This window comes from Erpetoichthys calabaricus, chromosome 3 (assembly GCF_900747795.2).
Source record: "Erpetoichthys calabaricus chromosome 3, fErpCal1.3, whole genome shotgun sequence".
NCBI lineage: Eukaryota > Metazoa > Chordata > Cladistia > Polypteriformes > Polypteridae > Erpetoichthys > Erpetoichthys calabaricus.
Window position 1 is genome coordinate 314,306,950 of NC_041396.2, and position 144,179 is coordinate 314,451,128.

At 40.5% G+C, this 144,179-nt stretch overlaps 1 protein-coding gene across 3 annotated transcripts; it reads right to left on the reverse strand.

Moving 5' to 3' along the window:
- Nucleotides 1-7,337: 7,337 nt before the first annotated feature.
- LOC127527249 (trace amine-associated receptor 1-like) lies at nt 7,338-120,058 on the reverse strand. Of its 3 annotated transcripts, XM_051925355.1 has the most exons (3): nt 119,345-120,058; nt 41,285-41,490; nt 7,338-8,155 (listed from the first exon to the last, which is right to left on the reverse strand). In XM_051925355.1, the coding sequence occupies exons 1-3, from the start codon at nt 119,577-119,579 to the stop codon at nt 7,604-7,606; spliced, it is 993 nt and encodes a 330-aa protein (XP_051781315.1). In that variant the 5' UTR covers nt 119,580-120,058; the 3' UTR covers nt 7,338-7,603. The 3 variants fall into 3 exon arrangements, with proteins under 3 accessions (XP_051781315.1, XP_051781314.1, XP_051781313.1); XM_051925354.1 differs by lacking the exon at nt 41,285-41,490 and having other exon boundaries at nt 7,338-8,361; nt 119,345-120,056; XM_051925353.1 differs by lacking the exon at nt 41,285-41,490 and having other exon boundaries at nt 7,338-8,077; nt 119,061-120,049.
- Between the last annotated feature and the right edge of the window lie 24,121 nt (nt 120,059-144,179).

The following is a 144,179-nucleotide window of genomic DNA, read 5'->3' on the forward strand; positions in this document are numbered from 1 at the left end:
AAACTGCCTTGCTGATATCTCCTCTTGGATGACTTCCCACCACCTCAAGTTGAATCCCAGCAAGACTGAACTCTTGTATATCAGAGGCAACTCATCTCCGAATCTTGACCTTGCAATCTATCTTGACAACTCGGTTATCGTCCCCTCAAAAACGGCAAGAAGTCTTGGTGTCACGCTAGACGAAGAATTGTCTTTCTCTCCACAAATCAGCAACCTCTCCAGGTCCTGCAGATATCTCCTTTACAACATTAGGAGAATCCGCCCCTTTCTCACTACAGCGGCTACTCAGCTTCTCGTCAGACCTTGGTCATCTCTAAGCTGGACTACTGCAACTCTCTGCTGTCTGGACTTTCACTAAAGGCAACACGACCACTTCAACTGATCCAGAATGCAGCTGCAAGACTCGTTTTTTGATATTCCCAAATTCTCGCACACTACACCTCTGCTGCGGAACCTGCACTGGCTCCCTGTGGCTGCCCGCATCAGGTTCAAAACCCTAACACTTGCCTTTAAGGCCAAAACTGGAGCTGCACCACCTTACATATCAGCACTGGTCAAGCAGCGTGTCACTTCTCGCTGTCTCAGAACATCAAGCACTGCACGTCTCGAACCACCCTTACTTAAAAGAAGAGGACGACATGCATCAAGACTCTTTGCAGTGTTGGCTCCTCAGTGGTGGAACGAACTTCCTCTTGCTGTACGAACAGCGGAGACCCTCACTGTCTTCAAACGTCGCCTGAAGACACACTTCTTTCAACAGCACTTGGACTAAAGTCCCCATACTCTTTTTTCTACCCTTTTTTTTCAAAAAAAAAAAAAAAATTTTTGTACTAACTTACTATTTTCTTCTAGCAGGGTTTTGTATACAACTTGGTCAGCGGTAACTTGTTTAATGACAGTAGATTTAATCCTAGCCTTAAAGACTGAAGAACAGTCGTAGACTACTAAGCACTGTTGTAAGTCGCTCTGGATAAGAGCGTCTGCTAAATGATGTAAATGTAAATGTAAATGTGCAGGTGTAAGGGCCTGTTTCCATTTTTTCACCCCAAACCACTATATTAGGAGCTCTCTTGCTTGTCAGGTCTGTCAAGGACATAGCCTTCTAGGAAATATGAGGCACACACCTGCAGTAGTACCTCACAAATGCCAGGAATGTTTGTACTTGCCGTTTGGTTTGTGGACAGGGCCAGTTGAGTACAGCATTAACTATGGTACACTGTGGTTGAATTCTACTACCTCCCACCCTATAGTGCAGTTATTTTGCCTCAATTGATCCAAAATAATCTTAATGCCACTATTACATAGTGTGAGGAGCACCCCTCGACCTTGCCGCATGTGTTCCATGTCATTCTCGTAGGCAGCACTATAAGAGTTGTGGGCCATAGCTCTCTGTTCACCAGACATTGGAAGGTGGCGGGTGTCCTCTGTAACCCAAATGGGAGGACTTGATACTGCCAGTGACCACTAAGAGTGCTAAATATGCTTTTTTTCCTTGACGAATTCCTTTAAGGGAATTTGCCAATACCCTTTTGTCATGTCAAGGGTGGTCAAATATCATGCTTTTTTTGAGTTGCTTGAGGAGTTTGTGCACTCGCAACATCAGATATATATCAAAACAGGAAACATGCTGACGTAAGTCATTGCAAAAGTGCTGACTGTCATCGGCCTTTGGGACCAATACAATAGGACTGGACCAGGGACTAACACTTTCCTCAATTATTCCTAGATCCAGCATTTGCTTGACGTTAAGTTTTGCTTCTGCTCATTTTGCTTCTGGGAGTGTTTACGGGCGTTCTCAGACAACTACTCCTGGGTCAGTTATGATGTCATGTTTAAGTAGAGAGGTCAGAGCAGGACTTTCATTAATCGCTTGTTGGACGGACAGGATATCTGCTTTGAACTCTTGGCATTGTTTGGGTTATTTAACCAAATAGTCAACCAGCCCCTTCCTTTCCTTAATTTCATAGCACCCCTGCCAATAATCCAATAATTTGGAATAGGAAGTGGAAGAAGCTTGACCTGATCTCCGAGAGCAAACACTAGGAGCATCTTACCATGGGTATAGATTTGGGCTGATTGCGCAAGTTCCATATACGCTCTTAGTATTGGTGTGATTTTACCAAATATATTGCATAATTGTGTGACATATTTGAAGATATTTGTGGAAGGGGGCGCCTCACTTTTCCATCCATCTTTTAATATATCCAGTAATCGCTGGGGTTGTTACCCATATAAAAATGCATAAAGTGAATAAACTATAGAGGTTTGTGGGACTTTCTAGTATACAGATAGCAAGAGGGGTAGTAACTGATCCTAGTTAGGAGCCCCCTTCTTTGTCAGGTCAGTCAAGGGCACAGCCCTCTCAGAAAAATGAGGTACAAACCCACCTTGAGAAGCATTTGCTTGTACATCTTATTAAGCTGTTCAACTAGACCATCAGGCTGAGAATGGTACACTGAAGTCTTAAGGTGCTTGATTCCTGAATGTCTCTGAGGTAAACGACCTGCCTTGGTCCGTTAGGACCTCCTTTGGGATATGCGCGATGATCCCTACCAGTGCCCATGCGATGCTTCTGGACTTAAGGGGATATCCTCTGGATACCATGTAGCACAATCCAATTTATGTCCTCGGGCTGAGAGTCAGAGAGGATCTTCTATGTCCACCCTGATACGTTCAGAAGTTCATATATCTATCAGAGGAATGGAACAAAAGGAGCATGGCCTTTTCTAAGAATCTGTCTCAGTTGACATGCCAGACACGAAACACAAAAGTGACGGATCTCCTCATTAATTCCATGACAGTAAAATCAAACATTTATCCCTTTGAGTGTTTTCTCAGTTCCAAGATTGCCACCCAAGAGGTTTGTGTGTGCTAACTCACAAACCTGCTGCCAGTAAGATTTTGGTACCAGCAACAACGACCTCAACTCACCCTCATGTTCTGACAAATGACATAATAAATCATTTTAAAATACAAAGTAGGGTTCTGGTGCCATGGGGTGGGTGGTACACTGTCAGTTAACTTCAGTAAATCGTCATTCCACTGTTCTCTTTTAAAAGATGCTGATGTTTGCAGAAATTGACATTGACTTTCTGAGAGCAAATCAGGCCTGACTTCCCTGGGTGGAGTTTTGCCAACATCGGTTCGCTCGTGGCCTCGATAGCAAGTACATGATATAAAACATAATAAAATCACATTACAATGTGTCATGTTTGTCTTTTTTATTTTGTGCTCTCCTAGTGTGTTGCATCAATACATCCAAAAAAAATTACTCGTCCACATTAGTGCATCTGGACAATAAATAGAATTCTGGGAAGGGAGACTCTTTCAACAACTTCATTAGTGTAATGGATTGTGTAACCTGCAACTCGTCAGCCTGTGGTTAGGGGAAAGGAAGAGACGTCAAGGGAATAAATAAAATAAAACTCAGTGCAAAAAGGAGAAACCTGAGACGAGAACTGACACCAGAGAGCAAAGTCAAGGAATTTAACACAAAATGACTTCAGCTGTGTGTGTTTATATAATGGCATTTCACCTGAACAGACATCACAATCAGGAAATACGATGAACTGAATCAAATTTAGGATCTGAGTAGACAGTCACAGCATTGTCTGGGATTAGTGACACGACTTGACACAAAGAACTTTCACATGTTTGAAATCAACATGCTGAGGTTTATCTAAACACACGGATATCAAGTGTCAGGTCTTTGTTAATGATCACTTAACCCTATAACGCCGAGCGCAATGTTTTCATAACATTTAATTAAAACGTATCTGGTGGTGAAATTATAAAGCTTTTGGAGCCAACGACGATGTCAGCTCAAATCATTGCACTTCAGTAGTACAAATGCATACTGCTAGTCACGCATTTTAGCAGCAAAATGCTTGAATAGTGGCACATGTTTTGACCGATTGTGCGTTTGAGGTTAAGTGGTCGTTGGCGTTCAGTGCATTTTAATCTAGTTAATAATAATTTTCAATCTAGTGAAGTTTTAGTGTTGATATTTTTTGCATATGTTCATAAAACTGTAGTTTTTATGTCAAAGGTGTAATACTCATAAAAAAAACATATTTATTATATATTTACGCTTTTTCAAAATGTAACGAATTCGTTACGTTCATCTTTTGAATCGACAGTGACAAAAATTATCACAGCATGGATTGTGGTTTGTTTTATGGAAAACGGCTAATTTAGGACCTAGATGGAAGCGGTACAGACTCAGACAAGGAACCAGATGCTAATATGGTTGAAATTGGTAAATAAAATGTGTATTATGTTTAAAAATTTAGATTTTACAATATAAAATTTTATTTATATTGGTATTCAAACTATTTTGATAACAATATTTATTTTTTTCCATGATAGGAAGTGAATATACGCCCGATTGTTTTGATTTGGATGAATTAGAAGGCCTCGTAGTTAGTAATGATAATACTAGTGAAGATGAGTTAGAAACTTCAGTTGTTGAAGTTGAAGAATCAGTTCCAATAACTACAAGTTCAAAGCCATCTACATCAAGAAATCGAAGAATTCCTCTTTGGCGGCACATTTCTGGAGACGGTACAGCTAGACCTATGCCTGAATGGTTAGGACAAATAGATTCTTCTGGGGTAATAAAATGTCCTGTTAAATATTTTAGACATTTTTTCTCGAAGGATATCATTACTCATATTGTCGACCAATCAAATCTTTATGCAATCCAGCAAAATCCCAATAAACCTCTTGCACTGAGTAGCCAGGAACTTGAGCAATTTTTGGGTACACTGCTTGCTATGTCGATGGTGAAGCTCTCAAATTCACGTTTATATTGGAAGAGCAAACTAAACTGTCCTATTGTATCGGAAGTGATAAGTAGAGATAAATGGGAGATATAAAGTCCAAGATTCACTTCAATTATAATTCACAAATTTCCTTACCTAATGAGAAAACATAAATTATTCAAGATCTGGCCTTTGATAGACCATTTACAAAAAAAGTTTCGGGAAATACCAATGCCCCAAATGCTATGCGTGGATGAACAGATAATTCCATTCAAAGGTAGATCAAGCATAAAACAATATATACCCAGCAAACCACACAAGTGGGGATACAAATTGTTTGTTCTTTGTGATGACAAAGGCATCATGTATGATTTTATCATATATTCAGAGAAAATTGAACCGGTATTAGGAGAACCCGACTTGGGAGCTAGTTCAAATGTAGTACTGAAATTGGCCCAATCAATTCCTGTTGGATCGAACCGTTTATTATATTTTGATAACTGGTTTACGTCACTTCCTTTGATGACTACTTTAGCAAAGAAAAAAATATTTAGCTTGGGAACTGTTAGAATCAATTGTTTTCCTGGCATCCAACTAATCAAGGACAAAGATTTGATGAAAAGAGGCAAAGGGTCCCATCAAGAAGTGACTGCTCTAGTTGAAGATACTGAAGTACATGTAGTGAAATGGGCAGATAATAGAGTTGTAAACCTTATGTCAACTTTTGCCTCGGCAGAACCAAAGGCCAACTGTAAGCGATATGACAAAAAGACAAAACAAACCATCACAATCGATTGCCCCGCTATTGTGAAAACCTACAATCAGTTTATGGGAGGTGTTGATTTGATGGACTCGCTAATTGTACTGTACAGAATTCACATCAGATCAAAAAAATATCACAAATTATTTTTTCATTTTCATAGATGTGACTGTTGTGAACTCTTGGCTACTTTATCGTAGAGACTGTGAGAGCCTTCAGTTACCAAAAAAAGAAGATCCAAAGTCTGCAAGAGTTCAAAATGAGCATCGCCGAAGCTCTTCTTCTTGAAGGAAAAAGTAACAGACCAACAAAAAGAGGCAGACCTTCTACTAGCTCTACTGATGTTGAGTTTGCTAACAAAAAGAGAGAAGGTCCTGCCACCAAAAGTATCCCTGGAAGAGATACCCGTTTGGATGGTCTTCACCATTACCCTGAGGTCACAAACAGAGGAAGATGCAAAAATGTAAATTGCAAGAGTGCACCAGAATTTGTCTGCAGCAAATGCAAAGTTCATCTTTGTATCACAAAAGAAAAAAATTGTTTTGTTCAATTTCACACTAACTAAAATTATAAACAAATACATTTTGTATTATATTTTATAAATAAAATAAGTTTTCAGTTTGTTTTTTATGTAATAATAAAATAAGATGAATAATAATATAGAAATGAAGGTGCATTTTTTAATCTTGTATTATAAATCCATGGATGAATGTGACAATTTGGTTACATTTAAAAAACATTGCAAATTTTATATTTTTTTAATATATTTTGGTTGTTATATATATTGATAACTATGAAAGTAAAGAATAAAAACAAAAACATTTTTTTTCCTGAAATTAAAAATTCAGGCATTATAGGGTTAAAGACACTTGTGTTCAAATCCTCACTAAAGCATTCATTACAAAGAAATAAAATATAAAAACACACGAATGAGCGCACACCTCTGTATTGTGTCGTTAGATTTGTAAAAGTCTTACCAAGATAACTGAACACTTTCTGAGCCATTGTGCTCTACAACAACCAGCAGCCATTTGACAAATGAAAGAGAGAGAAAGTCTGAACAATTTGTGATGTGATGTCAAAAGGAATAAATGTGGTGACAGGCAGACAATTACTGACATACAAATGTGATTCCTTTATTAAAGGTTTAAGTTTCTCTGTTTTATAGAATTGAGCACAATGCTGTTCTCTGAAGTATTAATTGTGTTTTGTATGAGGTGAGCTGCTGCGGCTAATGAGACTTCACAAATATTAACAAATGTCAGTCTAAAGGAGCAAATCCTACGTTTAATTGTGGACATCAAACCTCATTTGACCTTCTCAGTCGTCCATTTCAGTCACCTCAGTGTCATTTAGTGAGCCAGCAGTGTGAGGAGTGAAGGCCGACTGCTCCGTCTGCACTCGTCTGTCATCTGCTGCCTTAGTGAGGAGGAGTGCGGATTAAAGTGCAGGAATAGGAAACATGAAATTAAAATTAAACGTTTAACGTGAGACAAAACCAAAATCATAAAGGAACATTTCATAGAGTTTGACTCTTAATCAAATCCCCACCCGCCTGACCAAAGCTGAACAGAATGTCGGCTGTCGTCTGAGCTCAGCTGTGGAGTTTTTAGTTGTGAAATCTGAAAGTCTGTGCAAATTATATATTAAAAGATTTTTATATTTCCAGATATTAGGTAAAATTCAGCACAGAATTTAATTTATGTTGAAATAAAATAATTCTTACCCATAATAATGGAAACAGCAATAATCACTTTACATTTTACTGAAGTGTTTCTGTGAATTGCCAGGAGTCTCCTACATTTACAGTGCTGTTTATTACACATTGAAATAAGGAGAAGACTTATGAAAATAACTATGGTGAAATAAGTAATAATCATAAACAGTGTACACTCTACACGAATAAAGTACAATTTAACAAAAACAGCCTTCAAAAAAACAGCAAATAAGAAATGATTGTATTGTTAAGAAATATGTCAGAGTTTTGTACTGTTAATATGAAAAATGAGCAAAGGAATAATGTACAAATAATTAAAAACATCTAATCTCAGATAATTAATTTTTTTATTTTCTTTAACATTTACAGTAAATTGAGCACTGAAGAAGCTGGACTAAATATTTTACAATTCAGGATGATTTTCAGAGCTTTTCTGAACCAGGAATAAAGAAAAGCATAAAGAATTGGATTAACTCCAAAGTTCACTTCACTGACCAACACCAAGACATTCCTGATGTTTTGTGCAATTATGTTACTACCATCATCAAAAAAATTGTACATATAAACAGGCAGCCAGCAGATAATAAAAGCCCCCACGACTACTCCTAATGTTTTTGCGGCTTTTCTTTCAGACGGTTTTGATATTTTTCTGTCACTCAACTCCACAGTTTGTCTCTTTTCTATCATACAGTTGATGGCTCTTGAATGGCTTCTTGCAACTACAAATATTCTGATATAGAAACCAATCATCAGTGAATAAGGAATAAAAAAAGTTACAAGTAAAATAAAAATGCCCATTTCATAAGAAGTGAATGCTAAACAAGTTCCTTCACATATCTCTGTTATAAAATTACTAAACCCTAAAAGTACGAGTGTAATGAAAAGTGCAAACAGCCACACTACAGCAATGCTGACCTTTGCCACAGTTAAAGTTATTTTTGAGCTGTAAAAGAAAGGATGGCAGACAGCAATGTAGCGATCAATGGATATTAAAACCACATTATATACAACTACTGTGTTAAGAATATTTACAAGTCCCTGATACAAATAACAATAAAGAACTCCAAAGTACCAGCAAGTTTCTATCATGCCAATCAAAGAAAAGGGCATCACAAAGAAACCTGATAAGAAATCGGCCGCTGCGAGTGAAAGGATCAGAAGATTAGTCGGCGTGTGCAGCTGAACAAAATGAGAAATAGAAATGATGACAAGAAGATTTCCAAAGACTGTCGAGAAAAGCAAAAGACACGAGAAAGTGTAATAAAGTGGATAAACTTCAGTTCCATAAATCAGTTTATAACAAGATGTATTTCTGTGAGAATAACAACGGCCAAGTTTCATTCCATTCCACTCCATGTGTGTCCCTGACTGAGCCGTCCTGCCTGCACACTGAGATGTTTATACACTGAGGCCCTGCGACTGCCATATTCTCTCTGCTGACGTAATTCACATGAGGCAACTCTCTGCTGTGTTTGCTTCACAAATTCTCTCAGGATGTTTGTTTGTTCATTTCAGTTCTTACTCACTAATGAGTTCATCAAATCTCAGATGTCTTCATTATATTTGTTTATCAGGAGCCGCTCAGGGCTGCGGTGGTCTCTCCTCACAGCTCCACAGTGGTCCAGCTGCTGGCTCTCTGCAGTTTCCTTCTTCTCCTCTGTCTGCTGTTTTTGTTTTTTTGTTCTCAGTCACTTTGACTTTCTTTCCTCATCACAGCGAGCAGCACATTAAATCAGCAGGTTCAGATGAGCTGAGGTTGTGCCCAGTGGTGGTCTGACACTCCATGCTGTGCTGTGCTGCTCAGAGCCCCTCTGACTCCTCCATGGAGTGTGCTGGACCACCCTGTGCTCATGAGAGGCCCTCACACACACACACATACAGTGTACAGTAACAGCTGTGTGTTTTTGTCTTTTCCGGACCCTCACATTAAATTCCAAACAGTATTCCCCCCATTGCTCTCTGTCAGTCTGACGTTGTCCTGATTGTCTTTGTCTGATTTTCTGGACGTCTTTCTTTTCTTAAATCCTCAGACATACAACATGCATTTCTCTGTGGCAGTGGCAGGTAAACTCTCAGAATTCCAATGCAGCAGCGCTCACTGATGTGCTTTTTATTTTGATGACATTTGCTGTGTCACTGAGTTGTGTCATGTTGTTGTCATTCCCTCTTCATCATCACAGACAGTGAAGTGGTCCTCACCACATAAGACTTCATACGTGACACACCGGTGGTCTGTTAATACAAACTTCATGTGAGGTCCTCTCGTCTCTCCTTGCGTCACTGAAGCACCTTGTACTGTCACATGTCACATATTTATGTCATTAGTCCGCATACTGCAATGCATTTTGGGAGATAGCAGGTCATCAGGCTTCATGTTGCAAAGCAGCTCTGCACCCATCATCACTGTGAATACACAATGGCAGGTCTGAAACTTAAAAGTACTGCGTATGAGAGGACTTAAGTGTTATAATGGACTCATTCAGAAACCATTAAGACGGTTAAGAGAATGTCAGGTTATATAGCGCCCTGATGTGTACAGCAGATTTACCAACTGTCAGTCCACAGATCAGCATCAGTCAGTCAGTCAGTCATTGTCCAACACGCTACATCCTAACACAGGGTCACGGGGGTCTGCTGCAGTCAATCCCAGCCAACACAGGGGGCAAGGCAGGAACAAATCCTGGGCAGGATGCCAGCCCACCGCAGGGCACACACACACCAGGCACACACCAGGGACAATTTAGGATTGCCAATGCACCTAACCTGCATGTCTTTGGACTGTGGGAGGAAACCCACAGAGACACAGAGAGAACATGCAAACTCCACGTAGGGAGGACCTTTGGAAGTGAACCCAGGTCTCCTTACTGTGAGGCAGCAGCACTACCACTGCTCCACCATGCTGCCCCAGATCAGCATCAGTCCATACGTAATTTTTCCTGTCCACAAAACAGCAGGTCAGCTCATTATATCCACCCAACCTTTTTTAGGGCGGATGTCGACTTTTGTCGACAGGAGGGGTTGATGGTGACAAAACTCACTGTCACGTCACAGGCATTCCCTCTGTGCTTGGAGGAATGCTAGACTCATTGACTCTGCGTGAGTTGTAAAATGTAAACAAAGGCAAGATGGCATCGACATGTCACAAGGGAGATAAGCGAGTGCAGAACAGAAAATACTCGACAGACGATGTTTTGTGAATTATCGCTGTGTCTGACTCTGATTTTTCAGAATCTCATTTTGTTGACAGTGATCAGACAATCGAACAAGAGAGTGAGAAGCCGGCATCAGTTGATCGGACACCAGCTGAAGCCACCCCAGCTGATTGGCTGCCAGCTGAGCACATTCACACAGCTGATGCACCCACAACAAGGTTCACGTGGGAGGAATACCCAGACATTGATCTGTGGGAGCCAAACTGGCTACCGGACTTCACAAGATGGCATGGCTTGCTGTTGGACACGACAGATCACCAGCCGCTGGACTACTTCATGCTGCTCTCTCCTGATACTGCTTTTCAGCTACTGTCAGACGACACAAACAGGTAGGCAGAGAAATGTATTTGAATTGCGGGCTGCGCTTGCACTGCATTATCGTTCTTCAAAGTGGAAACCCACAACAAAAGACGAGATGAAGGGCGTTGTGGCATTACAAATAGAGATGGGACAGGACTGGTGATATAACTTCAGGGAGCATTGGTCCAAACGTGCTTTGTCCCCTGGTGGCTTTGGACAGGTTAGGTCGCGTGATGTTAGGTACGTGATGCTGCAGAGTTTTATTCACGTCTGTGATAACCAGAAGTAAAGCCCAAGGGGTGAGCCAGGCTATAACCCCATGTGTAAAGTTCAGCCCCTGCTTGACATTGTGGAACCAACATACAAACAATTTGATCAGCCTGGCCATGATTTGTCTGTGGATGAATCTATGATACAATACAAGGGACGCCAGTATATGCCAGACAAGCCCACAAAGTATGGCATAAAGGATTTTGTACTGGCAGAAGCAAACACTGGTTTCTGTCTGAAAGTAATTACATATACAGAAAGTATTCCTTTTAAAGAGAGAACTGTCCCTTGACAAGTCAGGTTGTGCTGGAGCTGCTTCAGGGCTATGAACATTTGGGTCATGTTGTATACATTTGGACAATTTTTATACATCAGTAGAATTGTTCATGGAGCTACAGAGAAGAGGAATTGGAGCTTGTGGCACAGTGAGGGTGAGGAGGAGACACAGGCCTTCACAGGCTGAAGATGAAAAGAGGTGACAATACGGTGTTCATGAGGGTGGATAACTTGGTGGCAGTGGCATGGCATGACGTCAAACGGGTGACTTGTCTCTCTACTGTCACACTGACAACATATGTAAGAAAGTGCAGCAACAGTCAATTGAAAAGGAGCCACCAAAGCAACACGTACTGTCAGCAGTGCAATGGGGCAATGACTGAAATTGGCTGCTTTGAGCGAAATCAGACTTGGCAGGACTTTGCTGTGTAACATGTATGTGATATGTGTGTGAAATCATAGAGTATGCAGGCTCATACAACATACAAGACAGTAACATTTCTCAAAAGTAAATATTTTTTGTTGCTTTGATATGTTAAACAATTGCTTTGTGTTCTTTTTTAAAAAATATTCAGCCCTGGGAGAAAAGAAACAAAAAAAAAATTAGCCCTAAAAGAGTTAATTAAAGTTTCTGTGTGTCTTTTTATCCAGTTGCTTTTTCTCTGCCTTTCCAACAGATGGCACTTCGTAACCCTTGTTAGTGGTAAAATGCATTGCATTTGTCATTGTAATAGATGGCGTATAACAAACATTAAAAACACTGCTTGTACAAATCCTGTACTAAATGGCGTATCACAGAGACATAGCAATGGGGCAGGCACACAGCACTGCAAACATTAACACTGAATAGATCAGGCAGAGAGTAACTGCCAGACGGACAGAAATCAGCTTATCCACCTTAATAAAAGGACAAAGTCTGTGTGTCTGTGTGTCCAACATACGGTGCTTCACAAGCATTTGTAGTAATTCAATTCATCACATTTGTCATTCCAACAGATGGTTGTACCAAATGGCATATAACAGAGACATATGGAGTGTCTGTCTGTGTTTCTGTGTATCTCTGTGTCTGTCAGGTTGCTCTATTTCTGTTATAAGACATTTGGTATGGGATTCATAAACATAGTGCTAATGATTGTGATGTGCCATCTGTTGAAATGACAAATGCAGTGAACCTTCTTGCTACCTGAATTACAAAACCACATTCCAATAGATGGTGTACTGCCAATGTTAACACCTAATATGTCAAACAGAGAGTTACTGCTAGATGGAGAGAAACTGACAGCTGTATCTCCAAAGCAATAAGCTTCCATTAGGGAAAAGAATCAAATGCATAAACGTATGATGAGACAATGTGAAAAACCCAAGGCTAAGGAAGTCAGGGGCAAAAGAAATACAGATGTGATGCACCAGACCAGGAATGATGAATTGTCTGAGGATATGAATGTGCAAATTATTAAGGACGTCTGTGCACACACAATACTCAGGCAGTAGAAACACCAGAGGAACATGGAGAGTGAAATCATAAGAATACCACGGCCATTGTAGCAGTGTGGGCCCAGGAGACACCAAAAACAACCAGAGCCAAACCACAGTGTGATGTTCAGCATTAGAGGGTGTGAAGTCAAAGGGACAGGGGAGCCCCAAATCTTATTACAACTCACGAGATGGATCAGTCATAGAGGATGGCAAGAGCGAGAGGCCTTGTCAACGATGATTAGTTATGGAGCAGGTCCTCAGAAGAGTCTGAACTCTTTGGGATGAGCCGCAGCTGCTTTGACTCTTTGCCTTCATTTCTGTCTTTGATGCACCAATTAACTCAGAACAACTGTTTGTGAAATACAGGAGAAGGTTGTGTGAGATGGTTGCTCGACTCTAACAAGGACACACAGATGGCTGTGCTTTGTGTGTAAACTGAGTGTTGCTTGACACAGAGAGAACTCTAATGCACCATGGAAAACAATGCAGGGATTTCAACCAACCTGTAACACGGGCGGTCAGGGGATATAGAAATCCTGAGGACTATTATGATGCAGTTCATGAACTCGAGTGAGCGATGGTATTGGTGATGACTGTGAATACTCGTCAGTGGGATGAACATCACCTTTCATTTTCTCTCTGATGTCAAGTTCTGCTCTTGGGTTTCTGCAGCTGTAATTGAACTTCCTCACTTTTCAGCCCTGTAGTTTCTCTCGGTCTTTTATTCTTATTATTTATGCTCAGATAAATACTACATAGGTACACATTTATTCCTTTTGATAGTCACATCACAGGTTATTCAGGCTTTCTTTCTTTCATATCTCAAATGGCTGCTGGGTTGTTGTAGAGCACAATGACTCCTGCTGCTTCATACACAGAAAGAGTTCAGTTATCTTGTAAGCCATTTATAAATCTAACGACACAATGCAGAGGTGTGTGCTCATTCGTGTGTTTTGATATTTCATTTCTCTGTCATGAATACTTTAGTCAGGATTTGAACACAAGTGTCTTTAAGTGATCATTAACAAAGACCTGACACTTGATATCCGTGTGTTTAGATAAACCTCAGCATGTTGATTTCAAACATGTGAAAGTTCTTTGTGTCAAGTCGTGTCACTAATCCCAGATGATGCTGTGACTGTCCACTCAGATCCTAAATTTGATTCAGCTCATCGTATTTCCTGATTGTGATGTCTGTTCAGGTGAAATGCCATTATATAAACACACACAGCTGAAGTCATTTTGTGTTAAATTCCTTGACTTTGCTCTCTGGTGTCAGGTCTCGTCTCAGGTTTCTCCACTTTACACTGAGTTTTATTTTATTTGTTCCCTTGACGTCTCTTCTTTCTCCTAACCACAGGCTGACAAGCTGCAGTTTACACCGTCTGTTCCACTGATGAAGTTGTTGAAGTGTCTCCCTTCCCAGAATTCTCCTTATTGGCCTGGTGCACTAATGTGGTGAGGAATTTGTCTTTGTAGTGTTGTTGCAAAAATCAAACATTAAAAGATCTAATATGACACAGTGTAAAGTGATCTTATTATGTTTTATATCACATTATTTCATTTGTTCAGAGTATTATACACAAATTTATTTTTTAATGTTCTTATTACTGTATAATTTAACTGTAAGTGTGCTTTCCAAGGAGCAGCTCGTGTACACATAGAAGGAGGATGTGTTGCTACAGACAGAGGGCCGTTTCACACTGAGGGGATTTTCTCTGCAGTCTGAAGAGCAGACAGACACCATTTGCAGACCATTCAGAATTAGAAGGTCAGATCTTTAAAACATTTTTTGGACTTCCCACATGTGTAAAAGTGAAGCTCCTGAACCATTGGTTATCTTTGTGCATACTCACCTCATAGACGTGTACTGATACGGTCTGTGAAAATGACGTTAGACAGAGAGGGGCTAGAAGTGTTCAACTTGGCCCTCACAATCTTTAAAAAGTCATCATCTGCTGAACTGAAGTGACGATATAGAAAAGAAGAGAAGCAGAACAATCATAGCCACACAGTCACTAAGAGACTGAAATGCCTCACACATTTAGGTGTGTTGGTGTTGTATCATCTGTGACAGCTCCACAGATAGCCAGTTTGTATCTCTGATTTGCACATCCTATTACCTTTGTATTTGTTTTCACTTTTTTGGGCACATTTAAGAATGTTAAACTCTATAATGACTGAATAAAGGTTTATTGCCTACTCCACTTGCTTGCATTACTATTTGCTCAGTTTTGCCATCTGGGGTTACAGAGAACAGAGGAGACGTCTTCTAATAGGTGAAGTGTAGCACAGTAGCAGTCAGTTCAGAGTGAAGTCAGAATCCGTAGTCCACGATCAAGTGAGTGTCTGCTGGCTGTGTCTCCTTCCAGACCAGGTGAGTGAATTAATAAGAGAATTAGAGGTGGGGAACATGTGTGAGGGTCTACGTAACAAAGAATCTGGTATGGGAATAAAAATATCTCATGCTGTTGGAAAGGGTCACCCCAAAACCCTTCCATGATAAAACACGCAGCATACAAGGGAAAAACACAACATAACCAGTTAGACAAGGCATGAGATGTTTTAGCATGGAGTACATCACATCCTAAACATGCCGATACCAATAAATTGGATTCTTTGTGAAGCCTGTGTTTAATTTTTCAGAGGAAACACAAAAGCCACACATGATCTTTAGGAAACACAAACTGAACACACAGTATTTTGCATGTCTACATACACGCAGTGTATTTACAAATATGTTTGTTACTCTTGTGGAAGACCAGCCCGACTACAGACAGACACCAGGACACACAGAAGTCCAAAGTCTTCACTACACAGTCCTTTGCACCTCACACATAGTGCACAACCCACCAGCACTATTGCTCACAGTCTTTCTTCATCTCTGCCTCCCGACTCCTCCTTCGACGCAGCTCCTTTTATAATCACCCAGATGTACTCCAGGTGCTCCCTGATGACCTTCCTGCAGCACTTCCTGGTTTGCCGAAAATGCTGCAGTCCAGGGCTTAGCCAATGTCCATGTGCCCCATGTGGCCCCAACACCCACCAGGGTGGCTGCCTTCTCGTGTCCCAGGGGAGGTGCTGCTCCTCTCCTGGTCCTTCCATCCTCCAAGTGTCCCGACTGGGTGTGAGCTCCAGCCATCCACCACATTCTGTATTAAGGAAAATGTATGTTTAATCAAATATCAGACATAATCTTAAAAACATTCTCTATAGATGAATCCCATATATTTTAGATTAGATTAAATTTATTAGTCCGAATGGGAAATTAAAATACATACAGATGCAGAAATATAAAAAAGAAATCATACAAACTCACAGAACAGCCAATCAATCATATGATAAATAAATAAATAAATAAATAAATAAATAAATAAATAAATAAATGTGTGGTGTTGTAAAGTTTTGGTCCTCCCTCTCCATGTAGTAAGAGTCATCCATGACATGGTTCTTGTTTGAATGTAAAGTCTAAGCTGCTGTTGGCTCGTTGCAGGCAGGCAAACTCTGTCTGAGTGGCAGTCTCTGCTATCCTGGCACCTGACGCAGCATTGTGCTCCCCCCGTACTGCTTTGCTGAGGTCCGAAGTGGTTGTCAAGTTTAGGGAGATCGACGATGCAAGTGACTGGGTGGTAATGAAAGTCAGCCAGCTGTTCCATCACAGAAAGAGGTGCTCTGCAGGTGGCCAAGACCTGAGTGAAATCCAGACTTTCTGAAGGAATTTGTTCTGCAGACTGAGGCAAGTGCTTTCAGATTGGGGTCGGTGCTTTCTCAATGTTTCAATGGGGAGGAAGGTCCCGTCATGTTTCTCAGCAGGAAGCTGCTTCCCAGGGAACGTATTTACTCAACCATTGAGAAGGAATGTCTGCTGATTAAATGGGCAGTCGAGGCCCTCTGGTAGTACTTGTGTGGTTTACCCATGTGACAGACTACGCCCCACTTCAGTGGCTCTACAGACAGAAGGATGTGAATGCCTGGCTCACTCTCTGGTTTATTAGCATACAGTCATTTGCTTTTGATGTTCGCCACCGTCAACAGGCTCCTCATGTCAGCACTGACGTTCTCTTGCGCCTGGCTGAGCATGGCTTCGATGGTCGCTTTGTCCACACCAGTGTGGCCAAAGTTAAGAGGTGGGGGTATTTTGCACTCCTCAGCTCTTTTGAGACCCTTCCCAAAAGGGCTGCACACCAGAAGACCATTGACTGTTCTGGCAAGAGCTGCTTGTCCATCGCTGAGGTAATTGCAAGGTCACAGCCTCCCCGTGAAACACGCCCGTCACCCGATGGGTGATGCAGGGAACATTCTAACTGTATCTGTGTGTGGGGAAGTGGTAGCTCTGGGTTGAATAAATAATCTTGCTGTTCTTCTTTGTATTGGAATAAAGCTGGTTTTTCCTGAAGCCCTGAGATTCAGACTCAGACTCATCTTTAGGGTGCAAGACAGTGAATCACACATCACATGGTACCAGGAGTGGGGTCCTTGCACCAAAGGATCCCCAAGAAGCATATCATATCCTGCTACCACCGGGGCAAGATGAGGCTATGGCGGCCGCTCCTGCCCTTGCCCGTCTCAGGGATGTACTGATGAAGATGGCTCCTTGGACAACCCGAGTGCTTAGTATTCTGCTTCAAATGCACTGCAACACTGATGAAAACACTGATGAGGTCCAGTCCTCAACATTTTGCTTTGATCCATTCTTTGCAGCCCCACTTCTGCTACCATTTGTCAAAGTTTGTATCTACAGTTGCACAGAAAGTCCTTTCAAACTTCCTTTATTCTTGAACCTGACAGAATAATATTAGAGTCTTTTAAAAACACTACAAATGTGGTCAACTTCACTCATTTGAGTGTTGTCATCTCTTCTTGGAAATGAAAAGAACGCACAGGCCTCACCATTTGCACAGTTGAGTTCCGTACACAATCCACAGGACAGAATCAGGTTGTCTCACTGGTTGTCCGGTGCGGTGGTTGTGATATCCCCTGTAGTCGGAGAGTGGCCCCCAACCTACAGTCTGGAGGTCTATTAGATCACGAGCTGAGCAGGATCAGAGGAGAGAAGAGACACGGACCAAACATGACGTGTGAAAGGTGCAAGTTTATTACACAAGTGGTATACAACAAAAACAAGCAGTCAGATGGGCCTTCAGCGCTGACCCTCCATCAAAAAGCAAATAAAAAAGAACAAAAACAGAAATAAATGAGGTTGTATTTACAGTTGGCACAGTGAACTCCAATAATCCTCAATACAAAAACTACACACACAATAAATAAAGTCAATCTTCCTTCATTGAAAATAGTAAAAACGTTTTAACATATATATAAACTACTTTTAAACAGCGATGACAGGCAGAGAGTTCTTCAAATCTAAACGTAATTCCTTTATTAAAGGTTTAAGTTTCACTGTTTTTATAGAACTGAACACAAAGCTGTTCTCTGAAGGATTAATTGTGTTGTATTCTGTATGAGGTGTGCAGCTGCGGCTAATGAGATTTCACAAATATTCACAAATGTCGGTCTGAAGGAGCAAATCTGCTGTTTGTGAAAGTCAATGACCGTTTCCACTGTCTTGGTGGTGTTGAGCACCAGGTTGTCAGAAGCCCACCAAGACATAAGAAGAGACTCCTCCTTTCTGTAAGCTCTTTCATTACCATTTACTGATGGTAGGATTCAGTTCATTCTGTAGAAGTTTACTTAACAACAGTTCATGAACAATGGTGTTAAAAGCTGAACTGACGTCTACAAACGGTATTCTGATGTAAGTTCCTTTACAGTCCAGCTGCTCCAAGTACAAAGTGAAGTCCCGTGTTGAGAACATCGTCCACAGATCTATTTGATCGATATGTAAACTGAAGGGAGTCGAGGTCAGTAGCAGTAACAGACTTAAGATGGGTTAGAACAAGCATTTCAAACATTGTCATTGGAACTGCTGTAAGAACAATAGGCCTGTAATCACTGAGGCAGCTAATTTGATCAGTTTTGGGAACAGGAACAAAAGATTTAAAGCAATCTGGAACAGTACACCACACAAGAGACTAGTTAAAGATGTACAAAGAGTACAATTTCCAGTGCACTGGGTACGCAAGTCAAATACAAGACCATCTTGAAATAAGGCAGGGGCTTTGAGTTTGTGGCTTCATGTAATTTTTAGCAAAAGTGGACAGTTAGTACGTAGAAGAAAGATGACCGTTGATGTCATTTCAAAAAGGAAAATGAAAAGAGAGGCAAGTCCTTAAATAGGAGTGGAAAAGGAAAGAAAGCAAAGATGAAGAGCCTTTGGGGTCAGTGTGTGGACGGTCCCAGTGTGTATCCATGTTACTCGTAGATATTGATGTTTATTATTTGATGTACACGTTCTTTATTATCTTATATGTCTCTGTGCTAATCCCATGTAAAGAAATAATGTAACATTTAAAACAACATCAGTAATGCTGTAGTCAAAGTGCTTTACAATATAATCTCTAAATATATTGTCACACGTGCACGATTAGGGGACAGTCAGCAGGTCGATCGAGCGTGAAACTACAAGAGATGGGGGTCTGAGACATGGCATTAATACTCTTCTCTCCTTTTCATCTACTGAAAGACGCCTGAATAAAAAGCCTGTAACTTGACAAACGCACCGATCCACACAATGAAGAAACGCTCCTTTCTGGCTCCATGGAGTCACCTCATTTCTGGTCACGTCCTGATGACTTCAGTTCTGTCCCTCCTTTTCTGACGTCATCTCCAGCTCCCTCAATCTTCATCACATCCATTTTTTTAATTTGACCCTCTATAAAAGCTTCGTAACTCCATGATTGTTTGTCAAGTGTTTCTGATTTTTGTTCTGACCTTTGACTTTGTTGCCAGCAACTGGAACCTACGGCCAGCATACGGGGAGGCTCCCCAACTCAATCTGTCTCATCTGATTATTATATCACAGTATATAAAATCAAATGTCTGCCTGCATCTCTGTCTGCTTTTCATGAGAGAACTACTTAATGGATTTAGATCTGTTTTCTTTCTATAATTTGCTTGAACATTCCGGTTGATTTTATGATTTCTCTCATCAAAGAATAAAATCAAAGTTTCCTTGCAGGGGCGATATATTCACGCTAATCCGAGACACAGGCTGCGGGCCGAGGGGATGGGGAATCGTGACGTCAGGAGTGGGGAGCCGGACAGGACCCTCCTCACTGTCCTGTTTCACTACTCTGTGGGCAGAGCTGCGGGGGACGGCTAGTATACAATAATCATAAGTAAAATAAATAGAACAAAATACAAGCCAGCAGTAAATTGAAACAAACAAATGACTATGAGGAAGGAACCGTCAGTATCACAGAAAGCCATGGAAAGCTAGAATAGAAATCTCAATCTCGTTTTGAACGGTTTAACTGAGGGTGACTCCTTAATGTCATTAGGTAATGAATTCCACAGACGAGGTGCAGCGGCCCTGTCCCTCTTAGTTTTACATTTAGTACGAGAGACAACAAGAAAGAACGTACCGGTAGATCTAAGCTCTCTGGATGGCTGCTGTAGAACACACAATTCAGATAATTAGGCAGGAGCGTATCTATGTATTGATTTAAAAACCAACAGTAAAATTTTAACATCAGTTCTGAAACTAACAGCATCCAGTGTAAAGAGGCTAAAATTAGAGAAACAGAATCAAATTTTCTTGACCCAACCAAAAAACATGCAGCAGCATTCTGGAACAATTAACACCTGCAGATGAGGGATTTGCTGATCCAAGAATACAACGAATTGCAGTAATCAAGCTGAGAAACGATAAAAGCAGGAGTAACTTCTTCAAGATCGCGAGGAGATAAGAAAGGCTTAATATTGGCAAAACCGACAAAGCTGGACAAAGCAACTCTTGAGCACAGAATTGATCTCACTAACAGAAGCATTTATAATAGCCAGCAATACTGGACCCAAGATATCAAGAGGATCAAAAGTAGGTCTAAGTGTGTCAACGGTGCTTCATAGCTGTGAAAGTGAATCAACATCACAGGAGTCCACAACAATGCCATGATTAACAACAGAAGTACATAACCCGTTAAAAGAATGCTGAGCGGAGTTTATTGATTTTTGCTGACAAAGAATGAAAGAAGCTGCTCTCTGAATGAATAGACTATTTAATGCCGTCTCTGAATGGGGTAAATACCTTCATTAATTACATTAAATAAGACCCGCGGTTTCTTAGAATGTGAGGATATCAAATCTGAGAAGTAATCAGATAAGAGGACAATATCCTTTCTCTTCTCAATTGTAAAATATTCTCATGCCATCCTGAAATGAAACTAAAGCAGAAGTACAAATTCATTTGTGCTCCGCCATTTCATCTGCGTTGCCCGGTGTGTTTCTTTTTCCTGAACTGTTTTGCTTTTCTGGACGACTTATGGATTGTGTGTTTAGTGACAAACAGCAGCCATAGCTCGGAGTGTATTTTCTAAAGCTGCTGTACTCTGTGCGTGTGACAATTCTGGTGCCACTCCTGAAGCTGTCATCTTCTAGCATAGCAGACATGTTTATGTGTAACACTGAGGAAGGAAAGTATTTTATAAATAGCATTAAAAAGAAAGGGGTCTGCAGCCCCCACACTACAATGAGGCTGATTCAATTTCATAACACATACAACGGCACATTTAAATGCAGTCCACCACAATAATACAGCAGCAAAAGAATTGTGAAAACGTTCACTTTGGATTACAGCTATTACGTCAAAAAATATGGAACTGTCTAATTTCATTACAATGCCAACAAACCAGGGCACTGCTAAAATGGTAGACACTCTTGGCATCAGGGCTAAGAAACTGGTGGTCAACTTGTTAAAATTGGTGGTCAATGGAGACCTGGTAACTGTTAAGGTCGGGCCCTACTTGTAGCAAAGCACAGCCTGAGACTCTTGAGATGTGGACTTACCATCTTAGTTGTACCACAGTAACTCCATGACTACTTTATGAGAGGAGCAATTGAGCCAAGGCACCACATACATAGCACCCATCACAACAGTCGTCCTTCATCATCGTGTGTGACCACCTCTTGAGGTCACCACGGCTTTACACCTGTGTCAGGAATAGCCAATGAGCCTCAGAGTCTGAAGTTGTGGGGTAGCAAAGGGTCAATGGCTGCTCACGGTTAACAGCTTCTTGGCCGCATATGAAATTTATATAAGCTTCATCCTCCCTCATGTGTGACTTTCACTAAGATATGAGAGCTGGCTGAGTATTGGCATTGAAACGCTGCCCCATGTTTAAGTTCGGCTGGGCACAGACAGTAAAATGACTTCAGTTCACAGACAGGCAATGCACGGCTTATCATCACACCTGCTGTGTCCCGTCTCTTATATTAAAGACAAGCTGTTGGCCGTACAGAAGAAATGAGTAAAGTTGAGGCAGCCTGCTGATGTCAATATGTACTGAATATAAACTGAATATAAAAATCACAGCAGGCCTTTCAGTGAGTATCACAGGTCAGCCTGTAAAAACTAACAGCAGTGCTGAAGATCACAAATAACAGCAGCTTGGGCCGCACTGCGACTGTCTGTGTGTGTCGCTGGTAACCGGTTACTTGTTTAAAAACACACAGTGATAATTAAAGAGTCCCCTGGGGTTCATTAAGAGTGACAAAGAACATCTGACGATAATGAGATGGCAGAGAGGCTGCTGTGATCCCTCTAAAGACTGTTTAAATATCACCTGCAGACGCCTGTGGTCAGGTACAACAGTCTTAGCATGTCTGTGGGTAAACATAGAATTACTGAGGTAAACACAATGAAATTTAAGAAAAGGAAGATTGATTACTGCTTTCCTCATAGTAATGCATCTTGTCTGAAATTAATTTACAAAACAGAAATCTGTGTATTTTTAATATTTTCTTTGTTCTTTTGATTTCAGTCACTATCTTTGGAAATCTTTTTGTCGTCATTTCTGTCTTTCATTTTTGCTGCTCCACATGCAGACTAATGTTTTGATCCTTTCACTCTCAGTGATTGATCTCTTGGTGGGTTTGTTTGTGTTGCCCTTTTCTTTGATTATTCAGATTGAAATCTGCTGGTATTTGAGGTCATTTACTGTTACGTCTATCAGACACTTGCTAACATGTTTCTCAAGTTCTTCTATTGGGTTGCACAGAACTTCTTCACTTTTCAGCACTGCCGTTTCTCTCAGCCGTTACTTTTTGTTATTTATCAGATAAATATTGTGTACGTTCACATGTCTTCCTTTTGATAGGCTCCTGCTGCTTCATACACAGAAGGAGTAAAAGAGTTAAAAATCTAACGCCACAATACAGAGGAGTGTGCTCAGTCATGGGTTTTGATATTTTATTTCTTTGTCATAAATATTTTAGTGAGGATTTGAACACAAGTGTCTTTAAGTGATCATTAACAAATACCTGATGCTTTATATCTGTGTGTTTAGATAAACCTCAGCATGTTGATTTCAAACACATGAAAGTTCTTCATGTCAAGTTGTGCCACTAATCCCAGACAATGCTGTGACTGTCCACTCAGATCCTAAATTTGATTCAGCTCATCGTATTTCCTGATTGTGATGTCTGTTCAGGTGAAATGCCATTATATAAACACACACAGCTGAAGTCATTTTGTGTTAAATTCCTTGACTTTGCTCTCCGGTGTCAGTTCTCGTCTCAGGTTTCTCCTTTTGCACTGAGCTTTATTTTATTTATTCCCCTGACGTCTTTTCTTTTCCCCTAACCACAGACTGACGAGTTGCAGGTTACATAATCCACTCCACTGATGAAGCTGTTGAAAGTGTCTCCCTTCCCAGAATTCTCTTTTCTGCCCTGGTGCACTAATATTGATTATCAGTTTGTCTTTGTAGTGTTGATGCAACATACGAGGAGAACACAAAAAATAAAAAGATCAAATTAGAGACACTCTGACACAATTTTCTTTTGTTTTTATCATGTTCTTTAAATTGTTAAAAGGGTTATAGAATAATTTATTTTTTTACCTTATTAATGCTGTATGCTTTAACTGTAAGCGCACTTTCCATGGCGCAGCTCGTCTACACACAGAAGGAGGACGTGCGGCTGCTACAGGCAGAGGGCCGTTTCACACTGCTTGAATATTCATATACATTTACATATGTCGTATGCATGTTTATAGGATTAAATTTGAAATATGATTAAACAGACATTTCCCTTAATGCAGAGTAACAAACATATTTGTAAATACACTGTATATAAGACTACTGTGGGTTTGCTTTGTGTTTCTGAAATATCACGTGTGGCTTTTGTTAATGAAACACAGGCTTCCCAGTTTATTGGTGTCAGCACATGCAGGGTGTGATGTACTGCACACTAAAACATGTCATGCATCGTCTAACTTGTTACATTTTGTTTTGCCCTTTTACACTGCGTGTTTTATCATAGAAGGGTTTTTGGGGTGACCTTTCCCAACAACACGAGATATTTTTATTTGCACGCCCAGATTTTTTGTTACATAGACCCTCACACATGTCCCCCATTTAACTTCATAATTACTTCAGCTGTGTGTATTTGTATAATGGCATTTCACTTGGACAGACACTACGATCATGAAATGCAATGCACTGAATACAATACAATACAATACAGTTTATTTTTGTATAGCCCAAAATCACACATGAAGTGCCACAATGGGCTTTAACAGGCCTGCCTCTTGACAGCCACCCAGCCTCGACTCTCTAAGAAGACAAGAAAAAACTCCCAAAAAAAACCTGGTAGGGAAAAAGATGGAAGAAACCTCAGGAAAGGCACTTCAAAGAGAGACCCCTGTACAGGTAGGTTGGGCGTGCAGTGGGTGTCAAAAGAAGGGGGTCAATACAATACAATACAATACACAGAACAGAACAAAAAAATCAAATTTAGGATCTGATTGGAGAGTCACAGCATTGTTTGGGATTTGTGACACGACTTGAGAAAGAACTTGACGTGATTGACCTTTATCTAAACACACTGATATAACGTATTTGTGAATGATCATTTAAAAAGACACTTGTGTTTAAATCCTCACTAAAGCATTCCTTATAGATTTGGTCTCGTCCGTTACAGGAGATGGATGTCTGCAGTGGAACTCTGTTTGCAGTGGTGTTCATTTTTCTTTTAGCGTCCCGGGGGAGGTATTGAGCTGTCCATTGCTGCTTCCCCAGAACAGATGCAGCAGGGGCATCCCTGCCGGGCATGGGACCCAGCTGTCCGCCACACAGTATATGCAAGCATATATAAACATGAGCGGTAAGAAAGGGGCTCAGAAAGAAACGGAAAAGAAATCCAAAACTACACCCAAGCCTAGACAGGCATCAAGTCCAAGTCCTACCTCAAGGTGCGGCCTTACAGAGACTGACCTGGGAAAGACAGGCGAAAGCACAGATTTCCTAGGACCCCGGGCCACTTCATCGTCTCCAGTTGAGAGCAAAAGTGGGAGTGAATGGACAAGTGATGCAGGTCACGATAGCTCGTAAATTCCAGAAGATCCATTGAAACTGGAAATGGCCTTCCGCATTTTCATCTACTCCTTGCAAGTCAGGAGCATCGGCTGTAACAGGGATTGTCACTTCACCTGCGGAGCACGAACGCTGAAATTATCTGTCTGAACTGAAGGTAATGATCACTGCAATGGCCACAGCTACCACTCAAGAAAGATATAAAGAAAGAAATAAATGATATGCTCAAGACAAATGAGAAGACAAACAAGAAGCTGTGGCAGGATATTAAAGACCAGGAGAAGTGTGTAAATAATCACTTTGAGGCAATAGTACAGACTCTTCAAAGGACCTGTTCCAAAACTGATCATCATTGACAAGGCTCCTCACTCTTACAGCCTCCATGAATGATCCACAGACCACCGCTTTGTTTGTTCTAAGGTCCTCAAGCCCCTGTAATGTGCAGTACAAGCAGTCTTAGACAATAGCGGTATCTGTTTTATCTCCCTTCTCACTGCCCATCTCTGCCTCATATCTTCAAATGCTCAGGAAATTCCCAGTAAATATAATCCCTCACTCCTGGTGTGTCCTCATTCATCTTAAAACAAGCTGTCATGGTGGTATCTCTATCTCTACTCCTATCCAATGTCCATACTTTGTTTTCCTCCCTAAATACAATGTGATGCTCCCAAGTCAAGTCAACTGCTAACTGCATTATTGTATGCGAATGCTCACAGATATCAAATCCAAACCACCACCACACTGCCTTGGAGGTGCTAATATACCGAGGGTTCACGAATTGCCTAATTTCATCATCATCAATAGTCATGTGCCTTATATGTGTATTTGAAGACGTACTTCACACTCTTCACTGTAGCACAGATCTCTACATTACAGGTTGTAATTTATTAACCACTCATTCTTCGGTGTCCTTCCAGTAATCTTCACTCTTCATCACTGCCTATTTTTCAGATATCCATCAACACTGGCTGATGTCTCCTCCTATTATTCCTTTAGGAAATTCTTTGAGCATTGACCCTCTACCATAAATAGAGCTGACAGATTCAAATGACCACATGGACTGTGGATTACAATTTTAACTTTGATCACAAGAAGGAGAGGGTCTTGTGCAGGGAATGCCAGCTCAGCACTTACCAACCTGTTGATAACATCATCTCTCATGGCTTATCTCCACTGCTGTGAAACAGAAGGATGTGTGCCTGACACAGACCTCTCTTCTCAAACTCAATAACGTGGACTTTGTCACAGTCACTCTTAGTATCTGCTTCTGCATGATATCATCGATAATCTCCTTTAGCTGAAGATGAAACACTCCTACATCTCCTTGTCTTTGGCCTGGCCCTAGAGTTTTAGTAATCTCCTGCCACCGCAGATTACACATCATTGTAGGTCAAAGTTCAGGTGGCCCATATCTAAAATAAAATGAAATCAAGTCCTGATAGGAAGAATACAGATGTGCAATCTGTTGAGGGGTCCAGGGTCCTCCTGCTCTGTTCTGTTTATTGTTAACGTTCCTATCTGGTATCTAACTTATGAGAAATAAAGAGCGGCTCCCACAATTTTCACCAAAGGACGCGTTTGGTCTGCTCATTTGAAGGGTGGGATATGACGGGTAGGGTCTTAAATCCAAAGTAAATTTTGGTTGTTCAAAAATAATAATGATAATAATACAATTTATGTAATTCTTCAGACATTACAAGATGAAACAGAATATTACATATCCATAAATGATGACAGTCCTGTAGTTAAAAATTCTGTGAAAACATATATAAAGGGGCGACATTATCTTTACTAAAATTTTATGCACAAATTCTTTAACATAGAAACAAAGTACAATGGCCAATGAAGTCTTTTTAATATTATAAAGTTTAAGTTATTATATAATCTTTTTGATCTTCTAACAACATGTACTGAACTTTATAAAATGTCACTATGAAAGTTTTTATACTTTTCAGACACTTGGCAATGTACAGTGGTAAGAACTACGAGGCCTTGACCGGCAAGGTGAAGACAATTAATGGAGAACCGCTAAGTTGTACCCGTGTGAAAATGTCCGCTACGTCAGACTTGCTTTCTCATGTGAACGTGAAACTACGTGAAATGAGGCGGCAGAGCTAATCACAGCCCCAAGATGTACAGGTGATTCACAAATGAGTGTGTGTGCCAGAGGATGGACTGCTTCTCTGCCCAGGGTTGGGTCTGATCAGCCATTTGAAGTGGCTGGGAAAGACTTGTCCCCTCACTCCAATGCAATTGTTATAAGTGACTGTAAAATGTGACAAATGTCCTGGATTGTTCTGATTGGGACTTGTGCTTTATAACTGGTGCTGAATGCTGTATGGCTGAGGAGAGAAGAAGAGCATTCTGACAGCATTATGGAACCACCTCAGGATGGAGAGACATTCCATCACAGGGCACAAATGTGCAAATAACTTCCACTCTAATTGGGACCAGTACCATTAAATAATAAATACAAATCTTCAACGGACAGAGTACCATTTATTCAAAGGAAAATTGAGTGAAAAACTATGAATATTTATTCTTTGTAAGTAGAACATTGCAACATTTGAAACATTTTGATGAGAACAGGCCATTCACCCCAAAAACATTGACAGTTCTTTCAACATTATTCCTCCAGAATAACATTAGGTCGAGTCTTGGAGGTCCCTAAAGTCCTATCCTCTACCAGACTGCTTGGTAAATTATACGTAGTGTGACAATAATTTAGAGGTGGCAAGAGTTTAATATTCTGGTTTGCAGTGCATATTGAAAACTGTAAGCATTTGTTTAAGAAATGTCATGAAGAGAGCTACTGAAATGGTTAAGTAAATTAAAGATAAGAATGTGCTGGGAGAAGGTTGATGTAATACACAAAATGTACCAGGAGCTGATTAAGAGATCAGCAGATGTCCTGCAAACAACAAGGGTGGACTGTTGTCACATACACAGGGATTTCAAGGGTAATAGCAAGAGACAGGAGAAGAACAAAAGTGTAGAAGAATAAATGTTTATTTGGGTGTAAGTGAACGAACTGATCAGAGCAAATATATACGTTAATCAGCACTGTTCTGTAAAGTCAGTTCTTTATAAAAGAGACCTCTGCCCTGATTTTAGTGACCATTCTGTAACAGACTGCTGTGATTTTTGCTCCCTCTTCAGCATTTACTGTAAAGAAATAAAAGACACAATGAACAAGATTCCTCCTGCCTGGTGCCTGGTTCCGGTCTCAAAGAGGTTTAATCAAACTTGTCCTATCGTAGAGGATAAGTTTCTTTCTTTAATTAATGTTTATTTCTTCCACAGTTTTGGTATCCAAATGTGAGGTGGTTTGATTCTTGCTGAAGAAAGACACCCGGCAGACTGGTGATCTCAAGTGAAGCGAGGCTGACGAGATAGCTTCATTCAGTAGGTCTGCACCCAGCAAACGTTAGGAGGGGCCTGTTGGTATCTGCATGGGACTGAAGACTCTGGAGGACGCTGTAACGGTTGTCACATATTGTTTTGTTTGTGTGCTTTTAACTGTTTCTGCTGCTTGCCCTTTAAAGGTGATGTCCAATGCAAGTAATGTCTGTGGGATATCTCTTTAAGGGGAGTAGGGGTCCAAACAAGGCCTGGGGGTCCTTGCCAAAATGAACTGGGGTGTGACTTAAGGAAGAACCCTCTTTAAAAGGCGAGGAGGCACGTATTAAGGAGGAATAAAAAAAGGGAAGGAGGTCGAGAAAGTTTAAAGGAAGAGGAGTGGTGCGTTAAAGTCGATTTAAGGAAGGACCTGGGAAAGTGACTTGGTAAAGGAGTTAACGGTAAAAGTTCGTTAGGCTCCATTGTAATACCGATTGGACTCAACGAAAAGGAACGCTGGCTAATCGGTAATAATCTTGGAGTTCACGGCTTCACTTTACATTTGTGCTGCGGGCGGCGGCCATTAAAGGACGCTAACACCGAAACAACCGGGTGCTACGGATTCAGCTTGTGTCAAGGAATCGTTCGCCAGACCGGTGAGATTACTTCTAAATTACCTTTTAATACAGTGTACGAGTCAGCGAAGTTTAACTGACTGGATTGCTGGATTTGTCACTGACTTCCCAGGCCGGGTGGATTAAGACTTTATCGACAAGACTGTAATATAAAAGGGACTGGGGATCACGGGTGGATTGGGTGAGCGGGTATCTGACTCATATTTGTATAATATTTGTATATATGTGTATTTATGGGTATTTAGTCGGTTAGGTTCTGTGAATTAGTTGGGGATATTGATAAGTAGGTTATATCTGTTTCTCTTCCTGGGTTTTTCTTTTTCTGTGTGTTCTTGCTTTTTTTCTGGATTTCTTTTTGTATATTTATAGAAGGGTAAAAGGGGGACTTATTAATTAGGATTTATTTGATTTATAAATATTCTTTTGTTTTTTAAAATACTTGTTGGGGTGATTATTTTTTTTTTTTTGTATAAATTCTTAAACAACTCCTTCTGGGGACTTCAAATAGGTGCTCAGGTTCTGTCGAGTTCCTTCAATAATATAATTACTTTTCCTAAGAATAGGAGTTTTTTCTGTGTGGCGGGCTCCTTATCCATAGTAAGAGGGAGGCGCTACAACGCGACCGTAGAACCTACTCGGGTAGGAGAAGGCTTGTTCATTTGTTCATTTACACTCTTCCTGTGTTTTAGACAGATCAGCAGCCATCTACACCCCACATCGTGAACTCCCACTTCCTGTAGTTTGATACCCGATGTCTCATGTGGTACCTTATCAAATGCTTTATGAAGACTGAATAAGTAACATCATTTCAACAGGTCTGATTATATCTTTTTGTTTCTTCCTCAAAGAATTCCAGCATATTAGTAAGACATGACCACCGTCGACTGAACCAATACTGATTTTTCAGTAAAAGTCCTGCTCTTGCCATGTGCTGCTTAAGCTTCTCCTTAGTAATTCCTAGCATGAACTTTCCTATGATGCATGATAAGTTTACTGGCCCATAGTTACTTGGCCAGTTTTTTATACCCTGTCTACATAATAAGATAGTATTTGCAAAGCATCTGCACTGATAGACCGGAAAGAAAAAAGAGTTACCAGCTGCCTGGAGCAGAACTTCGAACAATAGAACGTGCCAGTCCCATGTCACCGCTGCTTGGCACAGCCAATCAGTGCGCCAAAAACAGGAACTCTGTGAGCGCATAGGAACTAGAGCTGTAGACTTGGTCGCTGTCTTGTTCTGTGATGGTACTTAGAAGCTCAACCAGCAGTGTGCCATTTCAGAGTACAGGAAGTTAATGTTTGCATCCCCACAGGATCTGTGATGACTTGGGGGTCCATCTCTGTTACTACAATGAATACATGCAGAACAAGCAAGTCTTTCCATAATATTCTCATTATGGTCACTTAATGTACCCCTTGTGGGGTGTAAATCCATGTGGAGTACCAATCAGGTAGTGACATGCGTGTTTACGCCTTAAATTATTCATCATGCGTGAAGCAGATCAGTCAGCTGTGTAAAGTGTGAGGTGGAGTCCACTTAGAGTACTGGCCATGCCATCAGGGGGTGACACCTCCATTGGTGAGTTACTGACTGAGGTGTTCTGAATGGCAGTGATACACTCCTGGCTCTCATGTTTCCACACAGGACTTGACCCAGGTGTCCCACTTTTGTTTGTCACAATGTAACTTTATATGATGACAGCTTGTGTGTTGAGAGCACATCACTGTAGCTCATCAGTATACTGTCGTGTATTAAGACTGGGTGTGTAAACTCAGCTGCGTCAAGTTCACGTTAAAGACTTTGTGAAAACACCACAGGCCTTTCACCGTATCCTTGAGGAAACACAGTCCAATGTGTGGGGTCTGAATAACTCACAGCTGTCATGGTGGGCTAAACCCAAAAAGAATGAACTGCAGGCATTCACAGCTGTATAAATGACTGTGCCCACTGGCAGAGATGCTATCCTGAGTGGTGGGCTTCTTGTTATATTGGCCATGTTGTTGCTCATCTAACTGTTCACTGGTCCACCCCGATGACTGTGGTCCTCCAAAACTGCATGACATGTTGTTTTTCCATCAAGGGGTTTGTTCTCAGTGTTGTACCTGATATCCCCTCACAATATTTACAGACATGGCCCCCTGTACACCAAACGTAGCACAAGGGGCTGCAGGCTTTCAAAAAGAACGAGCAGAATGGCCGACATCTTCATTTAGGACATGCTGTGAAGTATTTTTAAGGGCATTCTTGCCTGTTTTAGTCATTATTGTGTTGATTGGACCCTTTATACGTTTTATATTCGTATTTCAAAGCCACTGGAAGAACAGCACTTGTGCCTCAGGCTTCATCAGAGACAGAAGTTCTACAACTACATCATCGACTTCAATGAACCTCATTACTTAAACTGTACATTTTTAATCTAATTCTTACGAAGGGAGACATTGTGGAAGGTGATACTAATTCCTTACAATAATGTAATTCTTACTACTCCTCCTGACATTAATTGTGAACTTTCATTCAAGTCTGAAGTGTACTGATGAAGCTTGAAAGGTCTTTATTGTGTAATAAACTGGAAAGCAGGGTGTGTGTTTTACAAGAGGTGTGTAAGAAGTCCTGTAAGTGCAGGTGTGTTTACAAGGCCACATGTAACCAGGATAAGGCGAGGAACCTGCATTATTAAAAATCACGTGTAAGTAATCTGGAGTTCTCAAAGCTCTCCAATGTCAAACTGAGCTAAAAAGAGTTCAACACCATCATCAGCCACAGAAACAGAAGCCTGTGATCATCTCCTTGTGTTTCTTAAATATATTTAAACAAAGGGACACTTTATGAATGTGTTCTCCTTGGCTGTGTGACTGAGCCCTGCATATGTTAGTACAGACTCCCCTACAGATTCACCTCCTAGCACACTCACTGACTGCATCACTGATCTCAAGCTATGGATTGAAAATAACTTTCTCAAACTTAATGCCAATAAAACGGAAGTGTTACTGGTCGGCCCAAACTCCCAACTTTCTAAGGCATCCAACTTCTCTGTTTCTGTTGATGGTCCACTTGTCAAACCTGCTCCTGTTGTCAGATATCTTGGTGTTTTGTTTGATTCCTCACTTAACTTTGAGCTACACATTAGGTCTCTTTCCTAAATTTCATTCTATCATCTCTGTCACATTGCCCGCCTCCGTCCATTTCTGTCCTTTAATGAGGCTCAAACTCTGGTTCATTGTTTCATAAAGTCTCGTATTGATTACTGCAATTCCCTCTTCATCGGCCTCCATAAATCTACACAGAGGCTACAGTGCATGCAGAACTCGGCAGCCACACAAAGCGTTTTGCTCACATCCCCCCTGTTCTCTCCCAGCTTCACTGGTTATCAGTGCCATCAAGGATTAAATTCAAGATTCGTCTTCTCACCTTCAAGGCCCTACATAACCTTGCCCTCCTCTACCTCACTCAGCTCCTTACACTCCTTGTCACTCTCTCAGGTCCTCGAGCACCAATCTCCTTACTGTCCCACACACCAGACTCTCCACCCTGGGAGGGCAGGCAGCTCCTTCAGTGTTATGGCCCTTCAACTCTGGAACTCTCTTCCTCAGTCTCTCTGAGTTTGCTCCTCTTTCTTTACTTTTAAATCTCAACTGTAAACTTTCCTCTTCTTTTGTCTGTTGTGTAAATTTTTTTTTTACTGTATGTAAAGCGACTTTGGGTTTGTGAAAGGCTTTCTATAAATGCAAATTATTATTTTTATTAAAGGGGCGTCATACCGGCACGTGTGCTTCTTGCATTACACCCAGTGCTGCTGGGTAATCTGTTTTTTTCACCTGTATTATTATCATTCTTTATTTTAATATTATTTATTGTATCAGTATGCTGCTGCTGAAGAATGTGAATTTCCCATTGGGATTAATAAAGTATCTATCTATCTATCTATCTATCTATCTATCTATCTATCTAATAATAATAATAATAATAACTGGGAGGGATGCGTGTGTGCGAAGTACAGTAATCCCTCGCTATATCACGCTTCGCCTTTCGCGGCTTCACTCTATCGCGGATTTTATATGTAAGCATATTTAAATATATATCGCGGATTTTTTGCTGGTTCGTGGATTTCTGCGGACAATGGGTCTTTTAATTTCTGGTACATGGTTCCTCACTTGGTTTGCCCAGTTGATTTCATTCAAGGGACGCTATTGGCAGATGGGTGAGAAGCTACCCAACTTACTTTTCTCTCTCTCTCTCTTGCGCTGACATTCTCTGATCCTGACGTAGGGGGATTGAGCAGGGGGGCTGTTCGCACACCTAGACGATACGGACGCTCGTCTAAAAATGCTGAAAGATTATGTTCACGTTGCTCCCTTCTGTGCAGCTGCTTCGTAAAGCGACATGCTGCACGGTGCTTCGCATACTTAAAAGCTCGAAGGTCACATATTGATTTTCGATTGTTTGATTTTCTCTCTCTCTCTCTCTCTCTCTCTCTCTTTCTCTGCTCCTGATGGAGGGGGTGTGAGCTGCCGCCTTCAACAGCTTTGTGCCGCGGTGCTTCGCATACTTAAAAGCCAAACAGCCCTATTGATTTGTTTGCTTTTCTCTATCTCTCTGAAATGATCTGCTCCTGACGCGCACTCCTTTGAAGAGGAAGATATGTTTGCATTCTTTTAATTGTGAGACGGAACTGTCATCTCTGTCTTGTCATGGAGCACAGTTTAAACTTTTGAAAAAGAGACAAATGTTTGTTTGCAGTGTTTGAATTAAGTTCATGTCTCTCTACAACCTCCTGTGTTTCTGCGCAAATCTGTGACCCAAGCATGACAATATAAAAATAACCATATAAACATATAGTTTCTACTTCGCAGATTTTCATCTTTCGTGGGGGGGTTCTGGAACGCAACCCCCGCGATGGAGGAGGGATTACTGTAAAGACACTCGCAGGCTGACAGAGTGCAGTGGACTTGTGCAAACTAGAAAATCCTTAAGTGTTACCCGTTTAACGGTTTATAGGGTTACTTAACCAGGTAATTCACTGATAAATCTACCTCTGATAACCTGGCATTTACATGGCATTTTACAGACCAGGGATCTGTGAATAACCGCATTATTGAGGTGCATGGCAACACACTCACAGGCTATAGAAGAAACTTGTATACTGAACATGTGTGAACAGTTTGATAAAGGCCTCCATTTGTTAATTAATATCATGGCCTGTGGTTCATCCAGAATTAGAAAGGGTAACACTTGAGTTTAGCTGCAATATTTAGGTAAAAATGAATTTATTACTCATACTAGCTGTGTGTGGTCTTCAGGACAAAAAGCAACCCAATGGCTCCACAGCAGTTTTATTATATTAGAGAAGTTACAGAGACGTCAGCTAACTGGGCCGGGCAGGTCGTGTCTTATCTGAGATGGACGTGTAGTCGAGTGCAGCTGTGGCACAAATTGAGCCGGACAGGCTGGAACCGGTCTCAGGTAAACGTATGGTAGCTCGTTGTGTGAATGTACAACATGCATGTAGCACAAAGCTGAGTTTGTCTGCTTGGGTTGAGTGAGAAGTGAGGGGCATGCAAGTGCTGAAAAACGTTAAAAGTTCAGGCATGCGCCATCTTACAAAGGGCAAGTCACACTTGTATAAGCTTCTACATCTTCACACCAACTCCCATGGCTGTGGTTGATGCAAGCGGAGTGGACTTCTCCACACACACACACACACACACACACACACACACACACAGGCCTTTCATTTATATGTCTAATACTGTTATGTACCAAGACCTTCATGATGGCTTCTTTTGGTCTAAATAATAATTGTAAAGTGCCAGTAAATTGGCTGTGAGCAGCACTGGGTGCAGGACAGGATGGAGTGTCAGACCACCACTGGGCACATCCTCAGCTCATTTTAAACCACTGATTTAATGTGCTGCTCACTGTTATGTTCAAAGAATGTTAAACTGTCCATAAAAAACAAAGAAACAAACAGCAGTTACAGGGAGAAGAAGCAAACTGCAGAGAGCCAGCAGCTGGACCACTGTGGAGCTGTGAGGAGAGACCACTGAAGACCCTGAGCGGCTCTGGACAAACAAATATAATGAAGACATCTGTGATTTGATGAACTCATTAGAGAATTAGGAACTGAAAAGAACAAATAAATGTAATACTTCAAAGAACAGCATTGTGCACAATTCTATAGAAACAGCGGAACTTAAACCTTTAACAAAGGAATTACATTTGGATGAGAACTCTCTTCCTGTCATTACTGTTTAAAATATTTTTTATAATTGTTTTATAAGTTTTACTTATTGTTAAAAGCACCCTTGACTGATTTTGAATCATCTTTATAATCCTCGTGCTATTCCATCTAATAGGGTTGCTGCAGTGAAATATTTTGTACAGACTGCACACACAATACACATGCAGACATTTTTTCTGTATTTCATTAACACAGTACAAGTTGTCTCTTTAGCAGTTTTTAAAGAATTAAAGTGAATTCCTTGTAAAAATACTCCACACTTTCAGAGGATGTCCCCTCAAATGACAAGTGCCTGTGTTTACATATCATCAGCCAGGGCAGGAAGAAGTTGGTTCAGGTTGTTGGGAACTTGACGTGACATTATTCAGGATACAACGGTCAATGACTGCTTCTGCAGTGGGAGTAAGAGAAAAAGCATTAGGCAACAGCACCAACCCCTGGTTGGGAGTGTAATTACATTTATATGAGCCTTGAAGTTGTCTCCTAAGCATGTGTGTGACATGGCCCACCCAGCCCAGACCAGTTGGGTCAGGTAGCCCAAACCGTGAGGCCATATCTCAGAGAAAGCACATCAGCATTGACATGGAGAGAACAGTGACGATCTAGGACTTTGAATTTAAATGACCGAAGGTCCAAGAAACATCGAGTGACATGTTTGTTTGACTATTTGTGCAGCGCCATCCACTATAAAGTTGCATGGTCGATGACTAGAGTGAATTCATGGCCATGCAGGTAGTACCTCAGTTGAAGAATAGCTCACTTATTCACCAATACTTCCCTTTCCATAGCCGCATACCTGGTTTCAAGGTCCAATAGTTTCTGGCTCAGCAACACGATGGGGTGTTCTACACAAACGACACTCTTGGTCAACACGGCACTGACCTGTGTCCAAAATGTCATCCTGGGCAATAAAAGGCAGAGAAAAATCCAACAATACAGGTGCAGGTGTAAGGGCCTGTTTCCATTTTTTCACCCCAAACCACTATATTAGGAGCCCTCTTGTTTGTCAGGTCTGTCAAGGGCATGGCCCTCTAAGAAAAATGAGGTACACACCTGCAGTAGTACCCCACAAATGCCAGGAATGCTTGTACGTGCCGCCTGGTTTGTGGACAGGGTCAGTTGAGTACAGTATTAACTATGGTACACTGTGGTTGAATTCTACTACCTGCCACCCTATAGTGCAATTATTTGGCATAAATTAATCCAAAATAATCTTAATGCCACTGTTATATAGAGTGAGGAGCACCCCTCAACCCTGCTGCATGTGTTCCATGTCATTCTAGTAGGCAGCACTATAAGAGTTGTGAGCCATAGCTCTCTGTTCACCAGACATTAGAAGGTGGCTGGTGTCCTGTGTAACCCAAATGGGAGGACTCGATACTGCCAGTGACCACTAAGGGTGCTAAATATTTTTTTTTTTTCCTTGATGAATTCCTTTAAGGGAATTTGCCAATACCCTTTTGTCATATGAAGGGTGGTCAAATATCATGCTGTTTTGAGTTGCTTGAGGAGTTTGTGCACTCACAACATCAGATATGCATCAAAACAGGAAACATGCTGACGTAAGTCATTGCTAAAGTGCTGACTGCCATCGGCCTTTGGGACCAATACAATAGGACTGCACCAGGGAAAACTTTCCTCAATCACTCCTAGATCATGCATTTGTTTGACCTTAAGTTTCACTTCTGCACATTTTGCTTCTTGGAGTGTTTACGTGCGTTCTCAGACAACTACTTCTGGGTCAGTTATGATGTCATGTTCAAGCAGAGAGGTCCGAGCAGGACTTTCATTAACCGCTTCTCAGATGGACAGGATATCTGCTTTGAACGCTCGTCACTGTTTGGGTTGTTTAACCAAATAGCCAACCAGTCCCTTCCTTTCCTTAATTTCATAGCACCCTTGCCAATGAACCAATTATTTGGAATAGGAAGTGTGAGAAGCTTGACCTGATCTCTGGGAGCAAACACTAGGAGCATCTTACCATGGTTATAGATTTGGGCTGATTGCGCATGTTCCATATAAGCTCTTAGTATTGGTCTGATTTTACCAAATATATTGCATAATTTTGTAATATATTTGAAGATATTTTTGGAAGGGGGCACCTCACCTTTCCATCCATCTTTGAATATATCCAATAATCCCTGAGGTTCTTGCCCTTATGAAAGTGCATAAGGTTAAAAAAACTATAGAGGCTTGTGGGACTTCCTGGTATGCAGATAGCAAGAGGGGTAGTAACTGATCCTAGTTAGGAGCCCTCTTCTTTGTCAGGTCAGCCAAGGGCACAGCCCTCACAGAAAATTGAGGTACAAACCCACCTTGAGAAGCATGTGCTTGTGCATCTTATTAAGCTGTTTGACTAGACCATCAGGCTGAGAATGGTACACTGAAGTCTTAAGGTGCTTGATTTGGAGCAATTTGGCAACCTCCCTGAATATCTCTGAGGTAAATGGCCTCCCTTGGTCCGTTAGGACCTCCTTTGGGATATGCGTGATGACCCCTACCAGTGCCCATGCGATGCTTCTGGACTTGTCTTGTTTTAAGGGGATAGCCTCTGGATACCATATAGCATAATCCAATTTATGTCCTTGGGCGGAGAGAATCTACTATGTCCACCCTGATACGTTCAGAAGTTCATATATCTATCAGAAGAATGGAACAAGAGGAGCATGGTCTTTTCTAGGAATCTGTCTCAGTTGACATGCCAGACACGAAACACAAACACGTCGGATCTCCTCATTAATTCCCTGACAGTAAAATCAAACTTTTATCAATTCGAGTGTTTTCTCAGTTCCAACATGGCCACCCAAGAGGTTTGTGTGTGCTAACTCACAAACCTGCCACCGGTAAGATTTTGATACCAGCAACAACGACCTCAACTCACCCTCATGTTCTGACAAATGACATAATAAATCATTTTAAAATACAAAGTAGGGTTCTGGTGGCATGGAGTGGGTGGTACACTGTCAGTTAACTTAAGTAAATCGTCATTCCACTGTTCTCTTTTAAAAGATGCTGATGTTTGTGGATATTGACATTGAAGTTCTGAGAGCAAATCAGGCCTGACCTCCCTGGGTGGAGTTATTGCCAACATCGGTTCGCTTGTGGCCTTGATAGCAAGTACATGATATAAAACATAATAAAATCAAATTACAATGTGTCATGTTTGTCTTTTTTATTTTGTGATCTCCTTGTGTGTTGTATCAATACATCCAAAAAAAATTACTTGTCCACATTAGTGCATCTGGACAATAAACAGAATTCTGGGAAGGGAGACACTTCAACAACTTCATCAGTGTAATGGATTGTGTAACCTGCTACTCGTCAGCCTGTGGTTAGGGGAAAGAAGAGACGTCAAGGGAATAAATAAAATAAAACTCAGTGCAAAAAGGAGAAACCTGAGACGAGAACTGACACCAGAGAGCAAAGTCAAGGAATTTAACACAAAATGACTTCAGCTGTGTGTGTTTATATAATGGCATTTCACCTGAACAGACATCACAATCAGGAAATTCGATGAGCTGAATCAAATTTAGGATCTGAGTGGACAGTCACAGCATTGTCTGGGATTAGTGACACGACTTGACACAAAGAACTTTCACGTGTTTGAAATCAACAAGCTGAGGTTTATCTAAACACACGGATATCAAGTGTCAGGTCTTTGTTAATGATCACTTAAAGACACTTGTGTTCAAATCCTCACTAAAGCATTCATTACAAAGATATAAAATATCAAAACACACGAATGAGCGCACACCTCTGTATTGTGTCGTTAGATTTGTAAAAGTCTTACCAAGATAACTGAACACTTTCTGAGCCATTGTGCTCTACAACAACCCAGCAGCCATTTGACAAATGAAAGAGAAAGAAAGAAAACCTGAACAATCTGATGTGAAAAGGAATAAATATGGTGATAAGCAGGCAATTACTGACATACAAATGTGATTTCTTTATTAAAGGTTTAAGTTTCTCTGTTTTTATAGAATTGAGCACAATGCTCTTCTCTTAAGTATTAATTGTATTCTGTATGCACCTAATAAGACTTCACAAATATTAACAAATGTCAGTCTAAAGGAGCAAATCCTACGTTTAATTGTGGACATCAAACCTCATTTGACCTTCTCAGTCGTCCATTTCAGTTCCTCACAGTCACCTCAGTGTCATTTAGTGAGCCAGCAGTGTGAGGAGTGAAGGCCGACTGCTCCGTCTGCACTCGTCTGTTGTCTGCTGCCTTAGTGAGGAGGAGTGCGGATTAAAGTGCAGGAATAGGAAACATTAACTTCACAATAAAATGAGGAGTTTAGTTTGACACAAAAGTAAAACAATAAAGGAACATTTCGTAGAATTTGACTCTTAAGCAAATCCCCACCCGCCTGACCAAAGCTGAACAGAATGTCAGCCGTCGTCTGAGCTCAGCTGTGTTTCACAACTGAGTTTTTAGTTGTGAAATCTTAAAGTCTGTGTAAATTATAACTCCAGATGTTAAAAGATCTTTATATTTCCAGCTATTAGGTAAAATTCAGCACATTACTTAATTTATGATCAGAAAAATAATTCCCTCCCAAAATAATGGAAATAGCAATAATCATTTTACAATGTAAAAATAAAAAATTATTTATGGGAATTGCCAGGAGTCTCCTACATTTTCAGTTCTGTTTATTACATATTCAAATAAGAAGAATCAGATTTATGATAATAGTTGTGGTGAAATAAAGAATAATCATAAACAGCGTACACTTTACACACGCTTGCGCCAGCACCATCTACCCAAAGCACCATGATGTTCCAACAATGATGGATGGATTAAAAGCCAGAAGTCTGTATGACCATCAGCATCAAGTGACTCCGTGAAAAACCCAAACTACAAAGAGGACTATTTCATTTATGTTAGGTAGAATGCCCAAAGGGGACTGGGTGGTCTCATGGCCTGGAACCCCTACAGATTTTATTTTTTTCTCCAGCTTTCTGGAGTTTTTTTTTGTTTTTTCTGTCCCCCCTGGCTATCGGACCTTACTCCTCTCTATGTTAACTAATGTTGTCTTATTTTAATTTCTTATTTTGTCTTTTATTTTTCCTTTCTTCATTATGTAAAGCACTTTGAGCTACTTTTTTTATGAAAATGTGCTATAGAAATAAATGTTGTTGTTATACACCAATAGAGTACAATTGTAACAAAAACAATACAGCGAATATGAAATGATTGTATTGTTAAGAAATACGTCCAAGTATTGCACTGCTACTATGAAAAATGAGCAAAGGAATAATGTGCAAATAATATTAAACATCTAAGCTGAGAAAATTAAATTTTTTATTTTAACATTTACAGTAAATTGAGCACTGAAGAAGCTGAACTAAATATTTTACAAGTCAGGATGATTTTCAGTGCTTTTCTGAACCAGGAATACATAAAAGCATATAGAATTGGATTAACTGCATAATTCACTTCACTGACCAACACCAAGACATTCCTGATGAGATATGTGATCATGTTACTACCATGAGTAAAAAAATTGTACACATAAAGAGGCAGCCAGCAGATAATAAAAGCCCCCACGACTACTCCTAATGTTTTTGCGGCTTTTCTTTCAGACGGTTTTGATATTTTACTGTCACTCAACTCCTCAGTTTGCCTCTTTTCTATCATACAGTTGATGGCTCTTGAATGGCTTCTTGCAACTACAAATATTCTCATATAAAAAACAATCATCAGTGAATAAGGAATAAAAACAGTTATGAGTAAAATAAAAATGATCATTTCATCATAAGTGAATACTGCACAAACTCCTTCACATGTCTCTACATCAATATAACTCAAACTTAAACCTATGACTATAATTAAAACTGCAAACAGCCACACTACAGCAATGCTGACCTTTGCAACAGTTAAAGTTATTTTTGAGCTGTAAAAGAAAGGATGGCAGACAGCAATGTAGCGATCAATGGATATTAAAGCAACATTATATACAAGTACAGTATTGAGAATATTTACAAGTGCCTGATATAAATAACAATAAATTACTGCAAAGTACCAGCAAGTTTCAATCAGGAGAACCAAAGAAAAGGGCATCACAAAGAAACCTGATAAGAAATCGGCCGTTGCGAGTGAAAGGATCAGAAGATTAGTCGGCGTGTGCAGCTGAACAAAATGAGAAATAGAAATAATGACAAGAAGATTTCCAAAGACCGTCGAGAAAAGCAAAAGACACGAGAAAGTGTAATAAAGTCCATAAATTTCAGTTTCAAAAATCAGTTTATAACAAGATGCATTACTGTGAGGATAACAATGACCAAATCTCAGTTGTTTAAACTCCATATCTGTCCCTGACTGAGCCGTCCTGCCTGCACACTGAGATGTTTATACACTGAGGCCCTGCGACTGCCATATTCTCTCTGCTGACGTAATTCACATGAGGCGTCTCTCTGCTGTGTTTGCTTCACAAATTCTCTCAGGATGTTTGTTTGTTCATTTCAGTTCTTACTCACTAATGAGTTCATCAAATCTCAGATGTCTTCATTATATTTGTTTGTCAGGAGCCGCTCAGGGCTGCGGTGGTCTCTCCTCACAGCTCCACAGTGGTCCAGCTGCTGGCTCTCTGCAGTTTCCTTCTTCTCCTCTGTCTGCTGTTTTTGTTTTTTTGTTCTCAGTCACTTTGACTTTCTTTCCTCATCACAGCGAGCAGCACATTAAATCAGCAGGTTCAGATGAGCTGAGGTTGTGCCCAGTGGTGGTCTGACACTCCATGCTGTGCTGTGCTGCTCAGAGCCCCTCTGACTCCTCCATGGAGTGTGCTGGACCACCCTGTGCTCATGAGAGGCCCTCACACACACACACACACACGCACACACACACATACAGTGTACAGTAACAGCTGTGTGTTTTTGTCTTTTCCGGACCCTCACATTAAATTCCAAACAGTATTCCCCCCGTTGCTCTCTGTCAGTCTGATGTTGTGCTGATTGTCTTTGTCTGATTTTCTGGACGTCTTTCTTGTCTTAAATCATCAAACACCCAACATGCATTTCTCTGTGGCAGTGGCAGGTAAACTCTCAGAATTCCAATGCAGCAGCTCTAATTGATGTGCTTTTTAATTTTGAGGACATTTGCTGTTTATCTGATTTGTAACTTTGTTTCAAAGTTGTATCTTGTCGGTTTTGAAGCACCGAGGAGCACCGCACTGCATGAGTCTGTTAGCCGTCATCACTATAAGGACAATTAGAGTTCTTAATAACAATAGAAATGATGTCAAGATTTCCCCAGAACAATCTTCTATTGTATTTTAATGCTTAGGTTCACTATTTTATATTAATATTACAGTTGTATTAAATTCATACTGCATTAGAGTAACAGCAAGTGATGTTTTTTACAGAAACTCTGAACCATACAATAAAAATACGAGAGGACCGCCATCTCCATCATACGAGTTCACTTTTGATTTAACAATTAGCAGCAGCTGCTCACTGATGGCAGACGTACGACTTTACAGGAGTTTGTGTGTCGTGTTGTTGTCATCACCTTCTCATTGACACAGACAGTGAAGTGGTCCTCACCACACAAGAGTTCATACGTGACACACTGGTGGTCTGTTAATACAAACTTCATGTGAGGCCCCTCACCTGTTGGTTAACAGATTGGCACTGGTGCATACAACATTTTTCCTGTTGACCAAACAGCAGGCCAGGCCATTGTATCCACCTTAATAAAATGATACATTTCTGTGTGTTCTCTTCATCCAGTTGCTATGTCTCTGTCATTCCAACAGTTGGCACTTTGTAAACATGTTTAGTGGTGAAATGCATTGCATTCATCATTCCATTAAATGGCATATAACAGACATTAACGCTGCTTGTACAAATCCCATAAATGTTAATACTGAATATAGCCAACTGACAGTGACTGCCAGACAGGCAGCTTATCTACCTTAATAAAAGAACATGAGTCTGTGTGTCTTTGTGTCTGTGTGTCTACTTGGTTGCCATGTCTCTGTCATTTCAACATATGGTGCTTCACATGCATTTGTAGTAATAAACTGCATCACATTTGTCTTTACAACAGATGGTTGAACCAAACGGATATAACAGAAACATATCAAGTGTTTGTCTGTGTTTCTGTCAGGTTACTATATCTCTGTTATGACAACTTTGGTATGGGATTCGTAAAAGTAAGGTTAATGTTCGTGATGCACCATCTATTGAAATGACAAAGGCAGTGCACTTTCTTGCTACCTGAATTACAATGACACATTCCAATAGATGGTGCACTGCAAATGTTAACACGTGTTATTGAGGGTTCCCCACCTGTATCTGCAGTGCCTGGACCTCCGCCGTCAGGGCAACTGCCAACCTAGTCAGGTCCACTGGTTCTGATATCTTCCAGTAGAATCCTGCTGACTACGCTACTGTAATGAAAACACAGCAGGGTTAGAAAATGGTGGAGTACCTCGAAGGTGAACCCAGCATATTTGCTGGACAAAGCTAAAATAAGAGGCCAAAAGGGTTTGAAGGCCTTTTCAGAGTGGAGTCAGACTGATGACATATAAAAATGGAGGTGCTGCCCCTTAAGAGGAAGACAGATGGAACAGCCGGGGCCACGAGACAGAAACATGGAAATGGCTTCATGGGGACTGGCGGTCATCTGATCTATAGGAGCAAGAGGAGAAGCATTAGCTAACAGTGGCAACACTCGACTCAGGGTGGAATTGTGACTAGATGAGCCCTCAAGTTGTCTCCAGATCACAAGTTTGTGACAGCGGCATCAATCTGGTGATCTTTTCATGCTTATTACAAGATAAAACTATCCTCAGAGCAACAGGCACAAAGCAACACGAAACAGGACACCGATCCATCACAGTGCAGACTCAAACAAGTACTGTATGTTCACTACTTTGATTGTTTTAAAGATATCTGTTCACATATAACATGAAAAGCAACTCCTGCAGTAGCCATGTCTATCTGTCTCTTCATCTGTCTGCTTTAAACAATTCTCCTCCCAGTGGACCAGTTTTGTTCAGACTTGGCACACGGACTGAGCTGGTTCATGAAATAAAAAAGCAGGATGAATTGCATTATGTGGATTAACAGCAGAACACCTGAAGCCTACAAAAAAACTCGTAATCCCGGGCCACCTTAAATTTCTTCACACCTCTCCATTAGCGTCTTTTGTTTTGTAAATTTGTCAGTCAGCACAAGCTGCAAGCAGCCTGCTACCACATCTACCACCGACGCAGAGGAAGTTCTCTCATCTGTTTATCTGGGTGTGAGGTGCCTGGAGTTGTATTGGGTGAATAATATCTCGTTTTTTGGAATACATACATTTCATGAGTGCTCTGTGTCTACAGCGATATGTGTACATGTAGGATGAAAGGAAATGTGAGAAACGCAAGACATGTTGAACACTTAAGTAAAACAGAAACTCTTTTCATGTTATAGTAATAATTGACAAATATCAAATAAAAACTTTCACAAACAAGTGCATCCCTCTATCCTTTCTGGATCCATTTCTGATCTTTTTCTGTCTGCACCTATTCCATCAACACTAGATAGTTTTGTTGACCACTATAACTCAGCCCTTCATTCAGCATTAGATAAAACAGCTCCTTTAAAACATAAGGAGGTTTCCTTTAAGCGTTCAGCTCCTTGGTATAACTCAGAATTGCGATCTATGAAAGCATCTGGCCGACGCCTTGAGAGAATGTCACATAAGACTGGCCTCACCGTGCACATCCAGGCTTTCTCTGACCACCAAAGAGCTTACAGAGAAGCACTAACTGCTGCCAAGAACACCCATTACGGCAGAATAATAGAAAGTGGCCACGATACCCAAGGGTTCTGTTCTCTGTAGTTAATAAACTACTCGAACCCGCATCTGGTCCAACTACCTCTTCTACTGAAGTCTGTGAGGAATTCCTCCACTTTTTCCGTAACAAAATTAACAATCTAAATAATTCAACTAACATAAATACATCATCTGTTTATATCTAGAAAAACAAAACTCTGGAACAATTTGCCATTGCATGTTGGGCAGGCTCCTTCGCTAGCTGCCTTTAAATCCTTTTTAAAAACACATTTTTACTGTCTGGCTTTTAACCCTGTATAATATGTTGGCTATTTGTATACTATTTATACTTTCTATTAAGAATGTCTTCAGCTCTTATGTGTTTATGTGTTGTTTTTCTTTGTACAGCACTTTGGTCAGCCTTGAGGTTGTTTTTAAAGTGCTTTATAAATAAATAAATAAATCTGTTTATATCTCTCCCTGTTTCCCCACTCCATCCAGCTCCTTCTCTAAGTTCTCACCGGTCACTTCTGCATTTGTTAATAACCTGCTTTGTAAGATGAGGCCTACAACTTGTGTACTGGACCCCATCCCCACCACACTACTTAAATCCTGCCTTCACGCCATAACCCCGACTGTTACAACAATAATTCACTCATCCCTTGACACTGGCTCTGTGCTGCTCACTTTTAAAATCGCTTCTGTAACCCCAATGTTAAAAAAGTCTGGTCTTGATGCTGACAATCTTAACAATTTCCGGCCTATTTCCCACTTACCTTTCCTGTCAAAAGTTCTTGAGCGTGTTGTAGCTTCCCAACTCACCAATTACCTAACCTCTAATAATTTGATGAACCCTTTCAGTCTGTTTCAGGGCGCGGCACAGCTGTGAAACTGCTCTGCTACAGGTAACCAATGATTTGCTTATGGCAGCAGACTCTGGACAAACCAGCATATTAATTCTGTTAGACCTCAGTGCAGCATTTGACACTCAGGTCAGACATGACGTCCTACTGTCCAGAATGGAGAACATGCTGGGTATCTCTGGCACTGCCCTCCAGTGGTTCAAGTCCTATCTGACTGATAAGAGTTTGTTAGTCTTGGCAACAGCAGATCCAGCTCAGCGCCAGTCACACAAGGAGCTCCTCAGGTCTCTGTCCTCGGTCCTCTGCTTTTCTGTATTTATATGCTTCCCCTTGGCCATATTATCCGTAGTTATGGATTGGGTTATCATTTTTATGCAGATGATACTCAACTCTATTTCAATGTTGAAAGTGGAACTTCATCAGAGCTTTCTCAGCTCACAATCTGCCTTAGTGAAATTAAAACCTGGATGGAGCAGAACTCTTTAAAATTAAATTGCAATAAAACTGAACTCCTGCAAATTGCGACTAAAATGCAACTTAATAAAATGAGCTCCTTGCCAGTCCATCTTGGCGGTGATCTCATCAGACCTGCCTCTACTGTAAAAAATCTTGGTGTCATTTTTGATTCCTCCCTCACTTATTCCGCCCACATAAATCACATTAAGAAACTTTCTTACTTTCACCTCTGTCACATATCCCGTGTTCGCTCCTTCCTCTCCTTCTCTAATGCTGAGAAACTTGTCCATGCTTTTATCACATCCCGCATCGATTATTGTAATTCCCCACTGGCAGGTGCCCCTTCTAATCTTCTATCACAGCTCCAGCTTATTCAAAACTCAGCTGTAAGAGTCCTTACTCGAACCAGCAGCAGCGAGCACATCACACCATCCTGCTCTGTCTTCACTGGCTCCCTGTGTCCTACAGAATCGAATATAAAATCCTACTAATAACTTACAAAGCCTTAAATAACCTCACACCAAACTACATCAGTGACCTTCTCCATCACTATGTGCCTGCCAACCCACTAAGGTCCTCTGATTCTGGTAATCTTGTTGTGCCCCTCACTAATCTACACTCTATGGGTGACAGCAGGGCCTTCAGCTGTATAGCGCCCAGACTCTGGAGTGACCTACCGAAATTAATCAGGTCAGCTGACTCCATGAATTCTTTTAAAAAACAACTCAAAACTCATCTGTTCAGTTTGTCTTTTAGCTCTACTTGACTTTATTACCCTTCTCTCAGTTTACTTCTCTGTCAAGATGCTAATGTAACCTGTGTGTGTGTGCGAGACCATCAGTTATGTTGTCTGTTTCTTTTCAGAATTCACTGTCTTAATCTTCTTTATTTATTTATCTGGTTTGTACAATGCTATATACTGTATACGCTGCCATTCTTTATTATATTCTGTAAGTGCCTTGAGCATGGGAAAGGTGCTATATAAATAAAATATATTATTATTATTATTATTATGTATGCAAAATCTTATTCAAAGAGTTGTGGGACTCTGGGAAAAACAACTGAGACATGGAGTTGAAGCAGAAACCTGGACAACCTTCAAGAAGTGTCTGGAAGAGATGGTGTGACAGCTTAGCTATTAGCTAAACAAACGGGCCTGATGGACTGAATAGTCTGCTCTTGTTTGTCAGGTTTCTTAAGTGGGTTCTCATGTTTCTAAATCGGACAACGGTTTCACACAGAGCCTGAAGGATGACTCGAATCTGCTTCACGTGGTCTTCCCATGTGCAGGAATAGGTGACCCCATAATCCAGACAGGACACACTATAGGCATTGAGGGGTCGTAGTACTCTGGAAGGCAGCAAGTGCCCCATGCAAGTCAAATGGGAGGACGCAGTATTGCCAGTGTCCACTAGGGGTACTGAACGCATGTTTTTTCCTTGGTGGATTCTGTTAAAGAAATTTGTCAGACCTCTTTCGTCATGTCAAGCATAGTCAGGTACCAACTACAGATAGCCGATGTTTACCTCGACAAAACAATGAAGTGGCCAAAAATAAAGTCAGATGATGGTGCAGGTCTGAGAGACTATGATGCTGTTCTTTCTAGCTGGATGAATGTTATGTCCAATGTGAAGACAAGAATTTGACAGCAGTGCAAACAACAACAACAACAACAACAACATTTATTTATATAGCACATTTTCATACAAAAAGTAGCTCAAAGTGCTTTACATAATGAAGAGAAGAAAAATAAAAGACAAAATAAGAAATTAAAATAAGACAACATTAATTAACATAGAAAGGAGTAAGGTCCGATGGCCAGGGTGGACAGAAAAAACAAAAAAAAAACTCCAGAAGGCTGGAGAAAAAAATAAAATCTGCAGGGGTTCCAGGCCACGAGACCGCCCAGTCCCCTCACACATACCACACTCTCAGCTGTTAGACCGGTGGCTAAATACAGCCTGTGATATAGAAGACAATGAACACCGAAGTCGGTGACTTGCTGACCTGGCTGACTTTCTACATCGACGGGCTGCCTTGTATGTCTGTAGTACTCGGGTGGGAGGGCCTGAGTTAGCCAATCAAAGGGGTCATTCTGCTTGACTTCTCACGACATCGACATGCTGAAAGATTTCTGTGTCCAGTGCACGGTAGAGTCTATCAAAGCCATACATCGAAGAAGGGACAAAGAAAAGTCACCCTTGAAAAGTGTCCTGAGATAAAAGCAGTTTAGAAACTTCATAGATACTGAAGATAAGGGGTCTCAGGACACCTCGGGCAACGATGGCAGTCTGTGTATTCAGTAAGGTCTGTCTACTTTACAATAAGTGTGTGTGTGTGTCACTGTGTGTCTGTGTGTGTGTGTGTCTGTGGATGTGTGTGTGTGTGTGTGTGTGTGTGTGTGTGTGGGTGTGTGTGTGTCTGGGTGTGTGTGTGGGTGTGTCTGTGTGCGTGTGTGTGTGTGTGTGTGTGTGAATTCAGCCTGCATTGGAGTGCCGTCCTGTCCTGGGATTGTTCCTGCCTTTCGCTTGATGCTTTAGGGATTGACCCCAGCCACCCTACGACCTGAATAAGTGAATTAAGAAAACGGATGGATGAGTGTTGATATGTGAGTCTGTGTGACTAACAACATTAAAATGAGCAGTGAAAGTGGCCTTCTGTCACTGACCGCCATCACAATCAAGTGACAAAGAAGGACAATTCAATTCTGTCACACAGCAGCCATCTTCTGTCTCCAAAGTGTCACTTGTGACCATCAAGATGCTGATTTAGGGTCTCAAGGGTGAAGACCCCCAGACTGAAGTCCTCTTTTATCTCAGAGCTATCAGCCTTCTGAATTCTAGTAGCTGCAGGAGTCCTGTGGAGTTCTGAATTATTATTGTGTGCTCTTCGTTATTATTGTTCATAAATCGTTATTCTGATTTGTAGAAGTCTTATGGTGTGAGTGCTGATTACCACAATGACTGTCATGTGTGGTCTCTTTTATTATTTTCTTGCCCCTATTTAACAATGTCCTACGTTTCACACATCCCTGCTGCTCACAAATTTCCCTCTGGGATAATAAAAGTCTTCTGCCGTCCTGAACAGTAAAAGCCACACATGCAAAGAGAGAACAGTGAGCCAGCAGTGTGAGGAGTGAAGGCCGACTGCTCCGTCTGCACTCGTCTGTCATCTGCTGCCTTAGTGAGAAGGAGTGCGGATTAAAGTGCAGGAATAGGAAACATCAAATTGAAGTGAAAAGTCTATCATGATACAAAACTAAAGTAATTAAGGATCAAGTATCTTATAGGATTTGACTCTTAAACAAATCCCCACACGCCTGACCAAAGCTGAACAGAATTCCTTCAGAACTCGGCTGTGGAGTTTTTAGTGGTGAAATCTGAAAGTCTTTCCAGACTGTAACTCCTAATATGAAGAGATGTTTAAATTTTACAGATTTTGGGTAAAATTCTACACATTACTTAACAATCTATGATGAGATAATTAGTTCTGTCTCAAAATGAAGGAACTCAGAATAATCATTTTACAATAGAAAAAGAAATAAAGCAGGAGTTACATCAGCTGCAGGAGTCTCCTACATTTACAGTGCCGTTTATTTCAGATTCTAATAAACAGACGTTTTTTGAAGGTAAGTGTGGTGAGATACGCAATACTCAAACAGTTGTCACACACGTACGTGCACATGGGAGGCAGCTGAATGGCCTAAAGGAGAGTAATTCCACGCCAGACCAGGGGGTGGCGAAGTGCTCTGACCCTTTTCCCCTTTTCTCTGCAGACCCATTACAGTAAATTCTACCTGACTCTGATGACATCACTTCCGGTTCCGGCCCTGTTGACATCACCCCTGGTTCCAGCCCTGTCGATGTCAGTTCCTCTGCCTCACTATAAAACCGCCATTTTGCATTATGAAAGACAGTTCCTCTTCGACCTCCAAAAGATTTGTTTTTCTTTGCTTCAACAGCTACCTACAATACATGGGGCGGCTACCCCAAACCTTTTTTGGCTTCTTTTTGTCTTTCTTGGTGTGACATTGACATAGTTGGTAGGATGGTTGGCTCCCAGAACTCCCAGGAGCAGGCCCTAGAAATCCAGGAAGGACCAACATCCATTAACAATCAGGTGGCAGAGTACCGTCATCGAGTTGCTGGAGGTAGGATGTGTGCTGCATTTTGGGAAGACCGGGTGCAAGCCCCGTCCCCAAGGGTTTTAACTGTACAAAGTAGATCCCAAGAGGAGGGTGCGGAAAAGACTCACAGAATTGGGCTGGTCCAGACGGGGAAGACCCAGGGGACTCTTTATGGCCTCTCGGAGGAGAGTGCCGCCCTCCCCACCAAGGCAGAGCCCTTGGCTAAATGTGGGGGTGCCAGACAAGCAAGTGAGAATAATAACATGGTGGAGATTTGACCCGGTGCAGCCAACCCACTCACAGACATTCTCTCTATGAGCCAAGGCAGGACATTAGCTAAGAGCAAATGAAAACAGTGCCCGCCAAATAGTGGAGCAGGTCGTCTGCTATTTGTTCCTAAATGGCCTGCCTGAGCATATCGTCCTGCCAGTTTGGGGACAACCAAATACAAACATGATCGAGCTGACAGAACTCGTCATAATGTGTGAGGCTTGTCTGTCTCTTAATGGCTGTATGGCTGTGTGTGTTCTGCTTCTCTTCCTTCCTGGTTCTTCTCTTCAGTCCAGCAGATGGCAGAATGAATACTTTAACACTTTAAGCTGATAACATTTTAAAGCTTGTAAGGGCCAATCTGGACACCCCAGCCCCTCTGTGTCTAATGTCACTTTGACAGACCATATCAGCACACATCCATGAGGAACACAAAGAACGTGGACTATTAGATATGTTTTCAAACAGGAGATGGCATAAACTTTACTGACCATATTTAACTTGCTTCATGTGCCTCAAGTACAACTGTATGACCAAACTTAGACAAATGAAACAAGATATATAAGCCTTAAGCTACATTTCTCTTAAACAAGAATTTGCATTTTCTTTAATATAATTTTTTTCTCTATTTTTGTGTAAACTGTTTAACTTTGAAATTTTACTAAAACGTTTAAAATGAAAATATTTTGTCTCTGGAATTATTTGGAACACACGTCAAGAGCATCACTTTAGTACATGTGGAGAGTGCAGTAAATGACAACTCGAACATCACCCTTGACAAATTCCTCATCCACATCAGTGCATCTGGTGAATAAACTGAATTCTCTGAAGGGAGACACTTTAACAACTTCATCAGTAGAGCAGATTGTGTAACCTGCAACTCGTCAGCCTGTGGTTAGGGGAAAAGAAGAGCCATCAGGGGTATAAATTAAATTAAGCTCAATGCGAACTGCAGAAACCTGAGACGAGAACTGACACCAGAGAGCAAAGTCAAGGAATTCAACCACAAAATGACTTCAGCTGTGTGTGTTTATATAATGGAATTTCATCTGAACAGACATCACAATCAGGAAATACGATGAGCTGAATCAAATTTAGGATCTGAGTGGACAGTCACAGCATTGTCTGGGATTACTGACACGACTTGACACAAAGAACTTTGACTTGTTGAAATTAACAAGCTAACATTTATCTAAATGCACGGATATAAAACATCAAGGGCCTCATATATAACGCCATGTGTAGAATTCACACTAAAACAAAGTGTACAGACAAAAGTGGAAATGTGCTTATGCACAAAAAAATCCAGATGTAGAAATCTGTGTGTATGCCAACTTCCACGTTCTTCCGCTAGATAAATCCTGGGCAGCGTGAAATGTAACGCACGTGCATGCGCCGACTCCTCCCAGAATTATGCCTCTGGAACAGTAGCACTGCTTTGACGCTGGGTGCCGCCAGTTTGGAAAACCAACTGGAAAAGTGAGTACGCAAGGGGGTGTGCTGGCATGAGAATGTGTGTGGCTTTAGACCAAGTTAAGTGTGGAATCAGGCGTACGCAGCATTTTTGTACATACGCACCATTTATACATGAGGCCCCAGGCCTTTGTTCATGATCACTTAACACTAGAATTACCAGAGCCTATGAAAAAACTCGTAAATCCGTCCCACCTTAAATCGCGTCTTAAAGCCGTTTGCACATCTCCGCCAGAGATTTTTGTCATCTAAATGTGCTGATAAACACAAGCTACTAGCAGCCAGCTATTCCATCCCCCCACCGACTTAAAATGAACTCCTAGCTCATGCCTTGCCTTGATTTGATTATTTGGGATTGAAGTGGAGTTTTACAGTAGAAATAATTCGAGCGTTATTTGGAATACACACATTTCATGTGTGTTCCGTTTCTACAGTATAGTACTAGTCTGTGCAAACACATTTTTAAAACAGAAACGTTTTTCATATTCTAATAGTAAATGACAAAATGTAGGCATAAACTATATAACGTATGAAGCCTGAAGTCCATATATCAAAGAAACACTTTCACAAAAGGTACAAATAAGAGAACACGTGCGCTTTTCTTCAAAAGTATAACTGCACAAAAAAAAAAATGCCGCGTTAGCATGCCACATTGACACTCTTACTATAACTGCCGCGGTGGCATAATGGTATCAGCTCCTGACTGGGGACCAGAGGGTGGCGAGTTCGGTCCTGCACGGCTCCACTTTGAAAAATGATCTGCTCTTATTCTTACAATTTTAGAATAACAACATAAATTTCATTTCAGTCTGTAACAGCCGGTGTAACTTATCATACTGGTAAAGGTTAGCTTTTTTTTTTTTTTTTTTTGTTTAATTCACTTTTCATTCTCGCAGTCGATGCATACTAACGACCCCCCCCCCCCCCCAAAGGGTTCTGACACATAAACGCTGGCGAAGCTGCCTTCTTCGTATCTCACATAAAATTTTCACACCTGATCTGACGCTGTTCGTTTTCAAATAAGATTGCATTAGTGCGATGAAGTTTTCACATATATCGTCTCTTTCAGGTGTGTAATAGAAACCACAGCATAGAGTGAAGTGAGTACATTGCTTCTTACAGGAAAAGGTGATGGAAAAAGTGCATTGGTACGAGAGTGCAGTCACGAGTATACTGCAGTCTTTATGTGAAAACAGCATAAATAATGTGAAATCATTCTCTCCTCTGCATGTCCTGGAGTACAAAAGAAACAGCATACAGCAACACGTGGGGACTGGCAGGAACACTCAATAACACTGAATAAAAAGAAAATCAAGTGACGGTGAGATACGAAGGAAGGCAGCTTCGCCAGCGTTTATGTGTCAGAACCCTTTTTTGGGAGGGGGGGGGGGGGGGGGGGGTTAGTATGCATCGACTGCGAGAATGAAAAGTGAATTAAACAAAAAAAAAAAAAGCTAACCTTTACCAGTATGATAAGTTACACCGGCTGTTACAGACTGAAATGAAATTTATGTTGTTATTCTAAAATTGTAAGAATAAGAGCAGATCATTTCTCGAAGTGGAGCCGTGCAGGATCGAACTCGCCACCCTCTGGTCCCCAGTCAGGAGCTGATACCATTACGCCACCGCGGCAGTTGTAGTAAGAGTGTCAATGTGGCATGCTAACGCGGCTTTTTTTTTTTGTGCAGTTATACTTTTGAAGAAAAGCGCACGTGTTCTCTTATTTGTACCTTTTGTGAAAGTGTTTCTTTGATATATGGACTTCAGGCTTCATACGTTATATAGTTTATGCCTACATTTTGTCATTTACTATTAGAATATGAAAAAACGTTTCTGTTTTAAAAATGTGTTTGCACAGACTACTACTATACTGTAGAAACGGAACACACATGAAAATGCGTGTATTCCAAATAACGCTCAAATTATTTCCACTGTAAAAACTCCACTTCAATCCCAAATAATCAAATCAAGGCAAGGCTTGAGCTAGGAGTTCATTCTAAGTCGGTGGGGGGATGGAATAGCTGGCTGCTAGTAGCTTTGTTTATCAGCACATTTAGATGACAAAGGACTCTGGCGGAGATGTGCAAACGGCTTTAAGACGCGATTTAAGGTGGGACGGATTTACGAGTTTTTTCGTAGGCTCTGGTAATTCTAGTGTTAAAGACACTTGTGTTCAAATTCTCACTAAACCATTCATTACAAAGAAATAAAATATCAAAACACATTATTGAGCGCACACCTCTGTATTGTGTTGTTACATTTTTAAATGACTTACCAAGATAGCCGAACACTTTCTGTGTATGAAATAGCAGGAGCCATTGTGTTCTACAACAACCATGCAGCCATCTGACAAATGCAAGAGAAGGAAAGCCATAACAATTTGTGATGTGCCTCTCAAAAGGAATAAATGTGAACTAACACAATACAGGTACTTGCCAACTTACGACCGCGATTGGTTCCGACTGACTGGTTGTAAGTTGATCTGGACGTAAGTCGGCCTATGTTAATTTAAGGTAAGAATATTAGACTGGGTAATAATATTGTAATCATCTTAAAGTAATATTTTATCAACATTTTTTTTACTTTCTAAGACAAACACAGCATACTACAGTACAATTTGTTTAATATGTGGAAACGTACAAAACAAGAAATACTGTACTGTACATTTAATTCCTGGCACCACTGGTGCTTGGCTGCGGGTTGTCGATATCGCCTTCATCAGATCAGGCGCGGCTGCGGACGGGGTGATGGGAGGAGTTGCTCTTTTCATAAACATAGTGAGCTTCGTCTGAATTGTTTGTTTTTTTTTCTCTTCATAAATTTCGCAATAAGGACGAAATGTGTTGCGTGCCATCCGTTCAATCCTCGCAAATCGTTCAATATTTGGGTCCATTTTTTCAAAATGAGCGAGGAGTTTATTCAGTAGAGATAAATCTTCTGACAATCCCTTTGTGGTGAACATTCTTTGTGGCACCTCCTCCTCTTCGTCTTACTCCAATTCTCTTGTTTCTTCTTCCGCCACTCTTTCTTCTTCCAATTCTATCAGCTCTTCATTTATAAGTTCACCTGATTCCCGGTCTAGCAACTCCTCGACATCTTCCATTTCACATTCCAATGAAAGGTCTTTTGACAGTTTCACTATTTCTTCACGAATCTCATCAAGTTCTTGTTCACTGTTAAATCCAGCAAAAGTATTTACATAACGCTTAACACACTTCTTCCATACGCCATTCATACACTGTGAGTCGACATTTCTTGCGGGGAGGGCTTCTGTTTTCTCTGATCTGAGTTCACATCTGTTATAGCGCGTCTTTATTTGAAAAGAGCAGTGTCATATCGGGGCGAGTGTGAACGCTAACTTTGACAAGCACTATAAATTTACAGCGGTTGTTACAGACGTAAATCAAATGTATGTTTTTATTGTATAATATTAACAATAACATCAGCTCTCTACTCAAAGCGGTAAACTCGAGAAGCTGCTAGCATCGAACCCAGAAGCTCTTGAATGGGAGTCAGCAGTTGTGTGTGGGAACTGTTAACATTTGAATGTGATGATTGTATATAAAACTTGTGCACGAACGAGACTGGGATAACTGTGGATGTGGATGTGAGTGGTGTGTGTGACTGAGAATGACTGGTGTGAAGCCTGAAGTCCAAATATCAAAAACACTTTCACAAGTACAAGTATAACAGAACAAGTGCGCTTTTATCCAAGAAGAAAAAAGAAAGCAGGTTGCGGTAAGCAGTTGATGCGACTGCTTGCTTAGTGCAATCCTAAGAACTGCCCAATCAAGAGCTTCTGGGTTTGATGCTGGCAGCTTCTCAAGTTTGCCATTTTGAGTAGAAAGCTGCTATTAGTGTTAATATTATAGGGTTATATGTTAGGGTTATATTATTATCGAAAATTGCCAAAACAACAAGACACAAACACACGTGGGGCAACACTGCTGCGTATATTTTTACTGCTGCGTAGCGAGACTTGAGAGTGCGGGAAACTGGCGCTGCCAACAGCTGGCGGGGGAAACAGTCATACGCGTCGTAAAGTCGAACAGTCGTAACTTGCATAGGTCGTATGTCGACGAGTACGTGTATTTATATGAGCATAAATAAGAACAGCGAGAAACAGCAGGGCTGAAAAGTGAAGACATTCAGTGCAATCTGCAGAAACCCGAGAGAAAAGGAACGTTAAGTGTGACAGTCGCCGTGACGTCTGTAATGGCATTTCACTACAATACACGTTAATATGTAATAATCAGGAATTAAGATAAACTGAATCAAATTGATTAATGTCAAAAAATAAGAATGTTCAGCAGATAGTTAAAGCATTGCTTAACATTAATAAAATACAACTAAGAATTCATTTAAAGCATCAAGACCCTAACTTAATAACATCGTTGTGATGATAAATTCTCATGTCGGCTTTTCCTATTCAGTCATTTTAGATAACTTGATGCTTCATTGTTTTATTGATTTTCTTTTTGTGTTTTTCTTCCATCCTTCTTCTAACCTTATGTTTCAAATAAACACTCATGTCGAGTCCGACTCTGTCCTGGCAGCACTGGGCAGTAGCCTGCTGTGAGTGCCTTGTGCCAGGAGGACATCGGCTGGGATTTCAACGTTATTTATAACAAATCAACTCTCCGACATGTCAGACGATTTACAGACACAATCTGACAGAGCAGAGCCAAAGTCACAGCAGTGCTTAGCAGTCCTGTTGGTTTATTATGGGACTGATTATCAGACATTTTAATAATTAAACACAATTCATATAAAGAATATTGATGTGGAATAAGGAACACAAACAGTTCACCAGTAACAATATAAGAAACAAAAGAGTACAAATTATTAATACAGAGAATGCTTAATTTACAAAATTGCAGACAATGTACACGTGTTCTAAAGTGACTTTAGCTGCAGGTGGAAGCTCCTGTCGCACTTTACACAACTATTGTTACAGATCTGCCTTTGTCCAGAAACGCCTCCATAAGCTTTATGACGACTGGGACGACTGGAATCTTTTCCTGAATAAGGAGTGGCATTGCATGTGTAGTTTGTCAGCAGGCCTGTGTCGATCAAACACAAGGAGCTCTGCAGTAGGAAGATAAGTAAATAAATCAAGGTAAATAACATTCGATCTGGCTTTTACATAAGTAACATATACATTTTTTTTTATATAAAGACCATCACAAAACAGAATCGCAAACTGAATTTTTCAAGATACGTTGGCGAGCTCTGTAAGTCGTGCTGTTTCGTTTAAGGACAGGTGTGGGGCAGACTGACTGGCAGGATGACGGCGGACCTCATCCTGTATCCAAACGGTGCCATCTTTCACCTTTACGCCTGGTGCAGCTTATATGTGAGTGGATGTTTCTTGTGGGATGGGATTCTGTTGTCTTTTTCCGATGCAGAACCCTCATCCTCATCTGAGTTCACCTCTGTTATAGCTCGTCTTTATTTGAAAACAAGCAGTGTCAGATCAGGGGGAGCGTGAACACGACTGAGAGAATAAAACTGAATAATGAAACAAAATGCTAACGTTTACAAGTGCCATATATTTACAGCGGCTGTTACAGACGCAAATCAAATGTATGTTTTTATTCTATAATAGTCATAATAAGAGATGCTCACTACTCAAAAAGGTAAATCTAGGAAGGACCCAGAATCAAACACCCAACCTCTTGATTATGAGTCAGCAGTTCTTACCGCTGCACCACCCAAGCAGTCATATCAGTGTTGTACCCTAACCTGATTTCTTTTTTCTTCAGTTATATTCTTGAATAAAAGTGCACTTGTTTTGTTATATTTGTACCTTTTGTGAAACTGTTTATTTGATATTTGGACTTTAGGCTTCTCACATTATACACTTCATGTCTACATTTTGACAATTATTACTAAAACAGAGTGTCGACCGGAGTGGTGGCTCTGAGGCTAGGGATATGCATTGGCAATCGGAAGGTTGCCGGTTTGAATCCCGTAAATGCCAAAAAAAGGGACTCTGCTCTGTTGGGCCCTTCAGCAAGGCCCTTAACCTGCAATTGCTGAGCGCTTTGAGTAGTGAGAAAAGCACTATATAAATGCAAAGAATTATTAAGAATTAAAGAATTATTAAAACATAAAAACGTTTCTGATTTAGATATGTGTTCAACAATCCCTGCCTCGCATTTCTTGACATCCTACATTTACACAGATTGTTTTAGACACGGAACACACATGAAATGTATGTATTCCAAATAATGATATTTTATTTACCCTCTACAATTCCAGGCACCTCACACCCAGATAAACAGACTTGAGCTATGAGAATCTGTGCGACTTGAGCTGCTTCGGTGGGGTGATGTAACAGCAGGTTCCTTGCTGAGTGTGCTGATTGATACATTTACAAAACAAAAGACGCAGATGGAGAGGTGCAAAGGAATTTAAAGTGGGCCAGGATTATGAGTTTCTTCGTAGGCTTCAGGGATTCTAGTTTTAATCATCATTTTGTATTTTTAAACAAGTACGTAACCTACTGCCACCGAGACACACAGACAGCCTGCAGTGTGGCCTAAGCTGCTGTTATTTGTGCTCTTCAGCAATGCTGTTACTTTTTAGTCTGACCTGTAATGCCCAGTGAATGGCCTGTTGAGGTTTTTATATTCAGTATATATTCTGTATTAGTATCAGTATGCTGCCTCAACTTTATTAATTTCTTCAGTACAAACATCTCATGAGAGAACAGAGCAGGTGTGATGAGAAGCTTGCATTGCGTGTCTGTGCCCACCGTAACTCAAACATGGGGCAGCATTTCAATGCCAACCCTCAGCCAGCTCTCTTAAATTTATCTTAGAGAAACTCACAAATGAGGGAAGATGAAGCTTATCTCAATTTGCCATGAGGCCAAGAAACTGTCGACCGTGAGCAGCCACTCTGTCACTCTGGTATAATTGAGTTGCTCAGTACACATCTCAAGAGTCGGAGGCTGTGCATTGCTACCAGCAGGGCTTGAACTTAACAGTTACCAGGTCACCATTACCCACCATTTTCAGGCAGGTGGTATCAACTTTTTCAGCCCTGATGCCAAGAATGTCAACCATTATAGTAATGCCCTGATTGGTTGCCATTGTAATGAAATTGAACAGTTACATATTTGTGAAGTAATAGATCTAATACAAAATGAACGTTTGCATAATTCCTTTGCTGCTGTATTATTTTGACAATTCATAATTAATCATGCTGTAATTGGACCAGCCTCACTGTAGTGTAGGGGCTGCAGACCCCTTTGTTTGTCATGTCATCAGGTGAGGGGACGCTGGCGCACGCATGTTGTTGCCGCTCCTCCCTGTAAACAACACTTTTCGCAAAATTCGCCTAATTCTACACTTTCTTACGTTTGTTTTATTTCTTTTATTGTACGTATAGTTCGTGGATACAGCTGACTCGAATTGTATGGATTTGGCTTATATTTACAGATTTATGGACTTTACTTTGACTGGGAACAGCTGAGTCTGTGGATCACGGGACGAGAACCTACAAGCATTTCTTTGTGCCTGGCAATCTAGGACCTTGGGATGATCTGTCTCCGTGATTATATTAAATTCGCTTTGCTGATCTGCTCCCGTTTCATCCTACAATACTCTACGACTGGGAACTGATCTGATATTCATACTAATCTGGCTTTTGGCTCTGGGGCGATCACGCCTGAAATTACCAAGCGTTACAGTTTGTGGCTGTGTATTGGAACCTCCAACTCCTGCTACCTCCTCATGCTATGCTTTCTGCAGCTTTACTATCGCCGCTCACCTACTCTACCACACCCGCCTGTCCTACCGGTTCCGCTGTGCTGTGCTGCTTCTCCACTGCTATTCAGATAAGTATTGCCCAGTATCATGCTAAAATACTCTCATGACAAACTCCTTCTTATTAAACAGTTTGTCCAGAGCAAATGGTCTGACTGCAACATCCTAAAGGACGCCGGTATTTTGCAGCGCCCGAAATATATACATCGCGGGTCAGGTCGCCGCCACCGCCGGGCTGCGAATGAAAAGACCACCGGCAGCATTTGCTCAGGAATACGCCGTCCTTCTCATTACTCTGGAAATAGAATTGTCGGTGTGCCAAATTTGCATTATGTGGAAATAAACCCTGATTGCGGCTCTGTGCAGAAAGAAGCCTCATTATGTAATGTTGCACTGTTTAACTCGAGGTCTCTTAATGGCAAAGCATTGGTGCTGTCAGAACTCATCACTGACACCAAACTTGATATTCTGTGTTTAACGGAGACTTGGCAAAAACCGAATGAATTTGCGTCTCTCACAGAGGCGACTCCAATTGGTTTCACTTTCCACTCAGAGCCTCGCAGCTCAAGACAAGGAGGCGGGCTTGCAGTAATTATCAGAGAAGACTTAAACATTAAAAGAATCCCAATTGACTGCCCATTGTCTTTTGAGTGCCTGGCTCTTAAACTAATAACGGAATCAGGTCCTGTCTCACTCATTGTTCTCTATCGTCCCCCAAAATACAATGCATCCTTCTTATCCGATCTGATTGAACTTTTGACCCACCTAAGCTCTTACTCTCAGAGAATTATGCTTCTTGGTGATTTCAACATCCATATTGACATTACTACATCTAAACTGAGAAATGAATTCCTGTCCGTACTGGACTGTTTTGACTTGACACAACATGTTGATTTTCCAACCCATTCTGGCGGTCATATATTGGACCTGATCTGCACTTCTGGACCAACATCTGTTGCCAACATTTACAGCACTGATTTGGGACTCTCTGACCATAAAGCAGTATTTTTCACTGTCTCATTACCTATCCCACCTCTTACCTGTAAACGACAAATTTCTTACAGAAACCTTAAAAATATCTGTCCCTCTATCCTTTCTGGATCCATTTCTGATCTTTTACTGTCTGCACCTATTCCACCAACACTAGATAGTTTTGTTGACCACTATAACTCAGCCCTTCACTCAGCATTAGATAAAACAGCTCCTTTAAAACATAAGGAGGTTTCCTTTAAACGCTCAGCTCCTTGGTATAACTCAGAATTGCGATCTATGAAAGCAGCTGGCTGACGCCTTGAGAGAATGTCACGTAAGACTGGCCTCACCGTGCACATCCAGGTTTTCTCTGACCACCAAAGAGCTTACAGAGAAGCACTAACTTCTGCAAAGAACACCCATTATGGCAGAATAATAGAAAGTGGCCATGATAACCCAAGGGTTTTGTTCTCTGTAGTTAATAAACTACTCGAACCCGCATCTGGTCCAACTACCTCTTCTACTGAAGTCTGTGAGGAATTCCTCCACTTTTTCCGTAACAAAATTAAAGATCTAAATAATTCAACTAACATAAATATATCATCTGCTTATATCTCTCCCTGTTTTCCCACTCCATCCAGCTCCTTCTCTAAGTTCTCATCAGTCACCTCTGCGTTTGTTAATAACCTGCTTTGTAAGATGAGGCCTACTACTTGTGTACTGGACCCCATCCCCACCACACTACTTAAATCCTGCCTTCATGCCATAATCCCGACTGTTACAACAATAATAAACTCATCCCTTGACACTGGCTCCGTGCCACTCACTTTTAAAATTGCTTCTGTAACCCCAATGTTAAAAAAGTCTGGCCTTGATGCTGACAATCTTAACAATTTCCGGCCTATTTCCCACTTACCTTTCCTGTCAAAAGTTCTTGAGCGTGTTGTAGCTTCCCAAATCACCAATTACCTAACCTCTAATAATTTGATGGAACCCTTTCAGTCTGGATTCAGGGCGCGGCACAGCTGTGAAACTGCTCTGCTACGGGTAACCAATGATTTGCTTATGGCAGCAGACTCTGGACAAACTAGCATATTAATTCTGTTAGACCTCAGTGCAGCATTTGACACAGTCAGACATGACATCCTACTGTCCAGAATGGAGAACATGCTGGGTATCTCTGGCACTGCCCTCCAGTGGTTCAAGTCCTATCTGAGTGATAGGCAAGAGTTTGTTAGTCTTGGCAACAGCAGATCCAACTCCGTGCCAGTCACACAAGGAGTCCCTCAGGGCTCTGTCCTCGGTCCTCTGCTTTTCTGTATTTATATGCTTCCCCTTGGCCATATTATCCGTAGTTATGGATTGGGTTATCATTTTTATGCAGATGATACCCAGCTCTACTTCAATGTTAAAAGTGGAACTTCATCAGAGCTTTCTCAGCTCACAACCTGCCTTAGTGAAATTAAAACCTGGATGGAGCAGAACTCTTTAAAATTAAATTGCAATAAAACTGAACTCCTGCAAATTGGGACTAAAATGCAACTTAATAAAATGAGCTCCTTCCCAGTCCATCTTGGCAGTGATCTCATCAGACCTGCCTCTACTGTAAAAAATCTTGGTGTCATTTTTGATTCCTCCCTCACTTATTCCACCCACATAAATCACATTAAGAAACTTTCTTACTTTCACCTCCGTAACATATCCCGTGTTCGCTCCTTCCTCTCCTTCTCTAATGCTGAGAAACTTGTCCATGCTTTTATCACATCCCGCATCGATTATTGTAATTCCCTACTGGCAGGTGCCCCTTCTAATCTTATATCACAGCTCCAGCTTATTCAAAACTCAGCTGCAAGAGTCCTTACTTGAACCAGCAGCAGCGAGCACATCACACCATCCTGCTCCGTCTTTACTGGCTCCCTGTGTCCTACAGAATCGAATATAAAATCCTACTAATAACCTACAAAGCTTTAAATAACCTCGCACCAAACTACATCAGTGACCTCCTCCATCACTATGTGCCTGCCCGCCCACTAAGGTCCTCTGATTCTGGTAATCTTGTTGTGCCCCTCACTAATCTACACTCCATGGGTGACAGGGCCTTCAGCTGTATAGCGCCCAGACTCTGGAATGACCTACCAAAATTAATCAGGTCAGCTGATTCCATGAATTCCTTTAAAAAACAACTCCAAACTCATCTGTTCAGTTTGTCTTTTAGCTCTACTTGACTTTATTACCCTTCTCTCAGTTTACTTCTCTGTCAAGATGCCAATGTAACCTGTATGTGTGTGCTAGACCATCAATTATGTTGTCTGTTTTTTCAGAATTTACTGTCTTAATCTTCTTTATTTATTTATCTGGTTTGTTAAGTGCCTTGAGCATGGGAAAGGCGCTATATAAATAAAATGTATTATTATTATTATTATGCTATAAATAAAATACTTACAAATAAACATGTCTGCTATGCTATAAGATGACAGGTAGTGCCGCAGGAAGCTCATCAGGGGGCACTTGGAGTACGTCCGGGTGGATATAAAAGGGACCACCTCCCTCCAGTTGGCAGCTGCAGTCAGGAGGAAGAGGACAGAGCTTGGTGGAGAGGAGTGGAGGCGGTGAAGGACCTTTGGAAGGACTTGAAAGAGGGTGATTAGTGCAGGGGCACTGTGTGCTGTGAACTTTAATATGAATAAACGTGTCTGTCTGTCTGTCTGTCTGTGTCCAGGGCTGGCTTCCACAATATTTTATAATATGTCCATAAGTTCAGGACAATGTGTTAGAAATAAGTGAGTAATATTTAACAGCTTGCTGTATAAAAGACATATTATAAGACATTTTATAAAGGTAATTCAAGAATCCAAATGCATGTTATAAACGGTCATTCATGTTAATGACATAATTGTTTACAGACGGCTGCTTATAATGGACCCCTAAACTAAACTGTTTCCGTATTCCCTTCCAGTCTGACGTAAATGAATCTTTAGTGCATCAAAATATTTCTCAGTTTCTGTCTATCCAGATGATCTCCAAATGTTAACCAAAAGTCAAATTAAACTTTATTCATAAATGTGAACAAAAACTCTGAAAGAATCGAGATATTATTTGAGGAACACAGTCAGAACTGTCACATGATGGAAAGCCATGTCATCGATATGAGTTCTGAAAATCTTCTAAGGCAGTCAGACGTTGAATTAAATGAGTCGCACTGGAGAGTCTCTCATCCGCCATCACGGTAGAAGTCTAATGCTGAGAGGGCGGTGGTGGCAGGACACGAGCAAAAGGATAAAGACAAATGAGCAGTGCTACTGAGTCCCTCCTGAAACTCCAACAACTGACTGTCAGATTCTTTAATAATAATATTAATAATACATTTTATTTATAAGTGCCTTTCATGACACTCGAGGACACAGACAAAAATACAAAATACACTCAGCACATAACAGCTTGTTTAAAAACATAAGTTCAAATTCAGTGAACGTGCTTTAGATGCAACTGGAAAATTTCAGAAAAGGCTGTTTTCTTGCATAAATTGAATGACTTTAGAGTGAACTGCCATGTTCTCCCTATGTTCTACTTATCTGTTCTGCAGATCTTTTGACTTAATCTGTGTCTTTGGCAACATGTGTGCCCAACACAAAGCAGCAAGTCGGGTCTTTAGGGTCGAACAAAAATTAGTGCAACAGCTCATATATGAGGACCTGGGGCCTGATGTATAAATGGTGCGTACGCTCGTTTCCATGCTCACCTCGCTATGTATAAAAACTAAACTTGGTGTAAAGCTACACACATTTTCACAGCAGCCTTTCCCCTTGCGTACGCACTTTTCTGCTCGGTTTTGCAACCTGGTGGCACCCAGCGTCAAAGCAGTGCTATTGTTTCTGTGGTTGACTTATCTTTTTTAAATTGACGTTTGTGATGTGGGTTTTATCAAATACACCAAAATTAGTTGCATATCGTTTACAAATGCAATTCACTTGATTGTAATCATTCTATAACAATATAATGGTGCACAGAGTGGCCAAACTATTTCAACTTCCATGGCAGCTTTAGCGTTGCTAGAGGACATCGTAAATGGAAGAATTAGAAGCACACCACGCCGGGATGACCTGAGATGCAAACCCATAATCTCTATACTGTTAGGCAGCTGCAATACCTTTGTGCCATTTGCGTTGATATCAAAAGTAAAGACTTTCACAAAAGGCCTGAACCCCTTCATAGCAGTGTCATGTGACCTGGTGGCGGTGAACGCACACGTACTGTACAAGGCAATCATGGGGTCCACTGAGAAAAGACGATGGTTCTTGGCTCAAATTGCAGAGGAACTTTGTCATTGCTTCCTACAAGAAGTTTCAATAAAGTAAGTGGGCTTTTATTCAATAATGAGACTGAATTTAAAAAAAATCATTCAAATGATGTTGTTGTGAAAGGGTTCGAGCAGATATACTTGATATGATAAATACATTTCATTTGAGTAATAGTCTGTGTCTGTGCTCTTCAGTCATTATTCACTATCCACTGTATTTCTGTAATTGCATTATTTCTGTTAGTTAACTCTTTTAGGGCAGATGTCGACTTTTGTCAACAGGAGGGGTTGAAGGCGAATGTCGACAAAAGTCGACATCCAGGGATAGGGGGCGACAATCAGCTGTTAATGGCAACAAATCTCACTGTCACGTCACAGGCATTCCCTCTGTGCTTGGAGGAATGCTAGACTTGTTGACTCAGCAAATAAACCTTGCGTGTGCGTGAGTTGCAAAATGTAAACAAAGGCAAGATGGCACCGACATGTGAAAAGGCAGCGAAGCAAGTGCAGAAAAGAAAACACTCGGCAGACGATGTTTTGCGCATTATCGCGGAGTCGGACTCTTGATTTTTCAGAATTGGACTTTATTGGCAGTGATCAGGAGATCGAGCAAGAGAGTTAGAAGCAGGCATCAGCTGATCAGACACCAGCCGATGCCGCGCCAGCGGATCTGCTGCCAGTTGAGTGCCTTCGCGCAGCCAATGCATCTACGGCAAGGTTCGCATGGGATAAATACACAGACATTGATCCGTTGAGAGCCATTCTGGCTACCGGAGTTTACAAGACAGCATGGCTTGCTGTTGGACACGACAGATCACCAGCTGCTGTACTTCAGGCTGCTCTCTCCTGATGCTGCTTTTCAGCTACTGTCAGACGAGAAAAACAGGTAGGCAGAGATTTTTTTTTGAATCGCGGGCTGCGTTTGCATCGCATTCTCGTTTTTCAAAGTGGAAACCCACAACGAAAGACGAGATGAAGTGCGCTGTGGCATTACAAATAGAGATGAGACAGAACTGGTGAAATAACTTCAGGGAGCATTGGTCCAAACGTGTTTTGTCCCCTGGTGGCTTAGGTATGTGCTGCTGCAAAGTTTTATTCACTTCTGTAATAAACAGAAGCAAATCCCATGGGGTGAGCCAGGCTATAATGCCATACATAAAGTTCATAAAGTTTCAGAAGATGAAAAGAGGTGACAATACGGTTTTCATGCAGGCAGAAAACTTGGTGGCAGTGGCATGGCACGATGGCAAATGGGTGACTTGTCTCTCTACAGTACACACTAACAGTATATGTGAGAAAGTGCAGCAACAGACAATTGAAAAATAGGCATCAAAACAACACATATTGTAAGGAGTGCAATGTGGCAATGACTGAAATTGGCTGCTTTGAGCGAGATCAGACTTTGCTGTGTAAAATGTATGTGATATGTATGTGAAATCATAGAGTATGCAGGCTCATACAACATGCAAGACAGTAACATTTGTCAAAAGGAAATATTTTTTGTTGATTTGACATGTTAAACAATTGATTTGTGTTCTTTTTTAAAAAATGTTAGTTTTTGGAAAAATATTCAGCCCTGGGAGAAAAGAAACAAAAAAAAATTAGCCCTAAAAGAGTTAATATATTGTTAACTACTGCTATCAGAAATATTAACATTGTACAAATCGAGACCTTTCTCCCTGCGGACACATGTTGAAGAATCAGCCTCTGAGGTTCACAGTTTAAATATTTATATTTGAGGAGCATTCAGTTAATAGTTGGGCTTTGAATTATATGTAGCACACGTTAAGTTAGGCCGTCTAGCCACCGAGGCTTCATTCCTCTGGTTACAAATAAAACATTACTCTAATACAAGCATTACCTAAAGCTTTACAAACGACAGCAAATCAAAGCCGACTTTACAGTAACTTATAATCAATTCAAATCTTACAGCAAAAGTAATCTCTAAATATTAATAATAAACTGCAGTCAGACTAATAGATGTGAACCCTTATTCCATCATTGGCTAATTTATTTAACAACTATAATCTGGTAAAAAACAGTTAAAATAATAACCATAAATGCATAATTAATGCATAAATTAATATTAAGCTTTAAAGATCTACAATTAACAATGAATCAAATTTAACAATCAAAGTCAAACATGAAGCTTTATACTTGTACAGGATATTTATTCTGCTTTGCTCGACTATACTCAGTTTTTATTTTTCTCCAGCTCTATTGTCTTGCAGGACCAGACGTGATTGTGAAACAAGAATAAATGCTTGAGGACAACCAGTTAAGAAGTTTGTAGTGAACAGCAGCCAAAGGCTACACCCACGGGGCTTCTCCTGTAAACTCCTGCTTCCAATTTCTCCAGTCTGCGCACTTTAAACCACCGCAGGGACATAAAGGTCATACATTCAGTAGCTCAGTAGCACAAGGTAACTGACGCCGAATGATTCATTTGTACTTTTTAAAGAGGGCTGTGATAGAGGAGACAGATACTTGGCTCCACGCATTTGAGAACTGCCTTTGTCTGCTGCAATATCTGCCTGTCATTTTGACGATTGCATCTCTAGATGACATAACAGTGAACAGAGTCTGGATAAGCATTGTGGTCTATAAACGACATGTTAAAACACTGTGGCTATTCTGACATGGCTTGTTTGTATTTCTGATTAGACAGTAATGTTAACTTTCTTTAGTTATTCATTTAGACGTGTAGTCAGAAGGTGGATTCTGTTGATTCAGGTGTGTTGAGTACTGAAATCTTCATTGTCTGTGACTCTTCTTCATCATCTATCTTAACGACATTCTTTTCAACCTCCTTTTGATTGGCTGTGACACATCGTTTATGTCAAATGCATTTTTTACAATTCATATTTTCATGACTGCAGTGGGCTGGCGCCCTGCCCGTGATTTGTTCCTGCCTTGTGCCCTATGTTGGCTGGGATTGGCTCCAGCAGACCCCCGTGACACTGTGTTAGGATATAGCAGGTTGGATAATGGATGGATGGATATTTTCTTGAACATAGCTGCCTATAATTCAGCCTCACATTGACTTTGACACTATCGTTGTAACTGAACAGCGGAGGCCACACTACGACAACATATCATTCACTTTTGCTGCTAGTTCATTGACGTCTTTTAAAGCCAATGTCTATTCGGAGTGTACAGAATGTTTTTTCTCCTTACGACAGGTTACGTTAATTTTTAACACTGCAGTGTGCTCTCTACACAGACAACACACGTATGGATCTTATTGGTCTCTTTAGGTGACTTTTTGGCTTCATTCATACGTTTGCTGTCTGACGGAGCAGTTTAACACGAGCACCACGGCTCTTTGCAGTTCACAATCATCTGCCCCTAATTTGATTGAGACATTCGATTGGTTTAGAAATGTGACACGCAGTGAGACGTCTCATTGTTCCCACCTACTTTTAAAAGAAGTCACAGTCACAGTCATGGTATATATGCAGTTCTCACGTGAGATTGCATTGCAAAAGGTTATGTGCTTTCTATAAATTTAAAAAAAGACATGGAAGAAATTCCAAATGTGTCCATTTTTCAAACCAAGTCATTTGTTAAGTATTGATATCTTGTGATTACAAACACATTGTAAAGTAGTTTATATATGTTACCTTTGAATAAAAATGATGAGATTCGGTCATTTTAAATGAAAGCCAGCTTTGCGCGATAGCTCAGCATTTCGTCTTCCTGCGCAATGACCTTTCACCCCCCGTGGGTGAGTTCCTCTCAAAAGGAAATGCCAAGGGTGGCGCAAAGGTGGAGTGGTGGCTCTGAGGCTAGGGATCTGCACTGGCAATCAGAAGGTTGCCGGTTCGAATCCCATAAATGCCGATAGGGACTCTGCTTCGTTGAGCCTTTAACCTGCAATTGCTGAGCGCTTTGAGTAGTGAGAAAGGCGCTATATAAATGTAAAGAATTATTATTATTATTATTAAGCTGGTGTGGTTGCCATGTGTTAAAGTGCCCTGGGAGTGCGTCCTGGAGGACTTTATATTTATGACACAGCTTAGCTATTAGCTAAATAAACGAGCTTGATGGACTGAATGGTCTCCTCTCGTTTGTCAAGTGTCTTGTGTATCTTATATATACGTATGAAAGACCAAATGATAGTAAACATTAAGTTCCACGTCGTTGGTTTTGTTTTGATTTATGCCCATATTTATGTGAATAGAAAATATATTCTCACCTTGAGAAAAATACTACCAGGAATATGTGATAAAATGATTATGTCCACATCCCTTATGATGTCACAAAAATGTGTTGTTAACATGGACAGTGCAGATCAATAGTGAGCAACTGTCTTGACTTGAATAATGAATGTATTGGGTACGTTTTTTAGTTCTTCCTCCGTGCCCCATACTCTCCATTATAAAGCACCAATAGATGATCTTTGAGAGGAAATCTCTAGACACATTTTCTCTTGAATGTTGTGTTTGTAAAGAGGCTGAAGTGTATGTGTGTGGTGTACCTTACAAGTGAACATTTCATCGTAGTACTCAGGCAAACAACAATAAACAAGGGAATAAATGTCAAATACACTGTAATATTAAGAGGAAACCACAGTCACATCTCCTTACAGCTAAATAAAATCCAAACTATGGCTTGACACATATTGATGAGTAACAGATGAACAAGCACAAAACAAAATAAAGTGAAGTCTGCCCTTTCAGTTGAGTGTGAAGTGACGTTTTTCCACTTGATTAGATGTTAAAAGCACACAAACCAAACATTCTGAGTTTCACGGACTGATCTTTGCCACAGGGTCTTTGCTGTAGAGCAGGGGTCTCCAACTCCGGTCCTGGTAGGCCGCACTGGCTGCAGGTTCTGACTCTAAACCTTACCCTAATCAGCGAGCAGTTTTTACTGCTAATTAACTCCTTTTCCCTTCATTTTAGTAGACCTGATTTTAAGGATTCAGTCCTCTGAATTGATTAATTTCTTCATTAAATGGCAGCTGTGGATGGTAGAGGTTACTGTTGCCCCTTTAAACCCAACAAACAGACGTGCAGGACACAGGTTAAAAACAATCAGAAGTATTTTAATGCTTCTTCTTCTTTGAATAGTACTTTTCAGCACCACAGCCACCAATAAACAAACAAATATTAATTATATTTCTCAGTACTCAAAGCACTATCCACACAGGGAGGAACCGGGAAGCAAACCCACAATCTTCCACAGTCTCCTTACTGCAAAGCAGCAGCACTACCATTGCACCACCTGTGAGGACTATTAAGCACAATAATCTCAAATCTCTCCTCCACACCTCCCAGCAAGTGTTGTCCACCTCCTCCCGACTCTGGCTTGCTTGCTGGGTTCCCAACAGTCCTTTAAATAGTCCTTGACCCGGAAGTGCTTCTGCTCTTCTGTCCATGTGACCTGCCAGCACTTCCAGGTCTAATTTAGAATCCCAGTCCTTTAATCAGCCTGGAAGTACTTTGGGATTTCTGTCCTAATGACTTCCTAGTACTTCCGGGCTATAAGTGCAGCATGACTCCCCAGGTCCTCTCTTAGCAGCCCCTGGCGGCACCCACAGCACCCAACAGGGCTAAAATAGCTGAACTCCAAGTCCCAGGATGCCCTGTGAGAATCCGGGGCACCCCTATACTCCAGGGGAGCTGCCATCTAACGTCTTGGGGGAGGCAGTGTCCTACAAAAGCGGCCTTCCCCTGTCCTTTCATCTACAGGGGCGTCCCGGCCGGGTTGAGCTGCCGGCCGTCTGTTACACAACCAAACAGGAATGAGATGTGAAACGAGCCAACAGATGACCAGCTAAATTGGGAGGTCAACCTCCAGCCAATTTCACTCCAACCAGTTTCTTAATGAGAAGCCGTTATTGAATATCATGACCTGTTGCTGCTCTCATTCTGCCACAGCAGGCGGTTGATTTTCTGTTTTTTTCTAAGACCACCATCAAGATGTTTGGGAGACCTGAGGAGATCAACATGACCGAGACCTTCACCTTTCTTTATTTTCAGGTTTGCTGGTCATGTGGCAGCTTGTTTTATGTCTCATTATTGTTTGGCTGCTCATTAAGGAAAAAGAAACAGCTAAGGGGTCTGAGTCACGTCAAGTAGCAACACAAGTTAATCAGCAGTAAAAATGGCTCACTAATTATGAAGAATGTTAGAATGAGAACCTGCAGCCACTGTGGCCCACCTGGCCCGGAGTTGGACAGCCCTGCTCTACTGAATGATTAACACACACACACTTTTTGAGCGAAGGTGAGGGGTTGTTGTCCTTTTTTTTCCTTGTTGCTTAACCCAAGTGTACTCTGCCATACGTGTCATGTTTACAGCTGGCCGTACTTTCACTGTCTTGTGTGGGGGGCCACAGCTACCTGATATGCTCTGACGTTCACACTTTGTTCTAAGAAATTCTGACTAACACTAGCAGGTCCACTTTGAAATATGGAGCATTGCTTCCCTCTTACCAGTTCCTTGTTGCAGGTACCAAAAGTAAATCCTGTCCCATCTGCTCCAAACCTGTGACAGTGATGACCTGCTGTGTCCCCAGTGCCGTGGTGACATTTTAGAGGGCCAGCACCCTCTCAGACTTAGGAGAAGAGCATCAACATGTAACGTGTCATGTCAGGGTTACCAAAGGAGTTTAAGGAGACGACTGATTGATAAAATCAGCCTGCATGATCAGCTCATCTGTTTAAAAATAATAAAATATTAGATTGTACCTTTTGATAATTTTAGGTTATTTTATTAAGCATATATGAAATACATTTTGTCTCCCACTTCATAGAGTTTAAAGGAAGGGTAATTTTTTTGAAATAACTTAAAATGCTTGAAACAAATAAGCTTAACCCCCCCCAACACACACACCTTAAAGGCAACAGCAGATCTTAAAGAATAAAGTTTTAAATTGCAAGCACAACAAAGGAATATACACCAAGGAGTCTGCAGGCCTTAATTAGCAGTCGACAAACGAGACCCCAAAGTGTGGCACCTTCTGCTTGTGACAGGTGGGCTCTGGAGGACCTCCAAAGGCTCTAAAGATGATAAGAAAAGCCAAAGACTCCAAACCCAGAGAGTCGTGTCAATTAGAGGTGACGGTGGAGCCGTTTAAAGGTGTCAGTCAGGCGCTCATTAGCCGCTTCCAGCTCCTGCTGCTCTGGGCCTGAGGGTTTGAGTCTCTCAGGCTGCAGGCTTCATGTCACAACAACTCATCCTCAGTGAGCCTCTTTAATATCACAAATACAATCTCTTTGTTTTTAAATATTTGATTGTTGAAACTCTTTGTTCATTGTGTTTATTCTTTTGTAAATAAATAAAAAGACACACACATAAACACGTTTGAGTCTCTGTCCATCAGCAACATTTCAACAATTAAAATCAAAGGAGGGGGATTTTGTTATTAATATAAATCAATAAATACAAGGAGGGCCGTCTATTGGCCAAAGTGTCCAGTTCAGCTCCCTGCAGAGACCCTCTGTGTAACCTCGAGGGTCTCACTTGGCCTGTCTAGATAGCTAAACAAATGTCAAATGTATTTTTTCAGTCATTTTAGGATCAAGTGTCAGTTAAAGGTAAAATAAAATCAAATCCCTAATTTAGGTTAATTTGTTTCATTTTGAATTGTCAGGTTTGTATTTTGCTCAGTGACAATTCTTTTAAATTCTGCATATCTTTATATACAAATCTCTCTCTGCCCTTTGACCAAACTGTGCAGAGTTGCTCTCAGCAGTCTTGGGAATCTCTAAACTGAATCTTTTGTGATCTGTAAATATCAGAATTAAACGAGACAAATTAGAAAACAAAAATTATTTGATTTGCCAAAACAGATTTTTTAAGGAGGAATCAGGCTTGAATATTTGACACGTCAACATTAATCTGAATGCCTTCTAAATCATTAATTATTAACAAATAAAAGCAGCTGTTCAATTATATATTTTCCATCTCAGAGAATGTGGAGTGTAAAAACAAAAATCTGTAAAAACAAAAAGGAATTTAAAAACGTGCCGACTACAAGGCTTACTGTGACTGCAGTTTTATTTTGCCTTCCTTTAAAGAAAGCCTTCGTTTTTAGCACAGCACCACCTTCATGTTTTATGTACTTGATGCTTTTGAATGTCTAATTACAAATATTAAGATACTGGAATAGACAGCCAGCTTTACAGAAAATGGGAGAACAAAAGCAAAGAGCACATTAATCATAAAAACACAAAGAAGGTAACACAGAAACATCTTCATTATGTGTAATGGCCACATAGGTTGGTAGACATTCTGGCTGGGATGAATGGCTCCTTACCTGACTAGAATGGAAGGGTGAGGGTGGATGGCCTCCTGGCCTGGATGGTGAGTTTGGGAGGCCGTTATAATGGATGGACAGGGGAGACTTCTTCTCAGGGCCAGTAAACCGGTAATGGACGACTCTGTGTTTTACCAAACTTAAGTTAAAGAAACACTAAACCGAATATCATTATTAATAAGGGTAAAGTAAGCCAGCATAAAGGAAGGGCGCTTACCATTGGTGTGTTAAGGGCGCTGCTGCGGAAATGCAGGGCCGTCTCGGCGGGTGTACGCAGTGAGGCACTGTGGGTCTGGACATACATGGAGCCACTATAATGGACAGTACGGGCTCCTCTGCACACGTTCAGCTTTACGCGCCGAGGTCCTCGCAGATGCGGCACACTTGGAAGATAAAGCCGACATTTGCTTTTGTAACCGAGGTTGAGTCAGAGATGGGGCTTCCGTGTTTTAAATAAATCAGGTTTGCTTACTAATGAGTCGACAACTGGTGTGTTTGAGCTCAGCATAGCCATTGGCTATCCAGGGGGTCCTTACGTGCGCACGACTGGCAGGGGTTCGATTTTAAATAGAAAGTTGCACAGGGCGTGAACATGTCAGCGTCTAACTGGATAGGTGCGTGGGGTGGACGGAGGTGGCGGATTGGCTGGATAATCTTGTCGGTTATATTTAAGGAGTTGCCGGCCAACAGGGGTGGTCAGTGGACCTAAAGGCGAGGCAGGGGTAGGCACTGCTGAGCTATTGAAGGGGCAGTTGTGTTATAGATTTTTTGATAATTTTGGTAGACGTATATATATATATATATGATAGATAGATAGATAGATAGATAGATAGATAGATAGATAGATAGATAGATAGATAGATATATACTTATTTGGTGTTAGGATAGTTTTTCTTTTGGGATTGGTGCAATTTTTTTTCTTTTTGTATATACACACATTTGATTTTTTTGTTTTTTATTGTGCCTTTCTTTTACGTTATTTTCTCCCCATTGGAGGAGCTTCCTGAACTCAGGATGAAGAAAGAGGAAGACTACCTTCATTTGTGGAGTGTGTGTGTGTGTAGTTTTTGTAGGAGGGCACTGTTTTTGTTGTAAACACACCATTTTTTGTCCTTTTTGTTTTTATTGACTTTTTGAAGGAGTGTCAGTGTTGAAGGACTGTGAAACAAAGCCCACCTGTCACTCCTGTGTTTTTGATGTACAGCACTCTTGTAAATGAACTTGCACCTCTCACTTTTCAATGTTAGTCCGTGTCTCTTCTCTCCACTGATCCTGAACTATCAGATGTCCAGAGTGTAGGTTGGGGCAGCTGTCCCACTACATGGGATATCACACAGCCCTGTTGGGGTCCCCGGGTGCTGCTAGGAGGAGCTGCTGGAGGCCAATTCTCCTATCACAGGGAGGTTCTGCCTGACTCAAAAGTGCTTCCTGGATCCAATATGGTAGCACCAGAAGTACTCCGCTTCACCCAGAGAGCCCGAGTCGAGACAGCAGTGGGACAAAGCTCATCTGGTGGAGTGGAGAAGGTGAGAGTCATATTACTGGACTGTGGATCATTTTAACACTAGAATCCCTGAAACCAACGAAAAAGCTTGTAATTCCGGCCCACCTTAAATTCCTTTGCACCTCTCCATCAGCGTCTTTTGTTTTGCAAATGTGTCGATCAGCACAAGCAGCAAGCAGCCTGCTACCCCATCACCCTACCGACGCAGGTGAAGTTCTCCCAGCTCAAGTCTGTTTATCTGGGTGTGAGGTGCCTGGAGTTGTATTGGGTAAATAATATCTCGTTATTTGGAGCACATGCATTTCATGAGCGTTCTGTGTCTACACACGATCTGTGTAAATGTAGGATGACAGGAAATGTTTTAGGCAAGAAATGTTGAACACATAACTAAAACAGAAAGCTTTTTCATGTTCTACTAATAATTGGCCAAATGCTGACGCGAAGTGTATAATGTGTGAAGAGTGAAGTCCAATATCAAATAAACACTTTCACAAAAGACACAAGTATAACAAAACAAGTGCACTTTTTTTCTAGAATTTAACCAAAGTAAAAGAATTTGGGATAGGGTACGACAACCCAACAAAATATATCTGCAGACCTTCCTGTGTTTGATCAATACGGGCCTGCTGACAAAGTCCATGTACAATGCCACTCCTTATTCAGGAAAAGATCCCAGTCGTCCCACTGGAGAAAGACTTTCCGAGTCTGTGGTCATAAAGCTTATGGAGCTGTTTCTGGACAAAGGTAGAACCGTAACAACAGTTGTGTAAAGTGTGACAGGAGGTTTCACCTGCAGCTAACATCACTTCAGTACACGTGTACGTTATATATATTCGTATAGTAGGCCTGTTAACTTTTGTGATTAATGTGGCCTGTTTAACGCATTAAAAAAACATTGTTGCATCCTAGGCCAGCAATGAGGCAACTACATCAGGCAATGCTTTAGTCAGGACAGCAATTTCATGAAATTATTTTTATTATTAATGTATATTTTTTTCATATTAAGAAACAATATTACAAAAAAGTTAAGCGTGAACCTAAAGAATTGCACACACATCCAGTACTGTATTTATATACTAAATATAAACTAATATATATTATTTTTATATTAAATAAAATTGTATTTAAATGTGTCCAATTACACATTTCACATGCCAGTATGTAGTACTGGTGTTCAATACCCTGATTTAAACCTACCGACATACTGGAGGTGCAGGAGAGTGGGATGAAGTGGAGTTTATGGCAGTCCTGGAGCAATACTAAAAACGACGCTCTTTTATTCATGTATTGTTTCTGCAAGAAGGCTCCTGTCAATCATGGAGAATCCACTGCATTCACTGAACAGGATCATCTCCAGACAGAGGAGCAACTTCAGCGACAGACTGCTGTCACCGTCCTGCTCCACTGACAGACTGAGGAGACCCCACACGACTCTTCAATTCCACCTGGGGGTGTAAACGTTAACATTATACAAAGTTATAGACCGTTACACCTGCATTTTTATCACTCTTTAATTTAATATTGTTCTTTATCAGTATGTTGCTGTTGGAGTATGTGAATTTCCCCTTGGGATTAATAAAGTATCTATCTATCTATCTATCTATCTATCTATCTATCTATCTATCTATCTATCTATCTATCTATCTATCTATCTATCTATCTATCTATCTACAGTATCTAATTAATATTATATCACATATGTGCAAAATGCATTTTCTTTGAGTGGCTCTAAATAAGTCATTAGTACTTCTGTATTTAACTCACCAATCAGCCTTACAGTGCTGACTGCCCTAATATGACAAAATTCTACAAAACAGAAGTGTAACGATTATCTCTCCTCATTATTCCAGTTTGCAGAAGCTTTTTCTCATTTATGCAAAGAACATAACATTACCACCCAAGTGATGCACAGTGTTAGTTTTTAAGTGGGATGGCTGCTACAAAGAACTTTTTTAGCGCCCCAGGACCAAAGGTGTACGTAGAGTAGTGTTTTCCAACTGTTTTTCGGAGTTGGCACACTTTTAGTAACCCAGCAATCCCAATGCACACTGTGATTCTACCAACCACAAAACAATTCAATCTCTACAGTTTCTAAACTGTCTGTAGCAGGGTCTCCAACTCCAGTCCTGGAGAGCTACTGTGGCTGCAAGTTTTCATTCTAACTCTTTTCTTAATCAGTGACCAGTTTTTACTACTCATTAACTATTTATCTTTATTTTAATTGACTTTTCTTTGAGACTCTGACTGCTGAATTGATTCTTTTTTCCTTAAACGGCACTTAAACATAAATTTGATGTGAGGTGAGCCAACAGATGACCAACTAACTTGGGGCCTCAAACTCCAACTTCACTTCAGTCAGTTTCTTAATTTGAAGCCAATTCTCGTTGCTAGTTAAACCCATTATTTAATTCCATGGCACTCATTCTGCCATGGCAGACATTTCCAAAACGCTCTGGCTTTCAAAATATTTTGTGGACTTGAGCAGATCAACATTACTGAGGCCTTCATCTTTCTTTATTTTCAGTCATTGTGTGATGGATGCAGGTTTTTGTTTACGTGTTGGCTAATTTTTTGTCTTAATATTGTTTGGTTGCTAATTAAGGAAAAAAGAAATAATTAAGGTGCCTGAGTATTAAGTTGTGCATCAATTAATTAAGGCAAAGCGTTAATAAGCAGCAAAATCTGGTCATCTAATTAAAAAAAGGGGTTAGAATGAAAACCTGCAGCCACAGTAGCTCTCCAGGGGCCTCATGCATAGCGCTGTGTGTAGAAATCACACTAAAACATGGCGTACAGACAAAAGTGTAAATGTGCGTATGCACAAAAAAGTCCATATGCATAAACCTGTGCGAACGCCAACTTCCACGTTCCTCCGCTCCATAAATCCCAGTCAGCGTGAAAAGTAACGCACGTGCACGCGCCTTCTGCCACTCCCTAACTCCTCCCAGAATTATGCCTCTTTGAATATGCAAATCAATATAAATAGCCCTTAAGCTCAGCGTTCTCTGAAAAGGCAATGGCAAAAGCACGGGGTAAATAGAAGAATTTCAGCGAATACCAAGTGGAGGCAAAGAAAAACGTACTATTTGTTGGTTTAAACAGATGATATACCTATGGAAGCATGGAGGTGTCTAGGAGAGATGGCAGCAGAGTTTTTAATCAGATTGTTTAATGGAATTTTAGAAAGTGAGAGGATGATGTGCCAATATTTAAGAATAAGGGGTGTGTGCAGGACTGTAGTAACTACAAGGGGATAAAATTGATGACCCACAGCATGAAGTTATGGGAAAGAGTAGTGGAAGCTAGGTTAAGAAGTGAAGTGATGATTACTGAGCAGCAGGATGGTTTCATGCCAAGAAAGAGCACCACAGATGTGATGTTTGCTCTGAGGATGTTGATGGAGAAGAATAGAGAAGGCCAGAAGGAGTTGTATCGCGTCTTTGTGGACCTGGAGAAAGCATATGACAGGGTGCATCGAGAGGAGCTGTGGTATTATATGAGGAAGTCGGGAGGGGCAGAGAAGTACGTAAGAGTGGTACAGGATATGTACGAGGGAAGTGTGACTGTGGTGAGGTCTGCGGTAGAAGTGACGGAGGTGGGATTACATCAGGGATAGGCTCTGAGCCCTTTCTTATTTGCAATGGTGATGGACAGGTTGACAGACGACATTAGACAGGAGTCCCCGTGGACTATGATGTTTGCTGATGACATTGTGATCTGTAGCGATAGTAGGGAGCAGGTTGAGGAGACCCTGGAGAAGTGGAGATATGCTCTAGAGAGAAGAGTAATGAAGGTCAGAAGGAACAAGACAAAATACATGTGTGTAAATGAGAGGGACGTCAGTGGAATGGTGAGGATGAGGGGAGTAGAGTTGGCGAAGGTGGATGAGTTTAAATACTTGGGATCAACAGTACAGAGTAATGGGGATTATGGAAGAGAGATGAAAAAGAGAGTGCAGGCAGGGTGGAATGGGTGGAGAAGAGTGTCAGAAGTGATTTGTGACAGACTGGTATCAACAAGAGTGAAAGAGATGGTCTACAGAATGGTAGTGAGACAGCTATGTTATATGGGTTGGAGACGGTGGCACTGACCGGAAAGCAGGAGACAGAGCTGGAGGTAGCAGAGTTAAAGATGATAAGATTTTCATTGCGTGTGACGAGGATGGACAGGATTAGGAATGAGTACATTAGAGGGTCAGCTCAAGTTGAACAGTCGGGAGATGATTGCGCTGATTTGGACATTTGCAGAGGAGAGATGCTTAGTATATTGGTAGAAGGATGCTAAGGATAGAGCTGCCAGGCAAGAGAAAAAGATGAAGGCCTAAGGGGAGTTTTATGGAGAAGGTGGTGAGAGATGACATGCAGGTGATGCGTGTAACAGAACAAGATACAGAGGACAGGAAGATATAGAAGAAGATGATCCCCTGTGGCAACCCCTAATGGAAGCAGCCAAAAGAAGAAAAAGAAGAGCACCAGGGAGGGTTTACATACTTCCTTCAACATTCCAAGGATGTCCAGTGTATATGATGAAAAACTATCAGGATGCGATTTCATTAGTGTGTAGATACGGGCCACCTGACCTTTTACCTACAATGATGAGTAATCTGCGGTGGCAGGAGATTACAGAAAGTCTAAAGCCAGTCTACAGCCAGGCCAGAGACCAATATTGTTGTAGGAGTGTTTCAACTAAAGCTAAGAGTTTATGGATGATATCATGCAGAAGCAGATGTTAGGAGTGGTTGTGACAAGGGTCCACATTATTGTTTTTCAGAAGAGAGGTTTGTCTCATGCACAAGGCCTTCTGTTTCTCAAGAGTAAAGCCACAAGATATCGATGTTATCAACAGGCTGGTAAGCGTGGAGCTGCCAGACCCTGCACAAGACCCCCACCTCTATGAGATCATAGTTAAAAATATGGTCCACAATCCATGTGGTCATTTGAATCCATCACCTCCATGTATGGTAGAGGGTCAATGCTCAAAAAATTTCCCAAAGGAATAATAGGAGGAGACATCAGCCAATGAGGATGGATAGCTGAAAATTAGGCAGAGTTAAGATAAGTGGAAGGACAGTGACGAATGAGCGGTTAGTAAATTACAACTTGTATCTGAGTCACAAGTTCAACTGCCATATCAACGTAGAGATCTGTGCTACAGTGAAGAGTGTGAAGTACATCTTCAAATACAAATATAAGGGACATGATTGTGTCATCATTGTCATTAGAGAGGGTACTACTCTTGAACATGATGAAATTAGGCAATTCGTAAACTCTCAGTATATCAGCGCCCCGAGGCAGTGTGGCGGTTGTTTTGATTTGATGTCTGTGGGCATTTGCATATAATTATGCAGTTGAATTTAGAGAGGAAAATGAAGTATGCACATTGGATAGGGGCAGGGGTAGAGATACCACCCTGAAAGCTTGGTTTAAGCTGAATAGGACATACTTGGCATGAGGGATTATTTTTATTGAGAATTGCCTGAGCATTACCAGTGTGGAGATGGACAGTGAGAAGACATATTAAAAGGATACTGATATTGTCTAAGACTGCTTTTACTACATATTAAAGGGGCTTGAGGACCTTAGACAATTGAAGGGATTGTCTGTGGATCATTCATGGAGGCTGCACGAGCGAGGGGCCTTGTCAACAATGAAAGAGATCCTTGGAATAACAACAACAACATTTATTTCTAGAGCACATTTTCATACAAATAAGGTAGCTCAAAGTGCTTTACATAACGAAGAAAGAGAAAAAGGACAAAATTAATAAGAAAATAGAATTAGGAAACCTGAATTAACATCGAGTCAAAATAAGGTCCGATGGCCAGGGAGGAAAGAAAAACAAAAAAACACTCTAGACGGTTGGAGCAAAAGAAAAATCTGCAAGGGTTCCAGGCCACGAGACCACCCAGTCCCCTCTAGGTAGTTTCCTGACATCAATGATCTCAATCAGTCTTTGGAAGATTCTTTAGTCTTTGGGTTGAGCCACAGCTGCTTAATACTTGTTCAGATTAATAAAAAAAAAAAAACAAATAAAAAAGAAATTATAAAAAGCGCTAACCTTTACAAGAACCATAAATTTACACCAGCTGTTACAGACTCAAATCAAATATACGTTTTTCATATATTTTTTTGAGCTACTAATCAAAAATGTAAATACTGTAAGGACCCGGATTCGAACACACAGCCTCTTGATTATGACACCGCGTTGTACCCTAACCCAATTTCTTTTTCTTTATTTATATTCTTGGATAAAAGTGCAGTTGTTTTGTTAAACGTGTACATTTTCTGAAAGTCTTTATTTGATATTTGGACTTCAGTCTTTATACACTTCAAGTCAACATTTTGTCATTAGTATCTATACAGTAGAGTCTCGCTTATCCAACATAAACGGGCCGGCAGAACGTCGGATAAGTGAAAATGTCGGATAATGGAAGGTGTTAAGAAAAAGCCTATTAAACGTCAAACTATGTTATAATTTTACACATTACAAACCTAATACAGTGGAACCTCGGTTCACAAACGTCTCTGAACATGTACAAATCGGGTTATGACCAAAAAATTCGCCAAACGTTTGCATCTGTTCACAACCACACACTAGGTATACGAGCAAGCCAGTTTCCCTATCAGATTGTGTGCGCCGATGATTTCCACACGTGTTCAGTCTCTCCCTGTGCATTCCCTGTGCAGCAAGAGAAAGAGAGCGCGAGAGAGAGACACAGACAAACACACATGTGCACGGGAAAGAGACACACGCACACACACATGCGCGAGAGAAAGAGAGACACATGCGCGAGAGAGACACAAGCACACACACGCGTGAGAGAAAGAGAGACACATGCGCGAGAGACGCACACACACACGCGTGTGAGAGACACACACGCGCACACACACACACACGCACGAGAGAGACACACGTGCACACACACACGAGACAGACACACGTGCACACACACACACACACACACACACGCGCGCGAGACAGACACACGTGCACACACACACACGTGCAAGAGAGACACACGCACACACACGCGTGAGAGAAAGAGAGACACATGCGCGAGAGACGCACACACACACACGCATGAGAGACACAGGTGAGGAGGCAAAAGGGAAATTAAGCTGACCAGGGATTACAAGTTTTTTGTAGGCTACAGGGATTCTAGAGTTAAACTGTTTGCCTTCATTTGTGTCTTTGATACACCAAATAACTCAGAAGAATTGTTTGTGAAATACAGGAGAAGGTTGTGTGAGATGGTTGCATGGCACTATATACTTGTGTGAAAACTGACACAAAGAGAACTCTAATGCACCATGGAAAATGATGCAGAGATTGCAACCTCCATGCAACATGGGCTGTCACGGCATATAGAAATCCTGAGGACTATTATGATGCAGTTCATGAACTCAACTCAGCGATGGTATTGGTGATGACTGTGAATAAAATTCAGTGGGATGCACATCACCTTTCTTTTTCTCTCTGATGTCAAGTTCTGCTCTCAGGTTTCTGCAGCTGTCATTGATCTTCCTCACTTTTCAGCCCTGCAGTTTCTCTCAGCCTTTTATTTTTATTATTTATGCTTAGATTAATACTACATAAGTACACATTTATTCCTTTTGATAGACACATCACAAATTGTTCAGGCTTTCTCTCTCTTTCATTTGTCAAATGGCTGCTGGGTTGTTGTACAGCACAATGGCTCCTGCTGCTTCATACACAGAAAGCGTTCAGTTACCTTGGTAAGACATTTAAATATCTAACAACATAATTCAGAGGTGTGTGTTCATTCATGTGTATTGATATTTATGTCTTTGAAATTAATGTTTTAGTGAGGATTTGAACACAAGTGATCATTAGCAAATACCTGATGCTTTACATCTGTGTGTTTAGTTAAACCTCAGCATGTTGATTTCAAACATGTGAAAGTTCTTTGTGTCAAGTCGTGTCACTAATCCCAGATGATGCTGTGACTGTCCACTCAGATCCTAAATTTGATTCAGTTCATCGTATTTCCTGATTGTGATGTCTGTTCAGGTGAAATGCCATTATATAAACACACACAGTCATTTTGTGTTAAATTCCTTGACTTTGCTATTTGGTGTCAGTTCTCGTCTCAGGTTTCTCCACTTTCCACTGAGCTTTATTTCATTGATTCCCTTGACGTCTCTTCCTTTCCCCTAACCACAGGCTGACAAGCTGCAGTTTACACCATCCGTTCCACTGATGAAGTTGTTGAAGAGTCTCCCTTCCCAGAATTCTCTTTATTGGCCAAGTGCACTGATGTGGATGAGGAATTTGTCTTTGTAGTGTTGTTGCAACAATCAAGGAGAGAACAACACACAAAAAGGTCAAATATGACAGAGTATATTCCACTGGTACCGTTGGTTACTATTATATCTGTTCGAATCTCATTCTGGCCAACTACTCCAATAGTTGTTATTGAAGTTAGAATTCTACTGTCTATTGTCGTGTCTGGAGTAATCTTGTTCATAAGTACAGTTCTCCCTCCCATTCCTTGATTCATAATAGAATTTATTCCATTTCGAGTCTCCCTCCACTCCTCTATTATTCTCCTCTTCCTGACATTCCTCTAAGTTCTCCTCTGTTTGGATGTTGATTGTAATATTGTTCTGTACCAATATTGTAATTGTGGGTGTAATAACCCTCACCTTTAGTGTTTCTTTGACCCCTTTCACTCGATTGTTGTTCTTGACCCTCCATAGTGTCTCTGTCCATCATATTTGTTGTCATAGTCCCTCTTCGACTGGGTCCCAACATATTGATTTTAAATGGAATAGATAGACTCAATTAATACCTTATGTCACTCCCTTTGATTCACAAAATTCCCAATTCAACAAAAAAACATTAACGAATTTTCGTTTCTTTGTAAAAATATTTTTTATATATAAATTTATATATACAAGAAAAAAGTTTTATAATATCTACAGTAGTTTTTACAAGTATATGTGTATACAGTAGTTTTATTTACCGTAAATTTTGTTCATCTATAATACAGAAAAAAATGTATTCTTTTTATTACTTTTGTTTTTAAACACTACAATTACCAGAGTCTACGAAAAAACTCGTAGATCCGGCCCACCTTAAAACCGTTCTCACCTCTCTTTTGTCTTCTAAATGTGCCGATTAAGACGAGCAGCGAGCAGCCGGCTATTCCATCCCCCACCGTCGCAGAACGTTCACCCAGTTTTCCCAGAAGTTTTCCCAGCTCATGCCTTGTTTGATTATCTGGGAGTGACTGAACTGCTGGAGTTTTAGAATGGAAATAATAGATCGTTATTTGGAACACACGCATTTCATGCGTGTTCCATTTCTACAGTAATCTGTGTAAACACATTGTTAAAACAGAAACTTTTTCCTATTTTAGTAATAAATGTAACAAAATGTGGGCATAAACTACAGAATGTGTGAAGCCTGAAGTCCAAACATCAAATAAACACTTTCACAAAAGGGTCAAGGATTATACAACACATTCCGTGGCTTAACGCTAAGATTTGCTGACTTGTAGCACAGCAGTCCTGCCGTGTTACAGAGACCAGAGTTCGATTCCCAGCTTTGGAGAAAGTGTATTTTTTTCCTCAAACGGACATAAAATTAATAAATTGGTATTCACTGTAAATCGTTAAGTTTAAAATGTCGATCGCGGTTATTTCTGTTGATTAATTCATGCTTTTTACTTTGAATCAGATCAGAAGCTGAATAAGCTGAACAAGCTCCTGTTCTGACTCTAACAGCGCCAATATAACTTCACACCCGATCTGACGCTGTTCGTTTTCAAATAATATTGCATTACTTCGACGATGTTTTCTGATTGGTACTATTCGCGTCATAAAATGATTTCTTCAAAACGTCACATATATTTGTCTCTTTCTTTTTTTAAAATGTGCGTTGTAGCACTCAGCAACTGGCCACCTGCATGTTCTTGCACAGACTGAATAAGACAGCGCTATATGCAATCATCAGATTCAAATGTTAACAGTTATATAGCACAGAATGGAAATCAGCAGTTCTTAGCATTCCACCTACTATAACTTGCTTTCTTTTTTCTTCGGTTATAGTCTTGAATAAAAGTGCACTTGTTTTGTTATACTTTTACATCAACATATGTTCCTGTGTTTGAGCTACATGGGCATGCTCAAACAATACATGTGTAATGCCACAAAAAGTGCATGCAGACACTTCAGTTCGCAAGCATTGGTACGACAATGCAGTCACAAGTACACTGCAGAGCTTTAGCGCGTCTTTATGTGAAAACAGCAGTGTCAGATGGGGAGTGTCTGATGATTGCATATAGCGCTGAAGTGACTGCTCTTTACTATGCTTTCCTCTGCATGTCCTGGAGTACAAAAGAAACAGCATACAGCAACACGTGGGGACTGGCAATACTGGGGGGAAAAACACGCGGTCGTATGTATCATGCTACACTGCAGAGCTATAGCGCGTCTTTATGTAAAAACAGCAGTGTCATAGGGAAGGATCCTGAACGTGACAGAGAATGAAAAGTGAATTAAAAAAAAACAAAAACAAAGCTAACCTTTACAAATATCATAAATTACACCAGCTGTTACAGACTGAAATCAAATGTATCTTTTTATTCTAAAATAGTAAAAATAAGAACACTTTCACTTCTCAAAAGGGAGGCATGCAGGATCGAACTCATGACCTTCTGTTTTTCAGTCAACAACTCATACTGTTGCACCACGGTGACAATCGTAGTAATCGTAGTCAGTGTCAATGTCGCACACTAAGGCGGCTTTTTTTGGCGGCAGCTTTTTTTTTGTACCTTTTGTGAAAGTGTTTCTTTGATATTTGGACTTCAGGCTTCATACATTATATAGTTTATGCCTACATTTTGTCATTTGCTACTAGAATATAAAAAACGTTTCTGTTTTAAAAATGTGTTTACACAGATTACTGTAGAAATGCAACACACATGAAATGCGTGTGTTCCAAATAACGATTTATTATTTCCACTCTAAAACTCCACTTCACTCCCAGATAATCAATCAAGGCCTGAGCTGGGAAAAGTTTGTGCACGTTCTAAGTCGGGTGGGGGGATGGAATAGCCGGCTGCTTGCTGCTTGTGTTTATCAGTACATTTAGAAGACAAAAGACGCTGGCAGAGAGCTGTGAACGGATTTAAGAAGCGATTTAAGGTGGGACGGATCTACAAGTTTTTTCGTAGGCTCTGGTACTTCTAATGTTAAGGAAAATTATTTTATATAATTTCAAGTTTGAAATATAATGTTCTCCACACAATCAGATAAAGGTTAATTCTAGACAACCAACTGAAAGTTTTCTTTCTAAACTTTTCTTTTTCCAGAGATATATTCTAAATTCTCCCTAATTTCAATTCTCGTATCTATGGTCAATGTATTGTTTGTAGTGTCTTCTAAACATGATATTCTGAACATTAACAGTAGACTCCCGATTAAACAAGAGAATCTCTTTTCTTCCTCTTTTTCAAAAAAGGAATAAATGAAAGAAGCTTTCCCTACGGGTTTTATGTTCTCCTTCACTCTATATTTTCCCACAAAGTCACAAATAAATGAAAACCCTCAGGTTTTCCTGTCTCTATTGATGCACACTTGGGCCGCCTCATAAATCAAAATTAGAAGAGATTAGAGAAAGAAAAACTAAAATAGAAGATAGAATTAACAAACAAAATCAAAGACACAACAGACGTTTCGGTATTCTAACCTTCCCTGGTGGTGATTTTTGAAAACCAAAACGTTTAGAAAGAGAAAGGAGACTACCCAAGTATACCGACAACAGAAACTCCAAAGAATTGATAATTCAAGTTTATTTGAACAAGAAGAAAGATGGTGTAGGAGGACCTGGCTGGGTTAGGTTTTCAACGTTGAGACAGTGTGTCTCAGCACCGACCACAAGCCTGTAAGGGGTAATGGCACTCTGCACACTACGTTATTTGTAACTGTCTTATTAAAGATTTTTCTACTATTCAATAAAAAATTTAGTATTAATATAAACAAGTCTTATCTGTATATTTGTTTTGGCTCCGTCGTTCAAATCTAACTGCTCTCCACCGTGTCTAACGCGAATGAGGAAGTCTCTTTTGTTGTGTCATGTGTTTAACAATCTCTGTTTATCTTTTTCCTCCAATCAGCTTCTGTTACGTCACATCACCCTCGACTTCTCCATTACACAGACTTCACCGTTCTCTCGATTTGATCCTCCATGTTGGGAAGGTAAGTGTGTCTTTATCCTTTCTTCTTCGTTCATTCACCTTTTCTTTACATTTTTTTTATTTTTTTATTATTAGGTTCCTCAGGTAAGTTGTTTTATTCAAATAATATTTTATTTTCTCAAAGTTAATGTTAACTTACTTTACAGTATATTCAGTAAATCTGTACTAATACATACCATCAACTATTCTAATATATAATTACATACCCTTAATAAAATATATTTTATTAATTCCACTCAATAGGTTCTTGTAGGAGACATAAGGAATATACAGTGGGCCCTTGACTTACGAACTCAATTTGTTCGCGAGGACTGGTTGTAACTCAAGTTGGTTGTAAGTCAAGACTATTTTTCCCATAAGAATCAATGGAAATACCCATAATGCGTTCCGAACCTCCCACTGCAACATTTACTTAATAAGTGACACTTTTCATAATAAAAAAGGGGTGTATACTGTGCATAATTTACCAAAACACCAATAATTTTTCTAATGTACTAACCAAAAAGTTATAAACAGTGCCTAGCCTATCAGAAACAACAATTTCATACTGTACTCACCATTTAATTTGACATCTTTGGGCTGCAGGAAGGGAGGAGGAGGAGAATGAAATGGAAGGTGGTTATTGTTTGGAAGGAGCCTCCTTATACAAATCTTTTCTTTGTAAAATTGTCGAGATGGTGGATTTTGACATGCTGTACATATTAGCGAGATCAGTCACACAAACACCACTCTCATATTTCTGCACAATTTTCTTCTTCGTTTCGATTGTGATTGCTTTCTTTACCTTCGTTACCTTCTCTTCCTGCCTTAGCAATTATTGAAATAAATTATATAAATCACTGCACTGACCGAAATTACGTCCACAAACACATGTATCTGGGCTCCGACTGACACTTACTAACTCTCTCGGCTGTTTGTTTACAATCGCACGAGCGGATACACGTGACCGCATTCAGGTCGTACGTAACGCAAGATGTTGGTCGTAAACCAAAACAAAAATTTTGGTCGTAAGTCAAGTTGTTCGCATGTCAGGCCGGTCGTATATCAAGGGTCGACTGTACATTAGCGTCAAGAATTCAACAATTAACACAAGTCAGAAGCCATTTTAACGTTAAGTCTATTTTTCGAGAGACTGTAGCTTGAACCTCCAAAAAATTGTAATTGTATTCAAATGAGTTCCCAGATATTCTCTTTATCTAAAAATAATTTATATTCATCTTTTAAATCCTTTATTTTCTGTTTTTCAAAAATGGCATACTGTCTCTTTAAATAGAAGACCCTAACTTTGAACAGGCCCTGCACAAATACTAAAAGGTGTTTTCACAAACTTTTTTCGTCGTCAATTGGAAAGCACTGGGGGGTCCTTTTCCCCATGTAAGTCAATGGACTTTTTTTCCTTTTTTTTATTTTATTTGTATTTTTAAGTCCTTCTTTTTATGTTTTTATGTTTAATGCCTTTCTTTATCAATAAAAAGCCTTTCTTTTAATTTAACTCCTGTTTTCTTTTTTAGGGTCCTTCATATAAAAAAATTCCAATTTTAGTATTATTTCATAATATATACAATTCTTAGTTTCAAAGAACTGGTGATTCTGTATTCTTCTCATTTTCCTAATACTTTTACTCCTAATTAGTTTCTTCTGAGCCCAATGGGCCTCAATTTGGTTTCTGGTGTGAGGTCTGTTACTAAATCTTCTCAAGTGACTTTTAACCAGATAATCTTTAAGATTCCTATTCCTTTGGTATACAGTACTGTGATTATATTATAGTTTTGTGTGATTTTCATTTTGGCTTGAAGCTGTGTATATTAAGCTTTGATTTCCTGACTAGTTCTTTTATTCTGATTGTTAAACGTAAGAATTAATGGAATCATCTTGTTATTTGGTTCTATGGTTTCTATTTGTTGAATATCTATTCGTTTTTGTTCCCAACCATTCTGCTTCTTCTCTCTTTTAAATCTTTTAAAGCCTGACCTAAGTGCAGATCTTGTGTAGCCTCTCTCTTTTAGAGCATCAAAAAGGATCTTTGTTGAGGTAATAAAGTCTTCTCTATTTGAGTTGATCCTATAAAATCTCAGCAGTTGTGATTTTAGGATACTTCCTTGTGTATGGGGTGGATGGAAGCTCTCCACATGCAACAAGGCATGGGTATCAGTCTTCTTGAAGAATACTCCGGTCTTAAGTGAGTTTTTCTCCGTGAAAACTGTCGTGTCTAAGAAATTGATTTCTGGATTGCTGACCTTGGCTTTTAATTTAATGTTAGGCCAATGTGTGTTCAGTGTTTTCAAGTAAGTTTAAAATCTTTTGAGGCCATGATCCCATACCCCAAAGATGTCATCGAGAAATCTCCGGTAAATTCTAGGTCTATATTCTACTTTCTCTTCCAATTCCTGTTCCCATCTGGCCATATACAAATTCGCATAGGCCGGAGCAAACTTTTTCCCCATAGTCATCCCCTTAATCTGTAGGTAATATTTATTGTCAAAAATAAAATAATTTCTGAGTAAGGATAATTCTAAGAGTTTCATCAGTGTAATGTTTTAACCAATCTAAGGTTATAGAAAGTCCATGTTTGATGTCAATATTCGTATATAGATTGTTGACATCAATCGTGAACAGTAATGTTGTCTGACTTATTTTTATGTTTCTTGTTTTTTCTATGGAGTCATATGTGTCCTTAACTTATGACTTATGTAGTTGTGACAAGGGGTTCAGATAGTGATCCAAATAACTGGCTATGTTATAGGATTCACTAGGACAGTCAGAGAGTATTGGTTGTCCTGGTGGTATTCTCTCGGGTTTAGTCCATTTACTAGGGTCCTTGTGTATCTTAGGTAAGATATAAAATCTCCTAATTCTTGGGGTTGCTGGTTCCTTTAAGAATGTTATTTGTTTTTGGTGAATTACACCTTCTGCATACATTCATCTATTATTTTATGTATTCTTTTTTGTGTTTCTAAATAGATTGGTTCATTTAATTCCTTACAATATTCTTGATCCCCTAGTTGTCTGAACACTTCCTCCTTATAGTCTTCCTCATCCATTATCACAATCACACTCCCCTTGTCTGCAGGCTTTATAATTAGATCCCTCAGATTACCGAGTTCTCTTAGTGCTCTCCTCTCACCTTCATCAATGTTTTGTTTATTTTTAAATTCCTCCCTAGGAATCGCTTTAATTCTATTTTTACATTCACTTATACATATCTTAGTTCTATTATCAATTTTCTTATCACTGGGAGTCCACTCTGATTTTGAAATAAAGGAATCTGTCTATTATCTTCCTCCCCTTTAAAGTAATCGATCAATTTGATCCTTCTAAAGAAGTCTTCTGTTTCAGCTAAAATCCGATCCCAAAGTCCTCCGTAATCTTTCCTGTTCTATTGTCAAGTGAAAATTCTTTGATAAGTTTAGTATGTTGTTCTTTATCTGATTGTGTGGGCATCCTGCCTCTGCCCTCTCTATGCCAAGTTTAAACAGGACGCCCAGTTCTCCAGATACAATGGATTTCATCTTTTTGTAGCTTAAATTGTTGATCTTTAAGTCTAGCTACATGGTTTGTGTTTCTTATATTGTTGTTTAGTGTTTCTAAGGTTTCTTTCTGTTTGTTAGTGAAGTTTTTAGAGTAGTTTAGTTCCTGAAATAGGACCACAGCCTTGGGGAACACCATCCCAGCCAGTTTCAGTAAGGTCTGGGTCTGCTTTATTAGGGTTTCCTCAGGAGCCAGATCTCTGTTATTGATACCAACAGAAAATATTACATTTTTCACTTTTGTGATCAGAGTTTTTATCTTTTTCAACAGAGAGATCATATTAATGAATTTCGTTCCCGGAAAAGAATCGATTTGAAGGGACCTATAGTGATGTGCCCCCTCTATCCTCAAGTTCGAGTCTCCCAGTATCAGATTAGGATGGCTCACGTCCAACCTCCACTCCATGTTCTTTCTTTTTGAAGGTCCATGGTTGTTTGGATAGTAGGATGCTAATTTTTTAGTTTCAATTTCTTTTGCTTCTACACAGGGAGTAGAAACGCAAGTTTCTTGCTTCCCTATATCAAGGTTGTCAAAATCTAAATCCAATAAGCAGACTTCATTATTAAGATCTAGTTGAATAATATTAGGGGAAGAGCTTTCTTTTTTTTAACCGAGGGAGTAATATCAATTTCCAACGAAAAAATCCGGATCTTGCACTTCTGCCTCCAGGAAGTCTCTAATCGCCAACCGTACTTCGTTTTCAGTTTCTGTGTCTAGTTCTAGATTAAGGATTACTTTTGATGTTATTTCCTTGTTTTCTTTTATCCTTTCTAGTTTGTCCTCTAGTATTGTTTCTGCTGATTGTTCCTTATCCTGACCTTTATTAGTGACCTGTCCTTTTAAAATCTGTTTAACTTTTCCTTCTGTATCATTCTTCTCCTCTTTGGTAGTTTTTAGGCTACTTCTAAGCTGTTCACTGGCAGATAGTTTTTATAAAACTTGAGTGGTCTCTTAGGTTTAGTACCTATCCTTTGAGCCTCTTCCTCCGATGATCTTAAGGAGACAATCTCCTCCACTCTAACCTCGTTTTGTCTCTGTTCTGTTCAAATTCTTTCCTCCTCTCCCTTCTGTACCCTTTTCTCCTTTTCCTGTGAGTTCGTCTTCCCTTTTCTGTCTTTAGATTCCATTACCTTCTCAGGTGTGAAGTCTCCAGTTCTATCGGTGTATTGGATTCTCCCTCACTGTCCGAGTAGAAACTAAACTCATCTGCCAATTCATTTACTGACTTGTAAATTACTGTCTGTGATGTTAGTGTGCATTTCTTTCCCCTGAGGATCTTTTCCCACTTGTTTAGCCCTTTGTGGTAATTCAGTTAAATCAGTCAGTTCGTGTTAAGTCTCTTCTAGGTTCCTGAATTGTTTCCTGTTGGATTCTGTCCTCTCTTTTTTCTCGTTTGTCACTATCTACTGAATCCATATCTGATTTGTCTATTAGATCTTCTTTGTCTAATTTCCATGGTAACTTACTTTGTTTTAACCCCTTACCTATTTGTCTCTTTCCCTGTATTACTGTATCCTTTCCTGTCTCTTTCTCTTCTAGAGGTTTAGTCTGAAATATTATTTGTTGTGTCTTTTCTAAAGCTATTTTCTCAAGGTCTTTGGTTTGTACTCTTCTTAGGTTTTGCATAAGGGTCTCCTGGTCCTTATGACTAAGTTTGTTTTCCAGACCCTCAAAAATAGTCTTAGTCTCAAATCTCATTTGTTCATTTTGTTTGTCCTTTCTAATTTTTTCTTCAATGTCGTCTAAGTCCACCAGCTTCTCTGTATAGTGTTCGCCCAAGATCTGGATGGTTGTAGCTTGCCAGTTACGCGCATTTGCCGTCAAATGCTCTGTCACCTTATCATCCGTGTTACCGACCTCACAGTCTAGGGGAACCTGGGCCAGGTACAAGCCACTGTTGCTACAGGGTGCAGCCACAGCAATATGGTGAAAAGCATAAAAGAAACAGGCAGCAGTACTGAGTCTCATATATATATAAATATATATGCTTCAATTTCTGCATAGATGAACATGGCAATCAGTGAAAACAAGGGTTCAAGCCAATTTCCTCTGCATAACAAAGAGTGTAAACACATTTACTTTGAGTACTTGATTAGAAACCAATGTCCCCAGAACTTGTTAATCTTCCAAGGAAGCAGACAGTTCTGTATCCCCACATTGTGTGTAGATGAGATACTAAATCAAAGCAGTCTGACTATTCAAAGCAGATGACTCTTTAGCAAGACAGGTAAATATTTATGTCCTGTTGATAGCCATCAGCAATAACCTGTAGCAGAAGTTTCCAGAAATTCTGCGTTTTCTTTAGAATACTGAATTCTAGCCAATTACATCCGCAAATGCCGGATGTATTGTTACGCTTGGGTCACAGATTTGCACAGAGACACAGGAGGTTGTAGAAAAAAAGGAACTTTATTCAAAGCACTGCAAACAAACATTTGTCTCTTTTCAAAAGTTTGAACTTGCTCCATGACAAGTCAGAGATGACAGTTCTGCCAGGAGCAGAGAATGTCACAGAGAGAGAAGCAAAACAATCAATTCCAAAACTGACAGGCGCTGTTCAAGGCTTTTAAGTAAGCAGAGTACCGCACGAGAGGTTTATCACGTATTATAGCACAAGTAAGAAGGATAAGGAGTAATGTGAAGGTAGACTGTCACCTGTTTCAGGAGTTTTCCCAGGGGCGTCTGTGTCCTCTGAGGGTGCGATCAGTGCTCCGGCTTACAGTATAAAATCTATCAATTGCATAGTCTGATCTCTTATTGCTCTCGGAGCCTCCTTTTGAACCACATCCACCGCAATCTTAAGGTGGCGTTTCATTTGCTCCCACCTGAAAAACATCTTTGCCTTCTTCGAGAAGGTCAAACCTGGATCTGCTCTCTCTATTCTATTCTAAATACTTTGGCCATATACGAATCCTCTAGGTTTTTTGTATGTTTTACGATAGTAACTGTCTTCTGCAAACCTCAATTCCACTGTTCTATAACCAGCACTTATTCCCCTCTTCCCTTCCCTTCTAATCCTGCCTCTTCTTTCTCTCATCCTCCATCTATCTTGGTTTGAATAATTATAGTAGGTTCCCTCATTACCTGGTCAAACTTGTTCAAATGTTTGATTAGCACTCACTCTATTCCCATAGTTCCTTCCTCTAAATCTATAGTGCTCTCTCCTATTCCACAGATAACGTCGATCGCTATTATATCTATGCAGATCTCGTTCTGGCCAATTACTCCAATAGTTATTCAAATCTGAGTTGTATTGTCTATTGTCATGTCTAGAATGGTCTTGACCATAAGCACGATTGTCTCTACCATCTCTTAATTCATAATAGAATCTATTCCATTCTGGGTCTCCCTCCATTCCCTTAATGTCCTCCTCCTCCCAACATTCTTCTAAGTTCTCCTCTGTTGTGTGTTGGTCACAGTATTGTTCCATGTCTATGTTGTAATTGTGGGTGTAATGACCCTTACCGTTTGTGTTCCTTTGTCCCCTTTCCCATGATTGTTGGTCCTGACCCTCCATAATGTCTCTGTCCATTATGTTTCTTGTCCTGGTCCCTCTTCGAACAAGTCGTGCCATAGTGATTTCAAACAGAATATATAAATTCAATTAATATCTTACTTTAACCTCTTTAATAGATAAGTTCCCAATTCCAATAAAACACCAAACAACTTCTATAGTTTTCTATAAAAATGTATATATACAAAAGGATTTTGAATTTACAGTAGTTTCTATGAAGATTAATATACACTAGTCTTATTTACAATAACCACATTGATATTCAGTATGTTTACACAAAAAAATTCTTTCTAAATTTTCTTTTCTTCTTAATTTTAATATCCCAAATATAAATTTGAAAATAAATTTTAATGTTTTCCACACAATCAGACAAGAAGATTAATACAGATAATCAATAAAAGTACACTTCTCGGACTTTCTTTTCAAATTAAATGTTTTATATAGTCTCAATTCACATTTAAATTCATTCTTGTGTCTATGGTCAATATGGTCTTTATAGTGTATTACAAATCCAATCTTATAAGCACCGTTAATGGACTCCCAAATAAGCAAATACATTTCTTTTTATTCTATCTGTTCAAAAGAAAGTATTAAACGGGATAAACTTTCCCTATAATTTCAATGTTCAAATCTATTGTCTGTTCCCTCAAAGTCACAAATAAAAGAAATGAAAAGCGTCCGGTTTTCCTGTTTCTATTGTTGCATACCAGGGCCGCCTCTTAAATAAAATTAGAAAAGGGAAAAGTAAGAAAAACAAAATAAAAGATAGAATCAATAAAAAAAAAAACTAAGACACACCAGACGTTTCTGTATTTTAACCTTCTTCAGTGGTGCTTTTTGAAAACCAGAACGTTTTGAAAGAGACAAGAGACTACCACAGTACACTGGCAACAGAAACTAAAAGAATAAAGAAGAAGTCTCAATTATTGTCCTGGTCCTAAACAGGAAAACAAATGGCGTCGGAGGACCTAGCCGGGTTAGGCTTTACGACTTTGAGAGTGGACGTCTCGGCACCCCTCACAAGCCTGTAAGGAGTAATGACACTCTCCACCCTCCGTGAATTGTGAACGCCTTATCAAGGTTTATATGTCGCTCAAATAGAACTTTTAATGTTCATGTAAAAAAGGTCTTATCTGTTTATCAGTTTTTTGGCTCCTTCGTTCAATGCGACCGCTCCCCACTGTGTCTAAAGTGAAAGACGAAGTCTCTTTCGTTGTATTTTGTGTTCACCAATCCCTGTTTCTCTTTTTACCTCCAATTAGGTTCTGCTACGTCATCTCGGCTTCGACTTCTCCTTCAGCCAGACTTCACCGTGCTCTCGGCTGGATCCTCCATCTTAGATAGCTAAGTGCATCTTTTTCATCCCTCCTCCCTTCTTTCACCTTTTTACTTTAAATTCTTTTTCCAGGTTTCACAGGTTAAATTATTTTCCTCAATACCATTTTCTTTTTCCAAAATCATTAACAAGTTATCACACATCCAATAATTCTATATTAATACATGCCATCAGCTATTTTAGTTCAAACTTAAATAATTTTCTTTTAATAGGTTCCTGCAGGAGACATAGGAAACAAGTTAGAATCAAGAATCCCATAATAAAAACAAACAAAAAGTCATTTTAGCGTTAATAATCAATTTTGTCAAGGACTGTAGCTTGACCATCCTAAAAAATTTTTTTTTAAAAATAACCTTTTTTCCTCTTAAATTATGTTCAGATAAGTCCCCAGATACTTTCTATATTTGAAAACAATTCATATTCCTCAAAGATCTTTTATATTCCCATATTTCAAAAATGGCGTACTGTCTCTTTAAATGGAGACCTCGAACTTTGATCAGGCCGTGCACAAAAACCACAAAGTATTTTAACAATCTTTTTTCACTAATTAATCCCTTTATGGATATATATTATTGTAATCCCCAGGGACCCTTCATCCAACCCCAGGAACATAGAAAGCACTAGGGGGTCCCTTTCCCCATATAAGTCAATGGACTTTTTGTCTTTTTCTGTTATTTAGTGTTTATCAGACTTTCTACTTTTATGTTTGCATATTAAAATGTCTTTTATTATTGATTTTGACTTTACTCTTACTTTTGTCTCCTCTGTTGTCTCCCTTAGGGTCCTTTATCCAGTCCAGTTCAATTTGAAGTCTATTTGAATATCCTCAGGTCAAACCCCCTAAAAGGTTAATAACCCCTTACCCTTTCCATTCTTTACGTAAGTAATCTCTTCAGACTATTTAATTACCTCCAAAGGACCTTCCCTTACGCATGTGTGTCTGTGGGTTTGAAATAAATCTGGGAACTTAACGTTTTTTTCTGTTGATGATTCTGAATTAAAGTAAGTTCTCTGTGTATAAAAAGTTTAAAGCTGTGTGACTGACTGTTGAAATTAATTTATTTGATAAAGGGAAGTCTCGGGCACTTGCGTAAGGCTGTTTGCTCCCACCAGGCCATGTAAATATTGGCATAGGCGGGAGCAAATTTTTTACTCATGGCAGTCCCATGTACTTGGAGAATGAAGAATGAAATCGTTATTTAACAAACTGATGCTGAGAAGATCCAAGATGGCCTGATTATCCACAAACAGTCGGGCCACTGCCTCCAACCCCATGGTGGCATCAATATTTGTATATAATGACAACCCCACATCCATAATGAACATGAAGGAGTGAGAAGGAACTTTTACATTTTTAATAACCTGTAAAAAGTGATAGGTGTCCTTGATGTAACTATTATGTAGTTGTGATAATGGATTGAGAAAATGATCTATGTATTCCGCTATTCTCTATGATTCTGAACTGCGATCTGAAACAATTGGCCTTCCTGCTGGAATTTGAAATGGTATGAGTCATGTTTCCGGTGGTTTGTGTGTTTTTGGAAGTAAGTCAAATTTACAGATGCTAGGTGTAGTCGGTCCTAATAAAATATGTTTTCTGTTTATAATCTTTACATCCGAGTCGAAAATTGTTATTAATATTTTTAATTTGGGTTCTAGTTTCATCTTGTAATGAGGTTTTAAGTGGTAGGTAATGTTCCTTGTTTGAAAGTTGTCTTTCTGCCTCTATAATGTATTGATTTGTATCCATGATGACTAAGACCGACCCTTTATCTGCTGCTTTGACGACTATGTTTTTATTTTTCCTGAGATCAGTTAAAACTACTCTTTCCCTACTTGTTAAATTATCCTGCCCGTTCTCCTGTATCTCTAAATGATTAAGTGACTGTACATTACTCTTAATTAATCTGTGAATTGGTTTTTTGATGTCCAATCTTGCCGGACACCATGTAGAACGTTCCCTAAATTGAAATGGTTGTTGTGATTGAGATGAATAGTCAAAATAATCTAGGATCTGTAGTTTTCTGTGAAAATGATGTATGTCCCTTCTCAATTCCTCCATGTCCACTCCCGTTGGAGTCAGGATGAAGGTTACGCCCTTCTGCAGCAGTGAAATCTCTGCCTCCAATAATCTAGATAGATAGATAGATAGATAGATAGATAGATAGATAGATAGATAGATAGATAGATAGATAGATAGATAGATAGATAGATAGATAGATAGATAGATAGATAGATAGATAGATACTTTATTAATCCCAGGGGGAAATTCACATACTCCAGCAGCAAAAAATATTAAATTAAAGAGTAATAAAAAATGCAGGTAAAAAACAGACAAATCTAAAGGTGTTAGATAAATTATAGATGTTTACTTCTCAGGCCAGACATGTTCTGTTTGGCCCATCAAACAGTTTAACTGCTCCCTCCAGTTATCTTGAATCTGATATGCCGTTGTTTCTGTCCAATGAATACAGTCCTGATTTAATTCAATATCTGCTGGAAAGTCTAGGGCGTCAGGAAAAAGATCCATTATAATACTGTTGAACCGCACAATTTGTTCTCTATATAATGAATTGTCTACAATTAAATCTTAATTTTCCCTATTTAATAAATAGTGATAAAAATTACATCCCTTTAAAAGATTATCTTCATAGTTAGTCCACTCCAACAATAAAATTTGAAACTTGTACTTTAAAGTGTTCGGACGGCAACACTATTTTGTCACCCCCAAATCACTAAACTTGATTTGGAAGTGGCAGCACTCTGCACCCTGTGCACAAGCTTGGTACTGCTCTACTTAGTTGTATAATTCGTGATTATTGTATCTTTATTCTCTTTACAAGTTTTTATTTGTCATTACAGGACCGAGTTTTACACAACACTTTACGTTATAACAAAGATGGCGTTTCTTCTCCGTTTTGAGGCTTTATACGGGGCATAAGGTTGCTCCTCCCCTGGAAATGACTTCATCATCCTGGATATCGTGACAGACAGACGAATCTCCGCCATGTTGAGAATCCCACGGAAGCCATCTTGGACAAGTAAGTAGAACTTATTTGATTAATTTATGAAATTTACATTCCTGCTATCCCTCAATATTAACCTTCTAAACAAAACTCATTTAGTAATTGAAACAAGGCCTCAATATCTAAGGAATCCCTAGAAAAACAAGAAAGAAGAGTTACTATTCCATTTTAACTGTTTCACATACACATTTTATTGAGCTTATCCAAAAATATTTTTTTTCTATTATTGTTGTTCAAAAATCTGTAAAATATTCTTCAAAATAGGCTTCAGTTAAGTTGTATCTTGGTTTCAAAACAAGATCTTTATCCAAAACCAGGTTATAAATGTTTTACTGAAATTAGGTACTGTCTCTTTAAGAAATTCCTTTTTTTACCCGTGCACATAAACTACAGTAGATAGAACGAGAATTCTTTTACCAAAAATTCAAGTAAGTATATTAGAAAACAAAAACTACTGGGGCCTTAGTTGCCCGTACCTGGAAATTATAAATAATCCTCCATCTTTGTCCCAGTCACACCAATGGAGGAAATAAGTAGATTTTAATCTTTGTTCAAACCTGTATACAAAAAAGCGATTAAACCATAAAATTAGGGTTAAACCAATCTATACATTCCCTTAGGGTTATTATATTGCTAGGGTTACTTTAATGTTAGGGTTCAAATGGGATACTCCTATAGAAACTTTAAGATTAGGGTTAGTATCAGGTCTTTATGTATAAATGATGATCAATCGTTGTAATTAAGTATAAGAAAGGGTTAATTTACACTGATTAGGATTAGATCTGGGGTATTGTGGTTAATATTAGGTATAAAGTACTAATTAGGATTAGGCTTGGAATGTAATAATTAAGGTTAGGCACGAGTTTGTTAAGATTAGGCCTTATGTATACTGATTAAGATTAGGCTTGGGGTGTGTGGGCCTTAAATTCTGGATCTGAGAGAGGGAATTACGATTAGGTTTAGGCTTAGGGTAGGGGATGCCAGCCTCAACTGGCGTGCATGGGTTCACTGACCCAAGTATTTTCAAAAATTAGATGTTAATTTAGTTTAATTTAATTAATTTAATCCCCTCCTTTAACCACTACCTTATCGTGGTGGAGGGGTTAGCGTGTCCCAATGATCCTAGGAGTTCTGTTGTCCGGGGCTTTATGCCCCTGGTAGGGCCACCCAAGGCAAACTGGTTCTAGGTGAGGGATGAGACAAAGAGCGGTTAAACAAACCTCCTATGATGGAAAACAATTTTGGACGGCGTTTTCCCTCGCCCGGACGCAGGTCACCGGGGCCCCACTCTGGAGCCAGGCCTGGAGTTGGGGCTCGATGGCGAGCGCCTGGTGGCCGGGCCTAGCCCGAAGAGGCAACGTGGGTCCCCCTTCCCATGGGCTCACCACCTATGGGAGGGGCCAAGGAGGTCGGGTGCAGTGTGAGTTGGGTGGTGGCCGAAGGCGGGGACCTTGGCGGTCCGATCCTCGGCTACAGAAGCTGGCTCTTGGGACGTGGAATGTCACCTCTCTGAAGGGGAAGGAGCCTGAGCTAGTGCGCGAAGTTGAGAGGTTCCGGCTAGATATAGTCAGACTCACCTCGACGCACAGCTTGGACTCTGGAACCAATCTCCTTGAGAGGGGCTGGACTCTGTACCACTCTGGAGTTGCCCCCGGTGAGAGGCGCCGAGCGGGTGTGGGTATACTTATTGCCCCCCGAGTTGGAGCCTGTACATTGGGGTTTACCCCGGTGGACGAGAGGGTAGCCTCCCTTCGCCTTCAGGTGGGGGGACGGGTCCTAACTGTTGTTTGTGCGTATGCACTGAACAGCAGTTCGGAGTACCCACCCTTTTTGGAGTCCCTGGAGGGGGTGCTAGAGGGCATACCTTCTGGGGACTCCCTCGTTCTGCTGGGAGACTTCAATGCTCACGTGGGCAATGACAGTGAGACCTAGAAGGGTGTGATTGGGAGGACTGGCCCCCCTGATCTGAACCCGAGCGGTGTTTTGTTGTTGGACTTCTGTGCTCGTCACGGATTGTCCATAACGAACACCATGTTCAAGCATAGGGGTGTTCATATGTGCACTTGGCACCAGGTCACCCTAGGCCTCAGTTCGATGATCGACTTTGTGGTCGTGTCGTCGGACTTGCGGCCACATGTCTTGGACACTCGGGTGAAGAGAGGGGCGGAGCTGTCAACTGATCACCACCTGGTGGTGAGTTGGCTTCGATGGTGGGGGAGGATGCCGGTCAGGCCTGGTAGGCCCAAACATGTTGTGAGGGTCTGCTGGGAACATCTGGCAGAGCCCCCTGTCAGAAGTAGCTTCAACTCCCACCTCCGGCAGAACTTCGACCACATCCCGAGGGAGGTGGGGGACATTGAGTCCGAATGGGCCATGTTTCGTGCCTGTATTGTTGAGGCAGCTGACCGGAGCTGTGGCCGTAAGGTGGTCGGTGCCTGTCGTGGCGGCAATCCCCGAACCCGTTGGTGGACACCGGCGGTGAAGGATGCCGTCAAGCTGAAGAAGGAGTCCTACTGGTCCCTTTTGTCCTGTGAGACCCTGGAGGCAGCTGATAGGTACCGGCAGGCTAAGCGGAATGCGGCTTTGGTGGTTGCTGAGGCAAAAACTCAGGCGTGGGAGGAGTTTGGGGATGCCATGGAGAAAGACTTTCGGACGGCTTCGAGGAGATTCTGGTCCACCATCCGGCGTCTCAGGAAGGGGAAGCAGTGCAGTGTCAACACTGTATATGGTGGGGATGGTGCGCTGCTGACCTCGACTCGGGACGTTGTGGGTCGGTGGGGGGAGTACTTCGAAGACCTCCTCAATCCCATTAACATGCCTTCCAATGAGGAAGCAGAGCCTGGTGACTCAGAGGTGGGCTCCCCCATCTCTGGGACTGAGGTCACCGTGGTGGTCAAAAAACTCCTTGGTGGCAGGGCCCCGGGGGTGGATGAGATACGCCCGGATTTCCTCAAGGCTCTGGATGTTGTAGGACTGTCTTGGTTGACACATCTCTGCAACATCGCATGGACATCAGGGACAGTGCCTCTGGATTGGCAGACCGGGGTGGTGGTCCCCCTCTTTAAGAAGGGGGACCGGAGGGTGTGTTCCAACTACAGAGGGATCACACTCCTCAGCCTCCCTGGAAAAGTCTATTCAGGGGTCCTGGAGAGGAGGGTCCGTCGGATAGTCGGAACCTCCAACTCCTGCTACCTCCTCATGCTATGCTTTCTGCAGCTTTACTATGGCTGCTCACCTACGCTACCACACCCGCCTGTCCTACTGGTTCCACTCTGCTGTGCTGCTTCTCCACTGCTATTCAGATAAGTATTACTCAGCATCATGCTAAAATACTCTCATGACAAACTCCTTCTTATTAAACAGTTTGTCCAGAGCAAATGGTCTGACTGGAACATCCTAAAGGACGCCGGTATTTTGCAGCACCCGAAATATATACATCGCGGGTCAGGTTGCCACCACCGCCAGGCTGCAAATGAAAAGACCACCGGCAGCATTTGCTCAGGAATACGCCGTCCTTGCCATGACCCTGGAAATAGAAGTGTCAGTGTGCCAAATTTACATTACGTGGAAATAAACCCTGATCATGGCTCTGTGCAAAAAGAAGCCTCATTAACTAACATTGCACTGTTTAACTCGAGGTCTCTTAATGGCAAAGCATTGGTGTTGTCAGAACTCATCACTGACACCAAACTTGATATTCTGTGTCTAACGGAGACTTGGCAAAAACCAAACGAATTTGCGTGTCTCACAGAGGCGACTCCAATTGGTTTCACTTTCCACTCAGAGCCTCGCAGCTCAAGACAAGGCGGCGGGCTTGCAGTAATTATCAGAGAAGACTTAAACATTCAACGAATCCCAATTGACTGTCCATTGTCTTTTGAGTGCCTTGCTCTTAAACTAATAACGAAATCAGGTCCTGTCTCACTCATTGTTCTCTATCGTCCCCCAAAATACAATGCATCCTCCTTATCCGATCTGATTGAACTTTTAACCCACCTAAGCTCTTACTCTCAGAGAATTATCCTTCTTGGTGATTTCAACATCCATATTGACATCCCCACATCTAAACTGAGAAATGAATTCCTGTCCTTACTGGACTGTTTTGACTTGACACAACATGTTGATTTTCCAACCCATTCTGGTGGTCATATATTGGACCTGATCTGCACTTCTGGACTATCTGTTGCCAACATTTACAGCACTGATTTGGGACTCTCTGACCATAAAGCAGTATTTTTCACTGTCTCATTACCTCTCCCACCTCTTACCTGTAAACGACAAATTTCTTACAGAAACCTTAAAAATATCTGTCCCTCTATCCTTTCTGGATCCATTTCTGATCTTTTACTGTCTGCACCTATTCCATCAACACTAGATAGTCTTGTTGACCACTATAACTCAGCCCTTCACTCAGCATTAGATAAAACAGCTCCTTTAAAACATAAGGAGGTTTCCTTTAAACGCTCAGCTCCTTGGTATAACTCAGAATTGCGATCTATGAAAGCAGCTGGCCGACGCCTTGAGAGAATGTCACGTCAGACTGGCCTCACCGTGCACATCCAGGCTTTCTCTGACCACCAAAGAGCTTACAGAGAAGCACTAACTTCTGCCAAGAACACCCATTATGGCAGAATAATAGAAAGTGGCCATGATAACCCAAGGGTTTTGTTCTCTGTAGTTAATAAACTACTCGAACCCGCATCTGGTCCAACTACCTCTTCTACTGAAGTCTGTGAGGAATTCCTCCACTTTTTCCGTAATAAAATTAATGATCTAAATAATTCAACTAACATAAATACATCACCTGTTTATATCTCTCCCTGTTTTCCCACTCCATCCAGCTCCTTTTCTAAGTTCTCACCAGTCACATCTGCGTTTGTTAATGACCTGCTTTGTAAGATGAGGCCGACTACTTGTGTACTGGACCCCATCCCCACCACACTACTTAAATCCTGCCTTCATGCCATAACCCCGACTGTTACAACAATAATAAACTCATCCCTTGACACTGGCTCTGTGCTGCTCACTTTTAAAATTGCTTCTGTAACCCCAATGTTAAAAAATCTGGTCTTGATGCTGACAATCTTAACAATTTCCGGCCTATTTCCCACTTACCTTTCCTGTCAAAAGTTCTTGAGCGTGTTGTAGCTTCCCAACTCACCAATTACCTAACCTCTAATAATTTGATGTTACCCTTTCAGTCTGTTTCAGGGCGCGGCACAGCTGTGAAACTGCTCTACTACAGGTAACCAATGATTTGCTTATGGCAGCAGACTCTGAACAAACCAGCATATTAATTCTGTTAGACCTCAGTGCAGCATTTGACACTCCGGTCAGACATGACATCCTACTGTCCAGAATGGAGAACATACTGGGTATCTCTGGCACTGCCCTCCAGTGGTTCAAGTCCTATCTGAGTGATAGGCAAGAGTTTGTTAGTCTTGGCAACAGCAGATCCAGCTCAGCGCCAGTCACACAAGGAGTCCCTCAAGGCTCTGTCCTCGGTCCTCTGCTTTTCTGTATTTACATGCTTCCCCTTGGCCATATTATCAGTAGCTATGGACTGGGTTATCATTTTTATGCAGACGATACTCAACTCTATTTCAATGTTAAAAGTGGAACTTCATCAGAGCTTTCTCAGCTCACAATCTGCCTTAGTGAAATTAAAACCTGGATAGAGCAGAACTCTTTAAAATTAAATTGCAATAAAACTGAACTCCTGCAAATTGGGACTAAAATGCAACTTAATAAAATGAGCTCCTTCCCAGTCCATCTTGGCGGTGATCTCATCAGACCTGCCTCTACTGTAAAAAATCTTGGTGTCATTTTTGATTCCTCCCTCACTTATTCTGCCCACATAAATCACATTAAGAAACTTTCTTACTTTCACCTCTGTCACATATCCCATGTTCGCTCCTTCCTCTCCTTCTCTAATGCTGAGAAACTTGTCCATGCTTTTATCACATCCCGCATCGATTATTGTAATTCCCTACTGGCAGGTGCCCCTTCTAATCTTATATCACAGCTCCAGCTTATTCAAAACTCAGCTGCAAGAGTCCTGACACGAACCAGCAGCAGTGAGCACATCACACCATCCTGCTCCGTCTTTACTGGCTCCCTGTGTCCTACAGAATTGAATATAAAATCCTACTAATAACCTACAAAGCTTTAAATAACCTCGCGCCAAACTACATCAGTGACCTTCTCCATCACTATGTGCCTGTCCGCCCATTAAGGTCCTCTGATTCTGGTAATCTTGTTGTGCCCCCCACTAATCTACACTCCATGGGTGACAGCAGGGCCTTCAGCTGTATAGCGCCCAGACTCTGGAATGACCTACCGAAATTAATCAGGTCAGCTGACTCCATGAATTCTTTTAAAAAACAACTCAAAACTCATCTGTTCAGTTTGTCTTTTAGCTCTACTTGACTTTATTACCCTTCTGTCAGTTTACTTCTCTGTCAAGATGCTCATGTAACCTGTGTGTGTGTGCGAGACCATCAATTATGTTGTCTGTTTCTTTTCAGAATTCACTGTCTTAATCTTCTTTATTTATTTATCTGGTTTGTACAATGCTGTATACTGTATACGCTGCCGTTCTTTATTATATTCTGTAAGTGCCTTGAGCATGGGAAAGGCGCTATATAAATAAAATGTATTATTACTATTATGGGAAATTTGGGCTTCCTACATATATTGGAATTCTCAGAAATAGTTAGGAGGGGTTTCCCCTATCTATATATACAGTTTAGGGGAAACTGCAATAGGACATGAAACATACCTAACATTTGTAAGTACACTGCAAGGAATGAGCATGTGAAATTTCAGCTTCCCACCTAAATGGAAAGTGGGAGAATTAGTGATGAGTCAGTGAGGGCTTTGCCTTATATATATATAGATTGTAACAATCTGAGCTGAACTAATATATTCTTAATAATTATAGACATATTTCAAATCTACCATTTCATTTTAAATTACTACAGAAATCAGTTACCACACAGCTTTGGTCTCACCTCTTGCGTCACAAGTAATTTGAGCAATTCCAGCCTGGGATCCATTTTGACAGGCACTAAGCCATTTTGTAAAATGTAGGTTAATACCTTCAGATGAATGAAATACTGCAAAAATTATGTTGTTAGACTTACGGTAAGCACTACAAGTGTCCCTTTACCAAGGCTTCTTCTTCTTCTTTCGGCTGCTCCCATTAGGAGTCGCCACAGCGGATCATCTTGTTCCATATCTTCTTGTCCTCGTCATCTTGCTCTGTCACATCACCTGCATGTCCTCTCTCACCACATCCATAAACCTTCTCGTAGGCCTTCCTCTTTTCCTTTTGCCTGGCAGTTCTATCTTTAACATCCTTCTCCCAATATACTCAGCATCTCTCCTCTCCACATGTCCAAACCAACGCAATCTCTCCTCTCTGACTTTGTCTCCCTACCGTCCCACCTGAGCTGACCCACTAATGTCCTCATTTCTAATCCTGTGTCCATCCTCATCACACCCAATGCATATCTTACCATCTTTAACTTTGTCACCTCCAGCTCTGTCTCCTGCTTTCTGGTCAGTGCCATCATCTCCACCCATATAACATAGTTGGTCTCACTACCGTCCTGTAGACCTTCCCTGTCATTCTTGCTGATATCCGTCTGTCACAAATCACTCCTGACACTCTTCTCCACCCATTCCACCCTGCCTGCACTCTCTTTTTCTCTTCTCTTCCACAATCCCCATTACTCTGTACTGTTGATCCCAAGTATTTAAACTCATCCACCTTCGCCAACTCTACTCCCTGCATCCTTACCATTCCTCTGAGTTACTACAGCTCTGCACATCCCCCTTATTCTTAAATATCAACACCAGTACACTTCTTCTCCACTCCTCAGGCATTCTCTCACTTTCGAAGAATCCATTAACGATCTGGTTAAAAACTCCACTGCCATCTCTCCTAAACACCTCCATGCTTCCACAGGTATGTCATCTGGACCAACAGCCTTTCCATTTTTCATCCTCTTCATAGTTGTCCTTACTTCCTCCTTGCTAATCTGTTGCACTTCCTGATTCACTATCTCCACATCATCCAACCTTCTCTCTCTCGTTCTCTTCATTCATCAGCCTCTCAAAGTATTCTTTCCATCTGCTCAACACACTCTCCTCGCTTGTGAGTACGTTTCCATCTTTATCCTTTATCACCCTAACCGTCTGCACATCTTTCCCAGCTCGGTCCCTCTGTGTAGCCCACCGGTACAGGTCCTTAGTGTCCCACCTCTCAACTCACCATACACCTTTTCTTTAGCCTTCACCACCTCTCTCTTCACCTTGCACCTTATCTCCTTGTACTCTTGTCTACTTTCTGCATCTCTCTGACTATCCCACTTCTTCTTCGCCATCCTCTTCCTCTGTATACTCTCCTGTATTTCCTCATTCCACCACAAGGTTTCCTTTTCCTCCTTCCTCTGTCCAGATGTCACACCAAGTGCCCTTCTTGCTGTCACCTTTACTACATCTGCTGTAGTTTCCCAACTGTCTAGTAACTCTTCCCTACCACCTAGTGCCTGTCTCACCTCCTCCTTAAACTCAACTTTGCAGTCTTCCTTTTTCAACTTCCACCATTTAATCCTTGGCTCTGCCCTCACTCTCCTGATCTTCTTGATCTCCAGCTTCATCCTAAAGACCACCATCCTATGCTGTCTAACTACACTTTCCCCTGCCACCACTTTGCAGTCTGCAAGATTGACTCTTCTGCATAGGATGTCATCTACCTGTGTGCATCTTCCTCCACTCTTGTACGTCACCCTATGTTCTTCCCGCTTCTTAAAATACGTATTCACCACAGCCATGTCCATCCTTTTTGCCAAATCCACTATCCTCTGACTTTCTTCATTCCTCTTCTTGACACCATACCTACCCATCACCTCCTCATCTCCTCTGTTCCCTTCACCAACATGTCCATTAAAATCCGCTCCAATCACCACTCTCTGTCCCTTGGGTACACTGTTCATCACTTCATCCAACTCATTCCAGAAATCTTCTTTCTCATCCATGGCACACCCAACTTGTGAGGCATATGCACTAACAACATTCATCATCTCACCTCCAATTTCCAGATTCTCAGTCATCACTCTGTTTAACACTCTTTTTTGTTTTGTGAACAGCATGTCAAGAGTGTTTTGGAGGTGAAAAGAGTTGCCAGCTGCCTGGAGCACAACTTCAAACAATAGAACATGCCAGTCCCATGCCACCATTGCTTGGCACAGCCAATCAACGCGCCAAAGATGGGAACTCTGGGGACCAGAGCTGTAGACTTGGCGACAGTCTTGTTTTGCGCAGGTACTTTCAAATGGTACATCGCTGGTTGAGCTTCTCAGTACAGGAAGTTAATGTTTGCATCCCCACAGCATCTGTGATGACTTGGAGGGCCATCTCTGTCACTAACCGCTCTGTGGTGCATAGCGAGGAGCACAGCAAGCTTAATCCACCACAAGATGGTGACATGATTGAAGTGTTTAAAATTATGAAGGGAATTAGTGCAGTGGATCGAGACTGTTATTTTAAAATGAGTTCATCAAGAGCACGGGGACACAGTTGGAAACTTGTTAAGGGTAAATTTCGCACAAACATTAGAAAGTTTTTCTTTACACAAAGAACGATAGAAACTTGGAATAAGCGACCAAGTAGTGTGGTAGACAGTAAGACGTTAGGGTCTTTCAAAACTCGACTTGATATTTTCTTGGAAGAAATAAGTGGATAGTACTGGCGAGCTTTGTTGGGCTGAATGGCCTGTTCTCGTCTAGAGTGTTCTAATGTTCATCCAAATCCAGGCAAAATATTCAGTAGCTTGCAAATCACATGTGGTGGTCTGAATATTACAAAAAAAAAAAAAAAAAAAAGATACAATGAATACATGCAGAACAAGCAAGTCCTTCCATAATATTCTCATTATGGTCAGTTAATGTACCCCTTGTGGGGTGTAAATCCATGTGGAGTACCAATCAGGTAGTGACATTCATGTTTGCACCGTAAATTATTCATGCATGCGTGAAGCAGATCAGTCAGCAGCATAAAGTGTGAGGTGGAGTCCACTTAGAGTACTGGCCATGCCATCAGCGGTGACACCTCCATTGGTGAGTTACTGACTGAGGTGTTCTGAGTGGCAGTGATACACTCCTGGATCTCATGTTTCCACACAGGACATGACCCAGGTGTCCCACTTTTGTTTGTCACAATGTAACTTTATATGATGACAGCTTGTGTGTTGAGAGCACATCACTGTAGCTCATCAGTATACTGTCGTGTATTAAGACTGGGTGTGTAAACTCAGCTGCGTCAAGTTCACGTTAAAGACTTTGTGAAAACACCACAGGCCTTTCACCGTATCCTTGAGGAAACAATACAATACAATACAGTTTATTTTTTGTATAGCCCAAAATCACACAGGAAGTGCCACAATGGGCTTTAACAGGCCCTGCCTCTTGACAGCCCCCCAGCCTTGATTCTCTAAGAAGACAAGGAAAAACTCCCAAAACAACCTTGTAGGGAAAAAATGGAAGAAACCTCGGGAAAGGCAGTTCAAAGAGAGACCCCTTTCCAGGTAGGTTGGGCCTGCAGTGGGTGTCAAAAGAAGGGGGTCAATACAATACAATACAATACACAGAACAGAACAAATCCTCAATAAAAAATTAAAAAATTTTTAGAAGTACAGAGCAGAATTTAACAGTAGATGATATCACATAATAAGATTTAGATAATTTTAGATAGATAGATCTTTATTGTCATTGTCACTTTTACAAAGGAACAACGAAATTGAAGTATATTCTGAATTTCTTATACATTATTAACATATTAACATTACTGCTTTTGATTGCAGACTCCTGGAGACCTCATCCATCAAGCTGCCTCCCCCATTTGGCCATTCCACGGCTGAAACAGCGTTGGGCCAGCCAATCCGATGAAAGGACCCCTCTTTCTCACGATTCCTGTGATCCTCCATCAGGGATGACTTTACCTTAGGCAGGCAAAACAACTTGGCAGGTGGGCCATGGCACCAAGTGCCACATTTGAGTAACGAGAAGAGAAACAGAATAAGTGAGGGTTAGTATACAATTCTAACTATCATGTTACTTATGTTTTAGTGTTAATTTCCCATTGGGATTAATAAAGTATCTATCTATCTATCTATCTATCTATCTATCTATCTATCTATCTATCTATCTATCTATCTATCTATCTATCTATCTATCTATCTATCTATCTATCTATCTATCTATCTATCTATCTATCTATCTAATGACAACAACAGAGATGCAGTCTGGACAGTTAATCAGCAGCTCTAGTCAGGATATGCTAAACTGAAGTAGTGAGTCTTCAGCCGGGATTTAAAAGCTGAGACCGAAGGGGCATCTCTTATAGTAGCAGGCAGACCACTCCACAGTTTAGGGGCCCTGTAACTAAAAGCTCGACCTCCCATTGTTATTTTATTAATCCTTGGTACCATAAGCAGACCAGCATCTTGAGATCTTAATGTGGGCTCTGGTTTGTAAGTCATGATAAGTTCAGACAACTAAGCCGGACCTTGGCCATTTAATGCTTTATATGTTAAAAGGAAGATTTTGAAATCTGCCCTAAACTTAACCGGGAGCCAGTGTAAGGATTTAAGAACTGGAGTTATGTGTTCGTATTTTCTTGTTCTTGTAATAATTCTTGCAGCTGCATTTTGTATTAACTGGAGGCTGTATAGAGAACAGTTTGAACATTCAGTGACCACAGCATTGCAGTAGTCAATCCTACTAGAGATAAATGCATGAATTAATTTCTCAGAATCCTGTTTATTTAGAAAGTGCCTTAATTTCCTAACATTTTTAAGATGGAAGAAACATGTTTTGGACAACTTTGTAATATGCACTTTAAATGACATGCTAGAGTCAAAGATAACTCCTAGATTGCGGGCTGATTCAGTAAAATTAATTGGGATTCCAACTGAGTTAAATAATGACAAAATATTGTTGTGATCAGCGTCATTCCCTTCAACAATTAACATCCATCCAACCATTTTCCAACCCGCTATATTCCTAACCACAGGGTCACGGGGGTCTGCTGGAGCCAATCCCAGCCGACACAGGGCACAAGGCAGGAACCAATCCCGGGCAGGGTGTCAACCCACCGCAGCAACAATTAACATCTCTGTTTTATCTGTGTTTAAAGACAAGTAGTTCTCATTCATCCAGTCCTTTAATTCGCTAACACAACTAATTAAAGACAACATCGGAGAAATTTCATCTGATTTAAATGAAAGGTATAACTGGGTGTCATCTGCATGCGAGTGAAAATTAACATTATGTTTCCTAATGATAGATCCCACTATCTGCCTCAGGCTTCATCAGAGACAGAAGTTCCACAACTACATCATCAACTTCAATGAACCTCGTTACTTAACAGTAGAATTACTGGAGCCTATGAAAAAACTTGTATATCCATCCCACCTTAAATCACTTAGCACCTCTCCATCAGCGTCTTTTGTCCTTTAAATGTGTTGATAAGCAGCAAGCTGCCTGCTATCACATCCTCCACTGCTGCACAGTTTTCTCAGTTCAAGTCTGTTTACCTGCGTGTCAGTTGCTTGGAGTTGTATAGAGTGAGAAATCAAGCAAAATGACACCTTTTATAAATACTATATCGTTATTTGGAACACATGTATTTCATGTGTGTTCCGTGTCTACAACGATCTATGTAAACACATCATTAAAACAGAAACGTTTTTCATGTTTTAGTAATAATTGACAAAATGTAGACATGAAGTTTATAATGTGTGAAGCCTGAAGTCCAAATATCAAAGAAACACGCGTTAGGGTGCGACATTGACACGCATTTACTACAACTGCTTTGGTGGTGCAACGGTATCAGCTGTTGACTGGTAATCAAAACTTCACAGGTTCGATCCCGGACAAGTCAGTTTTGAGAAGTGAGCTGCTCGTATTCTTACTATTTTAGAATAAAAACATTCATTTTATTCCAGTCTGTAACAGCCGATGTAATTTATGATACTTGTAAAGGTTAGCTTTGTTTTTTTTTTTTTTTATTCAGTTTCATTCTCTCAGTCGCGTTCACAATCCTACCCTACACCCCCCCCCATCTGAAACTGCTGTTTTCACATAAAGACGCGCTATAGCTCTGCACTCAACTTGTGACTTTACGCTGTAGGAAGTAAGTAAATAAATCAAGATAAATAAGTAAATAACATTCAATCTGCCTCTTATATACAAAGTACAGCGATGGCAGCTTCCACCTGCAGCTATAGACTCTTCAGTTCGCAAGCGACTCTCTACGCGGTGTATGTGGCCTAAAAAGAAGTCTGACTACATTCTCGTACCAATGTTTGCGAACTGAAGTGTCTGCATGCACTTTTCGTGGCATTACATGTGTATTTAAAAACTGGAAAGCAAGGTGTGTGTTTTACAAGAGGTGTGTTAGAAGTCCTTTAAGCGCAGGTGTGTTTACAAGGCCACATGTAACCGGGATAAGGTGAGGAACCTGCGTTATTAAAAATCACGTGTGAGTAATCTGGAGTTCTCAAAGCTCTCCAACGTCAAACTGAGCTAAAAAGAGTTCAACGCCATCATCAGCCACCAGAAACAGAAGCCTGTGATCATTTCTTGTGTTTCTGAAATATATTTAGACAAAGCGACACTTTATGAATGTGTTCTCCTTGGCTGTGTGATTGAGCCCTGCATATCTTAGTACAGACTCCCCTACAGATTCACCTCCCAGCACACTCACTGACTGCATCACTGATCTTAAGCTAAAGATGGAAAATAACTTTCTCAAACTTAATGCCAATAAAACAGAAGTGTTACTGGTCGGCCGAAACTCCCAACTTTCTAAGGCATCCAACTTCTCTGTTTCTGTTGATGGTCCACTTGTCAAACCTGCTCCTGTTGTCAGATATCTTGGTGTTTTGTTTGATTCCTAAATTAACTTTGAGCTACAAATTAGGTCACTTTCCTAAATTTCATTCTATCATTTATCAATTTATTACTCATACTAGCTGTGTGTGCTCTTCAGGACAAAAAGCAACCCAATGACTCCCCAGCAGTTTTATTTTATTAGTGAAGTTACAGAGGCGTCAGCTAACTGGGCCGGGCAGGTCGTGTCTTATATGAGATGGACGTGTAGTCGAGTGCAGCTGTGGCACAAATTTAGCGGGACAGGCTGGAACCGGTCTCAGGTAAACGTATGGTAGCTCGTTGTGTGAATGTACAACATGCATGTAGCACAAAGCTGAGTTTGTCTGCTTGGGTTGAGTGAGACGTGAGGGGCATGCAAGTGCTGAAAAACATTAAAAGTGCAGGCATGCGCCATCTTACAAAGGGCAACTCGCACTTGTATAAGCTTCTACATCTTCACACCAACGCCCATGGCTGTGGTTGATGCGAGCGGAGTGCACTGCTCCACACACACACACACACACACACATACACACACACACACACAGGTCTTTCGTTTATATGTGTCTAATACTGTTATGTACCAAGACCTTCATGATGGCTTCTTTTGGTCTAAGTAACACTTGTAAAGTGCCAGTAAATTGGCTCTGAGCAGCACTGGGTGCAGGACAGGATGGAGTGTCAGACCACCACTGGGCACATCCTCACCTCATTTGAAACCACTGATTTAATGTGCTGCTTGCTGTTATGTTCAAAGTATGTTAAACTGTCCATTAAAAACAAAGAAACACACAGCAGTTACAGGGAGAAGAAGCAAACTGCAGAGAGCCAGCAGCTGGACCACCGTGGAGCTGTGAGGAGAGACCACTGAAGGGCCTGAGCGGCTCTGGACAAACAAATATAATGAAGACATCTGTGATTTGATGAACTTATTAGAGAATTAGGAACTGAAATGAACAAATAAATGTAATACTTCAAAGAACAGCATTGTGCACAATTCTAGAGAAACAGCGGAACTTAAACTTTAACAAAGGAATTACATTTGGATGAGAACTCTCTTCCTGTCACTACTGTTTAAAATATTTTTGATAATTGATAAAAAGTTTTACTTATTTTTAAAAGCACACTTGACTGATTTTTAATCATCTTTATAATCCTCATGCTATTCCATCTAATAGGGTTGCTGCAGTGAAATATTTTGTACAAACTGAGCACACAATACACATGTAGACATTTTTTCTGTATTTCATTAACACAGTACAAGTTGTCTCTTTAGCAGTTTTTAAAGAATTAAAGTGAATTCCTTGTAAAAAATACTCCACACTTTCAGAGGATGTTCCCTCAAATGACAAGTGCCTGTGTTTACATATCATCAGCCAGGGCAGGAAAAAGTGAGTTCACGTTGCTGGGAACTTGACGTGACATTATTCAGGATACAACAGTGAATCACCGATTCTGCAGAGGGACGACGAGAAAAAGCATTAGGCAACAGCACCAACCCCTGGTTGGGAGTGTAATTACATTTATATGAGCCTTGAAGTTGTTTCCTAAGCACATGTGTGTGACATGGCCCACCCAGCCCAGACCAATTGGGTCAGGTAGCCCAAACCGTGAGGCCATATCTCTGAGAAAGCAGATCGGCATTGACATGCAGGGAACCGTGGCGATCTAGGACTTTGAATTTAAATGACCGAAGGTCTAAGAAACATCAAGTGACATATTGGTTTGACTATTTGTGCAGCGCCATCCACTATACAGTTGCATGTAATTCCAATAGTTTCTGGCTCAGCAACACGATGGGGTGTTCTACACAAACGACACTCTTGCTCAACATGGCACTGACCTGTGTCCAAAATGTCACCCCGGGCAATAAAAGGCAGAGAAAAATCCAACAATACAGGTGCAGGTGTAAGGGCCTGTTTTCATTTTTTCACCCCAAACCACTATATTTGGAACCCTCTTGTTTGTCAGGTCTGTCAAGGGCATAGCCCTCTCAGAAAAATGAGGCACACCCCTGCAGTAGTACCCCACAAATGCCAGGAATGCTTGTACTTGCCGTTTGGTTTGTGGACAGAGCCAGTTGAGTACAGTATTAACTATGGTACACTGTCATTGAATTCTACTACCTCCCACCCTATAGTGCAATTATTTGGCTTCAATTGATCCAAAATAATCTTAATGCCACTATTATATAGTGTGAGGAGCACCCCTTGACCCTGCTGCATGTGTTCCATGTCATTCTAGTAGGCAGCACTATAAGAGTTGTGAGCCATAGCTCTCTGTTAACCAGACATTGGAAGGTGGCCGGTGTCCTGTGTAACCCAAATGGGAGGACTCGATACTGCCAGTGACCACTAAGGGTGCTAAATATGCTTTTTTCCTTGACGAATTCCTTTAACGGAATTTGCCAATACCCTTTTGTCATGTCAAGGGTGGTCAAATATCATACTTTTTTGTATGTGCATTCACAACATCAGATATGCATCAAAACAGGAAACATGCTGACGTAAGTCATTGCAAAAGTGCTAACTGCCATCGGCCTTTGGGACCAATACAATAGGACTGGACCAGGGACTAAAACTTTCCTCAATCATTCCTAGATCCAGCATTCGTTTGACCTTAAGTTTCGCTTCTGCTCATTTTGCTTCCGGGAGTGTTTACGGACATTCTCAGACAACTACTCCTGGGTCAGTTATGATGTCATGTTTAAGCAGAGAGGTCCAAGCAGGACTTTCATTAATCGCTTCTTGGACGGACAGGATATCTGTTTTGAACTCTTGGCATTGTTTGGGTTGTTTAACCAAATAGTCAACCAGCCCCTTCCTTTCCTTAATTTCATAGCACCCTTGCCAATTATCCAGTAATTTGGAATAGGAAGTGGAAGAAGCTTGACCTGATCTCCGAGAGCAAACACTAGGAGCATGGGTATAGATTTGGGCTGATTGCGCATGTTCCATATAAGCTCTTAGTATTGGTCTAATTTTACCAAATATATTGCATAATTGTATGACATGTTTGAAGATATTTATGGAAGGGAGCGCCTCACTTTCCATCCATCTTTTAATATATCCAGTAATCCCTGGGGTTGTTACCCATATAAAAATGCATCAAGTGAAAAAACTATAGAGGCTTGTGGGACTTTCTGGTATACAGATAGCAAGAGGGGTAGTAACTGATCCCAGTTTGGAGCCCTCTTCTTTGTCAGGTCAGTCAAGGGCACAGCCCTGTAAGACAAATGAGGTACAAACCCACCTTGAGAAGCATTTGTTTGTGCATCTTATTAAGCTGTTCGACTAGACCATCAGGCTGAGAATGGTTCACTGAAGTCTTAAGGTGCTTGATTTGGAGCAATTTGGCAACCTTCTTGAATATCTGTGAGGTAAATGGCCTCCCTTGGTCCGTTAGGACCTCCTTTGGGATATGCGTGATGACCCCTACCAGTGCCCATGCGATGCTTCTGGACTTAAGGGGATATCCTCTGGATATCATGTAGCACAATCCAATTTATGTCCTCGGGCTGAGAGTCTGAGAGGATCTTCTATGTCCACCCTGATACGTTCAGAAGTTCATATATCTATCAGAGGAATGGAACAGGAGGAGCATGGTCTTTTCTAGGAATCTATCACAGTTGACATGCCAGACACAAAACACAAAAGTGATGGATCTCCTCATTAATTCTCTGACAGTAAAATCAAAATTTTATCCTTTTGAGTGTTTTGTCAGTTCCAAGATTGCCACCCAAGAGGTTTGTGTGTGCTAACTCACAAACCTGCTGCCAGTAAGATTTATGTACCAGCAACAACGACCTCAACTCACCCTGATGTTCTGACAAATGACATAATAAATTAGGGTTTATTAACCCTAATTTTAAAATACAAAGTAGGGTTCTGGTGGCATGGAGTGGGTGGTACACTGTCAGTTAACTTCAGTAAATCATCATTCCACTGTTCTCTTTGAAAAGATGCTGATGTTTGTGGAAATTGCCATTGAAGTTCTGAGAGCAAATTAGGCCTGACCTCCTTGGGTGGAGTTATTGCCAATGTCGGTTCACTCGTGGCCTCGATAGCAAGTACATGATATAAAACATAATAAAATCACATTACAATGTGTCATGTTTGTTTTTTTTATTTTGTGATCTCCTTATGTGTTGCATCAATACATCCAAAAAAAATTACTCATCCACATTAGTGCATCTGGACAATAAATAGAATTCTGGGAAGGGAGACACTTTCAACAACTTCATCAGTGTAATGGATTGTGTAACCTGCAACTCGTCAGCCTGTGGTTAGGGGAACGGAAGAGACGTCAAGGGAATAAATTAAATAAAACTCAGTGCAAAAAGGAGAAACCTGAGACGAGAACTGACACCAGAGAGCAAAGTCAAGGAATTTAACACAAAATGACTTCAGCTGTGTGTGTTTATATAATGGCATTTCACCTGAACAGACATCACAATCAGGAAATACGATGAGCTGAATCAAATTTAGGATCTGAGTGGACAGTCACAGCATTGTCTGGGATTAGTGACACAACTTGACACAAAGAACTTTCACGTGTTTGAAATCAACAAGCTGAGGTTTATCTAAACACACGGATATCAAGTGTCAGGTCTTTGTTAATGATCACTTAAAGACACTTGTGTTCAAATCCTTACTAAAGCATTCATTACAAAGATATAAAATATCAAAACACACGACTGAGCGCACACCTCTGTATTGTGTCGTTAGATTTGTAAAAGTCTTACCAAGATAACTGAACACTTTCTGAGCCATTGTGCTCTACAACAACCAGCAGCCATTTGAGAAATAAAAGAGAAAGAAAGAAAACCTGAACAATTTGTGATGTGACTATCAAAAGGAATAAATGTGGTGACAGGCAGACAATTACTGACATACAAATGTGATTCCTTTATTAAAGGTTTAAGTGTCTCTGCTTTCTAGAATTGAGCACAATGCTGTTCTGAAGTATTAATTGTGTTCTCTATGAGGTGAGCAGCTGCGGCTAATAAGACTTCACAAATATTAACAAACGTCAGTCTAAAGCAGCAAATCCTACGTTTAATTGTGGACATCAAACCTCATTTGACCTTCTCAGTCGTCCATTTTAGTTCCTCACAGTCACCTCAGTGTCATTTAGTGAGCCAGCAGTGTGAGGAGTGAAGGCCGACTGCTCCGTCTGCACTCGTCTGTCATCTGCTGCCTTAGTGAGGAGGAGTGCGGATTAAAGTGCAGGAATAGGAAACATGAACTTCACAATAAAATGAAGTGTTTAGTTTCACACAAAATTAAAACAATAAAGGAACATTTCATAGAATTTGACTCTCAAACAAATGTCAGCTGTCGTCTGAGCTCAGCTGTGCAGTTTTTAGTTGTGAAAACTGAAAATCTGTGCAAATTATATATTAAAAGATTTTTATATTTTCAGATATTAGGTAAAATTCAGCACAAATTTTAATTTATGTTGAAATAAATAATTCTTACCCATAATAATGGAAACAGCAACAATCATTTTACATTTTACTGAAGTGTTTCTATGAATTGCCAGGAGTCTCCTACATTTACAGTGCTGTTTATTACACATTCAAATAAGAAGACTTATGAAAATAACTATGGTGAAATAAGTAATAATCATAAACAGTGTGCACTCTACACGAATAAAGTACAATTTAACAAAAACAGCCTTCAAAAAAACAGCAAATAAGAAATGATTGTATTGTTAAGAAATATGTCAGAGTTTTGTACTGTTAATATGAAAAATGAGGAAAGGAATAATGTACAAATAATTAGAAACATCTAATCTCAGATAATTACATTTTTTATTTTCTTTAACATTTACAGTAAATTGAGCACTGAAGAAGCTGGACTGAATATTTTACAACTCAGGATGATTTGCAGTGCTTTTCTGAACCAGGAATAAAGAAAAGCGTAAAGAATTGGATTAACTCCAAAGTTCACTTCACTGACCAACACAAAGACATCCCTGATGAGTTGTGTGATTCGGTTATTATCATCAATAAAAAAATTGTACACATTAATAGGCAGCCAGCAGATAATAAAAGCCCCCACGACTACTCCTAATGTTTTTGCGGCTTTTCTTTCAGACGGTTTTGATATTTTTCTGTCACTCAACTCCTCAGTTTGCCTCTTTTCTATCATACAGTTGATGGCTCTTGAATGGCTTCTTGCAACTACAAATATTCTGATATAGAAAACAATCATCAGTGAATAAGGAATAAAAAAAGATACAAGTAAAATAAAAATGACCATTTCATAATAAGTGTATAGTACACAAGTTCCTTCACATACCTCTGTTACAATATCACTTAACCCTAAAAGTATGACTGTAATGAAAACTGCAAACAGCCACACTACAGCAATGCTGATCTTTGCAGTAGTTAAAGTTATTTTTGAGCCATAAAAGAAAGGATTACAGACAGCAATGTAGCGATCAATGGATATTAAAACCACATTATATACAACTACTATACTAAGAATATTTGCAAGTGCCTGATATAAATAACAATAAATAACTGCAAAGTACCAGCAAGTTTCAATGAAGAGAACCAAAGAAAAGGGCAACACAAAGAAACCTGTTAAGAAATCGGCCGCTGCGAGTGAAAGGATCAGAAGATTAGTCGGCGTGTGCAGCTGAACAAAATGAGAAATAGAAATGATGACAAGAAGATTTCCAAAGACTGTCGAGAAAATCAAAAGACACGAGAAAGTGTAATAAAGTCCATAAACTTCAGTTTCAAAAATCAGTTTATAACAAGATGTATTACTATGAGTATAACAACGTCCAACTTTCAGTTGTTTCCACTCCATGTCTGTCCCCTGACTGAGCCGTCCTTCCTGCACACTGAGATGTTTATACACTGAGGCCCTGCGACTGCCATATTCTCTCTGCTGACGTAATTCACATGAGGCAACTCTCTGCTGTGTTTGCTTCACAAATTCTCTCAGGATGTTTGTTTGTTCATTTCAGTTCTTACTCACTAATGAGTTCATCAAATCTCAGATGTCTTCATTATATTTGTTTGTCAGGAGCCGCTCAGGGCTGCGGTGGTCTCTCCTCACAGCTCCACAGTGGTCCAGCTGCTGGCTCTCTGCAGTTTCCTTCTTCTCCTCTGTCTGCTGTTTTTGTTTTTTTGTTCTCAGTCACTTTGACTTTCTTTCATCATCACAGCGAGCAGCACATTAAATCAGCAGGTTCAGATGAGCTGAGGTTGTGCCCAGTGGTGGTCTGACACTCCATGCTGTCCTGTGCTGCTCAGAGCCCCTCTGACTCCTGCATGGAGTGTGCTGGACCACCCTGTGCTCATGACAGGCCCTCACACACACACACACACACACACACACACACATACAGTGTACAGTAACAGCTGTGTGTTTTTGTCTTTTCCGGACCCTCACATTAAATTCCTAACAGTATTCCCCCCATTGCTCTCTGTCAGTCTGACATTGTCCTGATTGTCTTTGTCTGATTTTCTGGACGTCTTTCTTTTCTTAAATCATCAAACACACAACATGTATTTCTCTGTGTCAGTGGCAGCTAAACTCTCAGAATTCCAATGCAGCAGCGCTCACTGATGTGCTTTTTAATTTTGAAGACATTCGCTGTGTCACTGATTTGTAACTTTCTATCAAACAAAACTAAATGACTGCGTCTGTCGGTTTTGAAGCACCGAGGAGCACCGCACTGCATGAGTCTGTTAGCCGTTATCACTATAAGGACAATTAAAGTTCTCAATAAAGATAGAAATGATGTCAAGATCTCTCCAGAACAATCTTCTATTATATTTTAATGCTTAGATTCACTATTTTATATTAATCGTGTATTAGAGTAACAGCAAACAGAACCATAAAATACGTGAGGACCGCCATCTCCATCTTACGAGTTCAGTTTTCATTAAACAATCAGCAGCATCTGCTCGATGATAGATAGATACTTTATTAATCCCAAGGGGAAATTCACATACTGTACTCTAGCAGCAGTGTACTGATAAAGAAAATATTGATGGCAGACGTACGACTTTACAGGAGTTTGTGTGTCGTGTTGTTGTCATTCCCTCCTCATCGACACAGACAGTGAAGTGGTCCTCACCACACAAGAGTTCATACGTGACACACTGGTGGTCTGTTAATACAAACTTCATGTGAGGTCCCCTCATCCTTCCTTGTGTCACTGAAGCACCTGGTAGTGTCATTTATGTCATTAGTCTGCATAGTGCAATGCATTTTGGGGGACAACAGGTCAGCAGGCTTTAGGTTATAAAGCAGCTCTGCACAGGGAGCCCACCCATCATCGGACACTCGCACGTCTTCACAAGAACTAAAATGTTAGGTCTGAATACACAATGGGAGGTCTGAAACTTAAAACTTCTGATTATGAGAAAGACTTGGGTGTTATAATGGACTCATTCGGATGCCATTAAGACAGTTAAGAGAATGTCAGGTTATATAGCGCCCTGATGTGTACAGCAGATTTCCCAACTGTCAGTCTGCAGATCAACATCAGTCCGAACAAAAATATTCCTGCCCACATAACAGCAGGCCAGTTCATTATATCCACCTTAATAAAAGTTTGTGTGTTCTGTTCATCTAGTTGCTTTTTCTCTGCCTTTCCAACTGATGGCACATCGTAAACATTTTTAGTGTTAAAATGCATTGCATTTGTCATTCCAATAAATGGCGTATAACAAACATTAACACTGCTTGTAGAAATCCTGTACTAAATGGCGTATCAGAGAGACATAGCAATGGGACACACAGCACTGCGAACATTAACACTGAATACATCCAATAGAGAATAATTGCCAGACGGGCAGAAATCAGCTTATCCACCTTAGTAAAAGGACAAGAGTCTATGTGTCTGTGCATCTGTGTGTCCGTCTGTTTGCCATGTCTCTGTAATTCCAACATATGATGCTTCACAAGCATTTGTATTAATACAATTCATCACATTTGTCATTCCAACAGATGGTTGTACCAAATGGCCTATAACAGATACATTTGAAGTGTCTGTCTGTGTATCTCCTAGTATGTCAGGATTCTCTAGCTCTGTTAAAAGACAATTGGTATGGGATTCATAAAAGTAGTGCTAATGTTTGTAATGCGTCATTTGTTGAAATGAAAAATGCAGTGCACATTCTTGGTACTTGAATTACAAAAACACATTCCAATAGGTGGCGCACTTCAAATGTTAACACCTAATATGTCAAACAGAGAGTAACTGCTGGCTGGACAAAAACAGGCAGCTGTAACTCAAAAGCAATAAGCTTCCATTAGGGGAAAGAATCAAATGCATAAACGCATGATGAGACAGCACGAAAAACCAAAAGCTAAGGAAGTCTGGGGCAAAAGAAATCAAGATGTGATGCACCAGACCAGGGATGATGAATTTCCTGAGGATGTGAATGTGCAAATTATTAAGGACGTCTGTGCACACACAATACTCAGGCAGTAGAAACATCTGAGGAACATGGAGAGTGAAATCATAAGAATACCACGGCCATTGTAGCAGTGCGGGCTCAGGAGACACCAAAAACAACCAGAGCCAAACTACAGGGTGATGTTCAGCGTCAGGGGGTGTGGAGGCATTGGGACAGGGGAACCCCAAATCTTAATACAACTCATGAGATTGAATTAAATTAAGTAGTAGGGATTGTAGGGGACCACTATAGCATAGTCTGGGCAGTCAGTGCAAATTTTGTGGATAAAGATTTATTGAAGAGGAGCAGAAGAGAGACTTGTCTTACTCCACTTCCAGTTCCAGACAGGTCAAGGTGCAAATTCTGTGAATTTCATTTAAAAACATCAGGTATCCTAATTGTTCTCTCATTTGAATATTATTACCACCCCCGCCATAGAGGACCCTATTGTTTTCAGATAACTGTTACCATCAGGCAGGTGTCTCACACCCAGAAAATGATGAGTAGAGTCAATAGGCTCACCTGCATATCTTCAGACAAGGTCACCAACAGCAAATGCGTTGTGTGGAGAATTCAAGGTACCGTCCTGAACTGATGAATCAGTTAAGTGACGAATGAGTGAAATTAATCTTTACAGTCCAGCATGTAGAATGATGTTTGAAATTGATGAGGAATACACAGAGGAGCAGCTGCTCGACCAGACACTGTTACAGTAGCAATACCACTGGATAGGAATCCACAGAGACATAATTTTCCAAGGACAAATGAGGTAGCCATCGTGTTTGAGCACCCAGAAGGAGAACCACCTCTGGAGCAGGACCTCCTGATCTATTCTAGAACAGATTTATGGGATGTAAATAGGGACAGCCAGAGGATTAGTTTCCTTGATCCAAACTTGGAAGGACAGATATTTTCAGTACTTTTTCCATACAGGTGTCAAAGAGTTAAGATAAGAGAAAGGACAGTAGCGAATGAGTGGTTAGTAAATTTCAACCTGTATCTGAGTCATGTGAGGTGCGTCTTCAAATACGTATTTAAGGTCATGATTGTGTCAACATTGTCATTAGAGTGGGTACTACTCTTGAACGTGATGAAAGGCACGGTCACGGATTACAACCACAAGAAGGCATGCAAATGACTATGAATAATGTTGCCTCTGTACCACAATGTTTTCTGAAAAGTACGATACAGGTCATAAAATGAGTTATTCCAAATATCATATATACCTTTGTTTCAATTTTTTTCATCACGGACCATAAGGTGCATATTTCAAAAACAATTCAAGTACCAGTGAGAGATGAAGGCGGCAGATTCACCAGCGTTTGTGTCAGCTTTTATCCCTCCAGATCAGAGAATTTTCAGTTCCATTGTCTCAAAACACCACTCACATCTACAGTTACTGTATTCCCAGGTTCAGATAAAAAATAACCATGTCAGATGTGGGCCAGGGAGGTGGGAATTGTATTGTGATCATGACTGAGAGAATAAAAGCAAAAATAAATAAATAAATAACTTTTACAAGTACTATAAATTTTACCCCGGCTGTTACAGAAACAAATCAAATGTAGGTTTATATTGTATAATATTAACAATAAGCGCAGCTCACTACTCAAAACAGTAAATTTGCGGGACAGCTGGTTTCGAACGGACGACCTCTGGATTATAAGTCAGCAGTTCTTACCGCTTCACCATGGAAGTGGTCGTATTACCCTTGTACCTTTTGTGAAAGTGTTTGATATTTGGCCATCAGCCTTAACACATTATACAGGTCATGTCTACATTTTGTCATTTATTACTAAAACATGAAAAACTTCTTTTAAACAATGTGTTTACATAGATTGTTGTAGACACAGAACACACATGAAATTATTTCCCCTTACAATTCTAGGTAGCTCAGTTCTAGATAATCAAGGTAGGAACTGGGAGAACTTCTTGGGGTGGGGGTGGGGGGGGCTTGGGATGATCGACACATTTATAAGATAAAAGACACTGACAGAGAGGTGCGAAGGGATTTAAGGTGGGCTGGATTTACAAGTTTTGTCTTAGGCTCTGGTAATTCTAGTGTTAAAGGAGCCATTATTATTATTCCGAGCGTTAGATTTTAGCCTAAGAGAATGTGAGCGAGTTACCTTTTTAGACTCCCGGGAGGGAGGGCTATGTGGAAACTTATTCTGGATGAACTGGTTCGTATCTGAAAGATTTTGTTCTACTGTGTCCAGGGCCTCATGCATAACGCCGTGTGCAGAATTCACACACAAAGAATTGCGTACAGAGAAAAGCAGAAATGTGCGTACAATCAAAAAAATCCAGATGCATAAATCTGTGCATTTGCCAACTTCCACGTTCTTCCGCTACATAAATCCCGGTCAGCATGAAAAGCAATGCACGTGCACGCGCCTGCTGCCACTCCCCAACTCCTCCCAGAATTATGCCCCTTTGAATATGTAAATCAATATAAATAGCTGTTAAGCTCAGCATTCTTTGAAAAGACAAATGGCAAAAGGACTGGGGAAAAAAATTTCAGCGAATACCAAGTGGAGGCAAAGAAAAACATAATATTTGCTGGTTTAAACAGTGGGATAAACAACAAAAGGAAGTTGATTGAGTGACAGAGTGTCAGAGAAACTCGAAAGCTCAAGTTCACAAAGTCACACAGTGCCCGAAATAAAAAGAAGTTGTCAGATATCAAAGTCACCGTGAAAAGGCAAGTCGTAGCCGACCGTCTGAGTGTCATATGAAAGCTTATTAGGGTACAGAGAAAAAAAAAAAAATAGGGATACAGTGGGGAAAAAAAGCTTAATGTCAACTTTAATCTCAATTTCCACTTTAATCATGTAGTTTATTTTGTCATTAAAGTAGAACATCATAAACTTCATCTTAAAATCGTTTATTTTACTAGTTTCTCAAATCCCATTGTAACTAAAGTGGCACGTTAAATGCTTTGTTCTGTATTTGATCTTCTTTGTGCTATGTGTGTGAATCACTATGTGCTTCTTAAACGGGCTTTCTCTTCCTCCAACAGGACACAGAATCCATTACATTCATGATATTACAGCTCTCTGAACAATTTAAAATACTGAGATGTATACTTGATATCATTTTCATGATGATAGGAGTTAAAGCATGTTATTAAACATGGGAACACGGTGGCACAGTTATAGTGACGAGCTGGTGCTCTGTCCAGAGATTGTTCCTGCCTCACACAAGATGCTTGCTACAATACTGTCTTTCAAACGTACTAACCCCCAATTCCTGTCCTTCCTTTTCTTTCTCCAAATACCCAATCACCACACCATCAGCTCTGTAATAGATGTCAAGGTATCTGTAAGCTCAGAACGTCGATTCTTCAAAACTTTTAAGGAACATTGAAATATCTTCATAGTACATGTTTAATTATTCTATCCATCTATCCTTCCAGGGCAGGAACATTCAGGGCGCCAACTCCTTGCTAGTGCTGCGACACCGTGTCATCACGTTTAATTATTAACAATAGATTTAAATGAGAACATTTTATCTGTATAAGTTACTAAACATTTTGCTGCATTCCACTGCTATTTTTATTTTTAAAGCCACTATTATTTTGAACTCACCCTTCCTCAAATGAATCCATCCACGTCAACCAAGACAAGTCATCCGAGCAAATTGAAGCTCCATCCAATCTCAGAAGCTGAGGAACCCCAGTGAATTTATTAAGAGAGTTACATGGTAAGGTTAAATACTACTTGTAGTTCACCCCCACCTCAGTTTTAATTTCTCTCAAATCTCTTCGAGTACCCTCTCTTTATTTATTTACCCTCCCTTTAGTCATCTAAAGAGATGACTCAGGCGCCGCCACGAGTGGCAGCCCTTCCAGCAGCTCCGTGTACGACTTTATATTTCTACCTTTATCTATCCCTCTCTGCTCATTCCTACCACATTGTTTTATGTGGACTCGTTCCCTGGACACTTTTTATTACTTGGAAATGGATTTTCACATGCCGAGACTCGTCTGTTCAGGTAGTCAACTTCAAGCGCTGAGAACAAAGGCCCATGCCGGTGTGGTTCTCTATTTACTTGACGAGGTAAGAAGGCGTATCGTGGCAGCAGAGCCGGATGCCAAGTGGGTAGCGAGAAATTGACAATATCATTGATACGGGTCTATCAGACCATTTTCTTTTACTATTTAATATAGAAATATTAATAGAAAACATTCATGAGAATCATTGTTAAAAAAACGCTTCTTTGATTCATCAGCAGCTTTAAAACTTACAAACATTCTAAGCAATCAGTCCATTTATAGTGCTAACTGTAATAGCGAGGATAATGTAAATAGTAAGGTGGAAAAATTTAATACTAAAGTGAGAGCTGCCGTTAAAAAATCTTCTAGCATTGTTATACCATGGAAGACCCAAAGAGTGTCTGATTTAAAGAGAACATGCCGTAGAGCTGAGCGTAAATGGAGGAAAACTAAACTAACTATCCACTATGAGATATTAAAAGTTAAAATAACAGAATACAACAACACAGTCCATCTTGAGAGGCGCTGCTATTTCTCTAAGACTATAAATAACAATGCTAGTAATCCCAGAGTCTTATTCTCTACGATTGATCGTCTACTAAATTCAGGTAACTCAAAGGAATGCCTCCTAAGTACTTCCAGTAAAACCTGTGAGGCTATTGCTGTATTTTTCAATCAAAAAATTAATGATATTAGAAATAATATAGTATATCTGCCCAACACTAAGGATCCTCCTAAACCCCAGTACTCCATAATAAACAAATTTAAGTCTTTCACTAGGATAGATTTACCTGATTTACATAAAATAATTTCTCTACCGAGACCCATCACCTGCGTCCTTGACCCAATACCAACAAGTTTTTTCAAAGTAGTATCGGGCGTACTAATTGATGATGTTCTTGACATAGTAAATTCGTCATTAGATACAGGGGTCGTCCCAGACTGTCTTAAGACTGCTGTAGTTAAACCCCTACTTAAGAAAAATAATCTCGACCCCTCTGCTCTTGAAAATTTTAGACCCATCTCTAACCTGCCTTTCTTAAAAAAAAACAGCTTTTATCCGAAAGCAATCATGGCCCTGAACTCAGAATAAAACTGCTCCATATTATTCTTCCAATGTGCAATATAGACCTTAAGTCAACAAGTGCAATTTGTATATTTAATACTATTCGGTTTGTTATTATTTTCTCTCTTCTTGTCTTTTTGTCTTTTTAACTCTTATTCCTCACACTGAGTCGATTGCACCTTCAATTTCGTTGTTCCTTTGTAAAAGTGACAATGACAATACAGATCTATCTATCTATCTATCTAAGTAAAATTCTAGAGAAGGCAGTCATTATACAGTTAAATGAGCACCTCAATAAACATGCTACTCTTGATAAATTTCAGTCAGGTTTTAGAACAAATCACAGCACAGAAACTGCACTCGTTAAAGTAGTCAATGACTTGCGGGTAAATGCAGACAGAGGCCATTTATCTGTTCTCATCCTCTTAGATCTGAGTGCCGCATTTGACACCATTGATTACAATATTCTTAAGAATCGCCTTAGTTAATGGGTGGGCCTCTCTGGCAGTGTCTTAAATTGGTTTGAATCCTACCTGGCAGGGAGAAAATTCTTTGTAAGTTGTGGTAATTATAACTCAAAGACACATGATATCCTATATGGAGTTCCACAAGGCTCTATCCTGGGTCCACTGCTCTTCTCAATCTACATGCTTCCATTAGGTCAGGTTATCTCAGGGCACAACATGAGCTACCACAGCTATGCTGATGACACACAGCTGTATTTATCAATGGCACCTGATGACCCCGACTGTTGTTTCACTAACACAAAGTCTTACTTGTGTTTCTAAATGGATGAATAGTAACTTTCTCAAGCTACATAAAGAGAAAACAAATTTTAGTGATTGTTTCTATTAACCTCATTATTTCCATTATTGCCAAACTTGATGCATTAGGATTAAAAGTCAAGACGGAGGTAAAGAATTTAGGGGTAACTGTTGACTGTAATCTGAATTTTAAATCACATATTAATCAGACCACTAGGACAGCATTTTTTCACTTAAGAAACATAGCAAAAGTTAGACCTCTTATATCATTGAAAGATGCTGAGAAATGAGTTCACGCGTTTGTTTTCAGTCGACTAGATTACTGTAACGCACTCCTCTCAGGACTACCCAAAAAAAGACATAAATTGTTTGCAACGAGTGCAGAATGCAGCTGCTAGAATCCTAACTAGGAAAAGAAAATCCGAGCACATCTCTCCAGTTTTGATGTCACTACACTGGTTACCTGTGTCATTCAGAACTGACTTTAAAATTCTGCTTATGGTTTATAAAGCCTTTAAAAATCTCGCCCCATCTTATATATCAGAATGTCTGACGTCTTATATTCCAAATCATAACCTCAGATCCTCAAATGAGTGTCTGCTTAGAATTCCAAGAGCAAAACTTAAAATAAGTGGTGAGGCGGGTGGCCTTCTGCTGTTATGCACCTAAAATCTGGAATAGCCTGCCAGTAGGAATTCGCCAGGCTAATACAGTGGAGCACTTTAAAAAACTACTGAAAACACATTACTGTAACATGGCTTTCTCATAACTTCAATTTAGTTTAATCTGATGCTCTGTATATTCAATTACTTATCATAGCAATTCATGGTGGCTCCAAAATCCGTACTAACCCCTACTCTCTCTCCTGTTTCTTTTCCCGGTTTTCTGTGGTGGCGACCTGCACCAACACCACCTAATCAAAGCACAGTAGATGTCCTTACATTGATGGATTAAAGGACAGAAGTCCACGTGACTGTCGTCATCAAGTCCTTCTGTGAGAACCCTAAATACAAAGAGGACTGATCATTTATGTTAGGTAGAATGCCCAGAGGGAACTGGGTGGTCTCATAGTCTGGAACCCCTGCAGATTTTATTTTTTTTCTTCAGCTGTCTGGAGTTTTGTTTGTTCTGTTAAAAAGTATTTACGTTAAAAAGATGCATACAGCGCCACCCCGCTGCCTGCGCTTGGGAAAGCAGATCATAACCTGGTTCTGCTTCAGCCTCACTACAAACCAAGAGTGAGGGTCCTACCTACAACCACATGCTCATTCAGGAAGTGGTCCTCTGAGGCAGAGCAGGCTCTGAGAGACTGGAATTATGGACTGGGATATCCTGCAGGGGTCACAAAGTGAGAACATTGAGGAGGTTGTTAACTGCACTACTGACTACATCAACTTCTGTATGGACATTGTAGTTCCAGTAAGAACAGTACGCTGCTATGCAAACAACAAGCCATGGATTACATGTGACATCAAGGGCCTTTTGAACCAGAAGAAAAGGGCTTTTAAAGGCAGTGATATGAGCTGAAGTGCGTGCAGAAGGAACTCCGAGTCCAGCTCACGAGCAGTACAGGAGAAAGCTGGAGCAGAAGTTGCAGAATAACAGCATGAAGGAAGTGTGGGATGGGATGAAGATCATCACTGGCTGCAGCTCGAAGCGGGGTACCACCATCGAGAGAGATGTGGAGAGAGCAAACCAAATGAACAACTTCTTTAACAGGTTTGACCACCCTAACCCACTCTCACCTCAGAGTACTGCACCCTCCACACATCCTTCTGCTGTTACCAGCATAGGACAGAGTTTCCCCCTACCCACAATTACAGCAGCCCAAGTAAGCAGAGAGCTGAGGAGACTTCGTGCCAGTAAAGCAGCGGGTCCAGATGGAGTATCGCCACAACTGCTGAAGGTCTGTGCATTGGAGCCGAGGAGTCCTCTACAGCGCATCTTCAACCTCAGCCTGGAACAGGGGAGAGTCCCCAGGCTTTGGAAAACATCTTGCATCATGTTTTTGGACTTCTCAAGCGCCTTCAACACCATCCAACCTCTGCTCCTCAGGAACAAGCTGACAGATGGGAGTAGATTCATACCTGGTAGCATGGATCGTGGACTATCTTACAGACAGACCTCAGTATGTGCGTCTTGGGAACTGCAGGTCTGACATTGTGGTCAGCAGCACAGGAGCGCCGCAGGGGACTGTACTTTCTCCGGTCCTGTTCAGCCTATATACATTTGACTTCCAATACAACTTGGAAGTCCTGCCACGTGCAAAAGTCCACGGATGACACTGCTATTGTGGGCTGCATCAGGAGTGGGCAGGAGGAGGAGTATAGGAACCTAATCAAGGACTTTGTTAAATGGTGCGACTCAAACCACCTCCACCTGAACATCAGCAAAACCAAGGAGCTGGTGGTGGATTTTAGGAGGCCCAGGCCCCACATGGACCCTGTGATCATCAGATGTGACTGTGTGCAGACCTATAAATACCTGGGAGTGCAGTTGGATGATAAATTGGACTGGACTGCTAATACTGATGCTCTGTGCAAGAAAGGACAGAGAAGACTATACTTCCTTAGAAGGCTGGCGTCCTTCAACATCTGCAATAAGATGCTGCAGATGTTCTATCAGATGGTTGTGGTGAGTGCCCTCTTCTACGCGATGGTGTGCCGGGGAGACAGCATAAAGAAGGACGCCTCACGCCTGGACAAACTGGTGAGGAAGGCAGGCTCTATTGTAGGCATGGAGCTGGACAGTTTTACATGCGACGGGCGCTGAGCAGACTCCTGTCAATCATAGAGAATCTACTGCATCCACTGAACAGGATCATCTCCAGACAGAGGAGCAGCTTCAGCAACAGACTGCTGTCACTGTCCTGCTCCACTGACAGACTAAGGAGATCGTTCCTCCACCACACTATGCGACTCTTCTGTTCCACCCGGGGGGGTAAATGTTAACATTATACAAACTTATTGTCTGTCTGTTATACCTGCATTGTTATCACTCTTTAATTTAATATTGTTCTTTATCAGTATGCTGCTGCAGTATGTGAATTTCCCCTTGGGATTAATAAAGTATATCTATCTTTCTCAAGGATACAAATTGAGTTCAGATAACATCATATGCCTACTCAACTTCCATATCTAACACAAAAACTAATCAACTGGGATTTTATTATCCCTCTAAAAAGTATGGTTGGGTTGAAAGCTTATCTATATTGAGAGAAAGAGAGAGAGCGCACGCATGTGTATTCGTACTCTTGAAATAAACCCTACAACAGAGCTTTTTCTTGTCAACTGAAATCTGTCAAATATAATCGAGTATCCAAGAAGATGACGGTTTCATAACTCGTTTCCGCCGTCAGTCCGATATTTGTATGGGTGGTATTAAGGACCTGGAGAAAATATCAAATTCCTCCCTCGTATGCGTCCACATGCCCAAGATGTCATCCAAATAGCTTAGATATAAGAGTGGAAGCTTACCACATCTGCCAAATGTCGTCTGCTCCCACTCTGACATGTATATATTTTCATACGAGGGGGCGTACCTTCTCCCCATGGCCGTTCCACGAGTTTGTAAATACATACACCCATTAAACTCAGTCACCTGCACAGTCTGTTAGAATTGAATCTTAAAAACAATGACTATCGGGTCTTTCCGAGTCTGGAAACCTTCTAAAAATATTCAACAGATTTCAGTTCCAAACTGATGTCTATGTTGATATACAAGGATTCGACATCCATAGCAAACATGAATGCATTGCTCTGACACACCTTCTCACTAACTGGAGAAAGTGGAATGTATCCCGTATAAAGCTATTATGCCTTTGGGAGAGTGGATTTAAATAATAAATCAATAAGCTCTGACGCTCTATACAACTCTGAAGAACAATCTGATACGATGGGTCTACCCGCGGGGACTTGAAATGGAATTGTCCATTTTTCTGGCGATTTATGGACCTTTGGAAGAAGATAAGAATTTTCTAATAGAGGGATCCGATGGGCCAGCCAAGAATCTCTTTTGTTTTGAAGTAATAAATCCTTCCTCCTGCATGCTGTCCAAAAATCTTAAACATTTTATTTTTAGCATTGTCCCAAATGGACTTTTTCCAAAGGATGATAGTGTAATCTATTACTTAACTGTCATTGTGCCTCCTGAATATACTGGGTTCTATCCAAGATCACAGTCATTGAGCCCTTGTTTGCTGATTTAAATGTATTTTTCCCCTAAGGTACTCTAGGGAATCTCTCTGCTGCCATCAGATTATCCGATGGTAAATTTCAGTTCTGCATTGTCTTGATCTTTCTGATCCTTATCAATCAAATCCAAAATAATCGGACTGATTATATCCTCTTCAGGAACCCAATGAGACGGCTCAACAAATACTGTTGGGGCATCCTCTGTCTCGTTTTCGAGAGTAATAGAGTAATTTTAACCTTTGATGATATCTACATGTCCCTCTTTTTCCTCAATACCCATTTCCAAGGGGGAGGGAACAAATGTAAACCCTCTCTGTAACAGACTAACATCTGACTGTTGATCTAAAATTCTCGCTTAAAGATGTTAAATCTCTTTAGCTGGTAAAAACCCGGTCAAATCCTGCAACAAATCCAAAATCTCCAGTCAGAAGTCAAGTATGTGATACGCCTGTTCACCCGTCCAATGCAACTCATCACCATCCACCAATTCCACATTCTCCCTGACCCAGACTCCATTACCTTAATACCTGGAAGAGTTTCAAAAATCTGATTCAATTCTTTAACTCATTCTATTGTAAATCAGCCCGAGGAATTATAAGAAAAAGTTATTTTAGCTATGCAAATCTCCGGCCTCAGGAAATTTAATTTTAGTAGTTTAATTCGATTCATCAGATTTTGTCTTAGGTCTTCTAAATGAATGGCTCTTAGTACAAAAATTCAACCCAATGCAAACAATCACTTTAAGTATCCCATCCTTAGATTTGATTCCACCTACAATCCTTGTCAAATGCTGAACTGTAGCCCCAGGGAAACTATGTGCTTCCAAGTCAGTCTGTCTAATGTGGGATCCTGCCAATATTCAAATCACCTATCAGCCAAAAAAGCTTACTTGGATCAAAAAGTACTAGGGTGTTGTACTGTGTTAGCCATTATGAATGTAGAGAAAAGCCAAGCAAAATGACACCTTTTATTGGCTAACTAAAAAGATTACAATATGCAAGCTTTCGAGGCAACTCAGGCCCCTTACTTGGATCAAAAACAAACTTTATTCTTCCTCCACTCTGCATGTCTGTGTGGACGATCTAATTCTACCTAATGAATAGTTTTTATAGAGACAGTACTGGAAGGATCAGTCTGGAATGAGGACTCAACATTCAGGTCTGATGTTAATCCATCCCTTGTCATCCTATCCCCCAAACCAATTTCCACCATATCCACGGCCTCCTCTCTATCCAACAAAGCCACTTCTGTCGAAGGAGATGAACTGCCTGTAAGAGAGGACACTCCATTAGAATCTAATGTACTTCGTACCCGATCCTCCACCACTCCTGTTCCCTCTCTCCATAGCTGCTGCAATTCTGAGACCTCCTGCCCCAATTCAATTTCCTGCATCTTCTCCCGTTCCTGTTTTTGTTCCTCTAGCTGTGTTCCTATCATCTGTCCCACATCTCTCTACTAACCCTAAAATAATGAAATATGATAAAGAAAGTGCACTTTTTAGAAAAAGAACATACTATTCTTAGAATCCTGAAAATCAAAAAGGGTTAGCAAGGTGCCTGGTCAAAGTCTTTAGGAATTTTTTTTTTTTTTATTAAAACAATCTATTTCAAAAAATATAACATTTATTTAAGTTAAAAAAAAAAAAAAGTATAAAATATCACTTAATCTATTCTCTTTTGCAAAAGATAAAGGAAAATAACCGACAAATCCAACGTTTCAATGCTAGTGCATTTTCTTCAGGGGTAGAAAGGCTCAGCTCTAAGAAAGTGAGCTTACGTAAAGTCCGTCACTAAACCAGGTGTTAATTAATGGCAGTCCCTCCCACTCCCAATTAAGGTCAAAGTGGAAAAGGAGAAACAGACCACATATAGGAACCACTATATAATAAATACATAAAAACTATTTTAGAAATAGACATACACCACAGAAACAAAAACAAATATCCCAACCCACATACAGTAAAAAACCCCCCTGTTGAACAAACAACAAAACACCTTCCAGCTCCCTTTAAGATAATTTATCTTAAATATATAAACTTTTTAAATATCCTTAAATGTAAACCAAAGCCCTACCACTCAAGAGAGATTTTGCCCAAAAAGTCTAAGCTATAAACAGAGGTTATAATCTCTAAACAAAGCCTAAACTAATCTCTCCTCTATGGTCACTAAATGTACAACAATATTTTGATAAGGCGCTATATAGAAAGGATGGTGGACATGTTGAACTGGACTCTGGCAAAGTTAGGTAGGGTTAGAAGAAATCTATAGGCACACGGGTACACAGATTTATACTACCAAAATCAAATTATCATAAAAGCATCCATCTTAATTTACACCTTAAATTAAAAAATGCATGGGTACACGGTTCCATTTTATAAATTATATTATTTTGAAGAGGTATAAACATATTCTACTAGATACCTATTACATAGAAGTATAACTGGATTTTTGGACAGGCATTAAACACATTATAACTGACTTAGCCAAAATTTAGAATCATTTTGATAGTGGGTTCAAAAAAGGATGCCCCCTACTGGTCAAATTAAAAAGTGCCTTAAATTTGAATTAAAATAGATATTACGAACCTGCTCCCCGAGGACACTAAAAACAAGATTCCCAGACTATTCTAGAATAAATCAACAGGTGTCAAAATTTACATTGTTAATGTTTCTTATTTGTAACAGTAGGAACCTGAAACGTAACAGAAGCCTCATCCTAAATTAATCCCCAGGCTGATACATTGTGCTTTACTTAACCAAACACATAAGAAGACTAAACCCGTGAAAAGCACCAACGTCAGGGCCCAAGGCCATAATTTTATTTTAGCCTTAGGGCCTGGTTATACCGAGGTTAAGATTAGAGGAAGAGTAAAGGGAAGATCATAGAAAACCCATGAAAAGACAGCTATAAGAGAAAGATAAATCTTATCAGGGCCCAAGGTGATTTTATTTTGGCCCTAGGGCCTTGTTATGCCAAGATTAGAAAGTAAGGACGACGCTGGAATGCTGCAGTAAAACAGTTAAAAGAAAAGTGATATTAACATAAGGGCCGAAGGCAATAACATTCTTTGAACCTTAAAACCCCATAATGTCAAAGTTAGAATAAGAAACAAAGTGAAAAGAGAAGAGTACCAATAAGAAGATACACGAAGTTTGTCATATACACAGTAAAAACACATTAAAGCCAGGACATGGAATTCTTACTTTGCTTGCTCACCTTCATATACAAAGACAGAAAGACAAAAGTCTAAAAACAAATAGCAATTACAATTCTAAGATTACAAAATAAGGTGCACAGTGCCCGATGACGTACCGCAGCAGTCCGTACCATTTATGAGGCTAGGAGTTGTGGTTTGGATTGACTTTAACTTTTAGTCTTGTTGAGGAGTCTGATTGCTTGTGTCAGTCTCGTGGTGTGTGATTTCACTCCTGTAGCGACTCCCTGAGGGAAGCAGCATGTAAAGCGTATGTTGAGGAGGAGTATTGTCTTTAATTATGTTGCGCACCCTCCCGATGACCTGCTAGTGTAGATGTCCTGAAGGGAGGAGGTGGTTGCTCCAGAGATGTGCTGTGCAGTTTTAATTACACGCTGGAGTGCCTTCTTTTCCTGCAAGGAGCGGTTACTGTGCCATACGATAATAGAGCAGGTGACAACATTATTGTACCCCTGTAGAAATTGGTGAGATTTTGGTTGGCATACCAAATTTCTTCAACTTCCTCAGAAAGAACAGTCTTTTGTGTGCTCGGTTAATGAGTTGTTGTGTATTGTAAGACCAAGTCAGGTCCTCGCTGGTGTGGATTCCAAGGAATTTGAAGATTTATTCCTCTCTCCACCTCAACAATGTAAATGGGAGTGTGCAGCAACTTCCTCTTCCTTGAGTCGATAATCATCTCCTTGGTTTTATCTGTATTCAGGGAGAAGTTGTTTTCCTGACACCAGGTCAGGAGTCCTGCCACCTCTGTCCTATATTCTGTCTCTACCCCCCATAATCAACCTTATGATTGCAGTGTCATCAGCAAATTGAATAAGCTGGTGTTGTTCTGAGAGGTAAGCAGGGTGTAGAGCAGCAGACTCGGCACACAGCCTTGGGGGGCAGCTGGTGCCGATTGTTCCTGTGCCTGATGTTTGGGTTCCCCCTCTGACTGACTGGGGTCAGTCTGTAAGGAAATTCATCACCCAGCTGCAGAGGGATGATGTCAGTCCAAGGGAGACACGTTTATTGCACAGTTTCTATGGGACAACTGTATTGAACACCGAGCTATAGTCAATAAACAGGATTCATACATACGTGTCCCTTTTCTCCAGGTGTATGAGGATTGTGTGGATGGCAGCATTGACTGCATCATCTGTGGATCGATTTCAGCAATAAGCATACTGTAGGGGGTCGGGGGTCAAGGGTTGCTGGAATTGACTTCTGAATGTGAGCCATGACTAGTCTCTCAAGTCTCTCTCCATCACAATAGGGGTGAGTGCAATGGGACGATAGTCATTTAGACAGCTCACCAGGGATTTCTTTGGAAGGGGCACAATGGTAGTGGTCTTGAAGCAGAAGGGCACGGATGCCTGTGCCAGGGAAAGATTGAATATTTTTGCGAGGACCCCGGTCAACTCTGATGAGTATATGTCAGGGCCTGCTGCCTTACGGGGATTGATTTGACTCCGAACCTGAGAAAGAAATACTGTACATAAGTGAAACCACACATTAAACATCAGGGCCCAACGTAATAAATTTTAACCTTAGAACCCTGTTGTAAAATGACAAAGACCAAGAAATGACGAAATAAAGAAAACAAAAACATACAATAGATACCCGTCTATTACTGTGTTTATGTGTACCAATAGCTCACTACATCATGAGCAGACGCGGAGGTCAACCGCTCAGGATGGTCTGGCTCCCTCTTAAGTTTAAATCTTGGAGCCAAGAACAAGGGCAAGACAAGTCGATATAACAAACCAAAAATAAATTATAGATAAGGTTAAATATTAGGATAGGGGTAATCTTAACATCAGGGCCCCAGGACAGTGACTCCTCCAGCCTCGGGGCCTAGTTATAGTGGGGTTAAGGTTAGGAAAGTGGGCAAGGGCAAGACAATAGACATCCAATTCCTATTCTATTTCCCTATTTTTGTCATCCACTAGCTCGAGGTCAATCGTTCAGGTTTGTCCAGTTCTACTTAAAGTAAATCTTGGAGCTAAGAGCACCTTAGCCATATCGATCAACATCTGCTCATTGAATTGGATCATTTTTCTGTTCAATTCCAGGTCAGAAGTAAAAGGAATCTGTGCCATGTAACCCTTTGCCATAACAAAAATGCAAAACAATTGACGTACAAGTGTGAGGTTTCACTGCACAAATTTTGATGACATCCCAGTAACCAGCCAACACTAACTCTTGTGTCCGGAATATGATAGACCTTTATTCAGATGTTCTAATAATTCATTTAGTGTCATATTTTGAATGTCCACCAATTAAACGTCTATAAGAGTATTGATAGCAAAGTTCACTAAAGTGCCATCTGATATAACTAACTGTCATCTCACCATTGAACTGCAGATTCCAAGCTGAAAACATTGTCATACAAGCAAATCATCAGTATGGACCTCATCTGATTATCGTCTGATAGGTCAATCATCAGATTTGCCTCCTGTAGAGGTAAGTTTACCTTTTCTATTTTATATTGGTAAAATAACCTTTTTAGTATCATTAATTTGATTAGCTTGTACTTTCGGCCTGGCACCCAGTCACCTGGTCTGTAAGGAGAGAAGATTTTTGATGTTTAGAGACACTTACTCTGAGCCGGAATCAAAAGACAGATAAAGGTGAGCTAGTGGAAGTTAATCTCCGTTTTAGGTATCTCCTCAGACATTGGAGGGCCCAAAGCCACAGAAGACGACACAGGAGGTGTTTGTAGCAAAGTCGAAGGAAATGGAACCTCCCAGGTCCGAAGAGGAACCCTGTCCACTTTGTTGTACAGTCAGTGGATGTTGTTCAGTTTGTTTAATCGAGTAGGTATAAAGATAATGCCTAAACCGAAACCAAAGTAGAGGTTAATTTGGCCCTATGTTATCCGCTGCTAGCCGATGAGATAGCTCAGACTGTGCTAACTCAGCTACTGGCAACGGTTTCCAGAACTCCTCAATAACTTGTTTATAGCACATTCTGCAACCAGAAATTTGTATTATTTTTCATTTTGTCAGAGGTTTCAGAATTGGGAGAAGATGGTTTGATAAATGCAGCAAGTCTCTCTAGCGGTTTTGACATACCTTTAGGTGGATTTGGACGATTGACAATCTCCAAATGATAAATGGCTTGAAGGAGCTTACAATATGGTTTCTCCACCCTAAGGGATGTCATGACAACTACAAGAAAAACCAACAACAGATAGACAAAGGAAGGAAAAAAACCCAATGTTCTACAATTCTAAAAAAATAAAATACAAGGCCACACTCAAACTAAATCAGAGTCAAATCCAAGGTAAACAAACAAATTGGGTCAAACAGGAAAAGTGAAAAAAATGAAAACCAAAAAACAAGTGCACCATAAAAAATAGAAATACTATCAGGACCCTGATTAAAATAGGTTAGACAAATTGCAAGTCTTACCTAGCTTACTGTAAAAAATAACTTATTTAGAACTATTTTTAAAAAAAAATTGGAAAGTTAAAAGGTAAGCAAAAAAAATAAAATTTTTCAAACTTCTCTACTTTTCCCAGAAAAGAAAGAAAATCTCCTGCCATTTCAGGACTACTTGTCCTTTCTTCAGAGGAGTATGGAAGACTGCAGAAAGAAAGGCTTTATACTCCCACCCTGCGGCAACAGGTGTTAAATAATTGAGGTTTAGTAGGCAGATGGGGAGGGTGTTTAACTACAATCTAGGGTTGGCTCAAAAAGGTGGCTTGTAAATACATTAAAATACTAATTAAACCCTAAGCCATTTAAGGACTAATAGGAAAATACTTACATTAAACAAAAGCTAATCAATGTATCAAATTGTAACACCTATCTATCTATATATATATATATATATATATATATATATATATATATATAAAGGAGAGTTGGGATCCGTGTGGCTGTGTTTGTGTGTTTGTGGAGGGACAGAGAGTTAAGGCGGGTGTTGGAGTCACGTGATCATCTCCTCTCCCATTCACCTCATTTCATTCACTTCATTTCGCTCCGAGCTGAGCTCCACAGCTGACGCGGTTAGTCCTTTCTCCTTTACTGATTTACTGTTTAGTAGACGCGGTACTTACTGAATAGTATTTTTTCCTTTAGTGTTTCTTATTGTTTAGTAGACGCGGTGTGCCGGTGTTCCCGGTGGTGTTGTGGTTTAGTGTTACTTTCTACTTCGTTTTTGTACTTTAGTGTTTAATAATAAATAATAATAATTCATTACATTTATATAGCGCTTTTCTCAGTACTCAAAGCGCTAAAATAGTGAGTGATACTTAGCTGATAGCAGTGTAGAAGCAGCACAGAACAACAGAGCCGGTAGGACAGGCGGGTGTGGTAGCGTAGGTGAGCAGCAATAGCAAGCAGCAGGAGGAGGAAGCAGGATTTGGATGTTCCAATACACAGCCATAAACAGTAACGCTTGGTAATTTCAGTCGTGATCACCCCGGAGCCATAAGCCATAAGCCAGGTTAGTATGAACATCAGATCAGTTCCCGGTCGTAGTGTACTGTAAGATGAAACGGGAGCAGATCAGCATAGCGAATATAATCACGGAGACAGATCATCCCGAGGTGCTAGATCGCCAGGTACAAAGAAATGTTCGTAGGTCTCGTCCCGTGATCCACAGACTCAGCTGTTCCCAGTAAAGTGGAGTCCATAAAATCTGTAACTATTAAGCCAAATCCATGCAATTCGAGTCAGCTGTATCCACAAACTATACGTACAATAAACGAAATATAACAAGTGTAAGAAAGTGCAGAATTAAGGCGAATTTTGCGAAAAGTGTTGTTAACAGGGAGGAGCGGCAACAACAAGCGTGCGCCAGCGTCCCCTCACCTGCTATAATAAAGCAGTTATAATAAAGAAGTTTAGTAGACTTTCACTTTATCTCATTTAGTGTTCTTCCCGGCGGTGTTGCCGTTTTTTAGTGTTAGTGTCTACTTAGTGTTTGTGTTTAGTGTTATGGAAGGAGTGATCTTACCACTGTCAGATTTTGCAATAAATGAGTTGGTAAATAATGATTTTTTATCAACAGATCACATGAGCAAATTCAATGAAATTTTAGCTGTGCATACAATTTTCCAACCTCAAGAGGTTTTGCTAATGTGGACTCCTGACATACCTATAATGCCCATTCCACAAAATGTAAAACATATTTAAATATTACCTTCTGCTGCGACTGAACGAGTGACTCACTGGGTGTGTACGTATTATGATGGTGCTGTAATTCATGTCTATGACAGTTTAAACGCTAATAAAAAATTCAACCTCACCGAAGAGCAGCTTCGTTTCCTTCATGCTTTGTTTCCTTACAAATCCTCCCATAGTTTATGAAGACGCACAGAAACAATTAAATCATACAGATTCTGGTGTATTCTCAATTGCATTTGCTCTGTGTATTTCTTTAGGTATTGACCCAAGTGATCAAGTTTTTACTATTTCTTCAATGCAAAATCACTTACAAATAATTTTTGTTACTCGACAATTGCTTCCATTCCCTGTCGAAAGTAGCCGACGGGCGACACCAGTTACAAGTATTCAGTGCGTTCAAAGACCTGTACGAAGTATGGCGACTAACACAGTCACTCATAAAAGGGGAGATGACTCGGTGCAGGAAATGGGGATTGAAACTACCTGGGAGGACATGCAATCAACGAGGCGATTAAACGGATCTCAAGAGACGTCTTCTAGGTTGGAAAAAAAGCGCTTGGCTGCCAAAACCATATATATACATATATATGTGAATTTCCCATTGGGATTAATAAAGTATCTATCTATCTATCTATCTATCTATCTATCTATCTATCTATCTATCTATCTATCTATCTATCTATCTATCTATCTATCTATCTATCTATCTATCTATCTATATACATCTATATAAATACAAATGTAAATGTTCGTTTGTTCAAAACCTTAAATCTCTGAAAGTTCTTCACCGATTGCTTTGAAATTTTGACACAACGTTGCATTGGAATACGCGCATGTTTTTATATACATATGATATAGATGTCCCACCTGTGACAGGTAAAAACATGCTTTTTTTGAAAACACAGCCCCATCTGTTGGACGTAAAAGCAACACACGCTATACTAAATATTTTACGATTCTATTTCAATGTTTCGATCAAATACATTTGTAAGTATTTGAATAAAGGAAGCGACATGGCAGTTTTTGGCGTGCAACCAGAAAGAAATGATAGGAATGTGGTCATACATATCGATGAAATCGCACAGCATTAGGCTGGAAGATATATAAGCAGCAATGAAGCTGTACGGCGAATTCTTTCATTTCCCATACATGAACGAAGTCCAGATGTTGTTCACTTAGCAGTACATCTAGAAAATGGACAACGCGTTTATTTCATAGCTGCAAATGTGCAACAAATAGCCCTGAATCCACTGGCTACAACGTTAACTGCTTTCTTTATGTTATGTCAAAATGACGCGTTTGCGAAAACACTGCTGTATTCGGAAGTGCCTACGTATTACACATGGAATGCGAGTAAAAAATCATTTGAACAACGCAAACGAAGAGAGCGAGTCGACGGACAACCTGGTATATTCAAAGAAACTACGATAGGCAGACTGTACACCGTGCATCCCAATCAAAATGAATGCTTCTTTGTTCACATGCTTTGTTCACATGCTAAATGTGCCCGGTCCAACGTCTTTCCAGCAATTGAGAATTGTCAACGGCGTTATACATGCCACTTTCCGAAGTGCATGTCAAGTTCTGAATTTATTGAAGAACGACCGACACTGGGATGTATACATTAATGATGCGTGCAACATGTCACATCCAAATCAAATTCATGCATTGTTTGCAATCATATTGACCGTCTGCTCTCCTTCATCTCCAGCACAGTTATGGGAGAAATATAAATCGCACATGGCTGAAAATATTTTCTGTCGAATACGCAAGTAAAATTCAAATATAAACATGGATTTCACAGCAGAAATCTACAACTAAGCGTTGATAATGATTGAAGATTTGTGCTTAGAAATCGCGAACAAAGTTCTCAATCAATTGGGAATGCCATCACCGAATTGATCTGCTGCTGCTTCGTTCGATGTAGAATTGCGTTGTGAACAAAATTACAACACGGGTGATCTTTTGTCGTATGTGCAATCAAATATTCCTAAGCTAACGCTTCAGCAAAAAGGCATTTACAATCAAATAATGCAAACTGTCAATAACGGGGTTGGAGAAATCTGGAAATTGGTAATGGAAAGGTGCCGGTTGATCTGACCTCAGGACGAATTCCATTGCCTCATAACTTCTGCAATTTAGTGACGTCAAAAGAAGAATTGGTTGAAAAAGTATTTCCCAATATTCAAACCAATTATAAGAATCACGATTGGCTGAGTGAACGAGCTACTCTTGCGGCCAAAAACAGACGTCTACGAACTTAACAATAATATTCAGTCTAACATTCTGCACAGACAATGGAACAAGAAAAAATATTGTATACCCACAAGCATTGTGAAATTAAACATATTAGAAACGTGCGCTTTCTCTTTTCCTTCTTTTCCATTTAACCAGACGGAGCCACAGCAGCGCGTGGCCGGGTACAGCTATATATATATATATATATATATATATATATATATATATATATATATATATATATATATATATATATATATACACACACACATATACAGTATACATACACATATATATATATATATACACACACACACACACACACACACACACATAGACATATATATATATATACACACTGTGGAAGAAGAGAATCACTAACCCGTGATTATGGAAGGAGTCAGGGTCTCACACCAGAAGAGAATGTTCAAAAGCTTTCTTTTATTATTGTTATTTATTGCATACCTAGACTGGAGTGTCAGTAGCATTGCAATGCCCCCCCCAGTAGATGTTTCAGCTCTTATATATCAGCTGATTGCGTGCAAAGCTTCACACTTTTGCAGAAGTACAGAGGATTGATGCGAGAGCCTAAAAGTTAAATTTATACGGCAGTTACAGAATACAGAGATAAACTTCTTCATTTTACAGGAAGAACAAGTTGCGAAAAATACATATTCCTGGTAAAGTCAGATTCTTTTGAACTGCTCACACAAATAAACAAACTGTTGTGCATGCTAAATGTCAGTACACACTTTTTAGATTTTTGCTGTGCCCTACTCAAAATACAAAATGGAAGGTTTTCTTTATTCTTATTCAACACTCGACCCTTTTGAGCAGAAAAAAGAATCTAGGCTTAAAGAGAGGCGGTTTCGGCTTCAAAGAATTGGAGCATTCGCTCCTTGTGTAACATATAAGCCTTAGCCATGGAAGCAGTGAAATATTTGGACACAATAGAAAAGGTGGATGAAAGAGTAGAAACATTCATTATTTTAACAAGAGTTTGTTGTGAATCAGGAGGAAAGGTAGAAGAAAGTTGGCAAGTTTTAGTAGCATGGGAATTATTAGTAACCTTAATTTGAAAAAGTCCTAGTGGATCAGAACCACTTGCGTATGCAGCTAAAACATAAGTTCCTGAATCATGCAAAGAGGGATCTTTTAAAGTAATAATCAAAGGGTTACAATGGTTCTCAGCACAGTCATGAGGGGCGTGTCCTTTTATAATAGAAAATCGAGTCTTTAGGCCATACTGTATGGCCTGCCAGGGTTCATAACCCCAGTCGTGTGGTCCTGCACTTGCAAATACATCACTCCAGAAGGCACATTCAGAATCAGATGAATCAAAACTTGAATCAGAGTCATAATAAGGGTAGCTCACATAGACATATTTTGTCAAACTCTTCCCATTGTTCTTG

Coding starts and splice junctions, on each gene's coding strand:
- LOC127527249 (XM_051925355.1), bottom strand. CDS start 119,579: ATGGAGTGGAAACAACTGAAAGTTGGACGTTGTTATACTCATAGTAAT. Junction 41,491..119,344: donor AGCGGCCGATTTCTTAACAG/GTTTCTTTGTGT, acceptor ATTTCTTATCAG/GTTTCTTTGTGATGCCCTTT. Junction 8,156..41,284: donor TAACTTTAACTGTTGCAAAG/GTCAGCATTGCT, acceptor ACTGTGGCAAAG/GTCAGCATTGCTGTAGTGTG.